The sequence below is a fragment of the Xenopus tropicalis genome, chromosome 5, assembly GCF_000004195.4.
Source record: "Xenopus tropicalis strain Nigerian chromosome 5, UCB_Xtro_10.0, whole genome shotgun sequence".
In the NCBI taxonomy this organism is placed as follows: Eukaryota; Metazoa; Chordata; class Amphibia; order Anura; family Pipidae; genus Xenopus; species Xenopus tropicalis.
This window is the reverse complement of record NC_030681.2, coordinates 149142730-149286908: the sequence shown is the minus strand read 5'-3', so window position 1 is coordinate 149286908 and position 144179 is coordinate 149142730. Positions and strand designations below refer to the sequence as shown.

At 44.6% G+C, this 144179-nt stretch overlaps 6 protein-coding genes across 7 annotated transcripts in view; 2 read left to right on the top strand and 4 right to left on the bottom strand.

Annotated features, from left to right (window-relative positions):
* The window catches only part of crisp2-like (cysteine-rich secretory protein 2-like), a 12946-nt gene extending 430 nt beyond the window's left edge, over positions 1 to 12516 (top strand). The window contains 6 exon segments of one of the 2 annotated variants that reach the window (NM_001201342.2): positions 1448 to 1555; positions 5177 to 5267; positions 7927 to 8078; positions 10587 to 10681; positions 11267 to 11359; positions 12311 to 12516. In NM_001201342.2, coding sequence (NP_001188271.2) covers positions 1448 to 1555; positions 5177 to 5267; positions 7927 to 8078; positions 10587 to 10681; positions 11267 to 11359; positions 12311 to 12326 — 555 coding nt within the window. In that variant the 3' untranslated portion in view covers positions 12327 to 12516. 2 annotated transcript variants of the gene reach the window in all.
* A 10923-nt stretch (positions 12517 to 23439) lies between these two features.
* On the top strand, positions 23440 to 44799 carry crispl (crisp-like). The gene is made up of 10 exons (NM_001030355.1): positions 23440 to 23476; positions 24586 to 24650; positions 27166 to 27243; positions 29544 to 29681; positions 30577 to 30696; positions 33465 to 33555; positions 34393 to 34538; positions 36604 to 36704; positions 40738 to 40823; positions 44414 to 44799. The coding sequence occupies exons 2-10, from the start codon at positions 24591 to 24593 to the stop codon at positions 44536 to 44538; spliced, it is 945 nt and encodes a 314-aa protein (NP_001025526.1). The 5' UTR covers positions 23440 to 23476; positions 24586 to 24590; the 3' UTR covers positions 44539 to 44799.
* A 6398-nt stretch (positions 44800 to 51197) lies between these two features.
* crisp1.7 (cysteine-rich secretory protein 1 gene 7) lies at positions 51198 to 58789 on the bottom strand. Its single transcript, NM_203983.1, is given in 8 exon segments — positions 51198 to 52057; positions 52449 to 52537; positions 53228 to 53328; positions 54607 to 54752; positions 54915 to 55005; positions 56059 to 56178; positions 57705 to 57763; positions 58775 to 58789. Coding segments are annotated over 7 exon segments (735 nt in total). The 5' UTR covers positions 57759 to 57763; positions 58775 to 58789; the 3' UTR covers positions 51198 to 51923.
* Positions 58790 to 74398: 15609 nt separating this feature from the next.
* On the bottom strand, positions 74399 to 81935 carry crisp1.6 (cysteine-rich secretory protein 1 gene 6). The gene is made up of 8 exons (XM_002933581.4): positions 81830 to 81935; positions 81210 to 81267; positions 79307 to 79426; positions 78774 to 78864; positions 77858 to 78003; positions 77029 to 77114; positions 75884 to 75972; positions 74399 to 74781 (listed from the first exon to the last, which is right to left on the bottom strand). Exons 2-8 carry the CDS (start codon positions 81261 to 81263, stop codon positions 74654 to 74656), a joined length of 714 nt encoding a protein of 237 aa, XP_002933627.1. The 5' UTR covers positions 81264 to 81267; positions 81830 to 81935; the 3' UTR covers positions 74399 to 74653.
* A 4591-nt stretch (positions 81936 to 86526) lies between these two features.
* On the bottom strand, positions 86527 to 100563 carry crisp1.11 (cysteine-rich secretory protein 1 gene 11). Its single transcript, XM_031903041.1, has 8 exons — positions 100484 to 100563; positions 97110 to 97173; positions 96077 to 96196; positions 95466 to 95556; positions 91940 to 92085; positions 90774 to 90868; positions 89532 to 89620; positions 86527 to 87498 (listed from the first exon to the last, which is right to left on the bottom strand). Exons 1-8 carry the CDS (start codon positions 100549 to 100551, stop codon positions 87371 to 87373), a joined length of 801 nt encoding a protein of 266 aa, XP_031758901.1. The 5' UTR covers positions 100552 to 100563; the 3' UTR covers positions 86527 to 87370.
* A 9859-nt stretch (positions 100564 to 110422) lies between these two features.
* crisp1.3 (cysteine-rich secretory protein 1 gene 3) lies at positions 110423 to 125801 on the bottom strand. Its single transcript, NM_001008203.1, is given in 8 exon segments — positions 110423 to 111180; positions 115312 to 115400; positions 116718 to 116812; positions 117311 to 117456; positions 121280 to 121370; positions 122309 to 122428; positions 124023 to 124083; positions 125769 to 125801. Coding segments are annotated over 7 exon segments (723 nt in total). The 5' UTR covers positions 124080 to 124083; positions 125769 to 125801; the 3' UTR covers positions 110423 to 111055.
* Between the last annotated feature and the right edge of the window lie 18378 nt (positions 125802 to 144179).

The window sequence follows — 144179 nt, the reverse complement described above, 5'->3', positions numbered from 1 at the left end:
CTATTGGGTTTATTTAATGGTTAAATGATTCCCTTTTCTCTGTAATAATAAAACAGTACCTGTACTTGATCCCAACTAAGATATAATTGCCCCTTATTGGGGGGCAGAACAATCCTGTTGGGTTTAATTAATGTTTTATTGAGTTTTTAGTAGACTTAAGTTATGAGATTCAAATTACGGAAAGACCCCTTATCCGGAATGCCCTTGGTCCCGAGTATTCTGGATAATAGGTCCTATACCTATATACATATTTATATATATATATATATATATTGCACGGAGGTGTAAGTACCTGGATAGTAACATAGTAACATAGTAAGTTGGGCTGAAAAAAGACATACGTCCATCACGAATGTAAGCTCTGCGGCCATACAGTATATATATAGCATAGCATGTAACTGGGGATGTACATCCATGTTCTGCATTTCTTTTGTATGTTTGTTTCTCCATTACAGCTTAAAACTGTCTTTTATAACAGTTCAGTAAGGAATGGGGCTTCTGTTGGAAAACTAGAGACTGATAATAGATACTAGAGACAGACAAGGTATAAACAACATTCATTGCAGAGTTTATAGAAAGAAAGGTAGATGACGGATAGAGAACTAGAGAGATACAGATAAACACGTTTGGATTAAAGGGGAACTCCACCCAAGCACAACTTAAGCTTTTTAAAAATTAAACATAATTTAACTTTGCAATATACATCAGTTAAACAATATGCATATATTTCATGAAATTTAATGTAATAATATGGTTTGGAACAGTTCCCTAAGCCCCGCCCCCTGTTCCCTAAGCCCTGCCCCCTGTTCCCTAAGCCTCGCCCCATGTTCCCCTGCTGATCTGGCTGGCTACTTTGTGACTCAAATAAAATGTAACAGTAGTCGTCTGTCCCTCTGCCTGCCTTTAGCCTGCATCCTCCCAATCCCACAATTCCCTGCTCATGTGATGTCAGTAAGGAAAGGAACATCCCAGTGCAATGCATTGTGGGTTATGTAGTTCCTGCATGCTGTCTGTAAGCTGTGGGGACGTTGTTACAATCTGTAACATCAGTGTTTTAGTCCCTCCTCCCCTGCCAGGATTTAAAATGATGCAGAAAGAGAAGAACTGTTTTGCAGCTGGGTTTCAACTTGGTATTTATTCCTACTTTTTGAATTACAGAGATAGGTGTATTAGGGGTTCTATGTTGTGTTGGGCTCTTTAACAAATGTTGGTTCTAAAGCTGGAGTTCCCCTTTAAATTCCTATGTAAAGAATAGATCACAATGCAGTACGAGTGGGCAGTTGGGTTGGAGGCCATATCGACGAGCCAATGTGTTACTTGCCCAATTTATGGGGCCCTCCGCCTTCAGTCAGGGGGAAAAAATCCAGGATCTCGTCTGATTATTTATGGCCCAGTTCCATATCTTTGACATTATAATACACAAACCCGTATGCTGTTTTGTTTGCAGGACGGAGGAACGCCAATGTTAGACACCGAAACTCAGAATTACCTTGTTGACCTTCACAATTTACTCAGAAGAAGTGTTGACCCCACAGCAAAGGACATGCTGAAAATGGTGAGATGTTATAAAGAAACTAAAGGGGAAGTTAACCCACACTTGCCCTGTTTCAGATTCCTAGAATACTTGTTGCACTATGGACATCCATACTACTGCCATACTTGTGTCTAGAGTCATATCTCTCCCCTAGTATTGTAATAACATTTCTAATAGGATTAGTGGTGAGTTGGTTACACTTTGCACAAACTATTGCTGGAGTTATATCGCTAGAGAGCGTCTACCTTAATATTACAGAGTAAAAGAAATCAACAGAAAAACGGGTTTAATGGCAAACTTCATCAAAATTCGGAATTGTGTAATTAGATTAGGTTTAGATTTTGGTGCAATAAAAAAAAAATGAATTGTGGGAAAAAAACACAACCCTTAGTAAAACTGCCCCATTTAATGGTTAAATGATTCCCTTTTCTCTGTAATAATAAAACAGTACCTGTACTTGATCCCAACTAAGATATAATTACCCCTTATTGGGGGCAGAACAGCCCTATTGGGTTTATTTAATGGTTAAATGATTCCCTTTTCTCTGTAATAATAAAACAGTACCTGTACTTGATCCCAACTAAGATATAATTACCCCTTATTGGGGCAGAACAGTCCTATTGGGTTTATTTTATGGTTAAATGATTCCCTTTTCTCTGTAATAATAAAACAGTACCTGTACTTGATCCCAACTAAGATATAATTACCCCTTATTGGGGCAGAACAGCCCTATTGGGTTTATTTAATGGTTAAATGATTCCCTTTTCTCTGTAATAATAAAACAGTACCTGTACTTGATCCCAACTAAGATATAATTACCCCTTATTGGGGCAGAACAGCCCTATTGGGTTTATTTAATGGTTAAATGATTCCCTTTTCTCTGTAATAATAAAACAGTACCTGTACTTGATCCCAACTAAGATATAATTACCCCTTATTGGGGGCAGAACAGCCCTATTGGGTTTATTTAATGGTTAAATGATTCCCTTTTCTCTGTAATAATAAAACAGTACCTGTACTTGATCCCAACTAAGATATAATTACCCCTTATTGGGGGCAGAACAGCCCTATTGGCACCCTTGCATTCTGTGACATTTTGTCTTAAAGAATAAATGTTTGCGAGACAAGTGGGCATCTTGGATTCCAGACTTATTAGAGAAGAAGCAAACAAATCAGTTAATGAGAAGGGACAGAAGAGCAGAGTAGAAACAGGTTGCTAGTTAGCTGGCCTAGGATATGAGGGCTAATTTGGTATTGATTGGTGGGAGGGTATAAAGTGGAATCCAGGGGTTTCCATGCTCTTTGGTTGGCCAGGATATTTCCATCGGTACAGAGGCATCAGATTTCCCATGGTGCTATACAGTATAAGTTGAGTAGCTTTGTTAGCTCTCGGAGACGCCCCTCATATAGGAAGTGGGTCTCATAGGTCATCTGGGTCAGGAAGGAGTCCAATGAATATAGAGCTCTGGGATAGGAGCTCCAAGAATGAGAAATGTTTTGGCGAAACAATTTGCCAATGGTGAAAAAATTTGCTCATCATTACTAGGTAATGGTAGGCAAGATCCTCTCTGTATTACACTGTTGCTGAAACTCCATAATAAGAATGACTCTAGCCTGTAACTAAGTGGTTCTGTATGGCTTTATAACATCTTTATCTTCTCAGCTTGGCCCTGGCATTAGTGTACATCAGTGGTTCTCAAGCTTTGGGTCGGGACCCCTTTGGGGGTCGAACAACCCTTTCACAGGGGTCGCCTAAGACCATCGGAAAACACATATTTCTGATGGTCTTAGGAATAATGTTATGGTTGGGGGTCACCACAACATGAGGGAGGTTGAGAACCCCTGGTGTAGATGGTCCCAGATGCAGGAAACTTGTGGTAAGGCCTAAGTAAAAAATTGAGTGAAAAATACACAGTGTAATTCTATAGAAAATAATTTTGGAGTGATGAGAAAAGAAAGATATAAGATGTTGGCCAGGGTGCCCATACATATAGTGAAACATATATGATAGAGCAAAGAGGTCCTTCTTGCTCACTTTGGAGAACTCTATGAGAAGTAGAGACAGGGCAGTATTTTGGCCAGTGCTGTTTTCCACCTGATTACATTGGCAGTCCAAGCTCTCCGTGTTCCACAGACCAAATAATCAAGGGAACAAACCAACATTACCAAATAATATGGGGTTACAGCAACCTCAGCTTCATCATCCTGTGAAGGAACATTAAGCAGGAAACAGCAATAGATCACGAGGAGGACCTGTCAGGCACAAGACCATTTCACACATTAAAAGGAACGGAACAATAAGGTCAACTGCTGCAAGGAGTCATTCATTGGAAGAAACAAGAGCAGGGCTGGCGCCGGCCCAGAGGAACATAATGAAGGAAATCCTCCCTGATGACAAGTGACATTAATAACCAAGTTACTGATTAGTGAGAGCAAACACAGTGAAAGTAATAGCGCGGGCGAGGAACAACAACACGAGTCAAATTCTCTGCCAATTCACATTGCAAGGTTTCTACTCCTCGCCCGTCTCGACCTTATTGTCTTTCTCCCTATTTGATTGGTCAATATTGATTAATAATGGGTTAATATAACATGGATAATATGCCAAATGGGCCAAAACCCCCTAATAAGCCTCTCAAAATATCATAGAAAGCTAACGAGTCTACTCAACCACTGCTTCTCCTGTCCCTCACACTGTAGGTCCTGTCTGGACATTTGGCAACAATTCAAAAAAGTTGTGTTTTTTTTACGACTTTTCTTGCAGCGACTTTACCTTGTGACTTTTTTTTTAGTAAATATTAGACATTCGGGAAAATGAGTTTAGGGGAATTTAAAAATAAAAAGAAAAGAAGTTTTAGTAAATTTGCCCCTAACTTTCGCCACAAATCCATGCCTGCGGACAATTCAAAAAAGTCATGTTTTTTACGACTTTTCTTGCAGCGACTTTTCCTTGTGACTTTTTTTTAGTAAATATTAGACATTTGGGAAAACGAGTTTAGGCAAATTTAAAAATAAAAAAAGAGAATTTTTAGTACATTTGCCCCTAACTTTCGCCAGAAATCCATGCCTGCCGACAATTCAAAAAAGTTGTGTTTTTTACGACTTTTCTTGCAGTGACTTTTCCTTGTGACTTTTTTTTTTTATTAAATATTGGACATTCGGGTAAATGAGTTTAGTCGAATTCAAAAATTAAAAAAAAAAAAAGAGAAATCGGGAGTTTTAGTAAATTTACCCTGAATCTATGCCTGGCGACATTTCAAAAAAGTCGAGTTTGTTAAGGCATATGGGGCCATTTACTAATGCTCAGATTTTTTTTTACCGATTTGGATTTTTAGCACAAAAAGTCACAACTTTTTCGAAATTTACTATATGTCCAAACAGCTAAAAATCTGAGAATTAGTCAGCTGAAACTCGCACTTTCGCGACTTTTTAAGTTCAGACTTTTTCGCAAATATAAGACATTTGTGGAAGTGAGTATAATCAAATTTTTGAAAATAAAAAAATGAGAAATGTTAGAGTTTTAGTAAATGTGTCCCATAGAGTTCTGATGGGGGTGTCCCATTTGTTCCCTGGGGTTTCGAAATATAGAACAAGTAACTAATTCTCACTAATTAACCTCCATTAATCTCTCTCTTGATATAGGAATGGAGTCCTGGCGCTGCCTTAAATGCCCAAAATGCTGCCGCTAAATGTGTGATGCAACACAGCTCAGCCACTGAGAGACAAATACAAGGTAAGCGCCGATACTGTGTGTCCTTTGTGCTTTAAATAGTTCATTATCTTTAGTGACAAAGGAATCTGTCCCATTTAGCTTCGCCGAAAAATTCAAGAAACTTTAGCGAAATTAGATAAATTGGCAAAAATTTGCAAAACGCAACTTGTTGTTGACATGACTGCGCCAAATTTGGTGTGGTCCAGGTTAGCTCCCGGTTAGCTCTGCCGCAAAATCTGCAAAGCTACAGAAACATTTGTGAAAGGCAGGTGTTGTGCGACTCTTTTTGACACGGCCACACCCATTTTCACATGACCGCACCTATTTTGATGTGACCACGCCTATTTTTACACAACCCCGCCTATTTTGACACGGTCATGTCTAATTTGACGTGACCACGCCTATTTTTACACAATCACACCTATTTTGACGCGGCCATGTCTAATTTGACGTGACCACGCCTATTTTGATGCAACCATGCCTATTTTTGCACAACCACGTCTATTTTGATGTGACCACGCCTATTTTTACACAACCACGCCTATTTTACACAACCACGCCTATTGTGACGCGGCCATGTCTAATTTGACGTGACCAGGCCTATTTTGATGCAACCATGCCTGTTTTTGCACAACCACATCTATTTTGATGTGACCACGCCTATTTTTAACACAACCATGCCTATTTTGAAGCAACCATGCCTATTTTGACGTGGCCATGTCTAATTTGACGTGACCACGCCTATTTTTATACAACCACGCCTATTTTGCAGCGGCCATGTCTAATTTGACATGACCACGCCTATTTTTACACAACCACGCCTATTTTGCAGCGGCCATGTCTAATTTGACGTGACCACGCCTATTTTGATGCAACCATGCCTATTTTTGCACAACCACTTCTATTTTGATGTGACCACACCTATTTTTACACAACCACGCCTATTTTGAAGCAACCACACCTATTTTGACATGACTGTGCCTATTTTGAGGCGACCACCCCCGTTTTGACAAGACCATGCCCATTTTGAAGCGACCCGTGCCTATATTTACACGCCCATTTTGACATGACCTCGCCAATTTTGACTCGGCCACGTCTACCACCAAAAAATCTGGCATGGGTGCAGAATGCAGTGTTGGCTGGCAGTGATGAGCAAAAAAATGTGAAACGCCTTGTCAATACGCCACCTTTTTTACGTGTGTGACATTTTTTCATGCACAACTTTTTTTTTTATTACTCCAAAGGTATTAAAGTCATGGGGCTCATTTAACATAGTGCAAATTTGCCCATAGGCAGTAACCCATAGTGACCAATCAGTAATCAGGTTTTTTCAGTTGCAGGTAGAGCAATAGATACAACTATTTGATAGGTTGCCATGGGTTACTACCTATGGGCAAATTTGCCCAGTGTTGATGAGCCCCAATAGGCGTTTTTTCGCGGTGACTTTTTTATCTTGCCGACTTTTTTGTCTTGGTGACTTTTCTCTTGGTTACTTTTCTCTTGGTGACTTTTTTGTCTTGGTGACTTTTCTCTTGGTGACTTTTTTTGTCTCCGTGACTTTTCTCTTGGTGACTTTTTTGTCTTGGTGACTTTTCTCTTGGTGACTTTTTTGTCTCCGTGACTTTTCTCTTGGTGACTTTTTTGTCTTGGTGACTTTTCTCTTGGTGACTTTTCTCTTGGTGACTTTTTTGTCTCCGTGACTTTTCTCTTGGTGACTTTTTTGTCTCCGTGACTTTTCTCTTGGTGACTTTTTTGTCTCCGTGACTTTTCTCTTGGTGACTTTTTGTCTCCGTGACTTTTCTCTTGGTGACTTTTTTGTCTTGGTGACTTTTTTGTCTTGGTGACTTTTTTGTCTTGGTTACTTTTCTCTTGGTGACTTTTTTGTCTTGGTGACTTTTTTGTCTTGGTTACTTTTCTCTTGGTGACTTTTTTGTCTCCGTGACTTTTCTCTTGGTGTCTTTTTTGTCTTGGTTACTTTTCTCTTGGTGACTTTTTTGTCTCCGTGACTTTTCTCTTGGTGACTTTTTTGTCTTGGTTACTTTTCTCTTGGTGACTTTTTTGTCTCCGTGACTTTTCTCTTGGTGACTTTTTTGTCTTGGTTACTTTTCTCTTGGTGACTTTTTTGTCTCCGTGACTTTTCTCTTGGTGACTTTTTTGTCTTGGTTACTTTTCTCTTGGTGACTTTTTTGTCTCCGTGACTTTTCTCTTGGTGACTTTTTTGTCTTGGTTACTTTTCTCTTGGTGACTTTTTTGTCTCCGTGACTTTTCTCTTGGTGACTTTTCTGTCTTGGTTACTTTTCTCTTGGTGACTTTTTTGTCTCCGTGACTTTTCTCTTGGTGACTTTTTTGTCTTCGTGACTTTTCTCTTGGTGACTTTTTTGTCTCCGTGACTTTTCTCTTGGTGACTTTTTTGTCTTCGTGACTTTTCTCTTAGTGACTTTTTTGTCTCCATGACTTTTCTCTTGGTGACTTTTTTATTCTCTGCAAATATTTTTTGCGCCCAATTTTTGCTGGCGTTTTTCTAAAAATGTGTAATTCTGCTGCAAAAAAAAAATTGCTTATCGCTATTGGCTGGCACGGGCCAGCCCTGTCCTTAGGGCAGGTCGTAAGTGGTGGGCCCTGCTTTTAAAAAACCTACTCTCCATTCCCCTAACGTTACTCTCCATTGTTATTCTTGCAGATCCTTTTAATTATGTTTGTGGAGAAAACATTTATGTAACAACTGCGAAGCCTGATTGGGCAGCAGCGGTCAACTCGTGGTTTAATGAAAGAAATGACTTTACCTACGGGGTGGGACCAAACTCAGATAAAATGATTGGCCATTATACTCAGGTACAATTCATCCTTTATGTAGCCTCCAATATCTAAAATGTGGCCACCTATATTTAGAAGATGACCAGTCAAAGCTGTGATGGCAAATGTAAATAAATGTAGATACGCTGCTGTTATTCTAAATGAAATGGACATTATTGAGTAACCTGAAGTGAGTTTTTATTTACAGGTTTTGGAAAATATAAAAATAAACTGAAAATAATATAATTCCTGAAAAGTTTAACATTTAGTGTAACAGTTGGGTGGCTGCTGGTTGGGAGGCACTTTTATAAAGTGTCATTATCACTATGTTGCCCTACTGTGGCCATTCTTCTTTACTGTCACCATCTTACCTCAATGTTGCCATCTTGACCTATTGTCACTATCTGGTCCTATTGTCACTATCTGGTCCTACAGTCTCCATCTTGCCCTACTGTCTCCATCTTGTCCTACTGTCTCCATCTTGTCCTACTGTCTCTATCTTGCCCTACTGTCTCCATCTTGCCCTACTGTCGCCATCTTGCCCTACTGTCTCCATCTTGTCCTACTGTCTCCATCTTGTCCTACTGTCTCCATCTTGCCCTACTGTCTCCATCTTACCCTACTGTCTCTATCTTGCCCTGTTGTTTCCATCTTGTCCTATTGTCTCTATCTTGCCCTACTGTCTCCATCGTGCCCTACGATCTTCATCTTGCCCTACTGTCTCCATCTTGTCATACAGCCTCCATCTTGCCTTACTGTCTCCATCTTGTCCTACTGTCTCCATCTTGTTCTACTGTCTCCATCTTGCCCTACAGTCTCCATCCTGCCCTACAGTCTTCATCTTGCCCTATTGTCTCCACATTGCCCTACTGTCTCCACATTGCCCTGCTGTCTCCACATTGCCCTACTGTCTCCACATTGCCCTACAGTCTCCACCTTGCCCTGCTGTCTCTATTTTGCCCCACTGTCTCTATCTTGCCCCACAGTCTTCATCTTGTCCTACTGTTTCTATCTTGCCCTACTGTCTCTATCTTGCCCTACTGTCTCCATCTTGTCCTATGGTCTCCATCGTGCCCTACAGTCTCCATCTTATTCAACTGTCTCCATTGTGCCCTACAGTCTCCATCTTGTCCTACTGTCTCCATCTTGTCCTATGGTCTCCATCGTGCCCTACAGTCTCCATCTTATTCAACTGTCTCCATTGTTCCCTACTGTCTCCATCTTGTCCTATTGTCACCATCTTGCCCTACTGTCTCCATCTTGTCCTATTGTCACCATCTTGCCCTACTGTCTCCATCTTGTCCTATTATCACCATCTTGCCCTACTGTCTCCATCTTGTCCTATTGTCACCATCTTGCCCTACTGTCACAATGTTGTCCTATTGTCACCATCTTGCCCTACTGTCTCCATCTTGTCCTATTGTCACCATCTTGCCCTACTGTCTCCATCTTGTCCTATTGTCACCATCTTGCCCTACTGTCTCCATCTTGTCCTATTGTCACCATCTTCCCCTACTGTCTCCATCTTGTCATATTGTCACCATCTTGCCTTACTGTCTCCATCTTGTCCTACTGTCTCCATCTTGCCCTACTTTCCCAATGTTGTCCTATTGTCACCATCTTGCCCTACTGTCACAATGTTGTCCTACTGTCACCATCTTGCCCTACTGTCACAATGTTGTCCTACTGTCTCCATCTTGCCCTACTGTCACAATGTTGTCCTATTGTCACCATCTTGCCCTACTGTCTCCATCTTGCCCTACTGTCTCCATCTTGCCTTACTGTCACAATGTTGTCCTACTGTCTGCATCTTGCCCTACTGTCTCCATCTTGCCCTACTGTCTCCATCTTGCCTTACTGTCACAATGTTGTCCTACTGTCTCCATCTTGCCTTACTGTCACAATGTTGTCCTATTGTCACCATCTTGCCTTACTGTCACAATGTTGTCCTATTGTCACCATCTTGCCTTACTGTTACAACATTGTCCTATTGTCACCATTTTGCTCTTATGACCATTTTCCCTGGATGTTTCCATCATGCCATGATGTCACTATCTTGCCCTATTGTCACCATTTTCCTTACCAGTACCATCTTTCCCTGCTGTCTCCATCTTACCCTGATATTTCCATCTTGCCCTAAAGTCACCATCTTGTCTTATTGTCACCACCTTACCCTACTATAACCATCTTCCTTCAATTTCATTGTCTTCCTCTAATGTTACTATCTTACCCTACTGTCTCCATCATGTCGTATTGTCACCATTTTGCCTTAATCTTCCTCTGCTGTCACCATCCTGTCCTACTGTAGCCATCTTGACTTTTCTCAGCTAGAACTATTTTGCCCTATAGTCCCAATCTTGTCTTAATGTCCCCATCATGCTCTTCTCTCTGACCTGCCCTAACCATCTTTTCACCATCTTACCCTGATTTCTTCATCTTGCCCAGATGTCACCATCTTGTTTTCTGGAAGTTTTAGCTTAAATTCTCATTATTCTAGGACTGATCAATACTGTAGTAAAAGTCAATGTTTTATTTATGTGCTTCAAGGTTGCCTGGGCCAAAACGTATTTATTGGGATGTGGTTTGGCTTTTTGCCCGGGAAACTATTATCCATATGTATCTATCTGCCATTATTGCCCCATGTAAGTATGACTGAACTGTAATATTAATAACATTCTCCTTTATTTACATCTTTAGCTCTGTTATCAGGCTTTTTAAAAACCATAGGGCTTATTTTCAAGTAAAAGGGGTGCGGTTTGAGCTAAGCAGCACAAATTTGCTCCTCACTGCTCATCCTCTTTACAAGCCATGCAGGGGGTGGGGCAGTGATGTCGTGTGGGTGGGGCTATGATGTGGGGCTATGACGTAGTGATTGGCAATTGCCCGATGGCCACGTCAATCACAAAGGGTCCTGCCCTTCCAAATTGGGGACACCGGGCTGGTGGTTTTGACCCGGGACAGCCCTTCTGAAAACCGGCCAACCCTAGTCTCTTCCTACCTATAACACATATGTCCCATTGGTTTCTTTCCTTTCATGGTTTGCAGGAAACTAACTGATAAGTCTGATGGAAAGTGGAAGATATAGTAACGTCTTCTGTAATTCTATCTACACATGTTGAGATCAGGGACATTGTAAGGGTTGTCATTAGGCATGATACTCTGAATATAGTATAGTAAATATTGGTAAATTGATGGTAATATAATTCTTCTGAATTTTTGTTTAATAGGGGAAATATGATAAATAGTATCAAAACGCCATACGAAGCTGGGGAATGGTGCGCCTCCTGCCCAGAGTCGTGTGAAGATAAATTATGCACCTCGTAGGTCGGGTACTAATAACAAGGTTACAGATATATAGAAACATTGGGGTAACAGTCACCCTGCTATAGTTCCAGGGGTACCCAGGGCACAAATAAGCACTCACCCCAAATCCCCCCCTAACTGGCCTTCAGGCTGGGCCCCCTTAGCCCATAACAAGGTTACAGATATATAGAAACATTGGGGTAACAGTCACCCCGCTATAGTTCCAGGGGTACCCAGGGCACAAATAAGCACTCACCCCAAATCCCCCCCTAACTGGCCTTCAGGCTGGGCCCCCTTAGCCCATAACAAGGTTACAGATATATAGAAACATTGGGGTAACAGTCACCCCGCTATAGTTCCAGGGGTACCCAGGGCACAAATAAGCACTCACCCCAAATCCCCCCTAACTGGCCTTCAGGCTGGGCCCCCTTAGCCCATAACAAGGTTACAGATATATAGAAACATTGGGGTAACAATCACCCCGCTATAGTTCCAGGGGTACCCAGGGCACAAATAAGCACTCACCCCAAATTCCCCCCTAACTGGCCTTCAGGCTGGGCCCCCTTAGCCCATAACAAGGTTACAGATATATAGAAACATTGGGGTAACAGTCACCCTGCTATAGTTCCAGGGGTACCCAGGGCACAAATAAGCACTCACCCCAAATCCCCCCCTAACTGGCCTTCAGGCTGGGCCCCCTTAGCCCATAACAAGGTTACAGATATATAGAAACATTGGGGTAACAGTCACCCTGCTATAGTTCCAGGGGTACCCAGGGCACAAATAATCACTCATCCCAAATCTCCCCCTAAGCAGGGGGCAGTTGAAAGGACATTTTCTTATATCATTGGCCTCATAAAATATAAGGGGGGGGGGGGCTAAACAATGTTCTACATGGGAATGTATTAGGCATATAAATAATATCGGATAGTAATCATTTAGTAACTACAGGTCTCCTCTTTCCTTAGGAACCCTACAGCCTAATGGATGAAGATGGAGAGGTTACAGGGACCTTCATGAAATGATTAACATGTTCTGTTAGAGGCAATAAGATTGTGGCCCTTGGTGTGGCCCTTGGTGTGGCCCTTGGTGTATGCTCTATCATTACTAGCTTCATGCCATATTACTAGAGATCAGCTTCCTGCTTCATAAAATGTTTCCAAACCAATGCAAATGCTTGTGTTGTGGTCGGATCCTTACTATATGTGGGTAACTAGTAAAAATACTACTTGTGTTATAAACCCTTCCTCCACTCCCCCATGGCTCTCTGCCCATTGATTGGCCAACCATTACACAGCAATGAATAGAAGATCTTGTGGGAGAAGTTCAATACAATCTTGTCCTGTGCTACAGTTACTGTAGGTCCTCTCTTAGGCTGCGGGTCTCTAACCCTGGGCTACAGTTACTGTAGGTCCCCTCTTGGGCTGCGGGTCTCTAACCCTGGGCTACAGTTACTGTAGGTCCTCTCTTGGGCTGCGGGTCTCTAACCCTGGGCTACAGTTACTGTAGGTCCTCTCTTGGGCTGCAGGTCTCTAACCCTGGGCTACAGTTACTGTAGGTCCTCTCTTGGGCTGCAGGTCTCTAACCCTGGGCTACAGTTACTGTAGGTCCTCTCTTGGGCTGCAGGTCTATAACCCTGGGCTACAGTTACTGTAGGTCCCCTCTTGGGCTGCAGGTCTCTAACCCTGGGCTACAGTTACTGTAGGTCCTCTCTTGGGCTGCGGGTCTCTAACCCTGGGCTACAGTTACTGTAGGTCCTCTCTTGGGCTGCGGGTCTCTAACCCTGGGCTACAGTTACTGTAGGTCCCCTCTTGGGCTGCGGGTCTCTAACCCTGGGCTACAGTTACTGTAGGTCCTCTCTTGGGCTGCGGGTCTCTAACCCTGGGCTACAGTTACTGTAGGTCCTCTCTTGGGCTGCGGGTCTCTAACCCTGGGCTACAGTTACTGTAGGTCCTCTCTTGGGCTGCGGGTCTCTAACCCTGGGCTACAGTTACTGTAGGTCCCCTCTTGGGCTGCGGGTCTCTAACCCTGGGCTACAGTTACTGTAGGTCCTCTCTTGGGCTGCGGGTCTCTAACCCTGGGCTACAGTTACTGTAGGTCCCCTCTTGGACTGCGGGTCTCTAACCCTGGGCTACAGTTACTGTAGGTCCTCTCTTGGGCTGCGGGTCTCTAACCCTGGGCTACAGTTACTGTAGGTCCCTCTTGGGCTGCGGGTCTCTAACCCTGGGCTACAGTTACTGTAGGTCCCCTCTTGGGCTGCGGGTCTCTAACCCTGGGCTACAGTTACTGTAGGTCCTCTCTTGGGCTGCAGGTCTCTAACCCTGGGCTACAGTTACTGTAGGTCACCTCTTGGGCTGCGGGTCTCTAACCCTGGGCTACAGTTACTGTAGGTCCTCTCTTGGGCTGCGGGTCTCTAACCCTGGGCTACAGTTACTGTAGGTCCTCTCTTAGGCTGTGGGTCTCTAACCCTGGGCTACAGTTACTGTAGGTCCTCTCTTGGGCTGCAGGTCTCTAACCCTGGGCTACAGTTACTGTAGGTCCTCTCTTGGTCTGCGGGTCTCTAACCCTGGGCTACAGTTACTGTAGGTCCTCTCTTGGGCTGCGGGTCTCTAACCCTGGGCTACAGTTACTGTAGGTCCTCTCTTAGGCTGTGGGTCTCTAACCCTGGGCTACAGTTACTGTAGGTCCTCTCTTGGGCTGCAGGTCTCTAACCCTGGGCTACAGTTACTGTAGGTCCCCTCTTGGGCTGCGGGTCTCTAACCCTGGGCTACAGTTACTGTAGGTCCCCTCTTGGGCTGCGGGTCTCTAACCCTGGGCTACAGTTACTGTAGGTCCTCTCTTGGGCTGCGGGTCTCTATCCCTGGGCTACAGTTACTGTAGGTCCTCTCTTGGGCTGCAGGTCTCTAACCCTGGGCTACAGTTACTGTAGGTCCCCTCTTGGGCTGCGGGTCTCTAACCCTGGGCTACAGTTACTGTAGGTCCTCTCTTGGGCTGCGGGTCTCTAACCCTGGGCTACAGTTACTGTAGGTCCTCTCTTGGGCTGCGGGTCTCTAACCCTGGGCTACAGTTACTGTAGGTCCTCTCTTGGGCTGCGGGTCTCTAACCCTGGGCTACAGTTACTGTAGGTCCTCTCTTGGGCTGCGGGTCTCTAACCCTGGGCTACAGTTACTGTAGGTCCCCTCTTGGGCTGCGGGTCTCTAACCCTGGGCTACAGTTACTGTAGGTCCCCTCTTGGGCTGCGGGTCTCTAACCCTGGGCTACAGTTACTGTAGGTCCCCTCTTGGGCTGCGGGTCTCTAACCCTGGGCTACAGTTACTGTAGGTCCTCTCTTGGGCTGCAGGTCTCTAACCCTGGGCTACAGTTGGCGATGGCTGTAATGGGGCGCCCAACTCAATATGGCGCAACTTACATAGAGCACTGATATTTGATTTGATACACATACATCACAGAACACCATTCCACCATATTGTGCATTGAGGCCACCCTTCAGTCTGATCAGATTGGGTTTCTTCTGCTCATTTCTATCATCTTGTACCAAGTGGTACGTTCCTCTTATCTATTTTAAATATGTCTCACAGCAAAAAGAATATGGATATAGGGACGTGTTACCGAGGAATCATTTTACTGGAGGTCCATTGGTCAGTCCATTCAATGGTCTGAAGAGCATCCCAATGGTCTTGAAGAGCATCCCAATGGGGGAGTTGGGGAGACCAAGCATTGCAGTGTTTCCTTGTGTCCTGCCTTGTATGAAACCAAATAAGTTTTGGTGAGTTCTATGAGTTTGTTTGATGAACCCCAATAGGACCCAAGTGGAAGAAGATACATCCTTATCTTAAGGAAGTTAAGGCAATATTGATAGAGAGCTTTCTGGAAATCTTGAATTGCTCTACAGGTCATCGGGGAATAGGGTCGCCACCTTTATAGAAGAAAGTTACCGGCCAACAGAGGGCTGTGACAAAGGGTGTGGTCTGTGATGCCTAAGGGGGCTGTTTGACAACAAAAGGGGTGTGGCTATGGCATCACCAGCAACTCCAGGAAGATTGGAGAAAAGAAAAAGGGTAGGTCTTCACTAAATTCTGGGCATAAGGGGGCTTAAGGGGGCTGGCCAGTGGCTGAACCTAAGGATATTACACATTTATATGCTATTACATGCCAGTAAAGTTGTAACACTCGCCCCTGCCTTGACAGGTAAAATATTAGGCCAGTAAAATACCGACCGGGTGGCAACCCTATCAGGGAAATGGTCCAGGTCCTGGTACTGGTCCCTTGCACTTTGGACAGTCATGTGATGCAGAATGCGGCGAGCCAATCACAGCTCTGCTATTACAAGGGGATGATAAACTGCACTTTCCTGCCAGGCCCTCTTAGCTGCTTGAGGAAGACCTGCCCTGTGTAACTGGAAACCTGCAAAAAGGCCAAAGTGTTTAAGGCCTGTAAGTATTCCTAAGGGTCCACTCTTATGGTCTAATTGACAAGAAAGTGAAATGCAATGCTAGGAAATATCATATACATAGTTACCCTGTATTCTCTAATGTGGCCACTAGATGGCAGGGGAATAACATATAAATCATTTCATGACACTATAATAGAGTGAGGAAGTGAAACCGCCTTGTTTACTCTGTGCAGCTATTAAACACCTGCCCCCTGCAGGGCGAAGTATTAAGTAATGTCACACAGACCCCCAGTTGCTTGTGTCAGCTTATGGTACATAGGGGCCCCCCGGGGCTCCCAGACCCTCAAGCTTTACCAGTACTTTTTCCGGATGGGATTCTGTTTCCCAGGTCTGAGCCCTCGTGTATGCTGGAGGCCAGGGGGTAGTGCAACTATATCTCTCGGCTTGAGACAGCAATAAAGGGTGCCAGTAGTTCTTGAACTTAACCAGAAAAAGGTTCATTAACTAGTAGTGTTGCCACCCAGCCGGGATTTGACCGACCTATCTGGCAAATGACCATTGCTGGTGCCCATATTCCGAATTTACCCGAAATATATCTGCCAGTAGATTTACGAGTGTAATCCCTCCCTTCCCTGACTCTCCCCCATGTGTGTATGCAGCGCGCCCCTGAAACCTGTGCTAGGCCGCTTTCTAAGCCAAATATGGCTCACTGGGTACGTCATCAATGCTTTTCCCTAGAAACAGTTGTAACAGTGACATAACCCCCAGTGTTTAAGAAGGACACAATGACTCCCAGCAACCACAGCACAGAACAGCTCTGTGAATCCCTTAGGCTCAGTGGCCCCAGCATTAAATGACACAGTGGCCCCAGCTTTTCTTAAGACAGTGGCCCCAGTAATTAATGACACAGTGGCCCCAGTATTTTTGGAAACAGTGACTCCAGCTTTTCTTAAGATAATCGCCCCAGCATTTAATGACACAGTGACCCCAGCATTTAATGACACAGTGGCCCCAGCATTTAATGACACAGTGGCCTCAGCATTTAATGACACAATGGCCTCAGCATTTAATGACACAGTGCCCTCAGCATTTAATGAAACAGTGGCCCCAGCATTTAATGACACAGTGGCCCCAGCATTTAATGACACAGTGGCCCCAGCATTTTATGACACAGTGGCCCCAGCATTTAATGACACAGTGGCCCCAGCATTTAATGACACAGTGGCCCCAGCATTTAATGACACAGTGACCCCAGCATTTAATGACACAGTGACCCCAGCATATAATGACACAGTGGCCCCAGCATTTAATGAAACAGTGGCCCCAGCATTTCATGACACAGTGGCCCCAGCATTTAATGACACAGTGGCCCCAGCATTAAATGATACCGTGGCCCCAGCTTTTCTTAAGACAGTGGCCCCAGTGTTTAATGACACAGCGGCCCCAGCATTTAATGACACAGTGGCCCCAGCATTTAATGACACAGTGGCCTCAGCATTTAATTACACAGTGGCCCCAGCATTTAATGACACAGTGGCCCCAGCATTTAATGACACAGTGACCCCAGCATTTAATGACACAGTGACCCCAGCATATAATGACACAGTAGCCCCAGCATTTAATGAAACAGTGGCCCCAGCATTTCATGACACAGTGGCCCCAGCATTTAATGACACAGTGGCCCCAGCATTAAATGATACGTGGCCCCAGCTTTTCTTAAGACAGTGGCCCCAGTATTTAATGACACAGCGGACCAGCATTTAATGACACAGTAGCCCCAGCATTTAATGACACAGTGACCCCAGCATTTAATGACACAGCGGCCCCAGTATTTAATGACACAGCGGCCCCAGCATTTAATGACACAGTGGCCCCAGCATTTAATGACACAGTGGCCCCAGCATTTAATGACACAGTGGCCCCAGCATTTAATGACACAGTGGCCCCAGCATTTAATGACAAAGCGGCCCCAGCATTAAATGATACAGTGGCCCCAGCTTTTCTTAAGACAGTGGCCCCAGTATTTAATGACACAGTGGACCCAGCATTTAATGACACAGTAGCCCCAGCATTTAATGACACAGTGGCCCCAGCATTTAATGACACAGTGGCCCCAGCATTTAATGACACAGTGGCCCCAGCATTTTATGACACAGTGGCCCCAGCATTTAATGACACAGTGGCCCCAGCATTAAATGATACAGTGGCCCCAGCTTTTCTTAAGACAGTGGCCCCAGTATTTAATGACACAGTGGACCCAGCATTTAATGACACAGTGGCCCCAGCATTTAATGACACAGTGGCCCCAGCATTTAATGACACAGTGGCCCCAGCATTTAATGACACAATGGCCCCAGCATTTAATGACACAGTGGCCCCAGCATTTAATGACACAGTGGCCCCAGCATTTAATGACACAGTGACCCCAGCATTTAATGACACAGTGGCCCCAGCATTTAATGACACAGTGGCCCCAGCATTTAATGACACAGTGACCCCAGCATTTAATGACACAGTGAACCCAGCATTTAATGACACAGTGGCCCCAGCATTTAATGACACAGTGGCCCCAGCATTTAATGACACAGTGGCCCCAGCATTTAATGACACAGTGGCCCCAGCATTTAATGACACAGTGACCCCAGCATTTAATGACACAGTGACCCCAGCATTTAACAACACAGTGACCCCAGCATAGAATGACAAAGTGGCCCCCAGCATTTAATGACACAGTGGCCCCAGCATTTAATGACACAGTGACCCCAGCATAGAATTACAAAGTGGCCCCAGCATTTAATGACACAGTAGCCCCAGCATTTAATGACATGGTGACCCCAGCATAGAATGACAAAGTGGCCCCAACATGTCATGTGTCATGGGGGGGCACTATGGGACAAGACCTAGTGACAGAAAAGATCTAACAGGGTGTAAGTGGAATGAGGGTGGGGAGGGGGAGGAGGAACACTATGGGGGGTGGGGCACTTTGGGAGGAGGAAAGCTTTGGGTGTCCAGGTTGGACAGGTGAATTCAAACTTAGTGCTGTACAAATATAAATACAGGCATAAAAGTGAAACTGCCAAATGCATTGGAGCCATAGGGCATTTATTCATCATTTCTTTTCTCTCACTAAATGCTCTGGAATCTATAGGCGTTTTTCTTCTCTGTGTTATTTTCTCATTTCCCGTGTAAGAAACCGCAAATTTATTTTCGGAGGAGACAAAACGTATGGCAAAATTGTAGGTGGGTACAGGTATGGGACCCATTATCCAGAAAGCTCGGGATCTGGGGTATTCCGGATAGGGGGTCCAATACCTGTATAATACATTAGTCCTGTAACATTATATTGGCATAATACATATAATCTTTTTGGTTTCTCCAACTGGTGTTTAGGGGGCCATTTACTAACTGTCAATTTTTTTTTTCGGATTCAGATTTTTTAGCTCTAAAAGTCACAGAAATAAATGTCCCGACTTTTCCAAAATTTACTATCCCTCAAACTGGCTGAAAATCCAAATCCGACAATTTCCCAGAGATCATGTAGCAGTCAATGGCAGATGTCCCTTCCCCGGGGAAAAATCTAATTGTTTTCATGCAACAAGTCGAGACTTTTCCCCAGTGGACTTTTTCAGTTCAGACTTTTTCAGTAAATGTCGGACATTTGTGGAAACGAGTTAAAATAGACCCTGGAGCACAATACTGATGCGCCCCCCCCCCCCCCCCTCAGCATCAAGTTGGCAGCTAGGACCCCTAACGTGGCGCTGAGACGGATACAGTTATATGCAGTTTTGTAAACAAAACATTTGGCGAGACTTTACACGTGTGCTGCAGAGCTTACAATCAATGTATGTGAAAGAGGCGCAGGGAATTCACTTTCCTAATGCAAATAATCAGATAAATGGAAGTGGCTGGTTATTAGTACAGGTATGGGACCTGTTATCCAGAATGCTCAGGACCTGGGTTTTTCCGGATAAGGGGTCTTTCCGTAATTCAGATCTCCTATCTTAAGTTTGCTAAAAAAAAAATGTAACCATTAAATAAACCCAATAGGGCTGTTCTGCCCCAATAAGGGGTAATTATATCTTAGTTGGGATCAAGTACAGGTACTGTTTTATTATTACAGAGAAAAGGGAATCATTTAACCATGAAATAAACCCAATAGGGCTGTTCTGCCCCCAATAAGGGGTAATTATATCTTAGTTGGGATCAAGTACAGGTACTGTTTTATTATTACAGAGAAAAGGGAATCATTTAACCATGAAATAAACCCAATAGGGCTGTTCTGCCCCCAATAAGGGGTAATTATATCTTAGTTGGGATCAAGTACAGGTACTGTTTTATTATTACAGAGAAAAGGGAATCATTTAACCATTAAATAAACCCAATAGGGCTGTTCTGCCCCAATAAGGGGTAATTATATCTTAGTTGGGATCAAGTACAGGTACTGTTTTATTATTACAGAGAAAAGGGAATCATTTAACCATGAAATAAACCCAATAGGGCTGTTCTGCCCCCAATAAGGGGTAATTATATCTTAGTTGGGATCAAGTACAGGTACTGTTTTATTATTACAGAGAAAAGGGAATCATTTAACCATGAAATAAACCCAATAGGGCTGTTCTGCCCCCAATAAGGGGTAATTATATCTTAGTTGGGATCAAGTACAGGTACTGTTTTATTATTACAGAGAAAAGGGAATCATTTAACCATGAAATAAACCCAATAGGGCTGTTCTGCCCCCAATAAGGGGTAATTATATCTTAGTTGGGATCAAGTACAGGTACTGTTTTATTATTACAGAGAAAAGGGAATCATTTAACCATGAAATAAACCCAATAGGGCTGTTCTGCCCCCAATAAGGGGTAATTATATCTTAGTTGGGATCAAGTACAGGCACTGTTTTATTATTACAGAGAAAAAGGAAATCATTTTTAAAAATGAGAATTATTTGATTAAAATGGAGTCCATGGGAGATGGCCTTTCCGTAATTCAGAACTTTCTGGATAATGGATTTCTGGATAAGGGGTCCGATACCTGTACAGCGGGTACAGCCGGCTAAATGAGCCAATCTCTGGGCCAACACTAATTAGCCAATCTGCACATAAAGGCATTTCCTTGTCTGTGAGTAAATAACAGATGGGGTTACTCAGGGCCGGGACACCGAGGTTTTGCTTTCCAACAGGAAACCAGATAAGGAAGTTAAACTTGAATATAATACGAACGTGTTTTATTGGAAATTTCAGGCCTCGGGGAAAAGACTTTATGGAGGAAACAATTCAAACAGAACTTTGCACAAAGTATGAATGATTGGCCTGAAGCAATTGGGCTTTAATTCCCATAATTAATATCTGCCTGGGGTACCGGCGGCGGAAACAATTCGCCATAAAATTGAATTATTATGTGCGGCTTTTGCCTCAGTTTCCTGAAAAATATCTAAAGGATTTTGAATGTGTTTTGGGTGCAGCAAAATGATCAGCTGAAATCGCCATTTACAAATCTGAAATAAATTGATCGACTCCAAGGGGCAGATTTATCAAAATTAGCGAATCTCCCTGTTTCGCTTCGCCGAAAAATCTAAAAATTTGTAAAACGGCAAAAAATTTGCAAAATGCATTGAAGTCAATAGGTGACAAATGTTATGTGCAACATGTGACCCCGGAAACCAACAAAAAATATTAATACAATTGTATTATTATTATTATTACTTTTTATTTCCCATCTTTCTACTCTGGGGCTCCCTCCTATTCATCTTAAAGTCTTTCAGTCAAACCACTGCCTGGTTGCTAGGATAAACTGCACCCTAGCAACCAGATAGCTGCTGAAATGCCGAACCGGAGAGCTGCTGAACAAAATGCTAAAGAGTTGAAAAACCATAAAAAAATAAAACATGAAGACCAACTGCAAATTGTCTTAGAATATCAACATACTAAAATTTAAAGGTGAACTACCCCATTAATAGTTGATGTGAGTAAATGGTGAATATTAATGACAAAGAGACAGGTGAATAGGGCATACAGTATGCCTGGCACGGGAAGGCCTCGAGCCGCCTTTTGCCTCCAAAACAAGAAATTTTCCCCCCACGAGCTTCTCTTTCACCTGTTTAGCCAGATGCCTTGTGGGGGCTGAGACTCTAAACAAAAAATGAGACCAAAGTGAAGTCGGATTTCTGTTTTGGGGAGCAGATCCCTGTGTTTAGGGGTCTATTATTAAATGGAAACTGTGCAGGCCCAGAGACTTACTGGCAGTGCCAGGCCAGCCCCACCCCCCATGGGGGTCCTTCTCTATACACGAGGGTCAACTTCATCAGGACTCACTGAGACTGATGCGGCGCACAGATATAAACAGTATCTCGAGACTTTGAATCTGCACATCACCCGCAGCAGTTTGATATACAGTATATATATCTTGGGAACATAGAGGGGTCCATACCTGCACAGAGGAGGGGGCCTGCGACACCGCTTGTCACCAACATACAATGCTGCTTTGACATCCTTACCCCGGCAGTTTCACAACAGTTCACACTTCCAGTCATGTACTTTGAAGGATTAACCCCTGCATCAATGAGAATCTTGGTACCATTGTGATTGGATCATACCTTCTTACACCTGTCAGTTTCAGCTAACACCTAACTGAACAAGTTCAATGGAACCATTGTGATTGGATGTCTGTGACTCTACTACCATCAAGAGTTTAAATACCGGGGAATTCCCTACCAGTCATTTGAACTGAGGAAGCCACTCGGATGAGTGGTGAAACGTTTTCAAGAAAAACTCAGAAAAGTCCAGTTGTTTTAGACTTAATTCTACTAGATACTGTATATCATGACCTGGATGAATGAGAATCTTCATAGACTCTATTCCACACAGTTTCAAGGGGAAGTTGATCCCATCATTGTTTTCTATTTCACATGGTTTCTATTTCACACAGTTTCAAGTGTAACATAAACACATTATTGTTTTCCAATGCTCCTAAAATGGCTGCTGAAGCACTTCCCGTTTGGGAAAGATAAAGAGGATTTATCGAGAAATGGAAATATATTCTCGAAAAATTTGTTACATGTTCACCAACTTTCATATGATCAACTTACAAATGATCATGGCTATTAATAAATACATCTCAGGAGTTTACGTGAGTTTCTGAAAACAAAAAACCCTGATTTTTAGTAAATCTGCCCCATATCGTAGCAGCAGTCAAGTTCCCACAATTCCCAGTGTGCCTTGAGTTATTAATGGAGGGGTAACTGGCAAAGTCTCTGCTCCTCCAGAGTAAACTGGGATAAAACAGAACATTTGTGTCATTTGCTTGATACACAATTCTTGGAAAACGGATGGAGCCGTATCATTGGGCCCCCCCAGGCCTGGGCGAAGGGAACTATATTCAGTCCCAGGGGGTCGGGGTATATAACTGGAACCGCTGCACTTGGGTCTGATAAATAATACAGAATCCCAGGGAAAATACAAACGATTCCAAGAATAAACAAATGTAACAGTGACAGTGTCATCCAATTAATCTGGGTCCTTGGAGACAATAAATAAATAGTAATTATACCGAGGTGCCCTGAAGCCTGTCATGTAAATGGGCAACTAATTAGCACCATTATATTTCCCTGAGCAAATAATCATTTGAAATAAACAATGAAAGTGAGTATGTTCCGTGCCTATATATTGGGCTCTGAGAGACAGGTCCCATCATCCTGAGCCCTCCAGAGACGCACAGTGATAGGCTGCCAGCCCCTACATCTAAGGTGAGCTCTTTTCTTCTTTTGTTTTGGGTTTTATAACTATTTGGGATTATTTTTCTGTCTATTAGATGAAATTTGGGGTAATTCCTATTTACTCTCCCAGATAAACCTAAAAGCCCAGTTTGCAGGGCAGTTAGGATTAGACTTGAAAAGAAAACTGCCCTAGACATAGCAGGGTGACTGTTACCCCAATGTTTCTATATATCTGTAACCTTGTTATGGGCTAAGGGGGCCCAGCCTGAAGGCCAGTTAGGGGGGGATTTGGGGTGAGTGCTTATTTGTGCCCTGGGTACCCCTGGAACTATAGCAGGGTGACTGTTACCCCAATGTTTCTATATATCTGTAACCTTGTTATGGGCTAAGGGGGCCCAGCCTGAAGGCCAGTTAGGGGGGATTTGGGGTGAGTGCTTATTTGTGCCCTGGGTACCCCTGGAACTATAGCAGGGTGACTGTTACCCCAATGTTTCTATATATCTGTAACCTTGTTATGGGCTAAGGGGGCCCAGCCTGAAGGCCAGTTAGGGGGGATTTGGGGTGAGTGCTTATTTGTGCCCTGGGTACCCCTGGAACTATAGCAGGGTGACTGTTACCCCAATGTTTCTATATATCTGTAACCTTGTTATGGGCTAAGGGGGCCCAGCCTGAAGGCCAGTTAGGGGGGGATTTGGGGTGAGTGCTTATTTGTGCCCTGGGTACCCCTGGAACTATAGCAGGGTGACTGTTACCCCAATGTTTTTATATATCTGTAACCTTGTTATAAGGGAAAATCTGAGAAAAAGGCTATAACTCCAAGCTTGAATGGACAAAATCTGACACCTACTAAACTATTTGCAGAATTTATCATTTCTCAGATACTTTCTATGGTATTACATTCCACCAGGAAGGAGACACGGTGCTAGTATTACCGGTACTAACTAAAGATTCTAGCAGTGGAACTGAACCATTACAATAGCTGCTATATGATATTAAACAAGTTATGTGGGGATACCACAGATTTCAAAAATATCCATTTGGTACTGTTATTGGTAAGAATTAGAGAAAAACCACAGACCCAGAAGCCGCGTTGGGCAAATAAATGCGCTGATCCTTAGTAAATACATTTTTGGTTTCAGGAAGAATGATACCGATCGTGATCCTCTGCCTTTCCATCTGCTTTCAGTATTCAGCAACTGAGTCGGTATGTAACTGTCAGTCGCTTCTATTCTTTGGCAGGACTGTAACACTGCCAGTTATATTGGGATGCAGAATTTATTCCAATCAGGATATTTAAGGGCTGTAGGGAAAGCCAAGTAATAAGAAGTCTGGAACCCATGTTATGGTATCTCTCTGTACAGGCTATGAGCAAACTTAGGGGGCTGTTCCTGCTGAATTGTGCTTAGTACAGGGGAATCCCTATGTGCCATAGTTTTATGGTATCTCTCTGTACAGGCTATGAGCAAACTTAGGGGGCTGTTCCTGCTGAATTGTGCTTAGTACAGGGGAATCCCTATGTGCCATAGTTTTATGGTATCTCTCTATACAGGCTATGAGCAAACTTAGGGGGCTGTTCCTGCTGAATTGTGCTTAGTACAGGGGTATCGCTATGTGCCATAGTTTTATGGTATCTCTCTGTACAGGCTATGAGCAAACTTAGGGGACTGTTCCTGCTGAATTGTGCTTAGTACAGGGGAATCCCTATGTGCCATAGTTTTATGGTATCTCTCTGTACAGGCTATGAGCAAACTTAGGGGACTGTTCCTGCTGAATTGTGCTTAGTACAGGGGAATCCCTATGCTGCAGGTGGAGACTGTAGGGCAAGATGGAGACAGTAGGGTAAGATGGAGACTGTAGGGCAAGGATGAGACTGTAGGGCAAGAAGGAGACTGTAGGGCAAGATGGAGACTGTAGGGCAAGGTGGAGACAGTAGGGCAAGAAGGAGACAGTATGGCAAGGTAGAGATCTAGAGAAAGATGGAGACAGTAGGGCAAGATGGAGACAGAAGGGCAAGATGCAGACAAAAAGGCAAGAAGGAGAGTGTAACGCAAGGTGGAGACTGTAGGGCAAGATGGAGACAGTAGGGTAAGATGGAGACTGTAGGGCAAGGATGAGACTGCAGGGCAAGAAGGAGACTGTAGGGCAAGATGGAGACTGTAGGGCAAGGTGGAGACAGTAGGGCAAGAAGGAGACTGTAGGGCAAGATGGAGACTGTAGGGCAAGAAGGAGACTGTAGGGCAAGAAGGAGACTGTAGGGCAAGGTAGAGATGTAGGGAAAGATGGAGACAGAAGGGCAAGACGGAGACAGAAGGGCAAGATGGAGACAGTAGGGCAAGATGGAGACAGAAGGGCAAGATGGAGACAGTAGGGCAAGGTGGAGACTGTAGGGCAAGAAGGAGACAGTAGGGCAAGATGGAGACTGTAGGGCAAGATGGGAGACAGTAGGGCAAGATGCAGACAATAGGGCAAGTAGGAGAGTGTAACGCAAGGTGGAGACTGTAGGGCAAGATGGAGACAGTAGGGTAAGATGGAGACTGTAGGGCAAGATGGAGAATGTAGGGCAAGATGGAGACAGTAGGGTAAGATGGAGACTGTAGGGCAAGAAGGAGACTGTAGGGCAAGGTGGAGACTGCAGGGCAAGATGGAGACAGTAGGGCAAGATGGAAACAGTAGGGCAAGATGTAAACAGTAGGGCAAGATAGAGACAGTAGGGCAAGATGGAGACTGTAGGACAAGATACAGATTATAGGGCAAGAAGGAGAGTGTAGCGCAAGGTTAAGACTGTAGGGCAAGATGGAGACAGTAGGGTAAGATGGAGACTGTAGGGCAAGATGGAGACTGTAGGGCAAGATGGAGACTGTAGGGCAAGGTGGAGACTGTAGGGTAAGATTGACACTGTAGGGCAAGAAGGAGACTTTGGGGCAAGAAGGAGACTTTAGGGCAAGGTGAAGACTGCAGGGCAAGATGGAGACAGTAGGGCAAGATGGAGACTGTAGGGCAAGGTGGAGAATGTAGAGCAAGAAGGAGACTGTAGGGCAAGATGGAGACTGTAGGGCAAGAAGGAGACTGTAGGGCAAGGTGGAGATGTAGGGCAAGATGGAGACAGAAGGGCAAGATGAAGACAGAAGGGCAAGATGGAGACAGTAGGACAAGATGGAGACAGTAGGGCAAGATGGAGACAGTAGGGCAAGATGGAGAGAGTAGGGCAAGATGGAGAGAGTAGGGCAAGATGGAGACAGTAAGACAAGATGAAGACAGTAGGGCAAGATGGAGACTGTAGGGCAAGATGGAGACTGTAGGGCAAGATGGAGACACTAGGGCAAGATGGAGACTGTAGGGCAAGATGGAGACTGTAGGGCAAGATGGAGACAGTAGGTTAGATTGATTTCAATATTATTTATATTGTTCTTTTCCAGTTACAGTCTTTCATCCGTTGCTCAACTTAAACTGACAACAGGCACAGACTGAACCAATTTAGCAGCAATCAAAACTTCCAGTGCCATTTCCACTAAAGCTGTGAATCATTACTGGGGATAATGTAGTAAGCAAAGTTTGTTACTGGTCTAGTAACCCATAGCAACCTTTCAGCTGGCCTTTTGTTACATTAAATTGTGTGCCGCTCTTGTGCACAACGAAACCTTAAATGACATGTGGCAGTTTGGGAGATTTCTGGTCCCTCCTTTAACATATTATTGGGTCATTGATCATTTATCTTTAAGGAAGAGGAGCTTCTAACAACAAACCATCCCTTAGCCAGACACCAGGTTTCTACATTCCCACAAAATCCAAATAAACGGGTATGTATGGCTATAGCAGTATTAATGTCACTGTCCCCCAACTTGCACCCTGTATGTCATTAATGAACCTCTGCATTGAGTATAACCCCCGGCCCCCCACGACTAAAGATGGTCCTACAGCTGAGCTGAGGTAAAAGCGGGACACTGGATTTACTTTGGGCATTCTACACTGGGCGCAAGTGCTCCATGGAGAGATCCTGAGGGGTGCAATATAGAGACAGTAGGGCAAAATAGAGACAGTAGGGCAAGGTGGAGACTGTAGGGCAAGGTGGAGACTGTAGGGCAAGGTGGAGACTGTAGGTCAAGATGGAGACTGTAGGGCAAGGTGGAGACTGTAGGGCAGGATGGAGACTGTAGAGCAGGATGGAGACTGTAGGGCAAGGTGGAGACTGTAGGGCAAGGTGGAGACTGTAGGGCAAGGTGGAGACTGTAGGGCAGGATGGAGACTGTAGAGCAGGATGGAGACTGTAGGGCAAGGTGGAGACAGTAGGGCAAGATGGAGACTGTAGGGCAAGGTGGAGACTGTAGGGCAAGATGGAGACTGTAGAGCAGGATGGAGACTGTAGGGCCATGGTATTTGTAAATGCGGCCTTTTGGTTGCATTAATAATGTGGTCAAGGGGTGCTTGCAGCAAAAAAAAAGTCTGAAAATGCCTGCACTAAGGGAAATCTAGGCTTGGCGGCAGGTCAAGGCTTCAGGTAAGAACAAGTTTCCCTAGACCACCCCCAGGTAAAGATGGAGACAGTAGGGCAAGGTGGATACAGCAGAACAATTTGGAGACTGTAGGGCAAGGTGGAGACAGTAGGGAAAGATAGAGACAATAGGGCAAGATGGAGACAGTAGGGCAAGATGGAGACTGTAGGGCATGATGGAGACTGTAGGGCAAGATGGAGACAGTAGGGCAAGGTGGAGACAGTAGCGAAAGATAGAGACATTAGGGCAAGATGGAGACAGTAGGACAAGATGCAGACAGAAGGACAAGATGGAGACAGAAGGACAAGATGGAGATCATAGGACAAGATGGAGACAGTAGGGCAAGATAGAGACACTAGGGCAAGATGGAGACAGTAGGGCATGATGGAGACTGTAGGGCAAGATGGAGACAGTAGGGCAAGATAGAGACACTAGGGCAAGATGGAGACAGTAGGGCAAGATGGAGACAGTAGGGCATGATGGAGACTGTAGGACAAGATAGAGACAGTAGGGCATGGTGGAGACAGTAGCGAAAGATAGAGGCAGTAGGGCAAGATGGAGACAGTAGGACAAGATGGAGACAGAAGGACAAGATGGAGACCATAAGACAAGATGGAGACGGTAGGGCAAGATAGAGACACTAGGGCAAGATGGAGACAGTAGGACAAGATGGAGACACTAGGGTAAGATGGAAACAGTGGGGCAAGATAAAAACAGTAGGACAAGATGAAGACTGTGGGGCAAGATAGAGACAGTAGGGCAAGGTGGAGACTGTAGGGCAAGGTGGAGACTGTAGGGAAAGATAGAGACAATAGGGCAAGGTGGAGACTGTAGGGCAAGGTGGAGACTGTAGGACAAGGTGGAGACTGTAGAGCAGGATGGAGACTGTAGAGCAGGATGGAGACTGTAGAGCAGGATGGAAACTGTAGGGCCATGGTATTTGTAAATGTGGCCTTTTGGTTGCATTAATAATGTGGTCAAGGGGTGCTTGCAGCAAAAAAAAGTCTGAAAACGCCTGCACTAAGGGAAATCTAGGCTTGGCGGCAGGTCAAGGCTGCAGGTAAGTACAAGTTTCCCTTGACCACCCCCAGATAAAGATGGAGACAGTAGGGCAAGGTGAATACAGCAGAATAATTTGGAGACTGTAGGGCAAGGTGGAGACAGTAGGGAAAGATAGAGACAGTAGGGCAAGATAGAGACAGTAGGGCAAGATGGAGACTGTATGACAAGATGAAGACAGTAAGGCTAGATAGAGACAGTAGGGCATGATAGAGATAGTAGGGCAGGATGAAGACTGTAGGGCAAGATGGAGACAGTAGGGCAAGATGGAGACAGTAGGGAAAGATAGAGACACTAGGACAAGATGGAGACAGTAGGGCAAGATGGAGACTGTATGACAAGATGGAGACAGTAGGGCAAAATAGAGGCACTAGGCCAAGATGGAGACAGTAGGGCAAAATAGAGAGAGTAGGGCAAGGTGAAGACTGTAGGGAAAGGTGGAGACAGTAGGGAAAGATAGAGAAAGTAGAACACGATGGAGACATTAGGGCAAGAAGGAGACAGATGAAGACTGTGGTATTACTGGATAATATACTATTCTTTTGAAGGAAATTGCATGGATTCCAACTGCTGCTCCTTTCAGCGATTATGGAAATGATACAACTCAGCATCCAGCAGGCGGTTCTAGAAGGAAACGGGCAGGTGGCAGGAAAATCACTATTCCCCCAGAAAATATTGAAAAAATGGTACGTATGGATATCTTTACTCATCCCTGTACATTCCTGTGTTACATTAATAATAATACAGAGAGCAATAACTCCAAAATCCCGAATGGAACTCCAGTTACAGAGTACCCAGCACCCTTATACACATTCCATTGGACAATACCATGGATATAAATGAACCAATAGATGAACATAGATATAAATGAACCAAGAGATGAACATAGATATAAATGAACCAATAGATAAACATGGATATAAATGAACCAATAGATGAACATAGATATAAATGAACCAATAGATAAACATGGATATAAATGAACCAATAGATGAACATAGATATAAATGAACCAATAGATAAACATGGATATAAATGAACCAATAGATGAACATAGATATAAATGAACCAATAGATGAACATAGATATAAATGAACCAATAGATGAACATAGATATAAATGAACCAATAGATGAACATAGATATAAATGAACCAATAGATGAACATAGATATAAATGAACCAATAGATGAACATAGATATAAATGAACCAATAGATGAACATAGATATAAATGAACCAATAGATGAACATAGATATAAATGAACCAATAGATAAACATGGATATAAATGAACCAATAGATGAACATAGATATAAATGAACCAATAGATAAACATGGATATAAATGAACCAATAGATGAACATAGATATAAATGAACCAATAGATAAACATGGATATAAATGAACCAATAGATGAACATAGATATAAATGAACCAATAGATGAACATAGATATAAATGAACCAATAGATAAACATAGATATAAATGATAAAGTCACTGTTGCAGCAGAACCTCAGGCCTCAGTCCAACATCATTATTTCTTTCTTTCTTTCATTTAATTTCTTTTTTTCCCTTTATTACAGAAAAATGTCCCCTTTTCTGCTCTGTCTACTGATCTGGAGTCTAACAGGCAGAGCATCCTGAATGTACACAATGAGTTACGGAGGAATGCAAACCCACCCCCGTCCAACATGCTGAAAATGGTAAGAGCCCTCGTAACTGTCATACAGTGGGGAGAAACACAAATTAAATGTGAGCGGCCGACTCCCATACCAAAAGTGTTTATTAGTAATGGGCTACTACTATTACTATTAACACTGATATTAGAGTTGCAGCCATAGTAACATTTACAGGAGCCCACCCACCCCCTCACTCTCCTGCCCATTATCCAATCTGCATCAGGGAGAGCGGCTGTGGGCTTTATTACTGGAGGCAGAGGGTTTATATCCCCAGCATGTGTATTCCTGTACTGTATGGTTTCCAGCTTAGTGTTCCCTGTATAACTCAGCCTGCAGCCTTGTGCCTTTATATGGGCACAGAACCCCTCAGTGACTGCTAATATCCTTATCATTTACAGTAGGGGGTACATTATCCCTTATAATACATGAGTGATACTCAGAGTTCCCTGTATAACTCAGCCTGCAGCCTTGTGCCTTTATATGGGCACAGAACCTCTCAGTGACTGCTAATATCCTTATCATTTACAGTAGGGGGTACATTATCCCTTATAATACATGAGTGATACTCAGAGTTCCCTGTATAACTCAGCCTGCAGCCTTGTGCCTTTATATGGGCACAGAACCCCTCAGTGACTGCTAATATCCTTATCATTTACAGTAGGGGGTACATTATCCCTAATAATACATGAGTGATACTCAGAGTTCCCTGTATAACTCAGCCTGCGGCCTTGTGCCTTTATATGGGCACAGAACCTCTCAGTGACTGCTAATATCCTTATCATTTACAGTAGGGGGTACATTATCCCTTATAATACATGAGTGATACTCAGAGTTCCCTGTATAACTCAGCCTGCAGCCTTGTGCCTTTATATGGGCACAGAACCTCTCAGTGACTGCTAATATCCTTATCATTTACAGTAGGGGGTACATTATCCCTTATAATACATGAGTGATACTCAGAGTTCCCTGTATAACTCAGCCTGCAGCCTTGTGCCTTTATATGGGCACAGAACCCCTCAGTGACTGCTAATATCCTTATCATTTACAGTAGGGGGTACATTATCCCTTATAATACATGAGTGATACTCAGAGTTCCCTGTATAACTCAGCCTGCAGCCTTGTGCCTTTATATGGGCACAGAACCCCTCGGTGACTGCTAATATCCTTATCATTTACAGTAGGGGGTACATTATCCCTTATAATACATGAGTGATACTCAGAGTTCCCTGTATAACTCAGCCTGCAGCCTTGTGCCTTTATATGGGGGGCACAGAACCCCTCAGTGACTGCTAATATCCTTATCATTTACAGTAGGGGGTACATTATCCCTTATAATACATGAGTGATACTCAGAGTTCCCTGTATAACTCAGCCTGCAGCCTTGTGCCTTTATATGGGGGGCACAGAACCCCTCAGTGACTGCTAATATCCTTATCATTTACAGTAGGGGGTACATTATCCCTTATAATACATGAGTGATACTCAGAGTTCCCTGTATAACTCAGCCTGCAGCCTTGTGCCTTTATATGGGCACAGAACCCCTCAGTGACTGCTAATATCCTTATCATTTACAGTAGGGGGTACATTATCCCTTATAATACATGAGTGATACTCAGAGTTCCCTGTACAGGTATAGGACCCATTATCCAGAATGCTCGGGACCAAGGGTATTCCGGATAAGGGGTCTTTCCGTAATTTGGATCTCAACACCTTAAGTCTACTAAAAAATCAATAAAACATTAATTAAACCCAATAGGATTGTTTTGCATCCAATAAGGATTATTTATATCTTAGTTGGGATCAATTCCAAGGTACCGTTTTATTTCTACATAGAAAAAGGAAATCAGTTTTACAATTCTGAATTATTTGATTATAATGGAGTCTATGGGAGACGGGCTTTCCGTAATTCGGAACTTTCTGGATAATGGGTTTCCGGATAAGGGGTCCGATACCTGTATAACTCAGCCTGCAGCCTTGTGCCTTTATATGGGCACAGAACCCCTCAGGGACTGCTAATATCCTTATCATTTACAGTAGGGGGTACACTATCCCTTATAATACATGAGTGATACTCAGAGTTCCCTGTATAACTCAGCCTGCAGCCTTGTGCCTTTATATGGGCACAGAACCCCTCAGTGACTGCTAATATCCTTATCATTTACAGTAGGGGGTACATTATCCCTTATAATACATGAGTGATACTCAGAGTTCCCTGTATAACTCAGCCTGCAGCCTTGTGCCTTTATATGGGCACAGAACCCCTCAGTGACTGCTAATATCCTTATCATTTACAGTAGGGGGTACATTATCCCTTATAATACATGAGTGATACTCAGAGTTCCCTGTATAACTCAGCCTGCAGCCTTGTGCCTTTATATGGGCACAGAACCCCTCAGTGACTGCTAATATCCTTATCATTTACAGTAGGGGGTACATTATCCCTTATAATACATGAGTGATACTCAGAGTTCCCTGTATAACTCAGCCTGCAGCCTTGTGCCTTTATATGGGCACAGAACCCCTCAGTGACTGCTAATATCCTTATCATTTACAGTAGGGGGTACATTATCCCTTATAATACATGAGTGATACTCAGAGTTCCCTGTATAACTCAGCCTGCAGCCTTGTGCCTTTATATGGGCACAGAACCCCTCAGTGACTGCTAATATCCTTATCATTTACAGTAGGGGGTACATTATCCCTTATAATACATGAGTGATACTCAGAGTTCCCTGTATAACTCAGCACGGCTTGTCTATAGGGTGACATATATATACATTTTCCCATTATAGGTATGGAGTGACTTAGCTGCAAAATCAGCAGCTAAATGGGCCAATTCATGCAAGCAATATCACAGTCTAAAGCCAGAGCGGACAATTCCTGGTAAGTAAAACAGAACATGGATTAAATATTCTTTATTAAGTTCAATGACTCCATCCAAGCGCCGACATTCCCAGCTCTCACTGGTTTCTGAATACCTTCACTGACCTGTGTAGGCTGAGCCCAGTATGAAGCTTTGTGGATGGTTCTGCCTTATAGTCTATAGCCTAAAGCTGCCCATGGGCTGAGCCACAAGTACCCAATGCAATGATACTCAGAGTTCACTGTATAACTCAGCCTGCAGCCTTGTGCCTTTATATGGGCACAGAACCCCTCAGTGACTGCTAATATCCTTATCATTTACAGTAGGGGGTACATTATCCCTTATAATACATGAGTGATACTCAGAGTTCACTGTATAACTCAGCCTGCAGCCTTGTGCCTTTATATGGGCACAGAACCCCTCAGTGACTGCTAATATCCTTATCATTTACAGTAGGGGGTACATTATCCCTTATAATACATGAGTGATACTCAGAGTTCCCTGTATAACTCAGCCTGCGGCCTTGTGCCTTTATATGGGCACAGAACCCCTCAGTGACTGCTAATATCCTTATCATTTACAGTAGGGGGTACATTATCCCTTATAATGCATGAGTGATACTCAGAGTTCCCTGTATAACTCAGCCTGCAGCCTTGTGCCTTTATATGGGCACAGAACCCCTCAGTGACTGCTAATATCCTTATCATTTACAGTAGGGGGTACATTATCCCTTATAATACATGAGTGATACTCAGAGTTCCCTCCCATGCCCTGTTTCCCCTCTGGGGGTCTATAGAAATGTGCAGGAGATGCAGCCATTGTTTAATGCCAATAACAGTTACCTGTTTCTGTTTTAGGGTTCAGCTGTGGGGAGAACCTCTTCATGGCCTCATATAAAGCGAGTTGGGAGGACGTCATTAGGGCATTCTATAGTGAAATTGAGGATTTTCTGTATGGAAAAGGAGCCAAGGAAGTTGGTCTTCAGATCTTGCATTTTACACAGGTAAAGGCATTGGGAGTCCCAAGCCGGACTTGGATTTCTTACTATTGAGTGCTATTCTGATACCTACTGGGAGCTGCTATCTTGCTCCCTTCCCATTGTTCTGCTGATCGGCTGCTGGGGGTGAGGGGGGGGGATATCACTCCAACTTGCAGCACAGCAGTAAAGTGTGCCTGAGTCTGAGCTTTCAGCCAGCGCTACACATTAGAACTGCTTTCAGCTAACCTATTGTTTCTCCCACTCCCATGTAACTGGAGGAGTCCCAAGCCGGACTTGGATTTCTTACTATTGAGTGCTATTCTGATACCTACTGGGAGCTGCTATCTTGCTCCCTTCCCATTGTTCTGCTGATCGGCTGCTGGGGGGGAGGGGGGGATATCACTCCAACTTGCAGCGCAGCAGTAAAGTGTGCCTGAGTCTGAGCTTTCAGAAGGAGCCAGCACTACACATTAGAATTGCTTTCAGCTAACCTATTGTTTCTCCTACTCCCATGTAACTGGAGGAGTCCCAAGCCGGACTTGGATTTCTTACTATTGAGTGCTATTCTGATACCTACTGGCAGCTGCTATCTTGCTCCCTTCCCATTGTTCTGCTGATTGGCTGCTGGGGGTGAGGGGGGGGGGATACCACTCCAACTTGCAGCGCAGCAGTAAAGTGTGCCTGAGTCTGAGTTTTCAGCCAGCGCTACACATTAGAACTGCTTCCGGCTAACCTATTGTTTCTCCTACTCCCATGTAACTGGAGGAGTCCTAAGCCGGACTTGGATTTCTTACTATTGAGTGCTATTCTGATACCTACTGGCAGCTGCTATCTTGCTCCCTTCCCATTGTTCTGCTGATTGGCTGCTGGGGGTGAGGGGGGGGGATACCACTCCAACTTGCAGCGCAGCAGTAAAGTGTGCCTGAGTCTGAGTTTTCAGCCAGCGCCACACATTAGAACTGCTTCCGGCTAACCTATTGTTTCTCCCACTCCCATGTAACTGGAGGAGTCCCAAGCCGGACTTGGATTTCTTACTATTGAGTGCTATTCTGATACCTACTGGGAGCTGCTATCTTGCTCCCTTCCCATTGTTCTGCTGATTGGCTGCTGGGGGTGAGGGGGGGGGATACCACTCCAACTTGCAGCGCAGCAGTAAAGTGTGCCTGAGTCTGAGTTTTCAGCCAGCGCCACACATTAGAACTGCTTCCGGCTAACCTATTGTTTCTCCCACTCCCATGTAACTGGAGGAGTCCCAAGCCGGACTTGGATTTCTTACTATTGAGTACTATTCTGATACCTACTGGGAGCTGCTATCTTGCTCCATTCCCATTGTTCTGCTGATCGGCTGCTGGGGGTGAGGGGGGGGGGATACCACTCCAACTTGCAGCGCAGCAGTAAAGTGTGCCTGAGCCTGAGCTTTCAGCCAGCGCTACACATTAGAACTGCTTTCAGCTAACCTATTGTTTCTCCCACTCCCATGTAACTGGAGGAGTCCCAAGCCGGACTTGGATTTCTTACTATTGAGTGCTATTCTGATACCTACTGGGAGCTGCTATCTTGCTCCCTTCCCATTGTTCTGGTGATCGGCTGCTGGGGGTGGGGGGGGGGGGATATCACTCCAACTTGCAGCACAGCAGTAAAGTGTGAGTGAAGTTTATCAGAGCACAGGTCACATGGCCGTGGCACCCTGGGAAATGAAGAATATGGCTAGCCCCGTGGAAAAAACAGATTACAATACAGGATTCTGCTGGAGAAGCTCTATTAAATGATGGGTTTTTGAAAGAACATGTTTCCCAAGAGTTGTCCCTTGTATGTAATGAGCAGATTAATGCAGTTTGGCGTCCATACGTGGGGATCGAAGTGCTCAGCTTTAATGCAATCTTTGCAAGATGGTCACTTTTAAAGGGGCAGTTAACCTTCACATTAACATTTAGTATGCTTTATATAGGCATTATGGTTGAACATGATGGATGTGTGTCTTTTTCAACCTGACTTACTATGTTACTATCTCTCATGTATATATATATATATATATATATAGTATATTTAAGTTAACTGACCATATTTTTATTTTGTTTTTTATTTCAAGGTCATGTGGTTTAGTTCATGGTTGGTTGGCTGCGCTGCGGCCCAGTGCCCCATAACCGATCACTCATTAGAATTCTACTTTGTTTGTCACTACGCCCCAGCGTAAGTAAATATGAAATCTTTTGTATCCTGTCTTGTCGTTCAGCTCTGTTCTTTATTACTGGGGAGTGCTATAAGCTTTAAGATTTACTGGGGAGGAGCCAATATGTTAGGAACCCCTCCCCCAATGATTTTGATAGAACCCCCTATTGTAAAATATAGGGATATTATAAGCCCCCGAGGAGTTCCTTATAATATATAGTGAATAAAGTACCCCCTATTGTAACATATAGGGATATTATAAGCCCCCGAGGAGTTCCTTATAATATATAGTGAATAAAGTACCCCCTATTGTAACATATAGGGATATTATAAGCCCCCGAGGAGTTCCTTATAATATATAGTGAATAAAGTGCCCCCTATTGTAACATATAGGGATATTATAAGCCCCCGAGGAGTTCCTTATAATATATAGTGAATAAAGTACCCCCTATTGTAACATATAGGGATATTATAAGCCCCCGAGGAGTTCCTTATAATATATAGTGAATAAAGTACCCCCTATTGTAACATATAGGGATATTATAAGCCCCCGAGGAGTTCCTTATAATATATAGTGAATAAAGTGCCCCCTATTGTAACATATAGGGATATTATAAGCCCCCGAGGAGTTCCTTATAATATATAGTGAATAAAGTACCCCCTATTGTAACATATAGGGATATTATAAGTCACCGAGGAGTTCCTTATAATATATAGTGAATAAAGTACCCCCTATTGTAACATATAGGGTTATTATAAGTCCCCGAGGGGTTCCTTATAATATATAGTGAATAAAGTACCCCCTATTGTAACATATAGGGATATTATAATCCCCCGAGGAGTTCCTTATAATATATAGTGAATAAAGTACCCCCTATTGTAACATATAGGGATATTATAAGCCCCCGAGGAGTTCCTTATAATATATAGTGAATAAAGTACCCCCTATTGTAACATATAGGGATATTATAAGTCCCCGAGGGGTTCCTTATAATATATAGTGAATAAAGTACCCCCTATTGTAACATATAGGGATATTATAATCCCCCGAGGAGTTCCTTATAATATATAGTGAATAAAGTACCCCCTATTGTAACATATAGGGATATTATAATCCCCCGAGGAGTTCCTTATAATATATAGTGAATAAAGTACCCCCTATTGTAACATATAGGGATATTATAAGTCCCAGAGGAGTTCCTTATAATATATAGTGAATAAAGTGCCCCCTATTGTAACATATAGGGATATTATAAGCCCCCGAGGAGTTCCTTATAATATATAGTGAATAAAGTGCCCCCTATTGTAACATATAGGGATATTATAAGTCCCAGAGGAGTTCCTTATAATATATAGTGAATAAAGTACCCCCTATTGTAACATATAGGGATATTATAATCCCCGAGGAGTTCCTTATAATATATAGTGAATAAAGTACCCCCTATTGTAACATATAGGGATATTATAAGCCCCCGAGGAGTTCCTTATAATATATAGTGAATAAAGTGCCCCCTATTGTAACATATAGGGATATTATAAGTCCCCGAGGAGTTCCTTATAATATATAGTGAATAAAGTGCCCCCTATTGTAACATATAGGGATATTATAAGCCCCCGAGGAGTTCCTTATAATATATAGTGAATAAAGTGCCCCCTGTTGTAACATATAGGGATATTATAAGCCCCCGAGGAGTTCCTTATAATATATAGTGAATAAAGTGCCCCCTATTGTAACATATAGGGATATTATAAGCCCCCGAGGAGTTCCTTATAATATTTAGTGAATAAAGTGCCCCCTATTGTAACATATAGGGATATTATAAGCCCCGAGGAGTTCCTTATAATATATAGTGAATAAAGTGCCCCCTATTGTAACATATAGGGATATTATAAGTCCCAGAGGAGTTCCTTATAATATATAGTGAATAAAGTACCCCCTATTGTAACATATAGGGATATTATAATCCCCCGAGGAGTTCCTTATAATATATAGTGAATAAAGTACCCCCTATTGTAACATATAGGGATATTATAAGTCCCCGAGGAGTTCCTTATAATATATAGTGAATAAAGTGCCCCCTATTGTAACATATAGGGATATTATAAGCCCCCGAGGAGTTCCTTATAATATATAGTGAATAAAGTGCCCCCTGTTGTAACATATAGGGATATTATAAGCCCCCGAGGAGTTCCTTATAATATATAGTGAATAAAGTGCCCCCTATTGTAACATATAGGGATATTATAAGCCCCCGAGGAGTTCCTTATAATATTTAGTGAATAAAGTGCCCCCTATTGTAACATATAGGGATATTATAAGCCCCGAGGAGTTCCTTATAATATATAGTGAATAAAGTGCCCCCTATTGTAACATATAGGGATATTATAAGTCACAGAGGAGTTCCTTATAATATATAGTGAATAAAGTGCCCCCTATTGTAACATATAGGGATATTATAAGCCCCCGAGGAGTTCCTTATAATATATAGTGAATAAAGTACCCCCTATTGTAACATATAGGGATATTATAAGTAGGGTTGCACCGAATCCTGGATTCGGGCCGAATCCAGCCTTTTTTGGATGGATTCGGTTTCGGCCAAATGCAATCGGAATCCTAATTAGTATAAATTAGCATATGCTAATTAGCATTCAGAAAGGGTTAACATTTGGGGGGAGGTGTTTTGCAACTTTAAACCCTTTGCGATCCTAATTAGCATATGCTAATTAGGATTCGGATTCAGTTCGGGATTCGGCAGAATCCATCAGGGTGGGTTCGGTGCATCCCTAATTATAAGTCACTGAGAAGTTCCATGGCCATATAAAGGTACGAGGCGGAAGGCCAAGTGCTTTTATACCGGTCATGGAACTTTTATAATATAAAAGTTTTAGTCAGTCTTGTGTAAAGAAATTACATCACAAAACTATGATTATAACTAAACTAAACTGTACAGGTATGGGACCCATGAAATAAACCCAATAGGGCTGTTCTGCCCCAATAAGGGGTAATTATATCTTAGTTGGGATCAAGTACAGGTACTGTTTTATTATTACAGAGAAAAGGGAATCATTTAACCATGAAATAAACCCAATAGGGCTGTTCTGCCTCCAATAAGGGGTAATTATATCTTAGTTGGGATCAAGTACAGGTACTGTTTTATTATTACAGAGAAAAGGGAATCATTTAACCATTAAATAAACCCAATAGGGCTGTTCTGCCCCCAATAAGGGGTAATTATATCTTAGTTGGGATCAAGTACAGGTACTGTTTTATTATTACAGAGAAAAGGGAATCATTTAACCATGAAATAAACCCAATAGGGCTGTTCTGCCTCCAATAAGGGGTAATTATATCTTAGTTGGGATCAAGTACAGGTACTGTTTTATTATTACAGAGAAAAGGGAATCATTTAACCATGAAATAAACCCAATAGGGCTGTTCTGCCCCAATAAGGGGTAATTATATCTTAGTTGGGATCAAGTACAGGTACTGTTTTATTATTACAGAGAAAAGGGAATCATTTAACCATTAAATAAACCCAATAGGGCTGTTCTGCCCCAATAAGGGGTAATTATATCTTAGTTGGGATCAAGTACAGGTACTGTTTTATTATTACAGAGAAAAAGGAAATAATTTTTAAAAATGAGAATTATTTTATTAAAATTGAGTCTATGGTAGATGGCTTTTCAGATCTTCGGAATAATGGGTTTCTGGAGGGGTCTAAGGGGTCCAATACCTCTATATTATAAATATATACTGTATATGAATTTTAGTAAAATGTATCCTTAGTGATGTCAAAAGTTATAATTGGTGGTCATATGAGCCATTGAACCATGGCATTATAATAAATAATGTACCCCCTGTTGCCAAACATAAGGATATTTGGAGTGAGAAACTGCATGAGCTGTATAGATGCATTTGGCCTTGAGCTTTGGTGACTTCTAATATTCTCATATATTATAATAGGGGCATGTTATTGATTGTATATTTATTGCCGAGCCCTCACTAATATTTATACAGCGCAGCTGATATTATTTCATTTTTATGTCTTCTTAGGGGAAACTATGGCAATGTCGGTATCCCGTACAAAACTGGCAAGCCCTGTGAAGACTGCAAATCATCGTGTGAAAATGGCCTCTGCAGTAAGTACAGAAAAACAGACATAAATGCTCCACTTTGTGTCCCATATCTCACCATGTCGTCAGCCATTTCAGAAACAGAATCTTTCTTCTACAAGACACAGTGGTCACATCCCCACAAGCCAATCCCAATCCCTATGCCATTGTGTATATAGGTACATTCCATTGCTGAATGACTGTTATAATTATACATATTTAATCATTTTTCTTCGTCTGTCTGGAGCTGAAATAGCTTTGTACAACAGGTACCTGCCTGATTTGGGTTAGGGTTGCTACCTCTCCTAGACAGAAACTATAGGCAAGGAGGTTGTGACTAGAGATGTAGCGAACTGTTCGCCGGAGAACTAATTGCGGGTGTTCGCAATTTCGCAATTTTGGGTTCGCCTTAGCTGGAGCCAAATTTTGACCTCTCACCCCAGAGCCAGCAGATACATGGCAGCCAATCAGGCAGCTCTCCCTCCTGGACCACCCCCGTACCACTCCCTTCCATATATAAACCGAAGCCCAGCAGCCATTTTACATTCTGCCTGTGTGTGCTTGATGAGTTAGCATAGGGAGAGAGCTGTGCAGGGGTTTGAGGGACAGTTTAGGTAGCTTTGCTGACTAGTAATCTACTTTCTACTGCTCTGTATGTAGCTGCTGGGGGCAGCTGTCCTGCTGATCATCTGCTGTAACCCAATAGTCCTTGTAAGGACTGCTTTTATTTTCTGATTACTGTTACTCTTCTTTTCATTGTGTACTGCAGCTCCGTCTGTGTGTGTTGGAGACAGGTGTGCTGCTCATAGTAGTGCACTAAGCACCAACCACACATTCACATCATTTTTTTTTATTTGTGTTTTTTTACTTTGCTACTGTAATTTATAGAGCCCAGTGCTATTAGTCTAGCTGTGTTGGGGGCTGGTGTGCTGCTCCTAGTAGTTCACCACCAGCACCAACCAGAGATCACTTTTTTTTTATTATTAATTTTTTTATTTTATTTAACTTACTGTTCTTTAACGTGCCCAGTGCTGTTTGCTGTTATTCATAGTAGTGCACCAAACACGTTACACATAGTAGTGACATTGCATTGCAATAAAATCACCTGAGCGATGTTTTTCCACCAGCAATAATATATTGCGTATCCACTACTGCGGCGTTTTGTCTTTGCGTGGGAACCGGCTGTAACCTTTACACGACTTGATTGGCATGTAGACGCCGGACGTTTTAAAGCAGTTTATGACACAAGTTTAGAAATGTAGTGTGATTTCTGCCCTTTACAGCACAAAACGCAACGCTGTGTCAACAACGTATTTTTCAGAGAAGTTTTTGCCCTTGATCCCCCTCCTGCATGCCCCTGTCCAGGTCGTGGCACCCTTTAAACAACTTTAAAATCAGTTTTCTGGCCAGAAATGGCTTTTCTAGGTTTTAAAGTTCGCCTTCCCATTGAAGTCTATGGGGTTTGCAAAGTTCGCAAAAGTTTGCACTTTTTGGCGGAAGTTCGCGAACTTTTTTTGTGAGGTTTGCTACATCTCTAGTTGTGACATCACTGGGCAGGGTAGTGACATCATGGGGATGGGCCTCTGACGCCACTGGGGTGGGGCTATGATGCAACGATCACTGATTGCCTGATCATCACAGAATCCTTCCTTGTTTTCCAAAGTCGGTAATCAGGGCTGTCTGGGTTAAAACCGGGCAGGTAGCAACCGTATCCTTTAATGTGAATGTGACAGTTGGTGCCTTTGTAGGGGCAACTATTACATATCCATGTACAAAACTTAATACACATGTTTTTTTTTGATGCAACCATAACCTATTCTAGTGATCCCCAAGCGCAGGACTGGGCAAAATAATGTTTTAGTGCCCCAGAAGGTACAGTCTGAGTTTTATCTTAAAGAGAGTGGGTGAGTTTTCCCTACGGAGGGATTCAGGGATAGAGTTCCAGAGGGAAGGGGCAGTGAGATAGAAAGGGTTAAGCCGAGAGAGCGCAGTGGGTGGGGATGGGGTAAAGAGACGGAGGCTCTGAGAGGAGCGGATGAGACGACCAGGAACGTGCAGGGAGACCAGTGAGGGAATGTAGTGAGGAGCAGGGAGACCAGTGAGGGAATGTAGTGAGGAGCAGGGAGACCAGTGAGGGAATGTAGTGAGGAGCAGGGAGACCAGTGAGGGAATGTAGTGAGGAGCAGGGAGACCAGTGAGGGAATGTAGTGAGGAGCAGGGAGACCAGTGAGTGAATGTAGTGAGGAGCAGGGAGACCAGTGAGGGAATGTAGTGAGGAGCAGGGAGACCAGTGAGGGAATGTAGTGAGGAGCAGGGAGACCAGTGAGGGAATGTAGTGAGGAGCAGGGAGACCAGTGAGGGAATGTAGTGAGGAGCAGGGAGACCAGTGAGGGAATGTAGTGAGGAGCAGGGAGACCAGTGAGGGAATGTAGTGAGGAGCAGGGAGACCAGTGAGGGAATGTAGTGAGGAGCAGGGAGACCAGCGAGGGAATGTAGTGAGGAGCAGGGAGACCAGCGAGGGAATGTAGTGAGGAGCAGGGAGACCAGCGAGGGAATGTAGTGAGGAGCAGGGAGACCAGTGAGGGAATGTAGTGAGGAGCAGGGAGACCAGTGAGGGAATGTAGTGAGGAGCAGGGAGACCAGTGAGGGAATGTAGTGAGGAGCAGGGAGACCAGTGAGGGAATGTAGTGAGGAGCAGGGAGACCAGTGAGGGAATGTAGTGAGGAGCAGGGAGACCAGTGAGGGAATGTAGTGAGAAGCAGGGAGACCAGTGAGGGAATGTAGTGAGGAGCAGAGAGACCAGTGAGGGAATGTAGTGAGGAGCAGGGAGACCAGTGAGGGAATGTAGTGAGGAGCAGGGAGACCAGTGAGGGAATGTAGTGAGGAGCAGGGAGACCAGTGAGGGAATGTAGTGAGGAGCAGGGAGACCAGTGAGGGAATGTAGTGAGGAGCAGGGAGACCAGTGAGGGAATGTAGTGAGGAGCAGGGAGACCAGTGAGGGAATGTAGTGAGGAGCAGGGAGACCAGCGAGGGAATGTAGTGAGGAGCAGGGAGACCAGCGAGGGAATGTAGTGAGGAGCAGAGAGACCAGTGAGGGAATGTAGTGAGGAGCAGAGGAGGGAAGGGCACTGAATATTAGCAGGAGGATTCTGTAAGCTCCTTTGCTTGACAGGCAGCCATGCTAGAGAGCTTAAGTGAGGCTGAACAGGTTCCCTCTTAGGAGAGAGCAGGAGGATCCTGGCAGCAGAGTTTAAGATTGATTGCAGGGGAGAGAGGTGGGAGTCTGGGAGGCCGGTTAGTAGGAGATTGCTGTAATCAAAGCAGGAAAGGATAAGGGCATGTATTAGTGACTGGTCAAAGATAACCCCAAGGGAGCGTTCAGAATTAATAGGGTTAATGGTCATGCCATCAATAGTAATGGTGAAAGGAGGAGAAGGGCTGGGTTTCGGCGGGAAGACCATGAGTTCTGTTTTAGCTAGGTTAAGCATTGGTAGCATTGGTTTAACCTCATCATTGCCTGAGGCCTTGGAGCTCCACTTTGGGACAGACACCTACCCTGCCTCCCTTCAGCAGAGCCCCGGTCTAATTGTTTTATCTTTGTCTTTGTTTTATTTCAGCCAACGGATGCAATTTTCAAAACAAATTTAGCAACTGCGACACCCCCGACACTCACTGTGACACAGACCCGACGGCTAAGAACGACTGCCCCGCAACCTGCAACTGCCTTAAAGAGATCCATTGATTTCCTTTGTATCTATAACGAGGGATTCAAATCATTTCTATGCGCTTCTTTGCTCCTCAATTACAAATCAAAGCAAAAGGTGAAATGAAACCTGATTATTCCTAAATCCTCCAGGGACAGATGTATGGGTGATAAATCACAATATTCTTTCTACATAATCATCATCATTGATTTTAATCCAATACAAATCATTATAAGAACTTTCCAAATTCCCGTAATTCTGGCTGTAGCATCCGATATAATAAAGCAAGTGGAAAAGCATTTAATGCTCAAGTTATCTCTTTTATTTACCTATTAAATTTGACAATTAATGGGTAACTGTGGGAATGTAATATTAGAAGGATAAATAGCATATGCAGAAAGACAAAATATCTTTAGGGTGCTGTTTGGTTTTATAATAAATCTTTATAATCTTTAAAAAAAAACAACTATTGCAAAAAATACCTCTTTCTGCATAAGCATTCATCTTAAAATGAACAGAATTCAGCTAAAATTCAGATTTAATTGAATAAATATTACAGCTCAGCAAGGTGGAAGTTTTAGAAAAACTCCATTGACCAACAAGTCACTCAGCTTTCTTTCTGGGCCATGTGACTCCTGCGCCATGGCACTGCCCAACGGGAATTTCATACAGTTTTGGTCACCATTAGGGTAGTGATCTGATTGGCTGGGAGGTGGGTACCTTGAGCAGGATCTGAACATCAGAGGACATCTAGTAGGCCCAAGGCCTGGAGCTCCAACTGCAAAGAGAGAGACCAGCCTCTTTTCTCTTTAAAGTTGACAGTTGCAGCTGTATCTATTGTTGCCACCTGTCAACCTATTCCAGTGATCCCCAACCAGTGGCTTGTGACCAACATGTTGCTCCCCACCCCTTTTGATGTTCCCAGTAGTGATGAGCGAATCTGTTCCGTTTCGCTTCGCCGAAAAATGTGCGAATCTTTGAAAAGATCCGCGAAACGGCGAAAAATTCGCGAAACGGCGAAAATGTCGTGCAACAAAAAAAATTGTCGCCCGCGGCTATTATTTTGTCGCGCGGCTATTGTTTCGTCTCCCGCGGCTATTGTTTCGTCGCGCGGCTATTATTTCATCGCGCGCGGCTCTTGTTTCGTCGCCCGTGGCTCTTGTTTCGTCGCCCGTGGCTCTTGTTTCGTCGCCCGCGGCTCTTGTTTCGTCGCGCGCGGCTCTTGTTTCGTCGCCCGTGGCTCTTGTTTCGTCGCCCGCGGCTCTTGTTTCGTCGCGCGGCTATTATTTCGTCGCCCGCAGCTATTATTTTGTCGCACGGCTATTGTTTCGTCGCGCGCGGCTATTATTTTGTCGCCCGCGACTATTCTTTTTTGACGCCGGCGACAATTTGTGGACGTGCGGCGAATTTTTCCGCGGCGAAATTTTTCATCCGTTTTGCGAAACAATCCGCCAATGGCGAAACGCGGAAATTCGCCGCGAATCCATGCCTGGCGAAACTTTTCGCCCATCACTAGTTCCCAGTGGCCCCCAAAGAAGATGCCCATTTTTACATTTCTGGCTTGGAGACAAGTTTTGGAAGCCCAGAGACACAGTTTTACCCCAAGCAGAGCCTCCTGCAGGCCAGCAGTCCCCATGGGGCTACCCAATAGCCAATCACAGCCCTTGTTTGGCATCCCCAATGAACTTTTTTCATGCCTGTGTGGCTCCCCAACACTTTTTACATCTGAGTGTGGCTCAATAGTAAGAAAGGTTGGGGATCCCTAACCTATTTATATGCACTTATGCTGAACCTCCTTTGTTGAACTTGCCTATGTTACTACCTTTCCTTATGCTATACCTTTTTGGGATGAAGAAGGCAGGGTGCAAAGTGCTTGCACAGTCTGCCCCACCCAATGACATCACGCCCCCTACCCAGAGTTCCCAGGCAGGAGAGGTGGCAACCCTAGCTGTATCTGTGATAGTATTTTATTTCCCAATGTGTAATGTAATCCCTAGGTGTTTCCCTTAATGGCCACTAGGTGGAGGCACTGAGATATTATGGGGCAGATTTACTAAAACTCCACAATTTCTCATTTTTCAATTCAACTTGTTTTCCCCGAATGTCTAATATTTACAAAAAAAATGTTCGAAAAAGCCATGATTTTCGGACAAAAACCAGCAAAGTTTTTAAAGTTTTGAGACAAAAGAATGAACTACAAGGAAAGGGACTTTTCCCATTGACTTCTACATGAGCAAGTTTAATCTGGTGAATTGTCGAATTCGGATTTTAGCACAGTAAATCTCAGAAAAGTCACAGTGTTTTTTTTCTCTGCAACTTTTTCGAAAAAAAATTGGAATCGACTTTCAAATTAAAATCGATGGTTAGTAAATGGGCCTCACACCAATACAACAGAGGGTTCCCAGGTTTTGCTGAGAAGGCTCCCTGTGTAATCAGATCTGCCCTTCCCTACGGTATAAGAACAGAGCCGTCTGTGCCAAACCCTACTGCACTGCCAGACAATGGACATGGGTGCTTTTAAATGAACACTAGGGGGCGCACTTGTATCTGGGGACCAAGTAAAGAGAGTCTCGATTCTATGACGCAACATTGTAACGGGTATTTACAAACACATTGCAGTTTCCAAAGTGCGGTTTTTGGGCACAAATCACTTTATTTCTACCCACAATGCTTTGTGTTTTTGTTTTTTTCCACCCCAGAATTCCAGTGTCACTATGGCTGCAAATAGAGTAGGGTGGGGACGTAAGGGGTTAAAGGAGGAAGGAAGTGAAGGCCCCATTGGGAGGGGGCCATTGATAGGGGTAAGAAGTGTAGGGTGTAACAGGGGCGTGAGTTATGCAGGAAAGTCGTGCATAGGAGGGACAACAGAAGGGCCCGTGACTCTTTTTAAAATAAAAAACATATATTATAGGCACAGAGGACCGCTTTCCAAAATCTGCCGCCCTAGGCACGGGCCCTCGGGTGCCTTATTATAAATATGCCCCTGGTTGTGGGACTTTTTAACCCAAAGTTTTTCATGTAGTCCAGTATGTTATCTGAATAAAGTGGGTGGAGCTTGTGGTTGTTGGGAGGGGCCCATCAAGTTGACACTGACCCTGTCATGGTGCCTACAGGGTTCCACAGCAGCAGAACCACTAATTAATCATCAACCGCTGTTTGCAGGGATTTAATATAAAGGTTATTCATGGATTTAGTATAATTATTAAGGGATGTAATGGCAAAGTGGGAAAGTAGCAATCTCCAAATGGATGAAACAAAAACTGAACTGATCGTCTTTTCACCTAAACCTGGTCCTACCCCCCCCCCTTCCTTTACTATTTCTATTGATGGCACCCTTATTAACCCTGTCAACTCAGCATGTTGTCTGGGGGTGAACTTTGACTCCTCCTTCTCTGACTCTCATACATGCTCTCATCCTATCCTGTCCAGACTACTGTAACCTGCTACTAACCGGTCTCCCTGACTCCCATCTCTCCCCCTACAGTCTGTATTAAACACTGCTGCCAGACTCCTCCTCCTCTCATCCAAGACAGTACAGGCCCCTCCCCTGCTGAGGTCATTATCATGGCTTCCCATAAAACAAAGAATAACTTATATTTGGAATGCCTTCCTGAATCCCTCCAGAGACAACCCCTTCCTGAGTCTCCTATGAGTCTCCTTCCTTCTAATGTAGCTGTGCTTTGTATTTATTTATTATTCTATTGTACACTGCTGTGCAGTGCTGTGTGCATAAATAGTGCTATATATACATACATACATACACACATGTGTACATACAGTACATACAGTACATACATACATACATACATACATACATACATCCAATGGTGCCAGTCATACCCCGCACAAGGCTGCTTGCCAGGCTGTGTTTAACCAGTCGAATCTTATTGCCAATTTTATTTGCTCAGTTAATTGGCTGAGTTACTCAGACAACAGTTCATTTTCCGTTTCGATGATATGGGTGCCAGGGAACTTCAGTAAGGATTTTAAAACTGCAACATAACATCAACCATTATTCCAAAGTTTCCAGAAGAACAATAAGGAGAATGGAGTTCACATCCATACGCACTGGAGCAGTGATCCCCAACCAGTGGCTCAGGGCAACATGTTGCTCCCCAACCCCTTGGATGTTGCTCTCAGTGCCCCCAAACCAGGGAGTTATTTTTGAATTCCTGACTTGGGGGCAAGTTTTGGTTGAATAAAAACAAGATTTCCTACCAAATAAAGCCCCTGTAAGCTGATAGGGTGCATGGAGGCTGCCTAATAGCCAATCACAGCCCTTATTTGGCTCCTCCATGAACGTTTATGGTGCTTGTGTTGCTCTCCAAGTCTTTTTACATTTGACTGTGGCTCACGAGTAAGAAAGGTTGGGGACCCCTGCACTGGAGGCTTCATTGCTTTGGTGTTTCCTGAACCACAACAGTCACCCTATAACCTCCTGTTAGTCGGTATGGGGGGGGGGTATCGCCTGTTGTGTTGGGCAGGAAACTACCCTCCCCTCTTCTTCCTTTCCCTTAATATAGCACCGGCTGCTCTTACTGGGATAATGTTACTTCTTGGCTCGACAGTTGGTTTATTTTTATTTCTTCAAACATTTGTTTAGCTTAACACTGAGCTATGAGCAATCCTTGGGTTTCATCTCACCTTCCAGCTTTCATTTGTCATTTACCTCCATTTCCTATGTTTAACTCACACCAGAAACAATTTGTGTTGTATTTTTTTTCATAATGAATTTATGTATCATAAGTCATAGGGGCTGATTTACTAACCCACGAATCCGACCCGAATTGGAAAAGTTCCGACTTGAAAACGAACATTTTGCGACTTTTTCGTATTTTTTGCGATTTTTTCGGCATCTTCACGAATTTTTCGTTACCAATACGATTTTTGCGTAAAAACGCGAGTTTTTCGTAGCCATTACGAAAGTTGCGTAAAATCGCCCGATTTTTTCGTAGCGTTAAAACTTACGCAAAAAGTTGCGCCTTTTTCGTAGCGTTAAAACTTAAAAGGTGCGAAGTTTCGCAATGGCTACGAAAAACTCGCGTTTTTACACAAAAATCGTATTGGTAACGAAAAATTCGTAAAGACGCCGAAAAAATCGCAAAAAATACGAAAAAATCGCAAAATACCGATCATTACGAAAAAAACGCAATTGGACTCATTTCGACCCGTTCGTGGGTTAGTAAATGTGCCCCATAGTCTCTAATGACAATATTATTTCCTTTAGGGTATATGTTAATATTGATATATATATAATGTATATATGTATATATTATTATAATAATTATTATGCTTTTTAATATAATTAATAAATTATTATGGATATATTTTTACAAATGTTGTTTTCTAATTTTGAAAGCACCCTAAGCCGAAAACAAATGTCTAGTAATTATTGGTGGTAGTATTATTATAAATTATTACTATTATAATTATTATTGTGCTTTCAAATGTAGAAAATACAGTATGAAAATATAAGAGTAATTTTGTTTCAATATATGAATTACTATAATAATAATAATAATAATAATAACAATGGCAATACTACTACTACTACTACTACTACTACTACTATTACTACTACTACTACTACTACTACTACTACTAATAATAATAATAATAATAATAACGTGATTATTATTATTATTATTATTATTATTATTATTATTATTATTATTATTATTATTATTATTATTATTATTACTAGTATTATTATTAATTTTATTATTATTATTTAATAATAATAATAATAATAATAATATATTTTTTGACATGTAAGTTTCTAAATGTTAAACTGCCATAAGCATAAAACAAATGGCTAGTAACTACTGGTGGTAGTTTATATATTCTTCTTCTTCTTCTTCTTCTTCTTCTTCTTCTTCTTCTTATTATTATTATTATTATTATTATTATTATTATTATTATTATTATTATTAATAATTTTATTATTATTATTTAATAATAATATATTTTTTGACATGTAAGTTTCTAAATGTTAAACTGCCATAAGCATAAAACAAATGGCTAGTAACTACTGGTGGTAGTTTATATATTCTTCTTCTTCTTCTTCTTCTTCTTCTTCTTCTTATTATTATTATTATTATTATTATTATTAATAATTTTATTATTATTATTTAATAATAATATATTTTTTGACATGTAAGTTTCTAAAAGTTAAACTGCCATAAGCATAAAACAAATGGCTAGTAACTACTGGTGGTAGTTTATATATTCTTCCTCTTCTTCTTCTTCTTCTTCTTCTTCTTCTTATTATTATTATTATTATTATTATTATTATTATTATTATTATTAATAATTTTTAATAATAATATATTTTTTACATGTAAGTTTCTAAATGTTAAACTGCCATAAGCATAAAACAAATAGTTATTCATTTTTAAAACTATCTGGAGAATATGGCAATCCCTACGTTCTGCTCTTTGCGCTTAATCCAGTTCTATTTACATTATTATTGAACCAACATGCTCCAAAGCTCTGACCTTTTTTAATTTTTTCCACGGAAATCCTTTTATTGTATCACAGTATTAGTCCCTGCCAGCACCCAGCCATCCCGTTCTGCAATGTGAGTAATGTAAATACCGGGATGGAAATACTGTACCATATCTGTCATCTCATCCACGTTTAACTGCAGTGAACACTGTTACATATGTCTCTGAATAAGAATTGGCTTCATCCCTGGTAAATATTTATAGTCATGTATTTATTTGTGTTCTAATTAATAGTTAACAATGTAACAAGCAAAATATTCCATTATATTAAAATAATAGCTCCCCTTTATAATGAAATTAGGGAACATGAGTAAAAAAGAAGGCTATGGGATCCCTTAGCCGGATAGTCATATTCTTCCTTTCCCAGGGTGCCACAGTCATGTGATTTGTGCTCAGATAAACTTCAGTCACACTTTACTGCTGCGCTGCAAGTTGGAGTGATATCCCCCCCCTCCCCCCCGCAGCTGATCAGCAGAACAATGGGAAGGGAGCAAGATAGCAGCTCCCAGTAGGTATCAGAATAGCACTCAATAGTAAGAAATCCAAGTCCGGCTTGGGACTCCTCCAGTTACATGGGAGTAGGAGAAACAATAGGTTAGCTGAAAGCAGTTCTAATGTGTAGCGCTGGCTGAAAGCTCAGACTCAGGCACAATGCACTGAGATGGCGCCTACACACCAATATTACAGCTACAAATACATTTGTTGGTTCAAGAATAAAAGGTTAAATGGCAGAGGGAATTATTTGCTGTGTAACAGTGTCATTTAGAAGTAAAAAGTACCCCATAAATATCATGACAGTAAGGTTTGGTGATCCAAATTATGTAAAGATCCATTATCCAGAAAACCCCAGTATCTAGCCAGTAGATATTACACAGGCATACAGTAGTTATAAAGGGTTGGGAAGCCTAGGGAAATGGTTATATTATCTCATTGTTTTTGCAGAGACAGGAACCCGGGCAACCTTCCTTTACTATTTGGTATGTATCACATTGATCTCCAGATGCCAAATCATCGCAGTTGCTATATTGATCTTCATACGGGCAGGGATTGGCTGAAAGGAGATGAGAAAAGTAGATGTAAGAAAGGGGTGGGTACCAAGTACAGATTCAATTAATTTAATTTTATTCAAGGTTCTGTATCATTAATTTGCAAAGCAGAACCCCCCTGCCGTATTGGCCAACCAGCCAACAGACAGGAAATAAAGTTGCTGGTGCAGGAAGTGTGCGTCTGTCACTCCCCTGCTCAGTTCTATCCCTTATCTTCAGTTATAGAACTAAGCAGTTGACATGTTGACCAGTCCACCAATAGAAATGTCATTTGACATCACTTGGTGGCACTCCTAGTGCAAATTCACAATATAAGCAGTGTAGAACTGCTAATATCATGAAAACTAAAAAAAAAAAAAAAAAATCTTTTGTTTTATTGCTAATAAAAATACTTACTGCATAGTCCGTTATCACATGCGTCTGGGCAGTCTGCGCAGCTCGGGCCAGATTTGTATGGATAATTTATTCTGTCAGCATAATTTCCTCTAGGATAATACAAAAACATAAATAATTAGTAAACAAAATAAAATACAAAGACACGGCCAATAAGGGTCCAGCTGATACTGTAACCAAAAGAGTAACTGGTATCTAATATATCAATAAAATGACTACTGGCGTAGTTAAGCAACAGATGCTAAATTTGCTCCACCCATAGTTACCCATAGCAACCAGGATGATTGCTTTTCTAAAGGCAAATCTCAGCTGCTGACCAATTCCCCATGAACACTTTGAGATCTGGATGCTTATACACATGCGTTATCTGCCCTTCCTGTTATAACTGCATTTAAAAATCTGAGCTGTCAATCATATTTTGCCTGCCCCGCCTCTATGCCTACGGCATAGAGGCGGGGCAGGCAATATATGATTGACAGCTCAGATTTTTAATTACAGTTACTTTCATTTTCCATTCAGCACTTCCTAGTTATCACTTAGATGGCAAATGCATAAGATTTTGGGGTGATACAAAGCTTGCCTTAATAATACTGTTCACAAAATGGCGCCGGCCTGCTGGCTATGACTGCGAATTCCAAGACTAAAGGGGAAAAAAATTAAATAGTTTATATGGTATAAGTAACATTTATTTTGCTCGACTAATATAATAGAAAAGGATTTGGAATTATTTTTTAGGGTGACAGGTCCCCTTTAAGGTGTTAAAGACGTCTACTTTCACTTACGCCGGGTAGTACTGACAAACGTAGTAGTATTTCAACCTGACGCCATCGTTGGGGCATTCTGTGCAATAACATCCAATCCGGTAGGATTTGTACCACATAACCTGGAATAATATAAAATGGATATTTAATGGCTAAAGACCCTATTGCCATAAACCTTATTTGCAGTCTGAATTTGCAATCACTGCCCTGTCAAGTGGGGTCTCAAAGGGGTATGGTTTCCCCAAACTGGGTGATAATTAGAGCAGATCAGGGAAGTAAGTGGGCACGATTGTTGGGATGGACTTAATTGTCACCATATTTGGTTTTGGAAAGATATTTATAAACGATAGGAACCCTAACAGCCCCCTTAAGAACAGGTCAGCAAGGAAGGGAAGGTTTAAAGCTTATATTTTCCTTATCTTTTCCATTGCTTAAGGTGGCATTTAGGAGATACAGGTATAGGACCCATTATCCAGAATGCTCAGGACCAAGGGTATTCTGGATACAGGGTCTTTCCGTAATTTGGATCTCCATACCTTAAGTCTACTAAAAAATCAATAAAATATGAAATAAACCCAATAGGGCTGTTCTGCCCCAATAAGGGGTAATTATATCTTAGTTGGGATCAAGTACAGGTACTGTTTTATTATTACAGAGAAAAGGGAATCATTTAACCATGAAATAAACCCAATAGGGCTGTTCTGCCCCAATAAGGGGTAATTATATCTTAGTTGGGATCAAGTACAGGTACTGTTTTATTATTACAGAGAAAAGGGAATCATTTAACCATGAAATAAACCCAATAGGGCTGTTCTGCCCCAATAAGGGGTAATTATATCTTAGTTGGGATCAAGTACAGGTACTGTTTTATTATTACAGAGAAAAGGGAATCATTTAACCATGAAATAAACCCAATAGGACTGTTCTGCCCCCAATAAGGGGTAATTATATCTTAGTTGGGATCAAGTACAGGTACTGTTTTATTATTACAGAGAAAAGGGAATCATTTAACCATTAAATAAACCCAATAGGGCTGTTCTGCCCCCAATAAGGGGTAATTATATCTTAGTTGGGATCAAGTACAGGTACTGTTTTATTATTACAGAGAAAAGGGAATCATTTAACCATTAAATAAACCCAATAGGGCTGTTCTGCCCCCAATAAGGGGTAATTATATCTTAGTTGGGATCAAGTACAGGTACTGTTTTATTATTACAGAGAAAAAGGAAATCAGTTTTAAAGGTTAATGGATAAGGGATAAAGGATCCTATACCTGTACAAAGATCTAGAACACAAGTGAGTGAGCCATAAGTTCATTTGAAGTTGTTAGTTGGTAAATGAACCAAAATGAAAGGAATTCTGTTACCTGAGTGTGCAGTTAATAGCCCCTAATGCGTTACCTGGGTATAATGCCCAATGACGAGACCAACCGCCTTGGCTCCTACTCCGTATTCAAAATTGTCATATTCACTGTGAAGCGATTGGATCACCTCCTCCCAAGAGGCCGGGTAGGACGACATGAACAGATTTTCCCCGCAGGTGATATCTAGAAGATTAATTTACTGTATTTGGCATTTTTGGGCACCTTGGTTTACCCCCTCCTGTCCCTATCTGTCCCCAAATCTGTGCGTCAATCACACATTCAGGTCAGGGAAATAGTTCTGCAATATTTGGAGAGCTGAATGTGCCCAAACACAAGCGTACTTACTGGCAATCTGCCGGGCAGCCGGTTGACTGTGATACTGATTGCATGTAGTTGCCCAATTCTTTGCATTGTTTTCGGCCTCAATGCTCCAACTCTACAGAGATTGTAATTCAAATATAGAAAAATTACTTAACACATTTTCTTCTGCTCTTTTTATATGCTTAAATGTGCTTTGAGCAGTCAAACATATTCATTTGCTATGTGGTGTTAATGCTCAGTGCGTCTTAGCAGCAAAGCCAAGCACTAACACCCCTCTGAATCTCTAATCCCTGATGAAAAAGATATTGGTAAAACTTTAAAGATGTGCAAATGACAATGGCATAGACATTGATGTTCTGAGGCAATTGGTTTCATTTTAAAGTTGTTTGTGGTTTTTCAGTTATTTAGCGTTCTCTTCAGCAGCTCTCCAGTTTGGAATTTCATTAGCTACCTGGTTGCTAGGGTCTTGTTTACTTTAGCAACCAGGCAGTGGCTTGAATGAGAGGCAAGAATATGGATAGGACAGGATACGTATAGAAAGATAAGAAATAAAATGTAACAATAATAATAAAATTGTAAGCGCAATAGCAGTAGTTTTTGACTGCTGGGGTCACTGACCCCCATTGGAAAGTGGAAAGATGTACAAATAATTAAAAAACAATAAAAAATAAACAATGAAAACCAATTGCAAATTTGCAAGGAATAGGAGATTTTATAACAAACTAAAAGTTATCTTAAAGCTGAACCGCCCCTTTAATGATTGGCAGTGAACATTCACATATCATTCATAAATTGACCCCACACTGTTCAGTAGCGGTAACTCTAATGCAACTGGCAACTTACTCCCAGACCTGGACTGGCAATCTGTGGGTTCTGGCAAATGCCAGGGGGGCGCTTCTGTAAGATGCCATAGGCAGTCACTATTTATTGGTCCTGTGGGGGCAGTCTGGGCCTCGGTGAGCTTAAAATGCCACGGCCTATTTTGAATCCCATTCCAGACCTTCAAGTTCCAGCTCCTTCACTTCAACTGAAGAATTGCCCCACCTAATACATGTTTAATTACTGGGCTGTTTTCCAAAGGTACCCCTGGAGTGTATTTGTACCAAGTTGAAAATCTTATAGAGTTTTCACGCCAGGCTATAGGCCTCTGCCCTTGTTACACTCTTACCATTTTCAGCATGTTGGATGCAGTTGGGTTGGCGCTTCTCCTGTAGGCATTGTGGATATCAACGATCTTCTGCCTGTTGGTAGCGTTACGTGTTGATAGTGAGGAGAAGGGAAACACGGCCTGTAAAAAAATAAATGAATTATATATCATTCACTTCATCCCTGTCCATCCCTCCATGTCATTGCTGGTTGCTAGGGTAGGTGAGAGTCCAAAAAGAAATGTAACAGTTTGGTACAATGACATAGAAGGGTCCCTTTCCCTGTGGGAAGAGCCACTTGCTACTAATTATGGTAAGAAGTCATTATGGAGAAGTCCAACCTCATGAAAGTGATTTCCTGGATTTATTTTGACCAGTGGTGTAACTATAGAGGAAGCAGACCCTACGCAGGCTGGGTTGTCCCGGAGCGCTGGGTTTGCTTCCATTTATAGCTCAGCATTCCCCTTCCCACCACCGGGCAGGTGAGGAATGGGAGGGGCAGATAGTGCTTGAGTTGACTTGAGTTGTATGCCGGGCCCCTCCAGAGATTTTTTGAAGGGGGTCCCAACACGGTCTAGGAATACCACTGTTTTTGGCCATGGCCCAGGAACACCTTTACTATGCCTTATTGCAGCACAGACAGGGCCCCATACACCCAACCACACCCATTTATGTCTCTGACACATCCCAACTTTCCCCCTATTCAGATTATGATTCTGGGTGGGTTGGGTGGACATGAAGCCTGAATCTCTCTCCCCTTTCTTTTCTCTCACTCACATACAATAGACAAATTAGTAGTGATGAGCGAATCTGTCCCATTTCGCTTCGCAATAAAATTTGCGAAACGGCAAGAAAATTCACGAAACAGCGAAATGCATTTGTCGCACAATTTTTTTTTTTTTGTCGTCCGCATCTATATTTTGTCGTCCGCGGCTATTTTTTTGTCGCCTGTGGCTATTTTTTTTGTCGCCCGCGGCTATTATTTTTGTCGACTGCATCCAATTTGACGTGTCTGCGCCTTTTTTGTGGCACGTCAAATTGGGCGCGAATTTTCACGGAAGTTTCAGGAAACAATTCGCCAATGGCGAAATGCGGAAATTCGATGCGAATCCATGCCTGGCAAAAAAATTCACTTATCACTACAAATTAGCCCCATTGCATTTACCCATAGCAACTAGTAATTAGGTGTGATAAATCCGCTGTAGGATGAATACTGAGGGCAAATCTTTAATTGGTTGCTATGGGTTACAGCAATAAGCACCTACCCTCATGCTGTCCAAACAATAACCACAATCTTATATTAGAAGAGGTATAAAGAAAGAGTGGCCTAGTGGCCAAACAGAGGAATTACAATAACCTAAACATAACCAAAAAAAGATGCATTTACTTTAAAATTCCACATTTCCAATTTGCACTAAACATGTATAATTTAACACCAGTTTAGGACCCCCCGAAATGTGTTACAATGTTGCCCAATGGCCTATAGTTTAGCTGGAGGGCTGCAGACTGGGCGCCCTTGCTTCCTAAAGGCACAAATACATATATGCATGTTATTTTTAGTTGCAATTACTTCACAAATCACTCATGGGGGGGGGCGGGGGGGTTCCTTAGAGATCCTGACTCTTGGAATAGTGAAAGAGTGATAGTCGATGAAATGCTCGGTACTTACTGCCGCACTTGCTCGCTGCAAGACTGAGAGACAGAGGACAGCAATCAGCATCATTTTTCCTGAAAAAAAAAAAAAAACATACATATACAGTATACATACATACATACTTTTTTTTATCATATATTCTTTAGTCTGAACAGAATCAGTCTTACAATTTAGGCTCTTTTGTACATTTAAACTGTTAGGGGTATTTCTGTAATTTGGATCTCCATACCTTGTCTACTAAAAAATCATTTAAAGTTTAATTAAACCCAATAGGGCTGTTCTGCCCCCAATAAGGGGTAATTATATCTTAGTTGGGATCAAGTACAGGTACTGTTTTATTATTACAGAGAAAAGGGAATCATTTAACCATGAAATAAACCCAATAGGGCTGTTCTGCCCCCAATAAGGGGTAATTATATCTTAGTTGGGATCAAGTACAGGTACTGTTTTATTATTACAGAGAAAAGGGAATAATTTAACCATTAAATAAACCCAATAGGGCTGTTCTGCCCCAATAAGGGGTAATTATATCTTAGTTGGGATCAAGTACAGGTACTGTTTTATTATTACAGAGAAAAGGGAATCATTTAACCATTAAATAAACCCAATAGGGCTGTTCTGCCCCAATAAGGGGTAATTATATCTTAGTTGGGATCAAGTACAGGTACTGTTTTATTATTACAGAGAAAAGGGAATCATTTAACCATTAAATAAACCCAATAGGGCTGTTCTGCCCCAATAAGGGGTAATTATATCTTAGTTGGGATCAAGTACAGGTACTGTTTTATTATTACAGAAAAAAAGGAAATCATATATTAAAAAAAAAAAAAAATATATATATATATATATATATATATAGTTTCAATTTATAAACTAACCAAATACCATGAACTCTTGTGAGTTTTTATTTTTAAATAAACTCTAATAAACTTTAAAAATATTTAACAATTAGATTATCCTGAGAAATGATTTGGGAGACCCAGCACTACATGTGTATATACAGAGTGATGGTCAGTGCCCCAGTGTATACAGATACAAACACACAGTTACTGGCACATTGGGATGATGCCCAGCAGATAACTCACCTGTTTCCTTCTGTCCCTTCTCTCTGCCCCTGAACGTAGCCGTATCTATATATACTCCAGGGCATCCCCACCTTCTGCCCTACAGATTATTAGCAAACAACAAGTCTCCACAATGAAATACTCCTCAGTAGGTGTCACCCTAGGCCACCCAACCTTTCCGTTCCATAAGCTTTTACTTCCCCTTGGAATCCTGTTGGTTCAGAAGTCTGGTGACATCCGCAGCTTATTTCCAGGGCAGGTCTGATATCTCCCAGAGTCGGTTAGTAATGAGCTCTCCTTTGTGTTTGCCTCGGACCTAAATACCTGTTCTCCCAGCTCCTTCTTGGACTCTCCTTGGACTTGAAACTACTGGGCTGCTGGTTATCACTGTGCAACGGGAGAAAAGATAATATCATTTATAGACGTATGTGTGCAGAACACTTGCCTAAACATATACAGGTATGGGATCCCTTATCCGGAAACCCGTTATCCAGAAAGCTCCAAATTACGGAAAGCCTGTCTCCCATAGACTCCATTTTAATCAAATAATTTAGAATTTTAAAACTGATTTGCTTTTTCTCTGTAATAATAAAACGGTACTTTGTAATTGATCCCAACTAAGATATAATTACCCCTTATTGGGGCAGAACAGCCCTATTGGGTTTATTAAATGGTTAAATGATTCCCTTTTCTCTGTAATAATAAAACAGTACCTGTACTTGATCCCAACTAAGATATAATTACCCCTTATTGGGGCAGAACAGCCCTATTGGGTTTATTTCATGGTTAAATGATTCCCTTTTCTCTGTAATAATAAAACAGTACCTGTACTTGATCCCAACTAAGATATAATTACCCCTTATTGGGGGCAGAACAGCCCTATTGGGTTTATTTCATGGTTAAATGATTCCCTTTTCTCTGTAATAATAAAACAGTACCTGTACTTGATCCCAACTAAGATATAATTACCCCTTATTGGGGGCAGAACAGCCCTATTGGGTTTATTTAATGGTTAAATGATTCCCTTTTCTCTGTAATAATAAAACAGTACCTGTACTTGATCCCAACTAAGATATAATTACCCCTTATTGGGGGCAGAACAATCCTATTTAATGGTTACATGATATTTAGCAGACTTAAGTCATGGAGATCCAAATTACGGAAAGATCTCTAATCCAGAAAACCCCAGGTCCCGAGCATTCTGGATAACAGGTCCCATACCTGTATGTTTCCCAACGCCAATAACTCTACATTGGATATAGACAAAGATAATTTTTTTGTTATTAGTATTTAGCTAAAGGGACCAGCAGAAATCCAGGCAAACAAGCCAAATTGCAGGATTACAAGGGCTTTAGGTAATTGATGGGATCCGAGTCACTGCGGGAAGCCAACGAGCCCTTCTGTATAATGGGCGGTTTGTGATGCTCCCATAGCCCTTGGCAGTCAATTAGGATTTAAGGGCAGATTTAGTCCTATTTGTACCTGGGGTTTAATAAATAAAAGGATCACTTTCTTGCAGCAAGTCTGTGATTTTTAAAACAATAGAGTGTGACAAGCTTTTAAAAGGGGTGGTTCACATTTAAGTTAACTATTAGTATGTTATAGAATGGCCGATTCTAAGCAACTTTTCAATTGGTCTTCATTATTTTTTTTTTTATAGTTTATAAATTATTTGCCTTCTCCTTGTAGCTTTCAAATGGGGGTCACTGACCCCGGCAGCCAAAAACCTATCGCTCTGTAAAGCCTCCAGTTTTATTTTTATTGTTACTTTTTATAACTTGTTTTTCTATTCAGGCCCTCCTCTATTCATTTACCATTCAAACTGCTCCCTTGCCGCTAAGGTCATTTGGACCCTAGCAACCAGATAGCTGCTGAATTTCCAAACTGCAAAGCTGCTAAACAAAAAGATAAATAATTTGAAAACTACAAATAATAAAAAAAATGAAGACCAATTGCAAACCGTCTCACAATATTACTCTCTACACCATACTAAGAGTTAACTCAAAAATACAATGCTACCTCAGGGGCCCCCACACCCTCCCAGGGGCCCCAACCACCCGCTCACCCACCCCCAGTCTTTTCCTCCCCCCCTCCTGCTGCAGAAACAGGGAAGAAACAGGTGGGCATAAGGGCTGGGTAGGCGGGGCCCATCTGGGTTTTTTCCCGGTGTCCCACTGGCCCAGTCCAACCCTGTACTTGCATCAAAATGGCGCACATGTCCCTTAATGCTGAACACTGTCTTGAAATGACACCAGCGAACACCAGAAATGACGCCAGACAGCGTTGGACTGGGCCGCCGGGGTACCGGGAAAAAACCCAGTGGGCTCCAGCCCCAGTGGTCCAGACCCGGCCCCTGACGGTGCTCCCCCGGCTGACGGTGTCCCTCCCCTGACGCGTCACTTTTGCCCGCTCAGGGGAAAAAGTTGGGCGGGGACCCCTGTGGGGGGGTTAGGGAGGTGCGGTGGGGGCCCATGTGGGGGACGCGGCCAGGGCACCCAGGTGGGTGCGGGGCCCTTGGGTAAGCAGCCCCTGTGGGCCATGCACCCCCCAGTCCGATCCACCGGGCTCCCTCCCCCGACGCGCTTACGCAGGTAAGTTTAATTTAGGCGCACTCGGGGAGAGGGTAGGAGGCTCCTGGGGGTTATCGGTGAAGGTGGTGGGGGCCATTGGGGGGTGCAGGGGACCCTGGGGAAGCAGCCCCGGTGGACCCTGCACCCCCAAGTCCGACCCTGCTAGTGGGCCCGGCGGCCCAGACCCAAACCCCACATAGTGCTCCCGTGATCCGCCGGTTTCTCTCCCCCGATGCACTGCAGATAAGTTTTATTTAGGCGCACTCGGGGAGGGGGTAGGAGGCTCCTGGGGGTTAGGGATGAAGGCGGTGGGGGCCATTGGGGGGTGCAGGGGCCCCTGGGGAAGCAGCCCCGGTGGGCCCTGCACCCCCAAGTCCGACCCTGCTAGTGGGCCCGGCGGCCCAGACCCAAACCCCCCATAGTGCTCCCGTGATCCGCCGGTTTCTCTCCCCCGACGCACTGCAGGTAAGTTTCATTTGGTGCACTCGGGGAGGGGGTAGGAGGCTCCTGGGGGTTTGGGGTGAAGGCGGTGTGGGCCAATGGGGGGTGCAGAGGTGGGCCCTGGACCCCCCAGTCCGACCCTGACGCCAGACTTTGAAGGCAACCGTGCCCAATATGCGAAGAAGCACAAATGCTGCTGTTTTGATTTTGGCATATCGGATACAATGTATGTGTGTATGTATAACTTTATTTATAAAGCGCCACAAGGGTACGCAGCGCTGTACAATCTTACAATATACACAATTACACACAGGGAGGGCAAGTGTTATAATAAATAAATACAATAAATATATATATATATATAAGTGCCATGTGGTATGAGACACAGTAGGAAGGAGGTCCCTGCCCCGTAGAGCTTACAATCTAAGTGGTTGGGTAACATACAGGCACAAACTGGAAGGTAAGAGTGCACCAGGTATGGGCATTTTCCCTTAAGCGCAGGACTGGGCGAGATAATGTTTTAGTGCCCCAGAAGGTAACAGCTGAGCTTTTTCTTAAAGAGAGTGGGTGAGTGTTCCCTACGGAGGGATTCAGGGATAGAGTTCCAGAGGGAAGGGGCAGCGAGATAGAAAGGGTTAAGCCGAGAGAGCGCAGTGGGTGTGGATGGTGTAAAAAGACGGAGGCTTTGAGAGGAGCGGAGGAGACGACCAGGAACGTGCAGGGAGACCAGTGAGGGAATGTAGTGAGGAGCAGGGAGACCAGTGAGGGAATGTAGTGAGGAGCAGGGAGACCAGTGAGGGAATGTAGTGAGGAGCAGGGAGACCAGTGAGGGAATGTAGTGAGGAGCAGGGAGACCAGTGAGGAAATGTAGTGAGGAGCAGGGAGACCAGTGAGGGAATGTAGTGAGGAGCAGGGAGACCAGTGAGGGAATGTAGTGAGGAGCAGGGAGACCAGTGAGGGAATGTAGTGAGGAGCAGGGAGACCAGTGAGGGAATGTAGTGAGGAGCAGGGAGACCAGTGAGGGAATGTAGTGAGGAGCAGGGACACCAGTGAGGGAATGTAGTGAGGAGCAGGGAGACCAGTGAGGGAATGTAGTGAGGAGCAGGGAGACCAGTGAGGGAATGTAGTGAGGAGCAGGGAGACCAGTGAGGGAATGTAGTGAGGAGCAGGGAGACCAGTGAGGGAATGTAGTGAGGAGCAGGGAGACCAGTGAGGGAATGTAGTGAGGAGCAGGGAGACCAGTGAGGGAATGTAGTGAGGAGCAGGGACACCAGTGAGGGAATGTAGTGAGGAGCTGGGACACCAGTGAGGGAATGTAGTGAGGAGCAGGGAGACCAGTGAGGGAATGTAGTGAGGAGCAGGGAGACCAGTGAGGGAATGTAGTGAGGAGCAGGGAGACCAGTGAGGGAATGTAGTGAGGAGCAGGGAGACCAGTGAGGGAATGTAGTGAGGAGCAGAGGAGTGAAGGGCTTTGAATGTTAGTAGAAGGATTTTGTAAGCTCCTTTGCCTAACAGGAAGCCATGCAAGAGAGCTTACTTGGGGCTGAACAGGTTCCCTCTTAGGAGAGAGCAGGAGGATCCTGGCAGCAGAGTGTAAGATGGATTGCAGGGGAGAGAGGTGGGAGGCTTGGAGGCCGGTTAACAGGAGATTGCAGCAATCTAAGCGGGAAAGGATAAGGGCATGGATTAGTGTTTTAGCTGTTCCTTGTGAAAGAAAGGGGCGTATCTTGGCAATATTGCGGAGGAAAAAGCGGCAGGTTTTGGCAGTGTTATTAATATGGTTAGAGAAGGAGAGAGACTGGTCAAAGATAACCCCAAGGCAGCGTGCAGAATTTACAGGGTTGATGGTCATGCCATCAATAGTAATGGTGAAAGGAGGAGGAGGGCCAGGTTTGGGCGGGAAGACCATGAGCTCTGTTTTAGCTAGGTTAAGTTTGAGCTGGCGTCGGTTCATCCAGGAGGAGATAGCCAGGAGGCAGTTACCAATCTGGGTTTGAACATCAGTGGTTAGTGCAGGGGTGTCTAGATATATCTGGGTGCATCTGCATATAAGTGATATTTAAGACCAAAAGAAGAAATAAGGTCTCCTAGAGAGAGAGTGTAGAGGGAGAACAGCAGGGGGCCAAGCACAGAGCCCTGAGGCACCCCCACACTGAGCTGAACCCCCACACTAAGCGGAACCCCCACACTAAGCGGAACCCCCACACTAAGCGGAACCCCACACTAAGCGGAACCCCCACACTAAGCGGAACTGGGGTAGAGGATTTGTTAGTAAGAGCGACAGAGAAGGAGCGGTTAGAGAGATAGGAAGAGAACCAGGATGCTGCCTGATCCCGGATACCCAGAGAATGGAGAATGTGCATTAGAATAGAATGGTCGACAGTATCAAAAGCAGAGGAAAGGTCTAGGAGAATGAGAACCGAGTAGCGTCCTTTGGCCTTGGCAGTCTGGAGATCATTTGCCACTCTACATAAGGCCGTCTCAGTGGAGTGCACAGGACGAAAACCAGACTGCATAGGGCCCAGCAGATTATGGGGCAGGGGAAGTTAGTTACACGAGAAAAGACAAGACGTTCCAGGAGTTTAGAGGCTAGGGGCAGGAGAGAGACAGGGGGCAGGAGAGAGACGGGGGGCAGGAGAGAGACAGGACGGTAGTTAGAAAGGCAGGAGGGGTCCAGCATAGCCTTTTTAAGAATGGGTTTGACACAGGCTTGTTTGTATAGAGAGGGAAAAGTACCAGAAGCCGGAGAGGAATTGAATATGTGGGTAAGAGCTGGAGTAAGGGCAGGGGCACACTGTTAGTAGGGATGGGGGCATAGGGCCCAGTGAGCAGGGAGTAGGCGGAGAAGAACTGAATATGTGGGTAAGAGCTGGAGTAAGGGCAGGGCACACTGTTAGTAGGGATGGGGGCATAGGGCCCAGTGAGCAGGGAGTAGGCGGAGAGGAAGTGAATATGTGGGTAAGAGCTGGAGTAAGGGCAGGGCACACTGTTAGTAGGAATGGGGGCATAGGATCCAGTGAGCAGGGAGTAGGGGGAGAGGAAGTGAATATGTGGGTAAGAGCTGGAGTAAGGGCAGGGGCACACTGTTAGTAGGAATGGGGGCATAGGGCCCAGTGAGCAGGGAGTAGGCGGAGAGGAAGTGAATATGTGGGTAAGAGCTGGAGTAAGGGCAGGGCACACTGTTAGTAGGGATGGGGGCATAGGGCCCAGTGAGCAGGGAGTAGGGGGAGAGGAAGTGAATATGTGGGTAAGAGCTGGAGTAAGGGCAGGGCACACTGTTAGTAGGGATGGGGGCATAGGGCCCAGTGAGCAGGGAGTAGGCGGAGAGGAAGTGAATATGTGGGTAAGAGCTGGAGTAAGGGCAGGGCACACTGTTAGTAGGAATGGGGGCATAGGATCCAGTGAGCAGGGAGTAGGGGGAGAGGAAGTGAATATGTGGGTAAGAGCTGGAGTAAGGGCAGGGGCACACTGTTAGTAGGAATGGGGGCATAGGGCCCAGTGAGCAGGGAGTAGGCGGAGAGGAAGTGAATATGTGGGTAAGAGCTGGAGTAAGGGCAGGGCACACTGTTAGTAGGGATGGGGGCATAGGGCCCAGTGAGCAGGGAGTAGGGGGAGAGGATCAGAGAAGCTGAGAAACTTCAGACTCTGTTATGAGATTGAAGGAGCTGAATACGGAGAGAGGAGATTTGGGAAGGTTGAGATTACCAGTATCTGAGGGATGGGAAAATTGATTGCGGATAGAATCGACTTTGCTTTTAAAGATGTCAGCAAGAATGGCTGTAGGAGCAGCACAATTGCACCAAGCGCGTCTTCCCCTTATGACCACAATGATGCTGGAATTATGGAAAAAATGCAGTGGGGAAAAAAATGACATTTGTGCTCAAAATTGCACTTTACTCAATGCAATTGTGAATGTATATGTGCCCTAATATACTGTATATATATATATGAAATTGAAGAACCTTACAAGCTGGTATATAGCAGCGGGAAACTGTCCATCATGCCCCAATTTCTTTCATTTTTACCCATGTGCAATGTGTAACATAACCTAAAGTCTTAAAAGGACTGGGAACTTCACGTATTACTACATATTCCCTGTGTAAAGTCTTGTGACCAATTAGGTGCAGAGTTACATAAGAGTATTAGCAACAATTGTCAGGTTTAACACTTAATCTCTTTTATTACTGGCAAAAGCCTGGCCTTTACTGTTCTTATTTGCAATTGCCCTGTTATCTCTCACAAACTTATAATTGTTAAGGATTTAAAGATTATAGCATATTTCTTTTTTTTTTTAAATCTATTTTTATGTAGTTCTTCGTTCATTTAAATAAATGTTACTAAAATTCAAAATAGAAATGCTAATAAAAGAGTAAATTCCCCCCCAAAAAATGATGAGAAGTAAAAAGAGAAGATTCCATAGAAACTACCCCCGCGCCCAATTCACATGTACAGGTATTGGATTCCTTATCCGAAAACCCATTAACCTGAAAGTTCCGAATTACAGAAAGGCCATCTCCCTTAGACTCCATTATAAGCAAATAATTCACATTTTTAAAAATGATTCCCTTTTCTCTGTAATAATAAAACAGTACCTGTACTTGATCCCAACTAAGATATAATTACCCCTTATTGGGGGCAGAACAGCCCTATTGGGTTTATTTAATGGTTAAATGATTCCCTTTTCTCTGTAATAATAAAACAGTACCTGTACTTGATCCCAACTAAGATATAATTACCCCTTATTGGGGGCAGAAAAGCCCTATTGGGTTTATTTCATGGTTAAATGATTCCCTTTTCTCTGTAATAATAAAACAGTACCTGTACTTGATCCCAACTTAGATATAATTACCCCTTATTGGGGCAGAACAGCCCTATTGGGTTATTTAATGGTTAAATGATTCCCTTTTCTCTGTAATAATAAAACAGTACCTGTACTTGATCCCAACTAAGATATAATTACCCCTTATTGGGGGCAGAACAATCCTATTGGGTTTAATTACTGTTTAAATAATGTTTTTAGCAGACTTTAGGTAGGAGATCTGAATTACGGAAAGACCCCTTATCCAGAAAACCCCAAGTTCCGAGCATTCTGGATAATGGGTCCCATTCCTGTATTTTAATTTTTATAAGAGTTTTGTTGTCCGTCGTCTTCTCACCCAGTACAACACTGATAACTATTCCACCAAAGAACAAGTCTTCTTTCTTATTGTGAGAAAGTTAATACAACTAGAGAGTAATCTATAGAGTGATTTTTTTTATAAATCAGTTGCAAAAATGTGTTTTAGGGTTAGTTTTCCATGGAGTCTTATATCTCTGCCCTTGTGTAAGGGAATCAGCCATGTTGTTCTTTATTAATGAGTAATAGGTATATTTAGTGAAACGCTGGTCAGGGGAGAGAGAGAGCATTTTTATGATTTTGATTTTTTTATGCAATCTGGGCAGGTTTAGGTGGCAAAACACAAGCGTGAAGATGGATAAATCAGCCTAACTGTTAGCAACCCATAGCGAAAAGGGAAAGTTGTGCTCAACCACTACATTTTAAACCATTAGGCGGGGCTGCAATGAGGCTGTGACCACAAAATACATATTATTATTATTATTATTATTATTATTAACATTTATTTATAAAGCGCCAACATATCCGCAGCGCTGTACAATAAGTGGGTTTCATACATTGGACATACAGAGTAACATATAAAGCAACCAATAACCAATACAAGAGGGGAAGAGAGCCCTGCCCAAAAGAGCTTACACTCTACAAGGAGTAACATATAAAGCAATCAATAACCGATACAAGAGGTGAAGAGAGCCCTGCCCAAAAGAGCTTACACTCTACAAGGAGTAACATATAACGCAATCAATAACCGATACAAGAGGTGAAGAGAGCCCTGCCCAAAAGAGCTTACACTCTACAAGGAGTAACATATAAAGCAACCAATAACCGATACAAGAGGGGAAGAGAGCCCTGCCCAAAAGAGCTTACACTCTACAAGGAGTAACATATAAAGCAACCAATAACCGATACAAGAGGTGAAGAGAGCCCTGCCCAAAAGAGCTTACACTCTATAAGGAGAAAGGGTTGAGACACAAGGTGTGGGAATGGGCAGAGTTGTGAGAGGTGGGGCACAGGGTGTTGCTAAACTAGATTAGGGTAAGCTTCTCTAAATAAATGTGTTTTTAGAGATCCCTTGAAGGCAGAGAGATTGGGAGAAAGTCTGACAGTTTGTGGGAGAGAATTCCAGAGAAGGGGGGCAGCCCTTGCAAAGTCTTGAAGGCGAGTGTGTGAGGAGGGAATGAGAGAGGAGTTGGGGAGCAGGTCAGTAGAGGGGTAACAAGCGGGTTGGATGGTACCTAGAGATGAGTTCAGAGATGTAGGGTGGGGCAGAGTTATGGACTGCTTTAAATGTGAGGGTCATTAGTTTGAATTTTATCCTGGATGGTAGGGGAAGCCAGTGCAGGGATTGGCAGAGCGGCACAGCAGGGGGACTGGCAGAGCGGCACGGCAGGGGGACTGGCAGAGTGGCAAGGCAGGGGGACTGGCAGAGTGGCACGGCAGGGGGACTGGCAGAGTGGCACGGCAGGGGGACTGGCAGAGCGGAACAGCAGGGGGATTGGCAGAGTGGCACGGCAGGGGGATTGGCAGAGTGGCACAGCAGGGGGATTGGCAGAGTGGCACAGCAGAGGGATTGGCAGAGCGGCACGGCAGGGGGATTGGCAGAGTGGCACAGCAGAGGGATTGGCAGAGTGGCACGGCAGAGGAATTGGCAGAGTGGCACGGCAGAGGAATTGGCAGAGCGGCATGGCAGGGGGATTGGCAGAGTGGCACGGCAGGGGGATTGGCAGAGTGGCACGGCAGGGGGACTGGCAGAGTGGCACAGCAGAGGGATTGGCAGAGTGGCACGGCAGAGGAATTGGCAGAGTGGCACAGCAGAGGGATTGGCAGAGTGGCACGGCAGAGGAATTGGCAGAGTGGCACGGCAGAGGAATTGGCAGAGCGGCATGGCAGGGGGATTGGCAGAGTGGCACGGCAGGGGGATTGGCAGAGTGGCACGGCAGGGGGACTGGCAGAGTGGCACAGCAGAGGAGAAGCGGTTGGAGAGGTGTATGAGCCTGGCAGCAGTATTCATTATGGACTGGAGAGGGGACAGTCTCTGGAGGGGAAGGCCAATTAATAGGGAGTTACAGTAGTCCAGGAGAGATATTATAAGAGAGTGAATAAGAATTTTGGCAGCATCTTGGGTGATAAATGATCGTATTTTGGAGATATTTCTTAGGTGAAAGTGACATGATTTGATAAGTGATTGGATATGGGGAGTGAAGGACAGGGCAGAATCAAGGATAACCCCAAGGCACCGGGCCTGGGAGATGGGGTGATGGTAGAATTGTTAACCGTTATAGATATATGGACTGGGGGGGGGGCAGGGCACACTGGGGCTGCGGCTTTATTATAGCTTTATAAATAAAGTTATACATATGTACCTATTATAGAATTCCTTTAGATTATTAGGTCATTAAATGATATAATTATGCACAAGGGAACTTTTGTTTAGAGTTTAATTTCAGTTTTACTCTTTAGCTCTTCTAGACAGAAATCCCTGTTCATGCTCCTTCCCTTACCCTGTGTTCATTTGCTTAATTACAGGTTTGTTTAAAGCCGATGGTATTGATACTATATTTAAGGTTGCCTTTCATCCTCTTTATAATATATCATTTCTAAGAAAAATCAGATCAATAAAGGGTCCCTTTGTGTTGGGTTAGACATTACCGAGTAATCAGATCCTCCTCCGTGTTTTGTGAAATTATTATTTACCCTTAGATGTGTTTGTAGTAGGAATGTATAGATAATGGTGCAATTCATGGAGGGCAAAGAGCAGGCATGGATACATAGCTTGTAAATAAGTATAGGACTGATACAAGGGGAATCTCCTTAACATGGCACATCGGCTTCTGCATGGTTGTACAAGCATATAACAAATAATTAGAACAATATTTGGTGGGGCTCCCCGACACTCGCTCCCCGACACTCGCTCCCCGACACTCGCTCCCTTCTGGAAGGAGATTTCAAAACTACTCCATGAAGCAACAAGCATACCATCCTTGGAACTACTCAACTCCTGAACTAAGGAAATTAATCTCATGGACTCTCACCTCACCTACGAAAGAGACGCCAAACATACTGTACCACCAATAACCAAAGAAATGATTACCCATCAAAAATGGCAAACATGGAAAACTAAGTATCTAAAAAACCAGTAATGTATATAAGGGCTGCAACACACAATCAACAATAAGCAATTAATCACAAACACAATAAACACAGCAGAAAAGAAGCCAAGAGTAAAGGTGCCCATACACGGGCCAATCCTAGCTGGCGATATGGGTCCCTTAGACCGATTCAGCAGCTTATCGGCCCGTGTAGGGGCACTAGGGATGTAGCGAACCTCAAAAAAAAAGTTTGTGAACCCGTTCGCGAACTTACGCAAAAAAGTGCGAATATTCGCGAATAGTGATGAGCGAATCTGTTCGGTTTCGCCAAAAAATTCGCGAATCTTTGAAAAGATCCGCAAAACGGCGAAAAATTCGCGAAACAGCGAAAATGTCGTGCGACAAAAAAAAATTGTCGCCCGCGGCTATTATTTTGTCGCGCGGCTATTGTTTCACCGCCCGCGGCTATTGTTTTGTCGCACGCTATTATTTTGTCGCCCGCGGCTATTATTTTGTCACACGGCTATTGTTTCGTCGCCCGCGGCTATTGTTTTGTCGCGCGTCTATTGTTTCGTCGCCCGCGGCTATTGTTTCGTCGCCCGCGGCTCTTGTTTCGTCGCCCGCGGCTCTTGTTTCGTCGCCCGCGGCTCTTGTTTCGTTGCGCAGCTCTTGTTTCGTCGCCCGCGGCTATTATTTTGTCGCGCGCTATTGTTTCGTCGCCCGCGGCTATTATTTTGTCGCCCGCAACTATTCTTTTTTGACACCGGCGACAATTTTTGGACGTGCGGCGAATTTTTCCGCGGCGAAATTTTTCATCTGTTTCGCGAAACAATCCGCCAATGGTGAAACGCGGAAATTCGCCGCAAATCCATGCCTGGCGAAACTTTTCGCCCATCACTATTCGCGAACTTTGCGAACCCCATAGACTTAAATGGGAAGGCGAACTTTAAAACCTAGAAAAGCCATTTCTGGCCAGAAAACTGATTTTAAAGTTGTTTAAAGGGTGCCACGACCTGGACAGGGGCATGCAGGAGGGGAATCAAGGGCAAAAATTTCTCTGAAAAATACTTTGTTGACACAGCGTTGCGTAAAACCGCAAAGGCAGCTGGCAGACCTAGTGGAAATACGCTGCGTTTTTTGCTATTTCGCACTATTAGCACCATGGAAACGGGATTTGCTGAAAAACGCCATGTGTGGCTTGTGCTGCGTTTTTAGGCCGAGAAAAAACGCAGCGGAAAAACGCCACGCGAACCCAAATTGCGAACATACGCGAAAAGTTCGCGAACTCGCGAACACCCGATGTTCGCGTGAATTCGTTCGCCGGCGAACAGTTCGCTACATCTCTAATGAGCACTAAATCGGCCTGAAATCGGGCAGATCTTAATCAAGCAGGTTTGAAAATTAGTCGGATGGGGGAGAATATCGACTCGTTGATGCAGTCCCCAAACCGACGGACGCCTATACACGTCCTTCTAATTCAAGGGTTTTCTGGCAGGCCCCTGGCATCTCAGCCCAACACTGGTCATGGGTTCCTGCCCAGGAAGGGGAAAAACCTCTCTTTCCAGACATCAAAGGGCAAAACGACCAATCCCTGGACCAAGAGTGTGCTGAGTGTCATCCGCTAATTGTATATAATCTGCCCAAAGTGAAAATACACATTTATGTTTAGTTGAAAAGTTCAGAAAACAGATTTGTAATTAGATACATGAGTGTAATTCTATGGCAAATAGCCATTTGGCACAATTATCAGCCATTAGTAGCCACACTCTCTGCATGAACCGGTTTGGCCGGCTTTCCACTGTCTCATCTTTAAAGGGAAACTGCACCTAATTCATTAGGTATCATTTATTGTCACTTAAACAGAAAGTAGTGTCTGAGGGCAATGCTTAGTGTGTGCAACTTGTAGCACTGGGAATACTGGTCAGTGCAGTGTAATGTGATTCCTAATGGATGCAGTTCTCCCTAATTAACCTAATTATATTGTGATGCAATTAGGAGGCAAATACCACAAAAACATACTGCATTGATCTGCTTGTAAAGACTTGCATAGCACAGATATATATTGCCAATACCCCTGCTTTAAATGATAAGGATATTAGCAGTCACTGAGGGGTTCTGTGCCCATATAAAGGCACAAGGCTGCAGGCTGAGTTATACAGGGAACTCTGAGTATCACTCATGTATTATAAGGGATAATGTACCCCCTACTGTAAATGATAAGGATATTAGCAGTCACTGAGGGGTTCTGTGCCCATATAAAGGCACAAGGCTGCAGGCTGAGTTATACAGGGAACTCTGAGTATCACTCATGTATTATAAGGGATAATGTACCCCCTACTGTAAATGATAAGGATATTAGCAGTCACTGAGGGGTTCTGTGCCCATATAAAGGCACAAGGCTGCAGGCTGAGTTATACAGGGAACTCTGAGTATCACTCATGTATTATAAGGGATAATGTACCCCCTACTGTAAATGATAAGGATAATAGAATACACTGAAGGGTTCTGTCACTATATACAGGCACACTGCTGCAGAGTATCAGAAGGTTATTGATTGCCTTGTACCATTAGGAAATAAAAGTCTGTGCCAGGTCTAGTGACCCAAAGCTCGGATGATTTAATTAGCAAGCATAATATCCAAAGCTATTGTGATGTTAAGATGTACAGATAGTACAGGTATGGGAGACGTTATCTGGAGACCCGGTATCCAGAAAGCTCTGAATTACAGAAAGTCTCCCATAGACTCCATTTTAATGAAATAATTCAGATTTTTAAAATTGATTCCCTTTTCTCTGTAACATTAAAACAGTACCTGTACTTGATCCCAACTAAGATATAATTACCCCTTATTGGGGCAGAACAGCCCTATTGGGTTTATTTAATGGTTAAATGATTCCCTTTTCTCTGTAATAATAAAACAGTACCTGTACTTGATCCCAACTAAGATATAATTACCCCTTATTGGGGCAGAACAGCCCTATTGGGTTTATTTCATGGTTAAATGATTCCCTTTTCTCTGTAATAATAAAACAATACCTGTACTTGATCCCAACTAAGATATAATTACCCCTTATTGGATGCAAAACAATCACTTTGGGTTTAATTAATGTTTTATTGATTTTTTAGTAGACGTAAGGTATGGAGATCCAAATTACGGAAAGACCCCATATCCAGAATACCCTTTGTCCTGAGCATTTTATATGTTTATATGTGTGACTATATAGATAGCTTGGTATGAGTGTATATATGTGTGTATATATATATATATATATATATACACCCATAAAGATGCCGGCACTCACATCTAATGAAGAAGTACAGGAGCCTGGGTGCAGGTCCAGAGAAATCAATGATACAGCAAGAAGGGGATCCGCACTCACAGGGTTTATGAAGAACAAATGGAGTTTATTGCAAGAAGACTGGAGTTTTGTCCAACACACTAGCCTTTATCAAAGTGACTAATGAAACAACAAAGTGCCTTAAAAATCATTCTGTGGCGGGAAGGAGTAAGAGTGACGCCATCTTACCTCACTAACTACATTTATTCTGTTTAAAGAACTAGGGTTGGGGCTCAGTAGCAGCGTGTGTAATAAACTCGGGGGATCAGTGCGTTGCCATAGTAGCACTTGGTTACCTGTATAGAATAAGCTCTATCTGCTCTTGGTCGTACCTAGGACTTCTGTGTGTTACATACAGCAAAAGTCTAGTATGGATACAAAGCAGAAAGAAAGATATAAACACATATAGCACACGGTGGAGTGCGTATTGTTATAGTAACGCCAACTTATCTCCCAGGACCATGGGCTTAGCAACCAAGATTAAAATGCCAGGATTTTTTCTTTACTTTTTAACTTTTATTTTTACTTTGTCAATGTATGTCAAGATGACCAAGCTTGCAATAAACAGTGTTTGTTCTTCATAAGCCCTGTGAGTGCGGATCCACTTCTTGCTATATATATATATAGCTTATGGGGTTAGTTTGAAGGGGTTAAACTTGAAGGACTGACCCTGCCAGACCTCTTAGAACTCAAAGATGAACCCTCCATGTGAGTGCTGGCAGGTTGCTACAGGTTGGCTAATAATGGGCAGTTCCCAATCCAGCAGATACAATGGTGGGGGCATGTAACTCCAATATAAAATCCCTATGAGAAATCAGTAGCTTAGTCTGCTACTTACCTGGGGCCCTAACCTGGTACTTGCTCCTCCTCACTAATAAGCCCCACCCCCCCAACTCCCCAAAGGACTTATTACTCAGCTACCGGACCTACATCCTCTATTTTCCTTTTAAATTCATCCATTTTTAGAAGGGAAGTCATCTGAACTTGACATTACGTGGGACAACCTGCTCCAACGAGCAGCCAATGGGGCTGTACTATGCCCCTGCCATAGGAAAGCAGATATAATGGGAAAATCTTACAAGCCAGGTCCATTAATTGTTCAAATTGTTTTATTTTGCAGTTGTGACGTCATTAAAAACACTGTAGCTGTTCCAGAAGCCAATAAATTAATTACAAATTTTTCACATCCACCCATATAGATATATACAGTATATATTTATAATTAAATCTGTGCGATTATTTTATTAATTTAATCATTTCATTGGATGGAGACTGCAGTACCGCTCCCATATCCATTCCAGCGAATGCTGATTGGTCCCCCCGTGGCCCAGACGGAAGGTCCCCAATCATATGATCTCATTGTTCCTACAGAGACAGGTCCCACGGCAGCCATTGGTTATGGTAGGAATGAGATTGCAATAGGCAATGTAATTACTGCAGCCGGAATACATATCTTGATACGGACAGGGATTGGCTGGAAAATAAAACAATTGCTCGTTAAAAGGGATTTTATTCTGTATCTATTCTATATCTAAAAATAAAAAGACCAACTTGGGCTGAAACTACTAGACAATCCCCTATGATCCACCCCAAAACCCACCCATTTTCCACAAACAAAGCCATTTTGGGGCCGTTATGCAGAGCTGTCCTGCCTAAGAAACAAACCCTTCTAACTGTCATTTAGCAACCACAGTTTGGGGCAATTTGCCTTATTAACCCATCATTATAATCTACCAACATCTAGAAGGCCTTGCACAGGTAGAACCTATTTTACTGAGCACATCAGTATAATAAATACTACAGGTCTGTACATGAGAAAGAGTTGCTCTTTAGTAGCTGGTTGCTAGGGTCTTATTTGCCTTAGCAACCATGCAGTGGTATGAATGAGAGACTAAAATATGAATTGGGGAGGGATTAAACAGACAGATAAGTAATACAAAGTAACAATAATGAAATTGGAAGCTCGTGGTGCAATAGTTTTATGGCTGTCAGGGCCTATTTGAAAGCTGGAAAGATATAGAAAAGGAAGGTAAATAATTAACTTGTAGATTGTAAGCTCTTTTGGGCAGGGCTCTCTTCCCCTCTTGTATCGGTTATTGATTGCTTTATATGTTACTCTGTATGTCTCCTTGTAGATTGTAAGCTCTTTTGGGCAGGGCTCTCTTCCCCTCTTGTATCGGTTATTGATTGCTTTATATGTTACTCTGTATGTCTCCTTGTAGAGTGTAAGCTCTTTTGGGCAGGGCTCTCTTCCCCTCCTGTATCGGTTATTGGTTGCTTTATATGTTACTCTGTATGTCTCCTTGTAGAGTGTAAGCTCTTTTGGGCAGGGCTCTCTTCCCCTCTTGTATCGGTTATTGGTTGCTTTATATGTTACTCTGTATGTCCAATGTATGAAACCCACTTATTGTACAGCGCTGCGGGATATGTTGGCACTTTAAAAATAAATGTTAATAATAATAATAATAATAATAATAATTAAAAACTATAAAAAAATAACAAAGACCAATAGCAAAGTTGCTAGGAATAGACATTCTATAATATAAGTTAAAAGGTGAACCACCCCATTTACTTACTGCAAAGGCCATTATCACAGGCTCCTGGACAATCTCCGCACGCCGGGCCGGACTTGTATGGAGTGGTGATGGTGTTGAGATTATTTCCCCTAAAATTGTAAAAAAACATCATTAGTAACTAGAAATTATGGACAGGACATTGGGGATTGGGGTTTATGGGCTTCTTCCCCTGCTACATAAATCATTTTCCCATTATGTAAAAATAGGGAAAAATAAATATACTTGTATTTATTTATTGTTTTGATTTTTCCCCAAGCTTCTATGAAATGTGTTATTGGGTCAGCTTGCAGCCTAAGGTGCCCTGAGACATTTATGGGTCTCCCCTCGACTCTAGTACAGGGGTTGTTGGACTCTTTTGCTTCAAGTTCACCTTGAAGGACCAGCGTTTGATTAGGACTGTGCTCCAAGGAGATGCACTCAGGATTCTGGTATCAGAGAATTCATTGGGTAACTGCAGCCATTATGGGACCTTCATCTATCCATACTGCTATTCTAATAGAAACACACAAACAAACTTGGGGTTCAGTTTTACGGAGGCGGGCACTTTCTTAATAGGGACCAGTGCCATTAAAAAAAAGATGCAAAAAGCATCAACCAACCCAATGTCAACCCCTTGGGTTCACTTGGAAGAGTTAAAATTGATGGACTTCTGTCTTTTTTCAACCCAACCTAACTATGTGACTATGTATTACAATGGACACTGGTTATTAACTAATGTCACTAGAATCATTCAGCCATGGTCATGGTTAGGCAGTGTATAGGAAGTCTTCCCAAAGCTCACTCTAACTGGGCTTCAGGCTAAGCCCCTACTACCCCTGTTCCAAGTTCCTGAGGGCACCAACACCAAAGTTGTGCAACTGCTGCCCAAATAGATTGTAAGCTCTACGGGGCAGGGACCTCCATCCTCTTATGTCTTTGACTCTTATCTTATTGCAACTGTATCTTTTATTTATTTGTGTTTATTGTAATACTTTGTATTTATCTATTATTATCTTAATAACCCCCTGTTTATATTAATCTTTTCTACTGTACAGCGCTGCGTACATAAGTAGCACTTTATAAATAAAGATATACATACATACAAAACATAATTTGGCCAGAGATAAGGCAAAGGGGGAAAATGGAAAGGGAAAATGTTCACTTACATTGGGCAGTACTGGCAAACATAAATGTACTGGTTGTTACAGTTGGAGACAGCACATCCCACCATGTATGAATTGTACCACACAAGCTGTAAGGGGAAACAATATGTACATTAATAACCTTCACTGAACATAACAGTCTAGAAAAGATCAACAGATCAAATTAAGGCCAGTATTCTAGACCATTGAACCCCAACCAATGGCTCAGGAGCAACATGTTTATCCCCAACTCTTCTTACATTTGAGTGTGGCTGTTCTAGACTAACCCATATCTTTAGGTGCAGTATGATAATAAATATATTAAATTCCAATGCGTCCCCCTACCCAAACTACCAGTTTTTAGTCTGTCCTCTTATCTGTGTTAGTTTCTCTGCTCAAAGTCAATATTTCCCAAAAGGCATGGACAAATCTCAAAGATGGACAGGCCAAAAGATGGAAGCCATGCAGTTTATAGCATGTTAGTTTAATCCTTACTGGCTATAAGCTGCTGTATAGTAGCCCTACGATGTGGGCTAAGGTTATAGGATTAAATTACAAATGTCCGATGGCGTCCATTGCAAAGGTACTTGCACCTATACATACTCCTCTACGCTTGTGCCTTGGGCTTTACGGATGGTTGTTTTCTCTTTGTTGTATAAAGAGCAAAATACAGGGTGGCGTTTGAGGCAGTTTGTGGCATGTTTGGAAATATCAAAGGGCAAGTAAAATGCCCAGTCTCAAAGCCAGTGTAAGTATCTGAAGGTACTTTATACAGTATATACATGTCCAAGAAATCATGATTGTGTTATCACTTGTGAATCTCAATAAGAGCCAGACACACTTAATGGCTTACCTGGGTATAATGTCCTGTGACCTGGTTGGAACTTGTGGGTCCCACACCGTACTGGAAGTACTGGGACTCACTATTCCATGCTGTAATGGCCTCCTGCCAAGAGGCTGGATAGGAAGCGATGAATATGTTTTCCCCACAGGTGACACCTAAATGATTCAGAGAAATAAACGAGTCAAGAAAATATTAGGTTACATTTTAAAGGTCAAAGTGCTTGATATCTCAGTTCAAATGACTCTCCTAATCCCATGTAACTGGAGGAGTCCCAAGCCGGACTTGGTTTTGTTACTATTGAGTGCTATTCTGATACCTACTGGGAGCTGCTATCTTTCTCCCTTCCCATTGTTCTGCTGATCGGCTGCTGGGGGTGAGGGGGGGGGGGATATCACTCCAACTTGCAGCGCAGCAGTAAAGTGTGCCTGAGTCTGAGGGAGCCAGCGCTACACATTAGAACTGCTTTCAGCTAACCTATTGTTTCTCCTACTCCCATGTAACTGGAGGAGTCCCAAGCCAGACTTGGATTTCTTACTATTGAGTGCTATTCTGATACCTACTGGGAGCTGCTATCTTGCTCCCTTCCCATTGTTCTGCTGATCGACTGCTGGGGGTGAGGGGGGGGGGATATTACTCCAACTTGCAGCGCAGCAGTAAAGTGTGCCTGAGTCTGAGCTTTCAGCCAGCGCTACACATTAGAACTGCTTTCAGCTAACATATTGTTTCTCCTACTCCCATGTAACTGGAGGAGTCCCAAGCCGGACTTGGGTTTCTTACTATTGAGTGCTATTCTGATACCTACTGGGAGCTGCTATCTTGCTCCCTTCCCATTGTTCTGCTGATCGGCTGCTGGGGGGGAGAGGGGGATATCACTCCAACTTGCAGTGCAGCAGTAAAGTGTGATGCAGCAGAATCTTTCACTTACCTGAAATGGTGCGTTGGGATGTAGGGCTATGAGCCGCAGGGCAGGTTGCTGACCATGTCGCTGCATTGCTAGCCGCGGCCTCGCTCCACATCTGCAGAAAAGCAGCAGGAAAAAAGCAACTCAAGCAAAGTAATCGACTTGTGTGTCTTTTCTCTTTGTACAACACTGACAGTAGAGAAATATTTGGATCCTGATTGCGTTATTTATGGAAACATGCCCAACATTTTCTTTTGCCACAAAGCAGGAGGTAGTGTTCTGGCTATTATGTTAGACATCTCCCCACTCCAGCCTTTATAGATTACATTTTTGGTAACTAACTGTATCGAAAACATTTTTTATTTTGCGCAGTCTGTCTATTTTACCCAGTTTCATTGTTACATTGAACTGTTTCTTAAAGACAGGTACAAGGAAGGGCCTCAACCTCTTGTAAGTCTCCTGAGCAAAGATTCAAAATCTGTGCCCTGTGGCTCTTCCCTTCCCCGAGTTGGTTCAGATAAGATTGTGAGACTCTCTATCCGCTCTTATTTCCTTACCATTTTCAGCATGTTCCGTGCAGAGGGATTCACACTCCTCCTGTAGCCATTGTGGGTATCAACAATCACCTGTTGGACTGTCGAAGTAGTAGTCCATAAAGAGGAAGGTAAAGTCCCAGTCTGAAAAATGTGATTGGTTTATTCAACAATGGTCATTGCAGGATTCAGCTGCCCCTCTCCACCTGATTTTAATGGGGTACTTTTTATTTCTAAATGACACTGTTATATAGCAAATAATTCCCTGTGCCATTTAAACTTTTATTCTTGAACCAACAAAGGTATTTGTAGCTGTAATATTGGTGTGTAGGCGCCATCTCAGTGCATTGTGCCTGAGTCTGAGCTTTCAGCCAGCGCTACACATTAGAACTGCTTTCAGCTAACCTATTGTTTCTCCTACTCCCATGTAACTGGAGGAGTCCCAAGCCGGACTTGGATTTCTTACTATTGAGTGCTATTCTGATACCTACTGGGAGCTGCTATCTTGCTCCCTTCCCATTGTTCTGCTGATCGGCTGCTGGGGGTGAGGGGGGGGGGGATATCACTCCAACTTGCAGCGCAGCAGTAAAGTGTGCCTGAGTCTGAGCTTTCAGACAGCGCTACACATTAGAACTGCTTTCAGCTAACCTATTGTTTCTCCTACTCCCATGTAACTGGAGGAGTCCCAAGCCGGACTTGGATTTCTTACTATTGAGTGCTATTCTGATACCTACTGGGAGCTGCTATCTTGCTCACTTCCCATTGTTCCGCTGATCAGCTGCTGGGGGTGAGGGGGGGGGATATCACTCCAACTTGCAGCACAGCAGTAAAGTGTGCCTGAGTCTGAGCTTTCAGAAGGAGCCAGCTCTACACATTAGAACTGCTTTCAGCTAACCTATTGTTTCTCCTACTCCCATGCAACTGGAGGAGTCCCAAGCCGGACTTCGATTTCTTACTATTGAGTGCTATTCTGATACCTACTGGGAGCTGCTATCTTGCTCCCTTCCCATTGTTCTGCTGATCGGCTGCTGGGGGTGAGGGGGGGATATCACTCCAACTTGCAGCACTGCAGTAAAGTGTGCCTGAGTCTGAGCTTTCAGCCAGCGCTACTCATTAGAACTGCTTTCAGCTAACCTATTGTTTCTCCTACTCCCATGTATCTGGAGGAGTCCCAAGCCGGACTTGGATTTCTTACTATTGAGTGCTATTCTGATACCTACTGGGAGCTGCTATCTTGCTCCCTTCCCATTGTTCTGCTGATCGGCTGCTGGGGGTGAGGGGGGGATATCACTCCAACTTGCAGCACTGCAGTAAAGTGTGCCTGAGTCTGAGCTTTCAGCCAGCGCTACTCATTAGAACTGCTTTCAGCTAACCTATTGTTTCTCCTACTCCCATGTATCTGGAGGAGTCCCAAGCCGGACTTGGATTTCTTACTATGGAGTGCTATTCTGATACCTACTGGGAGCTGCTATCTTGCTCCCTTCCCATTGTTCTGCTGATCGGCTGCTGGGGGGGAGGGGGGGATATCACTCCAACTTGCAGCGCAGCAGTAAAGTGTGACTGAAAAAAACATGTTTTCCTATGACAGTTTTCCTTTTAGTTGAAAGTGGACCTATAGAATCGCAGACTGCTTAACAATGCAGTTAAAAAATATAGTTAATCTAGTATATAGTATATACCAAGCTAAGGACCAGTCAGCATATGATGGAGGATACAGTGGGCTTAATTTACTAACACAGGTGCAGCAATAAATTGCCAATTAGTTTTGATGGATCTCCTTCCAATTAACAATGAAAACAATGATCTGATTGTATAAATAAATGTACAATGCATTTAAATGTAATTGCCTGTGTTACTTTTGCTGGTATTATGTTGCAAAACCAGAACCAAATATACAGTAATGATATAATGAGTTCACATTACATACCGACTGTGCGTGGATTATGAATGGCATAGCACAGAGAACAGCAATCAGCAGCATTTTCCTAAAAAAAAAAAAATTGAACAGAAAAAAATGTGTAAATAAAAATTATTTAAATTGACAATCAGTTTATATACATGTTTGGTAAAATACACATTATCCCTTATAATACATGAGTGATACTCAGAGTTCCCTGTATAACTCAGCCTGCAGCCTTGTGCCTTTATATGGGCACAGAACCCCTCAGTGACTGCTAATATCCTTATCATTTACAGTAGGGGGTACATTATCCCTTATAATACATGAGTGATACTCAGAGTTCCCTGTATAACTCAGCCTGCAGCCTTGTGCCTTTATATGGGCACAGAACCCCTCAGTGACTGCTAATATCCTTATCATTTACAGTAGGGGGTACATTATCCCTTATAATACATGAGTGATACTCAGAGTTCCCTGTATAACTCAGCCTGCAGCCTTGTGACAAAAAGGGCAAAACCCTATATTAACCCTATATTAACCCAATATTAACCCTGAACCAACAGTATGAGCTAAAAGAATACATTATACCATATAGGATATAGCACAATATATAACAGTATATAGTACAGTAGAATAGTACAACCTACCTCTGTGCAGTGGGACAGGTGCGTAATTCTCAGAGCCCTGGGAGAGATATAACTGAGAGGCCTATGGAGGCTGAATATATAGGGGCAGGTAACTCATCCGACCTGTCAGGTCCCTAATTACGCTATAATGAGTGTATCGTTCCACGGAACGGCTTTTCCACGCCACGTTCTGACATTATGGAGTTGTTTGTGTCACTTTCTATATTGTCCAACAGTGAGCGGATCTAACAAGGTGCAACTGCGAAATGTCGGACCTGTCCAGCCGCCCAATCAGAGTTGGGCACATCCCTGGGATAATGACAGTAATCACCAAAGCAAATAACGGGATAAGTTGCACATATACCCACTAAGGTCTAAATTGCTTAAAATTTAATTTAAGATTTAGCAAAGAAAGGAACAATCCCATTAACTTTGGGAATAAGGAATATTATCAATTGTGGGGATTTTCCCCCAATGAATTCTTAAGGGCCTTGATCTCACCCTTCCTGTACCTGTCGGTAACTGAAGAGAGGAGATAAGGGTGAGATTAGGGGGTATTTGCCACTGCCTGGAGGGGGGGGGGGAGAGGGGCAAAAGGAAACTTCTACTTTGCACCTGTTGTTTGCACCTTGCACCTTGTCTCCTTAGTAATGAGCCCCCGGGGGTTTTACTTCCAGTAATAGCTCAGAGATCCAGTTAGTGAGTCTGTGCTGTTATTAATTAGTTAATGTGTAACCCCTACAGCATAATAACCAACATTAAAGGTGTCTGTTTCAGCCTATGAGATTTATTATTTTGCAGCATTTATTAAAGTTTTTTTCTATTGACTTTACATACAGGGCTGAACCAATACAGTGTATATATTCTTGTAGATACTCAGGTATAGTCCTGCATCTCAAATGTTATATTAGATCCAGTTCCAAAAATTCCGTTCATAAAATTCAACATGATTCAGCAGAAGCACAATTCAGCAGGAACAGCCCCCTAAGTTTGCTCATAGCCTGTACAGAGAGATACCATAAAACTATGGCACATAGGGATTCCCTTGTACTAAGCACAATTCAGCAGGAACAGCCCCCTAAGTTTGCCCATAGCCTGTACAGAGAGATACCATAAAACTATGGCACATAGGGATTCCCCTGTACTAAGCACAATTCAGCAGGAACAGCCCCCTAAGTTTGCTCATAGCCTGTACAGAGAGATACCATAAAACTATGGCACACAGGGATTCCCCTGTACTAAGCACAATTCAGCAGGAACAGCCCCCTAAGTTTGCTCATAGCCTGTACAGAGAGATACCATAAAACTATGGCACATAGGGATTCCCCTGTACTAAGCACAATTCAGCAGGAACAGCCCCCTAAGTTTGCCCATAGCCTGTACAGAGAGATACCATAAAACTATGGCAGCATAGGGATTCCCCTGTACTAAGCACAATTCAGCAGGAACAGCCCCTTTGAATGAAATTATAATGACAAAAGCTGCTAAGAATTCATTGCTATGCAATGTCTGTGGAATATCAACATCCATGCTTAATGACCATTAAGAAGTCTCTAAATAATCTGAAAAACACCTGTGACTGGGCTGATCCCCCATGAAAAATCCAGAGATAATCTAAAAATTGCCCGTGACCACCCTGAGAAACTGAAGTGATGATGTCAAAAACATTAGGTAGAACATTTAATCTGCAAGTGTAAAGGAAAAAGATTCTTAAAGGGAAAGTTTATTTTCCGATTTTCTCATTTTCATTCATTGAATTATTTGGTATTTCTGTAGATGGAATTATGGATTATTATATTCACTGATACATTTTGTTGTGATCCCTACTGGCAGGGTCGGACTGGGGGGTGGAGGGCCCACCGGGGCTCCCGCCCCAGGGGCCCTGCAGGTGCCCCAGCCGCGTCCCCTAACCCCCCCGAAGGGCCCCCCTAACCCCCCCGAAGGGCCCCCGCCTGACGTCCTCCCCGAGCGCGTATAAATTGAACGCGTCGGGGAGGAACAGTCAGTAGCGGGGAGCGCCGGCAAAGGTCGGACTGGGCCGCTGGGGCCCACTAGGGCCGGGGCCCACCGGGATTTTTCCCGGTGTCCCGGCGGCCCAGTCCGACCCTGCCTACTGGACATGTCCAGTCACAGTATTCATTATAAATATACAGTATATATACAGGTATGGGATCCCTTATCCGGAAACCTGTTATCCAGAAAGCTCCAAATTACGGAAAGCCTGTCTCCCATAGACTCCATTTTAATCAAATAAATACGAATTTTAAAACCTGTACTTGATCCCAACTAAGATATAATTACCCCTTATTGGGGCAGAACAGTCCTATTGGGTTTATTTAATGGTTAAATGATTCCCTTTTCTCTGTAATAATAAAACAGTACCTGTACTTGATCCCAACTAAGATATAATTGCCCCTTATTGGGGCAGAACAGCCCTATTGGGTTTATTTCATGGTTAAATGATTCCCTTTTCTCTGTAATAATAAAACAGTACCTGTACTTGATCCCAACTAAGATATAATTGCCCCTTATTGGGGCAGAACAGTCCTATTGGGTTTATTTAATGGTTAAATGATTCCCTTTTCTCTGTAATAATAAAACAGTACCTGTACTTGATCCCAACTAAGATATAATTACCCCTTATTGGGGGCAGAACAGCCCTATTGGGTTTATTTCATGGTTAAATGATTCCCTTTTCTCTGTAATAATAAAACAGTACCTGTACTTGATCCCAACTAAGATATAATTACCCCTTATTGGGGGCAGAACAGCCCTATTGGGTTTATTTAATGGTTAAATGATTCCCTTTTCTCTGTAATAATAAAACAGTACCTGTACTTGATCCCAACTAAGATATAATTACCCCTTATTGGGGGCAGAACAGCCCTATTGGGTTTATTTCATGGTTAAATGATTCCCTTTTCTCTGTAATAATAAAACAGTACCTGTACTTGATCCCAACTAAGATATAATTACCCCTTATTGGGGGCAGAACAGCCCTATTGGGTTTATTTCATGGTTAAATGATTCCCTTTTCTCTGTAATAATAAAACAGTACCTGTACTTGATCCCAACTAAGATATAATTACCCCTTATTGGGGGCAGAACAATCCTATTAGGTTTAGTTAATGTTTTATTGATTTCTTAGCAGACTTAAGGTATGAAGATCCAAATTACAGAAAAACCCCTTATCCGGAATACCCTTGGTCCCGAGCATTCTGAATAACAGGTCCAATACCTGTATATATACCTAGCAGGAGAGGATATCGCCTCCCCAAGCCTGAAGTTATTTTCTATAAAAATAAATTCTCATAGTACAAAGCAACTGGGCAGAGAGATTAAGGAGGGTAACTGAGCCAGTGTAGGTAGAAGGCATCATACCTAATAAATATGGGGGATATAAATCCTATACGATAGAAGGGATCAGAGTGGGAGAAAACCCCGCCCCCAAAAAATGTATGTAATATTGAAGAGTTTGCTCTTCTGAACAGTTCTGCGCTGTACATCGGGATCTCCCGATCTTCTCCTGATATCCCCCACCTTGGGGCTAATTCTTGTGATGAGTGAATCTGTCCCGTTTTACTGCGCCATAAAATTCGTAAAACAACTTTTTTTGTCGCCCGCGTCTTTTTGTTTTGTGCAACCGCGCCTGATTTTGACACGACCACGCCCATTTCAGACATGACATCACCCAATTTGACGCGACTGTCCCTTTTTTTTAAAAATTTTTCATGCCGAATTTTCACGGAAGTATCGCGAAACAGTCCGCCAATGGCGAAATGGCAAATGGCGAAATTTCGCTGCGAATCCATGCCTGCCGAAAAAATTTGCTCATCATCACTAGCTAATTCGTTTGACCCTAGGGCCAAACGACTTTAGTATAAAGCCGCCAGCAGTGTTCTATGAAAATGTGATATTGGTGAATTTGTTGCATGTGAATTTTATTAGCAGAGTGTCTGGTTTTCCAAATTAGGGAAATCGGGCAGGAGTCTCTCAGATTGACAGAGGCAAATGGGCAATCGCCATGTCATAACCCCGCCCCCAATGCCAATTGCCATGCCCCCTTGAGGTCACTGCCCCACCCCCTGCCCAAGTTTAAAGTCAGAATTGGACCAAGACATAAAAAAGGACAGAAATAAGCTGGGGAGCTGCCACTTGCCCAGTTTTGACCTAGAAAGACTGGTTTTCAGGACTTTATTTGATTGATGCTGTGATCAGCCAATCGACAATCAACGCTTTATAACCCCTGATGTCACTGACCCCACCCCTGGCATCACTGGCTCCGCCCCCAATGTCACCACCCCTGGCCATGACATCACTTCCCGCACCACTGCCCAGAATTAATGAAGACAGAAGGTGGCAACTCTGTCACTTGCACAATGTAGATTAAGTACTTCCAGAATCAGGCAGGGGAAAAAAACCTTTTTCCTTAATGAATCCTTCTCCCAGGTCTTGGATTTGCCCCCAGAGGTTACTAGTCTTGGTGCCATTACATTTGCTACTGGATATTAGATATTGTCTTCTGCCAACTGGTAACACAACCGCAATGTTTCAATATTGGACCATAAGAGGTGGGTGGAATGAATGGAGTGGCCTAAAAGGGGCCTCTGGGAATTTGGACTGGAAACTCTTCCATTCACCCAGGATGGGCCGTTGCTAAATGGAAGAGGAAGGTGAGGGTGCAATACAAAACAATACAGACAGAGGGCGCCAGAGGTTCCTGCAGACCACAAAACAGAACTAGTTTATTGAACAACCACAGGGTTTACTCACAGTTTCTCAGAGACAAAGTGGAATAGGCAACATGACATGCAGAGAGCGATACAGGCTGACACTCCCCTGAGGAAATACTTGGCAGGAATCTCACTTCACCTCTGTGGCCTGGATCACCTCCAGGGGATTCTTCACCAAGGGCCTCCATACCCTTGGGACATTTCCTTAATGAGGCCTAAGTTCAGGGAACGTAGGTGGGCATATCGGGAGAAGATCCTCTCGCTTGGTGACCACGCCAAACAAGCGGATCTTACAGTGCATGGCCACCTTAACTGGTATGGGACGTTCTCGCTATATAAACTCTTCCACATATCCAATCACAATGGTGCATTGTAACTCAACAAGTCCACTTGCTCCAGACTTACTTATACTAGATACTACTAGATACACCATGACCTGGATGAATGAAAACCTTCATAGTCATAGTTTTTTTTCATCTTCATTGACACTTCTTCAACTTCTCAAAGGGCTTATTACTCAGCAATTAAACCTACGTCCTCTCTTCTTGATATTATTCATCCATTTTCAGAGGCAGAGTCACTTGAACTTGCTGTCAGGTCTCCAGTGAGGATGCACCAGTGGTTCCTAAGCATTTTGATCCAGAACACAATAAATAAAGTATAAACACACCCATATGTATTTGTGTATAAGGAGAGCTGACGTCAATTTTCTTGACAAGCAAAAATTATCTTTAATAATATCATTATTTGAATTATTTCAGTTGTGCTTCCCAGTCCATGTCAGTGATTGCTGATTGGTCACCCAGCAGCCCCGGCCGAAGGGCTGAAATCAGACGATCTGATTGTTGGTGCAGAGACAGGTAGCCTTGCAGCCGTCCCGTATTGCAGGGAAAGTATTGCAATAAGAAGTGTAATTGCTGCAGCTTGAATATGTATCTTGATAGGGACAGTAATTGGCTGAAAAACAAAAAGGATTTGCTTAGTAAATTCTCAAGTCAATAATTACAAGTCACAAAAGAAGAGCAGGACGTTTCCGACCCCCCCCCCCCCATGGTCGTGCCACATTACACCCCCCTGTGATGGGGGATATATTATTATATTATTAATTATATGTTAAATCTGCTGAACAGTGGTGTCATATACACAATTGGTTAAAGGGAAACTATCCCCCCAGAATGAATATGTAACCAACAGATAGTTTATATTATATTAAGTGACCTATTAAAGAATCTCCCCAAACTGGAATATATATATCAGTAAATATTGCCCTTTTACATCCTTTCCCTTGAGCCGCCATTTAGTGATGGGCTGTGTGCTCCCTCAGAGATCAGCTGACAGGAAGTGATGCAGCTCTAACTGTAACAGGAAGTAGTGTGGGGGCAAAAGGCAGAACTCTGTCCATTCATTGGCTGATGGGGCCTAGCATGTATGTGTGCCTTGGCTTGTTTGTGCGCACTGTGACTCCTATGATCCCAGGGGGCGGCCCTTAGTACCTAAAATGGCGGTTTCCTATTTAGGATTACCCAATGGCACATACTGCTAAAAAAGTATATTTATTTGAAACTGGTTTATTTACATGGGTTTTACATATGAGCTGTTTATGCAATATATTTGTATAGAGACCTACATTGTTTGGGGGTGTAGTTTTCCTTTAAACTGACTTTATATAGAAACACTAAGGTAAGATACTTAAGGGTGAGCAATGAAATACAGGGCAAAACAGACTTTATGTAAGGGGTAACTGCAATATGCAACAGGCATCAATTTGGAAATCTAAAATGTAAGACCAGTAGAAGAGGGCCTGAGCTTTTTTGACGGCAAAATTTCACAGAAGTGAGAAAATGGCGAAAAAATTTGCTCATCACTAATTACAATACCTCTGGCCCCCTACATTCAACAACAGCCCACTGTGGCCCCTGCAAAACATGGCCTTATGACCCCTGCAGTAGAGATGTAGCGAACTGTTCGCCGGCGAACTAATTCGCACGAAAATCGGGTGTTCGCGAACTTTTAGCGATGTTCACAATTTTGGGTTCGCCTTAGCTGGAGCCAAATTTTGACCTCTCACCCCAGAGCCAGCAGATACATGGCAGCCAATCAGGCAGCTCTCCCTCCTGGACCACCCCCGGACTATTCCCTTACATATATAAACCGAAGCCCAGCAGCCATTTTACATTCTGCCTGTGTGTGCTTGTTGAGTTAGCATAGGGAGAGAGCTGTGCAGGGGTTTGAGGGACAGTTTAGGTAGCTTTGCTGACTAGTAATCTACTTTCTACTGCTCTGTATGTAGCTGCTGGGGGCAGCTGTCCTGCTGATCATCTGCTGTAACCCAATAGTCCTTGTAAAAGCAGTTTATTACACAAGTTTAGAAATGTAGTTTGATTTCTGCCCTTTACAGCACAAAACGCAACGCTGTGTCAACAACGTATTTTTCAGAGAAATTTTTGCCCTTGATCCCCCTCCTGCATGCCACTGTCCAGGTCGTGGCACCCTTTAAACAACTTTAAAATCAGTTTTCTGGCCAGAAATGGCTTTTCTAGGTTTTAAAGTTCGCCTTCCCATTGAAGTCTATGGGGTTCGCAAAGTTCGCAAAAGTTCGCACTTTTTGGAAGAAGTTTGCGAATGGGTTTGCAAACTTTTTTTGTGAGGTTCGCTACATCTCTACCCTGCAGTACATGGCACTTGCATGTCCAAACTAGAATAAGGAATGGCCAAAGAGAACTGAGGGCAAACAAAATGTCAAAATGTGAGAAAAAGACACATGATTTTAGGAATTTGGGTTTGGCTAGCAGCATAGATTCCAAATTCTGCTGAAAAAGGCAGAATCTTGGCCGAATCCCAAACTGAATCCCCCATGAGATGCAACATGTGGAAGGCTACATGCAGGCAGAGACATTAATACGGTGCAGATCTATATTGCATTTAGGAAGCAAATGAAATGGGGGGATCTTTGTTACAAAGAGGTACAAACATAGATCATAGGAACTTACTACAAAGGGAGTTGTCACAAGCCTCCACACAATCTGCGCACTTCGGCCCGGCTTTGTATGGGGTGTTCATGACGCCCTCAATGTTTCCCCTACAATTATAAGTCGATAGCATTAGTAACGGCAGGACAGGGATAAGACTGGGGTGCGGCACACCTCCCTAGGGTCCCAGTTTCCACAGAACGGTCTGAAATTGCAGGGTGGAATTTGAAGTTTAGGTGGTCTGGGTAAGGGGTCATGGGCATGTTGGGGCATAACTGTAGATCGTAAGCTCTCTTGTAGATTGTAAGCTCTTTTGGGCAGGGCTCCCTTCACCTCTTGTATCGGTTATTGATTGCTTTATATGTTACTCTGTATGTCTCCTTGTAGATTGTAAGCTCTTTTGGGCAGGGCTCTCTTCCCCTCTTGTATCGGTTATTGGTTGCTTTATATGTTACTCTGTATGTCTCCTTGTAGAGTGTAAGCTCTTTTGGGCAGGGCTCTCTTCCCCTCTTGTATCGGTTATTGGTTGCTTTATATGTTACTCTGTATGTCTCCTTGTAGATTGTAAGCTCTTTTGGGCAGGGCTCTCTTCCCCTCTTGTATCGGTTACTGATTGCTTTATATGTTACTCTGTATGTCCAATGTATGGAACCCACTTATTGTACAGCGCTGTGGGATATGTTGGCGCTTTATAAAAAAATGTTATCAATAATAATAATAATAATAATATAAAAGCTCTCTGTATCTTCACCCTAAACTTGCCCATTCCCACACCTTGTGTCTCAACCCTTTCTCCTTGTAGATTGTAAGCTCTTTTGGGCAGGGGTCTCTTCCCCTCTTGTATCGGTTATTGATTGCTTTATATGTTACTCTGTATGTCCAATGTACAGTATGAAACCCACTTTTTGTACAGCGCTGCGGGATATGTTGGCGCTTTATAAATAAATGTTAATAATAATAACTGGGGTGAACTCAGGTTCCATCCTGTGTTATTTGCCCCCAAGCCTCCATGAAATGTGCTACAGGGTCAGCTTGCAGTTTCAGCCTTGCCTATTCCTTCCTTATCACTTGGCGAGTATCTCCTCTCCCTGGGATCCAGGGAGCCAAACCTTAAGCCTTTGGATGGATTCCAACCCAAGAACACATACTGGGGATCAGTTGTACTGGTTTCCTCCAACTCCCCACATGGTGCTCACCAGTCACTGGCTGGGGCCAAGGTTCTATGGTTCTACGATTCAGTCAAAGATAAGGAAAGCAACTTACGCTGGGCAGTACTGGCAAACATAGAAGTATTTGTATTGGCTTTTAGGGCAGTAGGAGACGCTGCATCCCACCATGTATGAATTGTACCACATGACCTGTAAGAACAAGCAATAAATACATTAATATCCCGGCACATAACTGACCAGTACCTACTGATGTGGGGCCAACAGATTTACTGACAATATGGCGGTGGGATTCCCATATCATAGGCCTGCAGTAGGATTCCAAATATACAGGAGCCCTATTAGAATAAATGTATTTACCGCTAATGCCTCCCTAATGTTTTTCAATTACAGGTATGGGATCCCTTATCTGGAAACCCGTTATCCAGAAAGCTTCGAATTATGGAAAGCCTGTCTCCCATAGACTTCATTTTAATCAAATAATTCAGATTTTTAAAACTGATTTCCTTTTTCTCTGTAATAATAAAACAGTACCTGTACTTGATCCCAACTAAGATATAATTACCTCTTATTGGGGCAGAACAGCCCTATTGGGTTTATTTAATGGTTAAATGATTCCCCTTTCTCTGTAATAATAAAACAGTACCTGTACTTGATCCCAACTAAGATATAATTACCCCTTATTGGGGGCAGAACAGCCCTATTGGGTTTATTTCATGGTTAAATGATTCCCTTTTCTCTGTAATAATAAAACAGTACCTGTACTTGATCCCAACTAAGATATAATTACCCCTTATTGGGGGCAGAACAGCCCTATTGGGTTTATTTCATGGTTAAATGATTCCCTTTTCTCTGTAATAATAAAACAGTACCTGTACTTGATCCCAACTAAGATATAATTACTCCTTATTGGGGGCAGAACAATCCTATTGGACTTAGTTACTGTCTTATTTAGTTTTTAGTAGACTTAAGGTATGAAGGTATGATCCAAATTACAGAAAGTCCCATTATCTGGAAAACCCCAAGTTCCGAGCTCTCTGCATAATGAGTCCCATACCTGTACTGATATTCCAATCCTGCTTGTATCTGAATGTGCTACCTGGGACTTGTCTGAAACTAATTTATCATGGTAACTTTAAAAAGGGGTGTGGTCTAAGGCTAGTGTGAGTATAGAAAAGTACATACAGACTCTACTTTTTCAATAAATTCTGTCTTTTGTGTCACTAAGAGCCCGACACATGTATAAACCAGTTAACGGCTTACCTGGGTATAATGTCCTACAACCTGATCAGGAGACTTAGGTCCCACTCCATATTCAAAGCTTTCATTTTCATCAAACCACGCTTTAACTGCCTCCTCCCAAGAGGCTGGATAGGAAGCCAGGAACAGATTTTCCCCACAGCTGAAGCCTAGAGGATTTACAGAAACATTTTTGAGCAAATAGATAAAAGTCAGCGTTAAACTAGGAACATGGAGATCCCACCAGAGCGTCCAATTCTAGTGGCCCACCAACAAAATGATCTGGTTTCTTCCCCTTGCTGCACACCGGCAAATTACTCAGGGCCTCATCTGGGTGAAATGTGTGTAGAAAGGTAAAATATAGTTATTATATTTTATAGGTACTGTAGTTTTCCACTTTGACTGTAGAAGATTGTAGAACCCTTAACTCTAAGATTGTCCATGATTAAGATTCCCTTGGAAGTTTCCTGAGAGAGGAAGATCCTAGGCCCCATAACCTATATTAGTGGATGAAGTGGGAATAAGAACCTTCTGGCCCTGATGAAACTCTAAGGAGCCTGTTGCCATGTATGACAACCCAAACCCCAGTGGGAGTAACTGGATTCTGGACTAGACATGCTCTTCTGCCTATAACAGTCACCTTTGGCCCCGGGCCTCAGAATTAGGCATAGTCATGCAGGCCGGGCCAGTACCAGAAAAACAGCAGTAGAAATGTAAGACAAACTCTGGGTCAGGAACAAGCCGGGTTCAATACATGGAAACAGCAAAAAAGGACAGCAGCAGGTACCAGGAAGAGGAATTCGACAAATGAAGCACCGAGGAACAAGCGAGCTTGACCTACAACGGGTAATGAGTGAGCACAGAGCTGGGAATTTTATAGCCGGACTGATGGCTAACTCTGAGCACCTGTGGTCAGATTAGTAACAGCTGAATGCACTATGTCTGTCTGGAAACTAAGGTGAACATAGCTGGAAACTAAGGTGAACATAGCAAAACCTAAGAGCCTAGCTGTCTGTTCAGGTAGGGTAATGGTAATTCAGGCTGCATAGAAACCAGTAGGTCACCGGAATCCAGGCCGAAGTGGGTTTGGGCTCCTGTTGGTTAGAGCTACATAGCAGGAGTTTAGTTCCTTTAGTGCAGTGATCCCCAACCCGTGGCTCAAGAGCAACATGTTGCTCACCAACCCCTTGGATGTTGCTCCCAGTGGCCTCAAAGCAGTTGCTTATTTTTGAATTTATGGCTTGGGCGCACGTTTTGGTTGCATAAAAAACCAATATAATGCCTTCTGTAGGCTGCCAGTCCACATAGAGGGTATTAAATAGCCAATTATAGCTCTCATTGGCACCACCAGGAACCATTTTCATGCTTGTGTTGCTCCCCATTTTTCCATTTGAATGTGGCTCACGGATATAAAAGGTTGGGAATCCCTGCTTTAGTGAGAGGTAAGAGTTGGTTATCAAGAAAGGGCACCTCTGGCCCAGACAAGGTGGTTATTTGGGTAGTGACCCTATGGCTAAGCCACTGTATGAGATGCAGTATATAGGCTCAGATCAGTACCAGGGACCTACGTTTGCTGTAGAAGAGGCAATATAAAAATTGTTTAGTGGGACAAATAATAAAGTCCATTCAGAAGACAGCACCTTATGGGTTGTAGCCCAACACTGAGAGAAGAGATAGAGACCCCCTGGGAAAAAGAGACAGACAACATGCTTAGACACTACATATGCTGAGTGGGATTTATCAGCCTAATCTAGTAACCCATAATAACCCCATAGACTGCATACACCTGACCAATCACCCATGGTAGAGCTCTTGCCTTCTGTTATCAAACAATGACCCCGATAATTCATATTACTTCCCTGAAGTGCCTCAGGTTATTATACCTGTTTCTATTACATACATTATATGGACTAAGGGATGGGGACACCTACCTGTCCGACCATTCCTAATCCTAGGGAGTAATATGAACTGGTCCTCCCTTTGCTGCTGTATTAGTCCCTACTCTTCTAGGATGGGTCCCACTAGATCTTTGTTGTTGGTGGGATTTGCTTTCATTCATATGTTAGAGGATCGACTTGTATATTGGCCACCGTTGTACTAAATCAGGGCACACCAGCAACTTCACAGGGATGACATTCGGATAAACCAGCTGACTGGCAGTTGCTAATGTTGGTAATAGCTTTGTGCAATATCTGCAAATATATAAGGCAGGTTCATCAAAACTCAAATTTTTCTCCTATTTATCACAACTAATCTCGCTTCCACGAATGTCAGTCATTTATCAATAGATCCGAGTGGAAAAAATCACCAACGGGGAAAAAGTTGCGACTTTTTTCGATTTGTTGCTCTTTAACCGCAACTTTTTCAACTTGTCGCTCGATAACTGTTATTTTTTGGGATTATCGCCCTAAAAACAAAAACAAAAAAAAAAAAGATCTTCAGCTTGCTGGTTTATCCGACTGTCGTCCCTGTGGAGATGATGGTGTTCCGGCTCCCTGGGGGTCAGTAAGATAAAGATGTTGTAACCCTATTTTGGCTACGGTTGTACTTTTAACACGCAACTCCCTGCGTGTGGCGCTACAGGAGCCCTGAGCCCCCGCTTATTATGGGGGACAGGTATGATATGAATGAATGGCGTGCCTCCACCCAGGGCAGGTATAGGTAGAGCTATATGTCTCCTCCCTGGGAAAACTCTATGAGGTCCTCCTTGGACCCGGACTCCCAGCAACTCCCGGTACCTTGCCCCTCCCTTGGGGTAGCTGCTTACCAGGCAGTTGAGGATCCTCTGTATATGAACAGCCAAGACACTGGTTAAAATGGTGAACCAGATGAACTTGTTTATTGATGCAGGCAGAACATTCAGACGATGTCACACAGATGGCTCAAGTCCCACACTCTCTCTTTGGGCTACCCCCGGTACTTCCGCCGGATGATTCCACCTAGGAACTCACCCCAGTCCACGCGTAGGGCCCCTTCACTGGGAACACTCCCAGGTGCTGACTTGGCTCCTCTTACTACACACTACAGGTCCTTAACTCCAGCCATGAGTGCTGGGGGGTCTTAACACCTCTCTCTCCTGTTGGGGCTATCACTGCCCGTTCTCTCTAGCCTGCCTGTCACTCCTAGAGTGACCTGTTACAGTACCTCCTGTACTAGAACACAAGCCTGTTATACGCTTCTTTACAAGAAGCAGTCCCAGGACGAAGACCTTCACAAAATGGGTGTCAGCCCTTTTTATATTGCAGCACACTGCCACCTAGTGGTTGCTGATGCATAACAGGGAAACTCCCTTTTCACACATAAACACTCAGGACCACCTTTAGGTGTCCAAATCTCATAAGGACACCCTCATGGTGTCTGTCTAAAGGGGAACTAATCCTAGAGGGGCCCAATTCTTTGGGGTCCCTACAATGTTAATGGATAAGAGTGGCACTTTATTTAGTACAAAAGACTCAAATTGTAGCATATTAATTAAACAATAATTAGTCAGAGCCTTCACATACTTTTGGTACAGTGTTTTACTGACAATAACAGAATCCAATTTCCTTACCCGGAATTGTGCGTTTATCTGGGGGGCTATGAGACCCTGTGCATCCTGCCGACCAGCTGGCTGCATTATTTGCTGCATCCTCATTCCACACCTACAAAACAAACCAATTTCTATGCTTTTTTTTTGATCCAGGGACTGGGCCGATTGCCATCTTGGAGTCAGGAAGGAATTTTTTCCCCTCTGGGGCAAATTAGAGAGGCTTCAGATGGGGTTTTTTGCCTTCCTCTGGATCAACTAGCAGTTAGGCAGGTTATATATAGGCATTATGGTTGAACTTGATGGACGTATGTCTTTTTTCACCCTAACTTACTATGTTACTATGTTACTATGCTTTACCATTTGTGCTGAAGGAACAATATTTATTGAATATTCTATATCTCATTGTATCAGAGACATTTTGGTGCTTGAAGAACACGATTTGTCTGATTTACAGAGAAGTGCATTTGCCAGCTGGGAAAATCGTCACAATGTTAGAACCAGCTTTGAAGTGCTTGGCAAACTGAGGCAAAAGACCAACTGCAAGGTTGCACAGACTAAAGAGAATATGTCGAACCTATTAAGCATGGCAACAGACTCCTGAGTTTGGGGTTGTGCCCCTCGTATTTCCTTACCATCTTCAGCATGTTCCGTGCAGAGGGAGACGCATTTCTCCTGTAGGCATTGTGGGTATCAATAATGATCTGTCTGACAGTGGAATTATCAGTCGATATAGAGGAAAATGGAGGATCCGCCTGAAAAAGTGATCAGCTTATTCAGCAAACAGTGAAATTTCCCAGCAGCCCCTCTATATCTAGTGCCATATTTATATCTATACAGAAGAAAGCATTGATCTCTCATAGCCTGCCTCATTCTCCTACCAACCAGGGCACTCATTAGTCCCATTACGTAGGGAAGCAAAGTATCAAACTAAGGTTGTACTACCTGCAACGAATGAGAAAATAGCTTTTACAAGTCTACTAGAAGTTAAAAAATGAATGCAAAGGTCTTATTGGTTGCTACTTTCAATAAGGAGGTGAGCAGGAACCTAGACTCAGGGGTGGCAGTGGATATGATTTACTTTTACTTTGCTAAAATATTTGATACAGAACTGCACAGACAGAATGTTCCTGATTAAACTGAGGAATATTGGCCTAGAGTGTGTTGGGGGTATCTTTAATTGAGAAAGTTAGAGAAATTTTTGAGGCAGTGTCATTCCGTTGCTACTAAAGCAAATAAAGTGCTGTCTTGTATAAAAAAAAGAGCATTGACTCAAGGGATGAGAACATCATTTTGCCCCTTTATAGGTCCCTGGTAAGGCCTCACCTTGAGTATGGGGGGCGGTTTTGGGCTCCAGTCCTTAAGAGGGATATTAATGAGCTGGAGAGAGTGCAGAGACTGCAACTAAACTGGTAAAGGGGATGGAAGGGTTAAACTATGAGGTGAGACTGTCAGGGTTGGGGTTGTTTTCTCTGGAAAAGAGGCGCTTGCGAGGGGACATGATTACTCTGTACAAGTACATTAGAGGGGATTATAGGCAGATGGGGGGGGGTTCTTTTTATCCATAAAAGGATCAACTGGGCATTAATATATACATGTTACTGCTGGAGTCATATTGTGCGACAAGAACCTAGAACACAGTAAAGATATAAAGATCTGGTTACCTACCGACGCCACTGCGTGGTTCACGAAAGCCGCAATACACAGGGCACCGATCAGCAGCTTCATTTTCCTGGTAAAAAGTAAAAATGAGTGATTTTTGTTGATCAAAATTGTGTTTTAAGGGGAATTTGTATTTAAATTCAGTCTCTAATAATTTTGCTTATGGGTAAGTATAAGAGGTGATACGTGATATGAACTGGGGAGATAACTGGGAGAATGCAACACAATGGGCAGCATGGGATTGATACTGGGATGAGGTATTTTGGGACTGGGTTGACAAAGAAGATTGATTCTGCTTTATTTAAAAATGTGCGGAGGGTGTGGCACCACCTGTGTGGGAACAGGGCGGGAACTATGGGTAGGCACGGGGCCGGAACTATCGTTAGGCACGGGGCGGGAACTATGGGTAGGCACGGGGCCGGAACTATGGGTAGGCACGGGGCGGGAACTATGGGTAGGCACGGGGCGGGAACTATGGGTAGGCACGGGGCGGGAACTATGGGTAGGCACGGGGCCGGAACTATCGGTAGGCACGGGGCGGGAACTATGGGTAGGCACGGGGCCGGAACTATCGGTAGGCACGGGGCCGGAACTATGGGTAGGCACGGGGCGGGAACTATGGGTAGGCACTGGGCCGGAACTATGGGTAGGCACGGGGCCGGAACTATGGGTAGGCACGGGGCCGGAACTATGGGTAGGCACGGGGCGGGAACTATGGGTAGGCACGGGGCGGGAACTATGGGTAGGCACGGGGCGGGAACTATGGGTAGGCACGGGGCCGGAACTATCGGTAGGCACGGGGCCGGAACTATGGGTAGGCACTGGGCCGGAACTATGGGTAGGCACTGGGCCGGAACTATGGGTAGGCACGGGGCCGGAACTATGGGTAGGCACGGGCCGGTTATTATGGGTAGGCACTGGGCCGGAACTATGGGTAGGCACAGGGCCGGAACTATGGGTGGGCACAGGGCCGGAACTATGGGTGGGCACAGGGCCGGAACTATGGGTGGGCACTGGGCCGGAACTATGGGTAGGCACTGGGCCGGAACTATGGGTGGGCACAGGGCCGGAACTATGGGTGGGCACAGGGCCGGAACTATGGGTGGGCACAGGGCCGGAACTATGGGTGGGCACTGGGCCGGAACTATGGGTAGGCACTGGGCCGGAACTATGGGTAGGCACAGGGCCGGAACTATTGATAGGCACATGTCTTGGGTGCAACGATGGGGGCACTGCGCACGTATCTCTTCTGTCTTCCCTACCCCTAGTCTGGGCCCTCATCTCCTCACCGCCCCCTAGTAATTTACTTAACCAAACCCTAACCCACACCAGTACTACCCATGTGCATTCTCGTTCACATTTGTTCCTGCGTAGGGTGGACAAGTCGGCCGGCTGGGTTACCTGGGGGCACCTGGCTGGCTTTGCCTGACCCTACATGTATCTAGTGGGGCAAAGCATGTTACTTAGGTCCATACTTCAATGAGTCTTTGGTGAAATGCCTAAACGTTATTAATATGGGGGTGCAGGCAAGAAAAATCACACCACACCTTGAGCAAAAATGATCTGGAACCGGATCGTCACATTCAGAGCAAGATGCAAGAACCTCTGGAACCCACCCTGGAAACCGGAAACACTGATTATAGAGCCGCTGTCAGCATACTTATGGGCAGTACCCCCAGATATCAATGCCATGCTGGGAGAAACCATTCGGGTATTGTAAAATATTTGCCAGTGAGAAGCCCCCTCAGCTAACGGAGGGTCAGGGTTCACCACCAAATTGGGAAATTTTAAAAACTACCTACAACAGGCAGGAGCTGTGGGTGAATTTGTTTGCCATCTAAACCGAGATTGGTAACCAGGCTGAGGAGCCTTATTTAGATTAAATACTCGGAGTTCTTCTCCACTAATTGGTGGGAATGAGAGGATGAGGAGGCAGGAGTCATGGGGGCTGTTCAGCAGATGAGGAGGGTCCTGTGGTTGCTTCCCGGTGAAGCTGATACCAAAATATTCTGTGCTGCCTTCAAGGGGCAAAATGTACTTAATGTACTTAATGTGTACTTAATGTTTTCAAGGTTTACGGAGATGCATGGATGGAAGGACATTCTCCTAAGTCAAAAAAAATGGAGTAACGTACTCTAACCCACCCCTCCCCCAGATCGGGATTGACATTTTGCAGTGGCAAACACCTTGCTTTCTGATTTTATTGCACTATTTATACTGTTGGAGGTGTTTATTCTAATGCTGTATCTGTGACTGATGCCGGGGGAGTGATAATTGTGCTGCTGTGATTGTTTAATTGCCCTGGGGTCATGGTGTAACAGGGACGTCGCAAGGTTAAATGGGCCCGAATGTAAAAGCGTGAAAGGGACCTTCTTATTATTAAAAGACACAGGCTGCCCAGTTAGCTGTGCATCATGGGAAGAAAGAGTTGGGCAAATTTGATTAGAAATCATTGAAGTCCGGTAGTAATCATATGTCGAGTAAAGGAAGGGAATAGAAAACAGGTATGGGATCCCTTTTCCGGAAACCCGTTATCCAGAAAGTTCTGAATTATGGAAAGGCCATCTCCAATAGACTCCATTATAAGCAAATAATTCTAATTTAAAAAAATGTAAACCTGTACTTGATCCCAACTAAGATATAATTACCCCTTATTGGGGGTAGAACAGCCCTATTGGGTTTATTTCATGGTTAAATGATTCCCTTTTCTCTGTAATAATAAAACAGTACCTGTACTTGATCCCAACTAAGATATAATTACCCCTTATTGGGGCAGAACAGCCCTATTGGGTTTATTTAATGGTTAAATGATTCCCTTTTCTCTGTAATAATAAAACAGTACCTGTACTTGATCCCAACTAAGATATAATTACCCCTTATTGGGGCAGAACAGCCCTATTGGGTTTATTTAATGGTTAAATGATTCCCTTTTCTCTGTAATAATAAAACAGTACCTGTACTTGATCCCAACTAAGATATAATTACCCCTTATTGGGGCAGAACAGCCCTATTGGGTTTATTTAATGGTTAAATGATTCCCTTTTCTCTGTAATAATAAAACAGTACCTGTACTTGATCCCAACTAAGATATAATTACCCCTTATTGGGGGCAGAACAGCCCTATTGGGTTTATTTCATGGTTAAATGATTCCCTTTTCTCTGTAATAATAAAACAGTACCTGTACTTGATCCCAACTAAGATATAATGACCCCTTATTGGGGGCAGAATGGTCCTATTGGGTTTATTCAATATTTAAATGTTTTTTAGCAGAGCATAAGTTATGGAGATCCAAATTACAGAAACAGCCCTTATCTGGAAAACCCCAGGTCCCGAGCATTCTGGATAACAGGTCCCATACCTGTAGTATAATAGAACCTACCTCTGCGTTGGGGGCAAATGCTGTTCCTTAATGCTCAGTGTCGGTGTAGAAATGTGGGTGAGATGCATCTGGAGGCTGAATATATATATACAGGCAGCACATACCCTCTCCCAGTTATCTGCCCAGTTCCTATCACGTAACACCTATTATACGCCACATTCTTTAGAAGTGCCTGAGGGCAAGTCTGACATTCTTTGTATTGTCCAAGTGTAAGTGGGTCTGAAAGGTGCAGGTGTGACCCACCCTATAGCCCGGGACCAGTAATTCACACCACCCTGTTGAACTTCTGTGACTGTACTTCTGTTCTGTGACATAGGCCAATAGTGACAGAGAGGACACAAAGCTCACATTAAATTGGTTATACATATATTTATAAATGGGGAAGATTAGACTTTGGAGTTTGAATAGAAAAAAAACTATTTTGCATCATTTATTAAGCAATCTTTATGTCTATGAAGATTCTCATTCATCCAGGTCATGATATACAGCAGTGCTGTCCAACTTCTGTTGTACCGAGGGCCGGAATTTTTCCGACCTACGTGGTGGAGGGCCGATAATGGAAGCCAGTTTTGACCACTCCCCTTTTTGAAACCGCACCCACTTGAAACCACACCCATGTTATCACATGACCATACCCATATTAATGGTTGTAGTACAGCAAAAACCTGCCATACTCTGCCTGCCCTACCCTGCCTGTGTGCCATACTCTGCCTGCCCTACCCTGCCTTTGTGTGTGCCATACTCTGCCTTCCCTACCCTGCCTGTGTGTGCCATACTCTGCCTGCCCTACCCTGCCTGCGTGCCATACTTTCACTGTGTGTGCCATTCTTGGCTGGTTTGTGCCATACTTGGCCTGTGTGTGCCATACTCTGCCTGCCCTACCCTGCCCTGCCTGTGTGTGCCATACTCTGCCTGCCCTACCCTGCCCTGCCTGTGTGTGCCATACTCTGCCTTCCCTACCCTGCCTGCGTGTGCCATACTCTGCCTTCCCTACCCTGCCTGTGTGTGCCATACTCTGCCTTCCCTACCCTGCCTGTGTGTTCCATACTCTGCCTTCCCTACCCTGCCTGCATGTGCCATACTTTCACTGTGTGTGCCATTCTTGGCTGGTTTGTGCCAAACTTGGCCTGTGTGTGCCATACTCTGCCTGCCCTACTCTGCCTGTGTGTGCCATACTCTGCCTGCCCTACCCTGCCCTGCCTGTGTGTGCCATACTCTGCCTGCCCTACTCTGCCTGTGTGTGCCATACTCTGCCTTCCCTACCCTGCCTGTGTGTGCCATACTCTGCTTGCCCTATGCTGCCTGTGTGTATGGCACACACAGGCAGCCTACAGTGACACGATGCTGGCACTGCTCCTACAGTCTGCACAATAACTATATATTAAAAAACGTTTTAATTCCAGTACCACCTCAGTATATGTTCTTTTTGTAGTGTGCAGGGATTATTTGTGGGTTTCTACTGCTCCTGAGGTGTGAACAGGGGAACAATGGGAGTGATTACAGCCTGAGCCTGAGGTGTGAACACTGCAGGGGGTGAACAATGCAGAGATTAATAGGTGTGAACAACACAGGGGATTACATATTTAAACAATACAGAAGGATTACAGCCTGAATCTGAGGTGAGAACCATGCGGGGGGGGCAGTTAATCTCAGTACTGATACCATTTAAATCTTACACAAGAGTAAGCCATCAAAGCAGCCAGACAGGTGGGGGGCCACACAGAGGGGGGTCGCGGGCCGCCAGTTGGACAGCACTGATATACAGTATCTAGTAGAATTAAGTCTAAAACAACTGGACTTTTCTGAGTTTTTCTTGAAAACGTTTCACCACTCATCCGAGTGGCTTCTTCAGTTCAAATGACTGGTAGGGAATTCCCCGGTATTTAAACCCTTGATGGGAGTACAGTCACAGACATCCAATCACAATGGTTCCATTGAACTTGTTCAGTTAGGTGTTAGTGAAAGAGGCCATTTATGCCAGCCTGGAAAAACCATCCCTGCACAGAGGAGGGGGCCTGAGACACCGCTTGTCACCAACATACAATGCTGCTTTGACATACTTACCCCGGCGGTTTCACAACAGTTCACACTTCCGGTCATGTACTTTGAAGGATTAACACCTTCATCAATGAGAATCATGGAACCAATGTGATTGGATGTCTGTGACTGGACTACCATCAAGGGTTTAAATGGCAGGGAATTCCCTACCAGCCATTGAACTGAGGAAGCCACTCGGATGAGTGGTGAAACGTTTTCAAGAAAAACTCAAAAATAATAATAAAAAAAACAACAAAATACAAATACAAGAGTATTGTAGAAATGATACCTATATTGGCTAACAATAAAAATACATTGCAAGCTTTCAGAGCTCTAAGGCCCCTTCATCAGGCAAAATACAAATTATTTTTGACACTGGCTAACACGGTACTACAGTTTTTGTTTTGTGAAGAAAAACTCAGAAAGTCCAGTTGTTTTAACTTAATTCTACTAGATACTGTAGGCAATCTTTAATAATCACTTATTGGGGAATCATTGAATGGAACAGACCCACAATAGAAGAATGGAAGGAATTAGTAAATAAAGCCCCGCCATACTATAAAGCCACCTACCTTGCTAGAGGGTGCATGGACAAATGTATCAACATCTGGATGCTATGGGTGCTTAACTCAGAAACTAACAGTCCCCGCGTCTTCTAAATGTATTTGATATGTGACCCTATACTGCAAAGACCACATAATATAAACCACAATTGTCCCCCCTTCTATTCTATTTCACTTGACTTTACTTTGTCTCTCACACTCTCCTTCTCTCCCTTTCATATTTTTCTATACTAAGTTATGTTTGCTTTGTTACCTTTTTGTTTTACATAATCAATAAAATATATTTTTTAAAAAAGGATAGATCAGGAAAGTCTACATCCTTTTTTGCTGCACGGACTGGTTTCAAGTAAGACAAATTTTCTGAGGACCAGGGGTGGTGGGTATAATACAGCTCATCATAATACAAAATCAGTGGGAGACTTGAGCTTGTTTCCCTGCAACTAGATGCGCCCAGCCCCCTTGCTCTTCTTACTCCCACTTAAGTGGTGACATCCCCTGATGCCTAGTATGGAGCTTTAGTACTTTGGTCCTTTTCGCGATCAGTAGAAAGCTCCCTAGGCTTCACATAGTTGTTGTCATGGAGTTGGGATCACAAGTAATTGGGATGGCCCAGTTCAGCACAGACCACGGCCCGGCACTGGTCCCCGGCCCGGTGGTTGGGGACCCCTTGATTAATGTGTCAACCCACAATTTCAAAGGAGAAGGTTAGAAAATGAGAGGGCCAAGGTTGTGCAGGACCATCAGTATGGTTGTTAAGGTCACCAAAGATGATAGCAGGGTAGTCAGCGCAGAAGATGACAGAAAAACACTTCCCAGATGACAGAAAAACATCTATAGATAATGGTCACAATTAAAAAGAGAAGATATAAGATCTCAAGGGCATCTCCCCCATTTGTATCCAGTGGTCAGGGGTGAGAGAAAGAGAGACCACCATGAGAAAGAGCAACCTCAATAGCAGTATCTGGGAAACCCAAGGTTCTGTCAGTGTTAGAAAATGAAACTTGGAGAAGAATGGATCTTAGATTTATGTGGATTTGTTTATTGAAAGTGATTGTTAAAAGGCAAAAGAAAATGGTAGGTAGGAAGAAGGAAGAGTGGGAAGAAGGTTAGACCGGGTAGAGAAGGTTCTTGTTATGTATCTCTGTCCTAGAAATATTTGTATTCCCTATGCTAAATAAACTATTGTCAGATCCAGATTATATAGATGAATGGAATGCATGGAACCAATTACAGCTCCTGTTATGGAATACTAACAAATATATCATTTGAACTGTAATACATGGTGAGAGAGATATAGTATATAGATCATGTGATGTTTTTCTCCATTTTGTTGAGACAACACTTAGGGTTAAGGTCAGTAGCAATTTGGTATGTGGTTTTGCTGTCTTTTAGAGAACAATCACAGTATGGATGACTGACAATCAGATGTAGACGGGACCGGCCTGCCATGTCAGTACGAATTCCTTTATTATGTTTCATACCATGAAAAATACATGTTGTATTGATGGGGGATTCCTGACCTTATTTATAAATAAACACCCACCTCAACAACAAGCAACTTTCCTACCCAAGTAGGAATTTCTTCTTTGCCGAAGTTGGAAGAAAGTGAAGTCAGTGCCATCGTTGGAGTAGAAACACAATTACAATAGTAAAATGTCATTATCCAAGTAATTTAATACAGGTATAGGACCTGTTATCCAGAATGCTCAGGACCCAGGGCTTTCCGGATAAGAGATCTTTGTGTAATTTGGATCTCTATACCTTAAGTCTAATAAAAAATTATTCAAACATTATTTAAACCCAATAGGATTGTTTAGCCTCCAATAATAATAATAATTATTATTACAGAGAAAAGGGAATCATTTAACCATGAAATAAACCCAATAGGGCTGTTCTGCCCCCAATAAGGGGTAATTATATCTTAGTTGGGATCAAGTACAGGTACTGTTTTATTATTACAGAGAAAAGGGAATCATTTAACCATTAAATAAACCCAATAGGGCTGTTCTGCCCCAATAAGGGGTAATTATATCTTAGTTGGGATCAAGTACAGGTACTGTTTTATTATTACAGAGAAAAGGGAATCATTTAACCATTAAATAAACCCAATAGGGCTGTTCTGCCCCCAATAAGGGGTAATTATATCTTAGTATATCCAGGCTGGCATGAATGGCCTCTTTCACACCTCTTTCAAAGAGGAGGAGGCCTGCGACACCGCTTGTCATCAACATACAATGGCGATTTGACATCCTTACCCCGGTGGTTTCAAAATAATCAATTGAAAGTTAATAAATATAGTAAAAGAAAAAGAAAATTAATTACATTTCTTGTACTGAAAATTAACTGAAACCATCTGTCTTCAACATAATGATGATCTTATTTAACTAGTTAGAACATTAGAAATGTGGTTACTTATAGATATATGCTGGTCAGGAACATTAACCAGTTAGTAACCACAGAGGCTAATTGAGGAGCAGAATGTAACACAATGCCTGGGATTGCTACTGGGATGGGGTATTTTGGGACTGATGATTGATTCTGCTTTATTTAAAATTGTGTCTATGTGGCACCAAAATTGCGTGGGCACAGGGCTGGAACTATGGGTTGGGTGCAACGACGGGGAGAGGGGGCAGTAGGCACGTATCTCTTCTGTCTGGTGTAAATGAAGCAACAGGGGCGTTGCAAGGTTAAATGGGCCGGAAAGCCAACATCCAGCTCTCCAGGTGAGTCCAGTTAGGGCATGTGTAGCTCTGTCACAGCACATTGTAGTAGTGTGAGCCAAGGAAAGGTAGAGAGGGTAGCTCTTGCCCCACCAAGGACAGAGCAGGGGTAGCTTGTCAGCAGATACCCCACCATTTAGGGATTTTCTGCACAAAATGCAGAAAAATGTCTATGCCATTATTAGAATTCTTCTATGCATTATCATACATTATATACTGTATTTATATATATATGTATATATATATAGCGCCAGCGAGTTATGCAGTGGTTTCCATTAATTCATAACAAACTGGGGAGTACAAAAATTCGACCCTTCTCAAAAGAGCTTGCAATCTTTCATCTTTCATTTTGCCATAAAAAAAAAACATTTCTTTACACAGGAAAAACATGTAATTATTAGAATTTCTCCATACATTTTCGCCGGAAACAATGCATTTTCTTTGTCCTGGAAAACCCGCAGACACCCTGCCAATGCATTGGGGGTAATATCTGCAAAACTCTGCCATTTGTCAGTTGCAAATGTGATGCCAATTCCAGGGCTTAAAGGAGAAGGAAAGGCTAATAAAGAGTTAATCTCAAGCTGCAGGCATACCTTCAGTTGTCCCAATAGTGCCCTCAAGTCTCCCCATATTTCTCCCGTTCAGAAGATCAGAAGCCAAACAGGAAAAAAACGCTGAGCTGTGTAGAGAAGATTCCCATAATGCCTCGCTCCTGCACAGACACTAGGGCCAGTTCCTTAGCAAGCACATGCGCAGTAAGCTCCCCATAGCATCTGGTTGCCATGGTGACGCCTTCATAAGAAGTGGATGCAGGCGAGCTGAGGCCATAAGAAGAGGACACCTGCAGGTGCGCAGGGGGGGAATTGGGTGAAGAAACTTGTCACTTTCTGGGGGGGTGGCTGGCAATCAAGTGCAGAAGGGGTGGCTGGCGATCGAGTGCAGGGGTGGTGGCTGGCGATCGAGTGCAGGGGTGGTAGCTGGTGATCGAGTGCAGGGGGGGCAACTTGTCACTTGCTGGGGGGGTGGTTGCCGATCGAGTGCAGGGGGGGGTGGCTGGCAATTGAGTGCAGGGGGGGGTGGCTGGTAGTGATGGAGCGAAATGTTTCTCCAGGCATGGATTCGCGGCGAATTTCCGCGTTTCGGATTGTTTCGCGAAACGGATGAAAAAATTCGCTGCGGAAAAATTCGCCGCACGTCCAAAAATTGTCACCGGCGTCAAAAAAGAATTGTCGCGGGCATCAAAAGAATAGCCGCGCGACAAAATAATAGCCGCGGGCGACGAAATAATAGCCGCGCAACGAAATAATAGCCGCGGGCGACGAAACAATAGCCGCGCAACAAAATAATAGCTGCGGGCGACGAAACAATAGCCGCGCGACAAAATAATAGCCGCGGGCGACAAATTTTTTTTGTCGCACGACATTTTCGCCGTTTTGCGAATTTTTCGCCGTTTCGCGGATCTTTTTAAAGATTCGCGAATTTTTCGGCGAAGCGAAACGGAACAGATTCGCTCATCACTAGTGGCTGGCGATCGAGTGCAGGGGGGGCAACTTGTCACTTGCTGGGGGGGTGGTTGCCGATCGAGTGCAGGGGGGGGTGGCTGGCGATCGAGTGCAGGGGGGGCAACTTGTCACTTGCTGGGGGGTGGCTGGCGACCGAGTGCAGGGGGGACAGCAGAACCGAGCATGAATTTGCGATCTTATCAGGGGGCACAGCAGGAGTAATGTGTACTTTTTGGAAAAAATAATTCAACGACCAGATACAGCAAGGGGCTAGCTATAACATATTGCAGACTTGGGGTACAGGCTTTCCTTGCTCTCTAAACAACAGGCTGTGCCAATAGGCGCAACAGACTCACGCACTGTCGAGCACTAGAAATGACAAATCTGCATACCCCAAATTCTGCTGCAATTATGGGGGAAAAACACTGCATTATGGGGAAAAATATGGGGATTTTAATCTAAAAGATTTGTCTTTCTCATCCAAAGAATGTCAAAAAGAAATGTCTTTCATCAAAAGAATTGTTGTGCGTCAAACGTAACGTTGTGGGTCAAAAGTCAAATTTTTTGACGAGCAACATTTTCCCCGTTTAGCAGATTTTCGTAGCGGGACAGATTCGCTCATCACTAGTGGCTGGTTCATTGTTGTGGGTTCCTGCCAAGGAGCAGAGCTGCCCAAGAAGGGGAAAAGTTCTCGACTTTCTGACTCCAAAAGCAACAGACAAGTCCCTGCATCAACCGTGTATTGAGGGTAATGCGCTAATTGTATATAATCTGCTCAAAAAAGTTTCATTGAGAAGTTCAGAAACAGATTTGCAAAGAGATGCACAAGTATCCTTCTATAGCAAATAGCCATTTGGCACAATTATCAGCCATTAGTAGCCACACTCTCTGCATGAACCGGTTTGGCCGGCTTTCCACTGTCTCATCTTTAAAGGGGAACTGCACCTAATTCATTAGGTATCATTTATTGTCTGAGGGCAATGTTTAGTGTGTGCAACTTGTAGCACTGGGAATACTGGTCAGTGCAGATGTAATGTGCATTGTTATTTAACTCAGGCTGAGTTATACAGGGAACTCATGTATTATAAGGGATAATGTACCCCCTACTGTAAATGATAAGGATATTAGCAGTCACTGAGGGGTTCTGTGCCCATATAAAGGCACAAGGCTGCAGGCTGAGTTATACAGGGAACTCTGAGTATCACTCATGTATTATAAGGGATAATGTACCCCCTACTGTAAATGATAAGGATATTAGCAGTCACTGAGGGGTTCTGTGCCCATATAAAGGCACAAGGCTGCAGGCTGAGTTATACAGGGAACTCTGAGTATCACTCATGTATTATAAGGGATAATGTACCCCCTACTGTAAATGATAAGGATATTAGCAGTCACTGAGGGGTTCTGTGCTCATAGGCTATATAGAGATACCATAAAACTATGGCAGCATAGGGATTCCCCTGTACTAAGCACAATTCAGCAGGAACAGCCCCCTAAGTTTGCCCATAGCCTGTACAGAGAGATACCATAAAACTATGGCACATAGGGATTCCCCTGTACTAAGCACAATTCAGCAGGAACAGCCCCCTAAGTTTGCTCATAGCCTGTACAGAGAGATACCATAAAGCTATGGCAGCATAGGGATTCCCCTGTACTAAGCACAATTCAGCAGGAACAGCCCCCTAAGTTTGCTCATAGCCTGTACAGAGAGATACCATAAAACTATGGCAGCATAGGGATTCCCCTGTACTAAGCACAATTCAGCAGGAACAGCCCCCTAAGTTTGCTCATAGCCTGTACAGAGAGATACCATAAAACTATGGCAGCATAGGGATTCCCCTGTACTAAGCACAATTCAGCAGGAACAGCCCCCTAAGTTTGCTCATAGCCTGTACAGAGAGATACCATAAAACTATGGCACATAGGGATTCCCCTGTACTAAGCACAATTCAGCAGGAACAGCCCCCTAAGTTTGCTCATAGCCTGTACAGAGAGATACCATAAAACTATGGCACATAGGGATTCCCCTGTACTAAGCACAATTCAATAGTATTTTTTATTTCTATTTATTTTTTATTATTCAAAAATGTGGTTATAAATCTATATACATGGGGTTATGGATTATTATATTCACTGATCCATTTTTAGGTTGTGATCCCTACTGGATGTGTTCTTTTCTGTTGCAGTATTCATGATATATATTGACCAGTAGGGGGCACTCCTGCTATGCTTTCATGATAGTAGTTTAAACCAATAGATTAAAATGTGGTGGTTGCATAAAAATGTGAACAGCAGATTGCAATACATTTTATAAGCATTTTTAAATGCAACGTAAATGTGTACGGCGTGCATTCATTGTTTTTGCAGGTACTGTACCTTGCAGGCATTATGGCATTTTATGGCCAATGAATCAGACTGTTTGGTTATACACCCACTTATTGTACAGCGCTGCAGAATATGTTGGCGCTTTATAAATAAATGTTAATAATAATAAATTCCCCCTTACACTCAATTATGGGACCTCCCACATGACAGAGACTTGGGTGCGATACCAGGGGGCTTCAGGTTTACTGAGAATGGGCGTCAGGGGTTCCTAACCCAGCAGTAACAATGTAGTACAGGTACGGGACCTGTTATCCAGAATGCTCGGGACCTGGGGTTTTCCGGATAAGGGATCTTTCCGTAATTTGGATCTCCATAACGTCTGCTAAAAATCATTTAAATATTGAATAAACCCAATAGGGCTGTTCTGCCCCCAATAAGGGGTAATTATATCTTAGTTGGGATCAAGTACAGGTACTGTTTTATTATTACAGAGAAAAGGGAATCATTTAACCATGAAATAAACCCAATAGGGCTGTTCTGCCCCAATAAGGGGTAATTATATCTTAGTTGGGATCAAGTACAGGTACTGTTTTATTATTACAGAGAAAAGGGAATCATTTAACCATGAAATAAAACCAATAGGGCTGTTCTGCCCCAATAAGGGGTAATTATATCTTAGTTGGGATCAAGTACAGGTACTGTTTTATTATTACAGAGAAAAGGGAATCATTTAACCATTAAATAAACCCAATAGGGCTGTTCTGCCCCCAATAAGGGGTAATTATATCTTAGTTGGGATCAAGTACAGGTACTGTTTTATTATTACAGAGAAAAATGTGCATTATTTCATTAAAATGGAGTATATGGGATATGGCCATTCCGTAATTCAGAACTTTCTGGATAATTTCTTTCCGGATAAGGGGTCCGATAACTATAATTTTGACTGAGCCCCACTGGCCCCTGCTCCAAGTCCCAAGGGGCCAACCCCACACCGCTAAGCTCCTTCATTTCTTCTACCTTAGTCAGCACTATATGTGCATTTTAGGCTGCTTGTTGACTAATAATAATAAAAAAAAGTTTTTGTTTAGTTTTTGAGTTCAAAAGGCTTATTTAGGAATGCAAGCCCAAGTGCAAGGGCTAAAATAGTAACATAGCTGGTTTGGGGCTGACAGACGTGAGAATGTTGCAGGGCAAGACCATTGTCTGCTATTGGCTGTTTGTTTTGTGCACCCAAAACACAATAAATAAAGTATAAATAAAACACAACCATATATATATCTGTGTATAAGAGCTGACGTTCTATTACATACATTTTTATAAAGTACACCAATTGTGACAAGAAAAAAATGGTCTTTAATTATATCATTATTTGAATTATTTCCGTTGTGTTCAGTCCCAATCCAAGCCCCAGCCACAGGGCTGAAATCAGATGATCTGATTGGTGCAGAGACAGGTAGCCTTGCAGCCGTCCCTTATTGTAGGAAAAGTATTGCAATAAGAAGCGTAAGTCTTGCAATTGGAATATAAATCTTGATAGGGACAGTAATTGGCTGAAACAGAAAAGAGAAATTGTCAGTCAATTCTGAGATTGGTAGATCATTACGGTCACTATACACCTTCAGGTCCCAGATGCACCCAAACCCCCACCCATTTCCCATAACACCAACCCTCTTGGGGAGCAGACTGGCTTGCCTAACGTTCAACCCTTAACTTTACATAAGGTCTAATGATGCGTATTATGGCTCTTTAGCTGACGTAGGAACATTTCCCTGCTTCCAACTGCCAGTAGATATATGTCAAATACTGAAGGGGGCGCCACTGTGATAATGTCCTGACCTTGAATCCTAAGTAACAGTAACACCAAAAAATGAAAGTTTATCAAACAAATTAATATATATGTACAATTGCCCTGCACTGGTAAAAGTTGTATGTTTACTTTTAAAAAAAAATACAATAGTTTATATAAATACCCTGCTGTGTAGCCCCGGGGGCAGCCATTCCTGCACTGGTACAGCTGGGGTGTTTGCTACAGAAACCCTACTATAGTTTATATAAATACCCTGCTGTGTAGCCCCGGGGGCAGCCATTCCTGCACTGGTACAGCTGGGGTGTTTGCTACAGAAACCCTACTATAGTTTATATAAATACCCCGCTGTGTAGCCCCGGGGGCAGCCATTCCTGCACTGGTACAGCTGGGGTGTTTGCTACAGAAACCCTACTATAGTTTATATAAATACCCCGCTGTGTAGCCCCGGGGGCAGCCGTTCCTACACCGGTACAGCTGGGGTGTTTGCTACAGAAACCCTACTATAGTTTATATAAATACCCCGCTGTGTAGCCCCGGGGGCAGCCATTCCTGCACTGGTACAGCTGGGGTGTTTGCTACAGAAACCCTACTATAGTTTATATAAATACCCCGCTGTGTAGCCCCGGGGGCAGCCATTCCTGCACTGGTACAGCTGGGGTGTTTGCTACAGAAACCCTACTATAGTTTATATAAATACCCTGCTGTGTAGCCCCGGGGGCAGCCATTCCTGCACCGGTACAGCTGGGGTGTTTGCTACAGAAACCCTACTATAGTTTATATAAATACCCCGCTGTGTAGCCCCGGGGGCAGCCATTCCTGCACTGGTACAGCTGGGGTGTTTGCTACAGAAACCCTACTATAGTTTATATAAATACCCTGCTGTGTAGCCCCGGGGGCAGCCATTCCTGCACTGGTACAGCTGGGGTGTTTGCTACAGAAACCCTACTATAGTTTATATAAATACCCCGCTGTGTAGCCCCGGGGGCAGCCATTCCTGCACCGGTACAGCTGGGGTGTTTGCTACAGAAACCCTACTATAGTTTATATAAATACCCCACTGTGTAGCCCCGGGGGCAGCCGTTCCTGCACTGGTACAGCTGGGGTGTTTGCTACAGAAACCCTACTATAGTTTATATAAATACCCCGCTGTGTAGCCCCGGGGGCAGCCATTCCTGCACTGGTACAGCTGGGGTGTTTGCTACAGAAACCCTACTATAGTTTATATAAATACCCCGCTGTGTAGCCCCGGGGGCAGCCGTTCCTGCACTGGTACAGCTGGGGTGTTTGCTACAGAAACCCTACTATAGTTTATATAAATACCCCGCTGTGTACCCCCGGGGGCAGCCGTTCCTGCACTGGTACAGCTGGGGTGTTTGCTACAGAAACCCTACTATAGTTTATATAAATACCCCGCTGTGTAGCCCCGGGGGCAGCCGTTCCTGCACTGGTACAGCTGGGGTGTTTGCTACAGAAACCCTACTATAGTTTATATAAATACCCCGCTGTGTACCCCCGGGGGCAGCCGTTCCTGCACTGGTACAGCTGGGGTGTTTGCTACAGAAACCCTACTATAGTTTATATAAATACCCTGCTGTGTAGCCCCGGGGGCAGCCATTCCTGCACTGGTACAGCTGGGGTGTTTGCTACAGAAACCCTACTATAGTTTATATAAATACCCTGCTGTGTAGCCCCGGGGGCAGCCGTTCCTGCACTGGTACAGCTGGGGTGTTTGCTACAGAAACCCTACTATAGTTTATATAAATACCCCGCTGTGTAGCCCCGGGGGCAGCCATTCCTGCACTGGTACAGCTGGGGTGTTTGCTACAGAAACCCTACTATAGTTTATATAAATACCCCGCTGTGTAGCCCCGGGGGCAGCCATTCCTGCACTGGTACAGCTGGGGTGTTTGCTACAGAAACCCTAATATAGTTTATATAAATACCCCGCTGTGTAGCCCCGGGGGCAGCCGTTCCTGCACTGGTACAGCTGGGGTGTTTGCTACAGAAACCCTACTATAGTTTATATAAATACCCCGCTGTGTAGCCCCGGGGGCAGCCGTTCCTGCACTGGTACAGCTGGGGTGTTTGCTACAGAAACCCTACTATAGTTTATATAAAAACCCCGCTGTGTAGCCCCGGGGGCAGCCATTCCTGCACTGGTACAGCTGGGGTGTTTGCTACAGAAACCCTACTATAGTTTATATAAAAACCCCGCTGTGTAGCCCCGGGGGCAGCCGTTCCTGCACTGGTACAGCTGGGGTGTTTGCTACAGAAACCCTACTATAGTTTATATAAATACCCCGATGTGTAGCCCCGGGGGCAGCCATTCCTGCACTGGTACATCTGGGGTGTTTGCTATAGAAACCCTACTATAGTATATATAAATACCCCGCTGTGTAGCCCCGGGGGCAGCCATTCCTGCACTGGTACAGCTGGGGTGTTTGCTACAGAAACCCTACTATAGTTTATATAAATACCCCGCTGTGTAGCCCCGGGGGCAGCCATTCCTGCACTGGTTCAGCTGGGGTGTTTGCTACAGAAACCCTACTATAGTTTATATAAATACCCCTCTGTGTAGCCCCGGGGGCAGCCATTCCTGCACTAGTACAGCTGGGGTGTTTGCTACAGAAACCCTACTATAGTTTATATAAATACCCCGCTGTGTAGCCCAGGGGCAGCCATTCCTGCACTGGTACAGCTGGGGTGTTTGCTACAGAAACCCTACTATAGTTTATATAAATACCCCACTGTGTAGCCCCGGGGGCAGCCATTCCTGCACTGGTACAGCTGGGGTGTTTGCTACAGAAACCCTACTATAGTTTATATAAATACCCCGCTGTGTAGCCCCGGGGGCAGCCATTCCTGCACTGGTACAGCTGGGGTGTTTGCTACAGAAACCCTACTATAGTTTATATAAATACCCCGATGTGTAGCCCCGGGGGCAGCCATTCCTGCACTGGTACATCTGGGGTGTTTGCTATAGAAACCCTACTATAGTTTATATAAATACCCCGCTGTGTAGCCCCGGGGGCAGCCATTCCTGCACTGGTACAGCTGGGGTGTTTGCTACAGAAACCCTACTATAGTTTATATAAAAACCCCGCTGTGTAGCCCCGGGGGCAGCCATTCCTGCACTGGTACAGCTGGGGTGTTTGCTACAGAAACCCTACTATAGTTTATATAAATACCCCGCTGTGTAGCCCCAGGGGCAGCCATTCCTGCACTGGTACAGCTGGGGTGTTTGCTACAGAAACCCTACTATAGTTTATATAAATACCCCACTGTGTAGCCCCGGGGGCAGCCATTCCTGCACTGGTACAGCTGGGGTGTTTGCTACAGAAACCCTACTATAGTTTATATAAATACCCCGCTGTGTAGCCCCGGGGGCAGCTATTCCTGCACTGGTACAGCTGGGGTGTTTGCTACAGAAACCCTACTATAGTTTATATAAATACCCCGCTGTGTAGCCCCGGGGGCAGCCATTCCTGCACCGGTACAGCTGGGGTGTTTGCTACAGAAACCCTACTATAGTTTATATAAATACCCTGCTGTGTAGCCCCGGGGGCAGCCATTCAAGCTGGAAAAAGGAGAAAAGGCACAAGTTACATAGAAGATAACAGATAAACTACATAGATTGCCATTGTATTCTACAGAGCTTATTTGTTATCTACCATGTAACCTGTGCCTTTTCTCCTTTTTTCCAGCTTAAATAGCTGCCCCTGGGGCTACACAACAGCTTTTGTCTGACATCTACATTGCCTCCTAGCGCCCCCTGCAGTACATAGAATGAACTAAGGGCTAATGATCCCCTTCATCATAATCCACCAAGTCACCACTGTAACAAAGAGATAAAAAAGTGCTCTGTGAAACTTACTGCAAAGGCCATTATCACAGGCTGTCGGACAGTCTGCGCACTTTGGGCCAGTTTTATACGGGGTGCTCATTGTGCTGTCAAGGTTTCCCCTAAAATTGTAAGATAAGTATCATTAGCAGAGAGAATACGGAGAGGACATTAGGGATAGGGTACAGAACACTCTCAATTGTCCAAAAATCTCTTAAATTGTCCTGTTTTGAAGAGATGTTGGAAGGTTTTGTCCTGTACTAATGGTGCTGTCTAGTTACGTGCTTCTTCCCAAGGCACTGACAGGGGGGGGGCATTGCTTGGGTGCTTAATGCACAGAATGGGTTAATGCCCGGGGGTGAGTGAGTGTAGGATAGGCCAGACCGGGGGTGAGTGAGTGTAGGACAGGCCAGACCAGGGGTGAGTGAGTGTAGGACAGGCCAGACTGGGGGTGAGTGAGTGTAGGACTGGCCAGACCAGGGGTGAGTGAGTGTAGGACAGGCCAGACCAGGGGTGAGTGAGTGTAGGACAGGCCAGACCGGGGGTGAGTGAGTGTAGGACAGGCCAGACCAGGGGTGAGTGAGTGTAGGACAGGCCAGACCAGGGGTGAGTGAGTGTAGGACAGGCCAGACCGGGGGTGAGTGAGTGTAGGACAGGCCAGACCAGGGGTGAGTGAGTGTAGGACAGGCCAGACTGGGGGTGAGTGAGTGTAGGACTGGCCAGACTGGGGGTGAGTGAGTGTAGGACTGGCCAGACCAGGGGTGAATGAGTGTAGGACAGGCCAGACCGGGGGTGAGTGAGTGTAGGACAGGCCAGACCAGGGGTGAGTGAGTGTAGGACAGGCCAGACCGGGGGTGAGTGAGTGTAGGACTGGCCAGACCGGGGGTGAGTGAGTGTAGGCCAGACCGGGGGTGAGTGAGTGTAGGACAGGCCAGACCGGGGGTGAGTGAGTGTAGGACTGGCCAGACCAGGGGTGAGTGAGTGTAGGACTGGCCAGACTGGGGGTGAGTGAGTGTAGGACTGGCCAGACCAGGGGTGAGTGAGTGTAGGACAGGCCAGACCGGGGGTGAGTGAGTGTAGGACAGGCCAGACCGGGGGTGAGTGAGTGTAGGACTGGCCAGACCAGGGGTGAGTGAGTGTAGGACTGGCCAGACTGGGGGTAAGTTAGTGTAGGACAGGCCAGACTGGGGGTGAGTGAGTGTAGGACAGGCCAGACCGGGGGTGAGTGAGGGGAGGGGGCAGACCAGGGGTGAGTGAGTGAGGGGAGGGGCCAGACCTGGGGTGAGTGAGTGAGGGGACGGGCCAGACCAGGGGTGAGTGAGTGAGGGGAGGGGCCAGACCAGGGGTGAGTGAGTGAGGGGAGGGGCCAGACCGGGGGGTGAGTGAGTGAGTGAGGGGATTGCTTGGTAGCTGAATGCACAGAATACAAAGGCACTTACGCTGGGCAGTACTGGCAAACATAGAAGTATTTGTAAGGGCTTTTAGGGCAGTAGGAGACGCTGCATCCCACCATGTATGAATTGTACCACATGACCTGTAAGAACAAGCAATAAATACATTAATATCCTGGCACATAACTGCCCAGTACCTACTGATGTGGGGCCAATAGATTTACTGACAATATCCCCGTGTGATTCCCATATCATAGGCCTGCATCCCAAATATACAACCAATGCCCCCCCCCATACCCATCTCCATTCATTATTGGTCAGTTCTCTGTATCAAATTTTTTTACACTACTTGCACCTATCCTGCCCCCTGGCTGTCACTAATAGGGCTGCCTTGTTGTCAGGGTCATTGACCGGCAACCAATAACCATATCAACTGTTCCATCCTTATTGTTAATTGCCTATGTCTCTTCTCACGTCCTTTCCTACTGGTCTTATGTTCAGACATCCAAATGCCTGACTGGTTGCTAGGGTCGTTAAGTTCTAGCAACCAGATAACAGTTGAAGGTAGAAGATCTGGAGGCCAGTGTGGGTAAGTACATACATACAGTACTAATAAGAGCCCAAGACAAATCATGGCTTACCTGGGTATAATGTCCCGTAACCAGACCGGGGGATTTAGGCCCCACTCCATACTGAAAGTCATTATATTCGCTGTACCACCCTTTAACTGCCTCCTCCCAAGAGGCTGGATAGGAAGCCATGTACAGGTTTTCCCCACAGCCAAAGCCTAAAGGATTTACAGAAACATTTTGAGTAAAAATGATATATTAATGGCCCCTAACAGAATCCTCAGGTGTAAGGGGGGGTTACACTGGCCATGTAAAGCCATGAGTATCTGTAGTGGGGAATTGGGCTAAATCACCAGTTAGGGCCACAATTACAAAATTCTTGGTAATGTAACGGTGGTACGTTTATAATACCCAAGAATCCCTCCCTTCCCTGATACTCTCTGCTAAAGGATTACTCCTTATATGTACAGGCCCACCAATACCCTGCCCACTCCACCCATTTCCCCGCCCTCTCCACTCATTTCCACACCCACTCTGCCCATTTCTCCACCCACTCTTCCCATTTCCCCACCCACTCTTCCCATTTCTCCACCCACTCTGCCCATTTCTCCACCCACTCTTCCCATTTCCCCACCCACTCTTCCCATTTCCCCACCCACTCTGCCCATTTCCTTGCCCATTCAACCCATTTCCTTGCCCATTCAACCCATTTCCCTGCCCACCCCGCCCATTTCCCCACCCACTCCACCCATTTCCCTGTCCATTCAACCCATTTCCCTTCCCACCCCACCCATTGCCCCACCCACTCCACCCATTTCTCTGCCCATTCAACCCATTTCCCTGCCCACCCCTCCCATTGCCCCACCCACTCCACCCATTTCCCTGCCCATTCAACCCATTACCCTGCCCATTCAACCCATTTCCCTGCCCACCCCGCCCATTTCCCCGCCCCCTCTGCCCATTTCCCCGCCCCCTCTGCCCATTTCCCTGCCCATTCAACCCATTTCCCTGCCCACTCCACCCATTTCCCCGCCCCCTCTGCCCATTTCCCCGCCCCCTCTGCCCATTTCCTTGCCCATTCAACCCATTTCCCTGCCCACTCCACCCATTTCCCCGCCCCCTCTGCCCATTTCCCTGCCCATTCAACCCATTTCCCTGCCCAGGAAATGATGATAAAGCCCAGTTACATGAGTGCCCTGAGAGAATGGGTTCTGCTCCTGGCTAATCCAACCCAGTCTTGAAAGGACCTGGCTCTGTGCATAGGGGCAATACTGCTGTAACAGGAAAGGACCTGGCTCTGTGCATAGGGGCAATACTGCTGTAACAGGAAAGGGCCTGGCTCTGTGCATAGGGGCAATACTGCTGTAACAGGAAAGGGCCCGGCTCTGTGCATAGGGGCAATACTGCTGTAACAGGAAAGGACCTGGCTCTGTGCATAGGGGCAATACTGCTGTAACAGGAAAGGGCCTGGCTCTGTGCATAGGGGCAATACTGCTGTAACAGGAAAGGACCTGGCTCTGTGCATAGGGGCAATACTGCTGTAACAGGAAAGGACCTGGCTCTGTGCATAGGGGCAATACTGCTGTAACAGGAAAGGGCCTGGCTCTGTGCATAGGGGCAATACTGCTGAAACAGGAAAGGGCCCGGCTCTGTGCATAGGGGCAATACTGCTGTAACAGGAAAGGACCTGGCTCTGTGCATAGGGGCAATACTGCTGTAACAGGAAAGGGCCCGTCTCTGTGCATAGGGGCAATACTGCTGTAACAGGAAAGGGCCCGGCTCTGTGCATAGGGGCAATACTGCTGTAACAGGAAAGGGCCCGGCTCTGTGCATAGGGGCAATACTGCTGTAACAGGAAAGGGCCTGGCTCTGTGCATAGGGGCAATACTGCTGTAACAGGAAAGGGCCCGGCTCTGTGCATAGGGGCAATACTGCTGTAACAGGAAAGGACCTGGCTCTGTGCATAGGGGCAATACTGCTGTAACAGGAAAGGGCCTGGCTCTGTGCATAGGGGCAATACTCCTGTAACAGGAAAGGGCCCGGCTCTGTGCATAGGGGCAATACTGCTGTAACAGGAAAGGACCTGGCTCTGTGCATAGGGGCAATACTCCTGTAACAGGAAAGGGCCCGGCTCTGTGCATAGGGGCAATACTGCTGTAACAGGAAAGGACCCGGCTCTGTGCATAGGGGCAATACTGCTGTAACAGGAAAGGACCCGGCTCTGTGCATAGGGGCAATACTGCTGTAACAGGAAAGGGCCTGGCTCTGTGCATAGGGGCAATACTGCTGTAACAGGAAAGGGCCCGGCTCTGTGCATAGGGGCAATACTGCTGAAACAGGAAAGGACCTGGCTCTGTGCATAGGGGCAATACTGCTGTAACAGGAAAGGGCCTGGCTCTGTGCATAGGGGCAATACTGCTGTAACAGGAAAGGGCCTGGCTCTGTGCATAGGGGCAATACTGCTGTAACAGGAAAGGGCCTGGCTCTGTGCATAGGGGCAATACTGCTGAAACAGGAAAGGGCCCGGCTCTGTGCATAGGGGCAATACTGCTGTAACAGGAAAGGACCTGGCTCTGTGCATAGGGGCAATACTGCTGTAACAGGAAAGGGCCTGGCTCTGTGCATAGGGGCAATACTGCTGTAACAGGAAAGGACCTGGCTCTGTGCATAGGGGCAATACTGCTGTAACAGGAAAGGGCCTGGCTCTGTGCATAGGGGCAATACTGCTGTAACAGGAAAGGACCCGGCTCTGTGCATAGGGGCAATACTGCTGTAACAGGAAAGGACCTGGCTCTGTGCATAGGGGCAATACTGCTGTAACAGGAAAGGACCTGGCTCTGTGCATAGGGGCAATACTGCTGTAACAGGAAAGGGCCTGGCTCTGTGCATAGGGGCAATACTGCTGAAACAGGAAAGGGCCCGGCTCTGTGCATAGGGGCAATACTGCTGTAACAGGAAAGGACCTGGCTCTGTGCATAGGGGCAATACTGCTGTAACAGGAAAGGGCCCGTCTCTGTGCATAGGGGCAATACTGCTGTAACAGGAAAGGGCCCGGCTCTGTGCATAGGGGCAATACTGCTGTAACAGGAAAGGGCCTGGCTCTGTGCATAGGGGCAATACTGCTGTAACAGGAAAGGGCCCGGCTCTGTGCATAGGGGCAATACTGCTGTAACAGGAAAGGACCTGGCTCTGTGCATAGGGGCAATACTGCTGTAACAGGAAAGGGCCTGGCTCTGTGCATAGGGGCAATACTCCTGTAACAGGAAAGGGCCCGGCTCTGTGCATAGGGGCAATACTGCTGTAACAGGAAAGGACCTGGCTCTGTGCATAGGGGCAATACTGCTGTAACAGGAAAGGGCCTGGCTCTGTGCATAGGGGCAATACTGCTGTAACAGGAAAGGGCCCGGCTCTGTGCATAGGGGCAATACTGCTGAAACAGGAAAGGACCTGGCTCTGTGCATAGGGGCAATACTGCTGAAACAGGAAAGGGCCTGGCTCTGTGCATAGGGGCAATACTGCTGTAACAGGAAAAGGCCCGTCTCTGTGCATAGGGGCAATACTGCTGTAACAGGAAAGGACCCGGCTCTGTGCATAGGGGCAATACTGCTGAAACAGGAAAGGGCCTGGCTCTGTGCATAGGGGCAATACTGCTGTAACAGGAAAGGGCCTGGCTCTGTGCATAGGGGCAATACTGCTGTAACAGGAAAGGGCCCGGCTCTGTGCATAGGGGCAATACTGCTGTAACAGGAAAGGGCCTGGCTCTGTGCATAGGGGCAATACTGCTGTAACAGGAAAGGGCCCGGCTCTGTGCATAGGGGCAATACTGCTGTAACAGGAAAGGGCCTGGCTCTGTGCATAGGGGCAATACTGCTGAAACAGGAAAGGACCTGTTGCCCAAAAGCAGGAGGTATGGAATTGTCTAGAACATCATTGGCAGTGATGGGTGTGGCTTAATTAGGCAATTCCAATAATTAGAAGGGGGTGTGCACATACACAAAGTGCAGTATTCAAGTGCCAATAACACAATGTCATTTTCTTTACCAGGAATGGTGCGTTTATCTGAGGGGCTATGGGACTCGCTGCACGTCGCTGCCCAACTGGCTGCATTTATGGCCGCATCTTTGTTCCACACCTACAAAAAAAATAAAAGCAAAAATTCCTTGTCATTTCTACTGTCTGTGTTGGATCAGGCAGAGGGTTTCTGGGGCTTCTGCTCTTCTGTAGGAAAGTACAAGGAAGGGCAAGGGCCCCAAAACATTTTGCACTCTGGGCGGGGCATTGTAAATCACCCCTAAATGTTTTCTACTGATTCCTGGCACATGTTCTGGGCTGCTGGCACTTACCTGAGTTTAGGGACTGACTCTCAATATACAGTATATATATATATATACACACTATAACATCAAAGTACAAGGCTAATTAGTAATTAATTCAGATTACATGGCAGCATAGAAACCAGTGCATTCTGCATCAGAATGAATAATTAGCCCTGTGGTACCAACTTCTATGACCAGGTTCGGACTGAGCCACCGGGAAAAAACCCAGTGGGCCTTAGTGGGCCCCAGTGGCCTAGACCCCGACGTTAAACTTATGCACGCTCAGGGGAGGACATTGGGTGGGGGACCCTGCGGGGGGTTAGGGAGGCTCTGTGGGGGCTTACGGGGACTAAGCGGGGGTCCCTGTGGGGGGTTAGGGGTGTGGGGGATGTGGCCAGCGGGGGCATCTGCAGGACCCCTGGAGCAGCAGCCCTGGTGGGACCTGCACCCCCCAGTCCGACCCTGTCTATGACAGATGAAACCTCACTTTCAGCTAATGTGTTGATGATTTCACCCCTACTTTTCCCAACAGCTGCCCAGAGCCCACTGAGCATGTGCAGTGCCACTGACACACAAAAGATGGCCTATCAAAATCCAAGATGGGGCTGCTGGGGACAACTGTAAAGTTCTGGATCCTTGTTGTTATAGGGCTGCTGAACCTCGGGGCTCGTACAATAAATTCAACATGTGGCTCATTGGTTAGGCTGCACTGCGTTACCTGAGTTTGGGGGTTCTGCCCCCCGTATTTCCTTACCATTTTCAGCATGTTCCGTGCAGAGGGAGAGGCATTTCTCCTGTAGTTATTGTGGGCATTAATAATGATCTGAGTGACGGTGACATTATCAGTCGATATTGAGGAAAACGGGGGATCCGCCTGCAAAATTATTCAACAAATGGTCAAATGCAGAAATTCCCAGCAGCCTCCTCCACAATTGCCATGGTTATATCTATATATCTAGGAATTTACTCTAAATATTGATCTAATATTGATACCTCTCTGATTTCCCTACCAGCCAGGGCACCAATGCATCAGATTTAAAGGGGCAGTTCATCTTTAAGTTAATGTTTAATATGTTATAGAATGTCCTATTCCTAGCAACTTTGCAACTGGTCTTCATTTTTTGCTTTTCATAGTTTTTTTAATTATTTACCTTACTTTTCTGCCTCTTTATAGCTCTCTGATGGGGGTCACTGACCCCAGAAGCCACAAAACTGCTCTTTGAGGCTACAATGTAATGGTTATGGTTACTTCATATTACTTATCTTTCTATTCGGTCATTTGCCTAGCCATATTCCAGTTTTTCACTGAAATCATTGCCTAGTTGCTAGGGAAAATAAGACCGTAGCAACAAGATATCTGCTGAAATACCAAACCAGAGAGCAGCTGAACAAAAAAAAAATTAAATAACTGACGAACCACAAGAAATAAAACATGAAGACCAATGGCAAATTGTCTCAGAATATTAGTCAACAACCCCAAAGTAGCAAGCATTTATTGATATCAGTAGCAAAATTGCTTTGATAATAATAATAATAATAATAATAATACTTTGATTTGTCTACTAGCAGTTATAAAATTATTGCAAACATCTTATTGGTTGCTGCAGACTTGGTTGCACCTCTGTTTGTATCTGTTCCCCAGTGTTTTTCTATTGGTTTCCCATGCATATACTGAACTGAACATTGATATAGATAGATAGATAGATAGATAGATAGATAGATGATAGATAGATAGATAGATGATAGATAGATAGATAGATGATAGATAGATAGATAGATAGATAGATAGATGATAGATAGATAGATAGATGATAGATAGATAGATAGATAGATAGATAGATAGATAGATAGATAGATGATAGATAGATTGATAGATAGATGATAGATAGATGATAGACAGATAGATAGCTATAGATAGATTGATAGATAGATAGATAGATGATAGATAGATAGATAGATAATAGATAGATTGATAGATAAATAGATAGATGATAGATAGATAGATAGATGATGGATAGATAGATAAATAGATAGATAGATAGATAGATAGATAGATAGATAGATGGATGGATGGATAGATGATAAATAGATAGATAGATGATAGATAGATAGATAGATAGATAGATAGATAATAGATAGATAGATAGATAGATAGATAGATGATAGATAGATAGATATAGATAGATGATAGATAGATAGATAGATAGATAGATATAGATAGATAAATAGATAGATGATAGATAGATAGATAGATAGATAGATAGATAGATAGATAGATAGATAGATAGATGATAGATAGATAGATAGATAGATGATAGATACATAGATACATAGATACATAGATAGATAGATGATAGATAAATAATAGATAGATAGATAGATAGATAGATACGTGTTGCTGCTGCTGGAGTCATGTTGTGTGACAACAACCAAGAATATAGTAATGATATAAAGATCCGGTTACCTACCGACTCAACTGCGAGTGCCATGAATGCCGCAATACACAGGGCACCAATCAGCATCATTTTCCTGGTTCAAGGTAAAACAAAAAAATCATTTTTGTTGATGTAAATAGAGTTTAAAGAAAAATTCAGTTTCTATAAACCTACAGTATGGGTAAGTGGGCAAATCTGATCAGAATAGAAGCATTTATGGGAAAAAATTGATTTTTTTCTTTTTCTTACTGGAAATGTTGGGCATATGGCCCCTATGCACATTTATACTGCCATAATCTGCTCTCCAGAGGGGCAATAAGCACAGGGGCTGATATACAGTATATAAACCATCATGAAAACTGCAGGGCTACTACTACTTGTTTGTTGGGTCGTATAATATTTCTTTCTTTTATAAAGTATTTGTTAAGTATTCTGCAGTGGGGGAGGGGGCTGGCATTTTATAATACATCTGTATAATTAAACATTTTAAAAAAACACATATTTTAATGGTTACTAGTTACTAGTATGATTCACCTTCAGGTTAACTTATAGTATGCTATAGAATGGCACCTATTTAATTGGGCTTTATTTTGTTTTTATTTGTCATAGTTTGTGAATTATTGGTCTTCCTCTTCCGACTCTTACAACTGGGGGTCACTGACCCCGGCAACCAAACCAACTATTGTGAAGCTGCAATTTTATTGTTATTGTTACTTATCTTTCTATTTTGGCCCTCCTCTATTCATATTCCTGTCTCTGTTCAAACCTCTGCCTGGTTGCTAGGTTAAATTAGACCCTGGCAACCAGATAGCTGCTCAGATTGCAAACTGGAGAGCTATATAGGACCCATTATCCAGAATACTCGGGACCAAGGGTATTCCGGATAAGGGGTCTTTCCATAATTTGGATCTCAATACCTTAAGTCTACTAAAAAATCAATTAAACAATTAATCAAACCCAATAGGATTGTTTTGCATCCAATAAGGATTAATTATCTTAGTTGGGATCAATTACAAGGTTCTGTTTTATTTCTACATAGTAAAAGGAAATCAGTTTTAAAATTCTGAATTATCTGATTAAAATGGAGTCTATGGGAGACGGGCATTCCGTAATTCGGAGCTTTCTGGATAACAGGTTTCCGGATAAGGGATCCCATACCTGTATATATATATAGGGATGAACACTTTTTTTTTTTGCCTGATTCAGCCCATTGAAACCAATACATGTAAAAAAAGATGAAAAAAAAAAAAGGTAAAAACCCACTGACTCCAAAGCACTTTGCAAAATTTTGCTGATTTTTCTGCAGTTTTGCAGATTTTTTTCACCAAACCAATATGGGTATTCCTTATCTTTCTATTTTGGCCCTCCTCTATTCATATTCCTGTCTCTAGTCAAACCTCTGCCTGGTTGCTAGGTTAAATTAGACCCTGGCAACCAGATAGCTGCTCAAATTGCAAAATTGTGTTGCAAAGATACCTTATATAAGAAAACATTTTATCTAGATATATATATATATATATATATATATATATATATAGGGATGAGCACTTTTTTGCCTGATTCAGCCCACTGAAACCAATACACTTAATAAAAGGAAAACATTCTGAGAAAAAACCCACTCCACTTGGCAAAATTTTGCAGATTTTTCTGCAGTTTTGCAGTTTTTTTCCGCTGTTTTGCAGTTTTTTTCCGCTGTTTTGCTCAGTGCATATTATATAGTACCTAGGAGTAAAGATAAGTGGAGTAAAGGAAGGGATAGAGTAGCAGAGTGCGACCTACCTGTGTGTGGGAGCAGGTTCTGCTGGGAGTCTGTGTAAGGATGTATGTGAGATGCTGAGGAGGCAGAATATATATCCCAGGGATGCCCCCAGTCCCTATCATGTAAAGCCTGTTATACGCCACATTCTTTAGAAGCGCCTGAGGGCAAGTGTGACATTAGGGACACTAAGTATCTGTCACTCTTCCTATTGTCCAACAGCGAGCGGGTCTGACAGGCGCAGCCGTGACCCACCCTACAGCCCAGCCGACCGTAGTAATTTACACCCCCTGTTAAACGACCGAGACTGCAAAATTGCGTGACACACGTTCAAACATGGGGGGGACCAGTTTTTTGAGTTTGAACAACAAAAACTCGTTTATTAGGGCAGGTAGGAGACTGTAGGAATATGGCACTTACTGGGGCCTGTATCTCATATGTTACATTCCCCTGAGCAGGCCTGGACTGGGATTCAGAATAGACCCTGGCATTCCCAGTACCCAGAGCCCCCAACCAGCCCACTAACTAGTCCAGGGGTCCCCAACCTTTCCTACTCGTCAAATGTAAAAAGACTTGGGGAGCAACACAAGCACCATAAAAGTTCATGGAGGAGCCAAATAAGGGCTGTGATTGGCTATTAGGGGCCTCTATGCACCCTATCAGCTTACAGGGGGCTTTATTTGGTAGGAAATCTTGTTTTTATTCAACCAAAACTTGCCCCCAAGTCAGGAATTCAAAAATAACTCCCTGGTTTGGGGGCAGTGAGAGCAACATCCAAGGGGTTGGGGAGCAACATGTCCCAGAGCTACTGGTTGGGGATCACTGAACTAGTGACTGTCAATGGCAGGGATCCCCCAACCTTTATTTACTCTCAGATGTAAAAAGTGTTGGTGAGCCACACAAGCATGAAAAAAGCCAAAATAAGGGCTGTGATTGGCTATTGGGTAGCCCCATGGGGACTTCTGACCTGCAGAAGGCTCTGCTTGGAGTAAAACTGTGTCTCTGGGCTTCCAAAACTTGTCTCCAAGCCAGAAATGTAAAAATGGCACCTACTCGGAGGCCACTGGGAGCAACACCCAAGGGGTTGGTGAGCAACATGTTGCCCGGGAGCCACTGGTTGGGGATCCCTGGTCTATGGCATCTTACAGCAGCCCCTCTGTAGTAAGAATAATTCAAGCCACTAGGCTAATGGTATAGGGATAGGCATAGGGATTCCCCTGTACTAAGCACAATTCAGCAGGAACAGCCCCCTAAGTTTGCTCATAGCCTGTACAGAGAGATACCATAAAACTATGGCACATAGGGATTCCCCTGTACTAAGCACAATTCAGCAGGAACAGCCCCCTAAGTTTGCTCATAGCCTGTACAGAGAGATACCATAAAACTATGGCACATAGGGATTCCCCTGTACTAAGCACAATTCAGCAGGAACCGCCCACTAGTGCTCACCTGACCGTGTGTGCTGCTGGGTGCTGATCGCAGGTTGTGTGGTGCTCGTTGAGCTCAATCATGAGCAATTGCAGCCCTGGAGGGTGTGGTGCGCCCAAGGATGCTGATCCAGGAAAGCCCCAGGCCTCATCTGAGTCACCTAGGCCTCGGGGTGCTTCTGCAGAAGGAGGAGTTTCTGAGGGGCCCCAAGCGGAGTCCCCAGTGCAAGTTGCGGGGTTTAACCCTGATATGCTGCCGCATGAACCGGGATTCCAGGAAAATCTGGCCAAGGGAATTCAGAAGTTTAAGGAGAAAAGGGCTGAGCTTGCGGCTCTGAAATCTCTAATAAAGACCAAGAGGTATGAGTGCGCTAAGGCCTACAGCCTGGCCCGGCCCCGCAAGAAGGTAGAGATTGCTGCCCTGTGTGACAAGCAGCGCACTCTGGAGCGGGAGCTGGACTTCCTTGGCAAGGGAATCGGTGCGGTAAAGGAATCGTTTGATAATGCCGAACGGTTCCGGGAGATGGAGCAGAGGCGCCAGGAAGAGAAATACAGGGCATCGCTGAGAAGCAGAGCCATTACTGAGGTGTCCAGCGATGAGGAGCCTGAAAGCTCTGGGGCCCTCCAGCCAAACCGGCCAGCTCCAAAGTGCCAAGGAACACCCACTGGCACTCCTACTGGTACCCCCACTGGTACCCCCTCAGGTACACCGGGCCTCCTAAGGGAGATCAGGCAGGTGGAGTCTCCTTGCTCCCTGAGACCGCAAAAAATGGTCTTTTCTTTGGAAGAAATTGATGATATTGACCCCAAGGAAAAGGTGAAAGCAAAGGAAAAGAAACAGCAGCTGGAAGTAAGTAGCTTTGTCTACACAGAATCTGATTTCCCTGTCCTGCCCTCACCCCAAAATCAGCCTATGTCTATGGGTGTCTCCCAGGCTGCCCCTCAGTCAGCTGAGGATGTTGGGGTGCAGTCAGCCCCTGCTGCGTTGGCCAGTTGGGCACAAAAAGCAAATGCCAATGTGGCTGCAGCAGGGAACAGTGAGAATCTGCCATCTGGGAGGAATGCAGGGCAGCCGGCGCAGAACATGGCTGAAAGGGAGTCAGTTTGCCACACTGCTGCAAACATCGGTGCAGAACAACAAGCGGGCCCTGAGGGTGACATCTCACAGCAGCCAGAGGCCATTACATCCACTACTGTGTCTCTCCCAGAGCAGGAAAAAGCCAGTTGTGATGGGAACAACTCGGAGCGGAACCATAAAGGCAAAGCTGCAGTCGCTGAGCAGCAGGAGGAACAGCGAAAGGGAAACAAGAAGAAGGAGACCAAGCCTGCTCCTAAATCTGGCAGGAAGAAGGCGGCTGCAAAAGACTCTGCAGCGGACTCTTGTAGTTCAGCAATTCCAACTGCTGCCATTTCCAATGGTGCAAGTGTGCGTGGGCGTGACTGCAGTGAGGGGATCGGTGAGCGACTGCCTGAGGCTGGTGAGTGCACTGGGAATGTGAATTCTGTGGGTGTAAATGTGTCTGGGGGGAAAGTGTTGGGGGGCTCGGGTCCAACTGTGCAAGGGTCAAATGCTGTTGTGCAAGAGGTGAATGTGGGTGCAGATACAAGTGCTGTGGGTGCAGGTACGAGTGCTGTGGGTGCAGGTACGAGACCTGTGGGTGCAGGTACGAGTGCTGTGGGTGCAGGTACAAGAGCTGTGGGTGCAGGGGTGAATGACCCAACTGGTGCAGTTAATGCCACAGCGGCGGGTGTGAGTGCAGTGAATGAGGTGGCGGGAGTGAGTGGCCAAAGCTTTGCTAATATTGTCCGTGGCAAGGCTAAAGGGCCTGGCAGTGTGAATGTGGCGAAGGTGGCAGTGAGTGGGGCGCGTGTGAGTGACAAACCTGCAGTGGGGAATTACCCCCGACGTGGGAGGATCTACCCCGCAGACTCGGGGAGGCGCAGGAATGTGGTGCGGTTGCAGTGGGAGGGGGAGGGTCCCTTGCCTGAGGGAAATATTGTCGTTGATAAGATCTGTGATATGGGCTTCACTGCAAATGATATTTATTGTTTTGTGCATAACAAAGTGTTCAAAGATTATACCATCAGCTTCATGAGGCCCCAGGAGCTAGACGAGTTCTGGGAAAAGTTTAGGGATGCCACAGGGATGTGGGAGGGGTTTCGGGCAGTGCCCGTGTCTAGGCCTGGGGTCTGCAAGGTCACCATTCTCATAGAGAACGAGTCCATCCCCCCCGCAGACCTTAAGATCTGGCTGAGGAGGTATGGGGATGTGATAGGGGAGCTGGAGAGGGACTTTGGGTACAGGGGGATATGGACGGGGGGCTGGCAGGCTAAGGTGCGCCTACGCACAGTAGGCAATGTCACCCAGCACATCCCCAGCTCCGCATACATTGGCCGGGATTTAGTCTGCTGCTTTTATCCCGGGCAGCCCAGGGAATGTTGGAAGTGCGGCTCCACCAGGCATTTCAGTATTAGTTGCGATGTACTGAAATGCGCCATGTGCCTTGGCGTAGGTCATGTGGCAAAGCACTGTCCCAAAAGTATCCGGTGCAACTTGTGCGGAGAGCTCGGCCATGCGTATGGTTCCTGTCCTATGTCGTGGCAAAGCATTGAGGAGGAATACCGCAAGGAAATGGGGGTGCTGGAGTCCGAGGCCACACAGGGTCAGGTGGTTGGGGAAGCTCACCCTGTGCCTGATCCTGACCCGTTCATCCCCCATAATTCATCTCAGCCTCCCCAGGGCCCCCAGCCTCCCCAGGGCCCCCAGCCTCCCCAGGGCCCCCAGCCTTCCCGGGCCCCGCAGTCTTCCCGGGCCCTGCAGTCTTCCCAGGCCCCACAGTCTTCCCGGGCCCTGCAGTCTTCCCAAGCCCCGCAGTCCTCCACATCCGTTAGGGCAACACGGGGAAGGGGGAGAGGGAGAGGGCAACCTAGTGGACGGTCACTAATGTCCCAAAGGGTAGTTCAGGAGACCCCCCCTTCTGAGCGGCCTAGTGTGGCTAACAACACATTGGGGGATTGGGTTAAAGTAGGCGAACCCCAGAAAGCCACCTTGGCCAAACAAAAGGCTACCAACTTGAGTGGGGGGAATCACAGGAAGAAAGAGGAAAGGGCAGAGGGTGCCCATGCAAAGGAGGGGGCTGATCCCTTTCCTTTATCTGTAAACAGATTTGCTCCTTTATCTTGGGGGGAGAGGGCAGAGTTGGAGGAGGAGGAGGAGCTAAACAGGGAGCTGGCACGGTCTGATAACGCCAACTCTTCCTCTTCGGAATTTGAGTACATAAGTCCGGCTGAAGCTGAAAAGCTTCCATCTGGTCTCTCTGCAAAGAGGGAATGCTCTGACGATGATAGGAAGGTAAAAAGGAGGGTGGAAACCTCCTCATCTTAATCACCCTGTAAATGGCTGTTCCCCCTCCGATACGCGTCGTGACCATTAATGTCGCGAGCGTTAAGTCTGTAGGCGCAAGAGACACGGCCTTCTTTTTTCTCTCCCGAGTTGAGGCAGACATTTTATTTTTGCAAGAGACCAGATTATGCAATCTTCAGGTGCTCCATAGGGCCAAGAAGGAATGGGTGCACGGTCCTTCTTACTGGTCTCTTGCGGCCGAGATGTACAGCGGAGTGGCGGTCCTTTTTAAGACCAGTAAGGTAACAGTCAAACGGGTGATTGAGGTAGAGATGGGCAGATGTATGGTCTTAGACGTCCTGCTGAATGGGCAGAATCTTCGCCTTATTAATGTGTACGGTCCTCAGACCCTAAAGGCGAGGAGGGACCTGTTTAGCAGGATTAAGCCCTTTCTTTTTACAGCCCGGCCGATAATTTTTGGCGGTGACTTTAACACCGTGACTAGGCCTATGGATAGGGGAGGTGCCGCAGGTCGGCTGGGCTACGATAGCATTTACCTGAATAGCATAGTTAGTCAGGCCGGCCTAGAGGATGTGCACATTCGCCACTTCCCTGACCGCACGGGTTTCACTTTTTATAGAGGAACATGTAGAAGTAGGATAGACAGGTTTTTTGTTAAACAGGACTTCATAGTGTCTCCTCCTGAGGTGACAGCCGTGGAGTTCTCCGATCACTGTATGGTGAGTGTGTCCTTGAATGTTTCAGAGTCCCCTCAGAGGGGAAGGGGTCTTTGGCGCCTGAATTCGGCCCTCCTGGGGGAGGAGTGTGTAAATCAGTCCTTCAGGGAGTTCTTTCAGGCTCAGGAATCCTTATTAGATCTGTGCAACACTAAGGCGGAGTGGTGGGAGATGGTCAAAAAGAGGGCAGCAGGACTCTTTCGAGGCCTAGCAAACAAGATACAAATTGATAAAGATCGTGCCTACCAATCTCTCAGGAGAAAGTTAGACAGACTGGTGTCTGATGGGGCCCAAGGTGGGGAAGTTGCCAGGGTCCGTGCCCTCATGAAGGAGTATCAGTATGACAGGTACTCTTCCCTGGTTTTGGAGAGGGACTACGGGAAGCACCACTCGCCCGACCCTTACCAAAACTGCCGGGAAGTGTTTTCCCGCAAGTCCATACACGGCTTGCAAAATGAGGCTGGGGTACTAGAGACTTCGGTCCCTGGTATTCTCAGAGTTGTTAAGAACTACTATGCTAAACTCCTGAAGGGGCAGGGGCTCTCCCGGGCCAGTATGTCTTCCTTTCTGGAAGAGACCCCTATTCTGCAAGATGAGAATATTTCTTTTGACGAATTGGAGTGTGAGATTGGAGTTGAGGAGGTCAGGAAGGCAATTGAAGGCTTAGGCCTCAAAAAGTCTCCAGGGCCTGACGGTTTAACAGCCGAATTTTATAAACAGTTTGTTGATGTCCTGGCCCCTCGTCTCACAGAGGTATTCAATAGCACCCTGGAAGAGGGCCTACTCCCTCCCTCTATGAGACACTCAGCTCTTATTCTCCTCACCAAGGGTTTGGACCAGTCTAAGGTTGAGAACTGGCGCCCCATCGCTCTTCTCAATACAGACCGAAAGATTCTGGCAAAGGTCATGTTCAACCGCCTTTTTCCTTTTGCAGAAAGGCTTCTTTCCCCCTCTCAGCACTGCACAGTGAAGGGCCGCAGCACCTTTTCCGCTGTCCTTGGCATCCGGGAGGTCCTAGAGCGGTGCAGGATCTGCGAGTGGGGTAAGTATCTGCTGACTTTGGATCAGTCAAAGGCTTTTGATAGGGTAAACCACGAGTATCTCTGGTTGCTCCTTGACAGGTACGGTCTTCCGGGTAAATTTGTTAATTGGCTAAAGATTTTGTATAAAGGGGCCGAGAGTTTCCCACTTGTGAATGGTTGGTCCGGGGAGAGCTTTGGGGTTTCTTCTGGGGTCCGACAGGGCTGTCCTTTGAGCCCTTTGCTTTATGTATTTGCCATTGATCCCCTCATAAGGCGGATAGAGTGCGATGCATTAGCAGGGGTTCCTCTGTCTCCCGGGAGGGCCCTGAAGGTCTCCGCTTATGCAGACGATGTCACAGTAGTCGTGTCTAGTGGGGAGGAGGCAGAGACTGTGGCACGGGTGCTAAGGGACTACTCAAGGGCCTCTGGGTCCTTGATTAATCAGAATAAGTGCAAAACTTTCTGGATGGGGAAGGGAGATCCTGCCTTCGATCTTCCGGATGTCTTCCCAGTGGCCCAGCCCAAAATTAAAATTCTTGGTATCGAATTTGGCCATGGCGATTATGCCAAGCAAATTTGGGAGGGCAAGTTGGAAACCGCATCTGTTCTGGTGAACCGGTGGAAAGGGTTGAAATTTACCCTCAGAGAAAGGGTGGATCTTATCAAAACCTACCTGATTCCAATCTTTTTGTATCTCAGCCATGTGTGCCTTTTGCCAGAAGCTTTCTACGTTAAGATCAAAGGTCTCTTCTTCCAACTGTTATGGGGGAATAAGACAAACCTCATCAAAAGAAATATTACCTACCTACAAAGGAAGGAGGGGGGTCTCGGTATGGTGAACCCCGTTGTGTTCTTCGTGAACACCTTTATTAAGTATAACTATAACAACCTCCTGTTGGAGAAGCCTCCTTTGTGGGTGGAGATCTTCAGAGTTTGGGCCCTTCCTTTTCTTGAGTGTTGGAAGAGAGGCGGCTTGGTAAAGAGCGTGCGTGCTCCTCATGCCCCTCTCCCGCCTTATGTTGCCGTGAGTCTGAAGGTGATGAGGCGGTGGTGTGTGTCTGTTGGGGAGATCAGGGCTTCTCCAAGAAGGGACATCGATAGGAGAGTCTTGGGTTCCTACTTTCATGCATCATTGGCCCTGAAAGACTGTCCAGACGAGGTGTTGAGATCAGGGCTCTCTTTAGTCAATTCCCCAAGGGTTCCCCCGAAGCTCAGGGATGTCGTCTGGCGCTCCTTCCACGGGAAGCTCTATGTTAATGGGAATCTGAAGTACAGACGCACTGATGACCGTGACTGCCCACGAGAGGAATGCTCTGGGGAAGTGGAAACGATGGACCACTTCTTGCTTCAGTGCCCCTTTAACATAGATGTTTACAAACAAGTCTCTGCTGCCTTGGGCATTCCTTGCCTCTCTGGTTGTAATTACCAGGAGTGGGCCTATGGGGCATTCAAGCGACACAGGGGGTATGATTTGGGCACTCTTTTCTTAGTCAGCTCTGTTGTCCGCTTTTACACCTGGAACACACGGTGCAAGGTTTCTCTCAGGCGTGAAGTCCTCCCCTGTCCAGTGGTGGTGGATATGGTACTGGGTGAGCTCGGGAAGATACGCTCTTTGGAGAGACAAAGGATGGATGAAGCAAGGTGGAAGGGTCTGTGGAGGGGCATTCAGTTTGACCCACCGTGAGTCTCTTGCTAATTCTGATGTCTCTTTGGTGTTGGGCTAATACTTTTCACCCCCCTTAGATTTTTGCCTTCGTCGTATTTTTCTGATGGGGCTTCATACAGTTTTAGGTGAGTAGCCCAATCTTTTGCCTTCCTGGAGTCAGAGCCATGTTTTGTGTATAGTTGTTTATAGTAGAGTGGCCCCCAGCCAGGCTGAGCCGCTCATTGAAGTTGAGTTAAAGTTGGAAATTGAGCAGCGTTGTATAGCTCAGGTGCAACTATACATCAGCTTTGTAACATTTGTACAGTTGCCCACAGAGCAAGCGGATACGTTTATAGGATAAGCTAATTATGTTTACTGCATGTAAATCTATTTAATGCTTTGCTTATTGTTATGTTATTTTAAGCTTTATTGTATTAGGATGCAAGAACTCAATAAACAAAAATTTCCCCTGTACTAAGCACAATTCAGCAGGAACAGCCCCCTAAGTTTGCTCATAGCCTGTACAGAGAGATACCATAACACTAAGATAGGCATTGTCAGATCCGCATGTGCATAGATACAATTAGAGCAGAAAATGCAATAACAGAAAAAATATTTTGTTAAACTGAATTATGGTTTTATGAATGGTAAAATGGGGAAAGAGATTCTTAGAATTATGTAGATGTGATCTTTTCTTCCACGGTGTTAAAAAACAACAGTTGGGGGTTAAGGTCAGTAAAACTTTGGTATGTGGTTTTGCTTTATTCCAAAGAACAAACACTATTTGTCGGCACCAAGTTTACTGCGTCAGTGGGGATTCCTGTTATATCTTTGTACCTTGAAAAATACATGCTATATTGATGGGGGGGGTTGCAGGTATTATCTATCCAGCCCCCAGAAATGGTGTCAAAGTCATGAGGTTTCATGAGCGTAAATTAGAAATATAAGCAGCCTGAGAACCTCTGAGGGAACCTCTGATGTCTTCTCCACTAGTTGGGTCATGGGGACCTTGGTCTCTGGCCAGCAGGTAATAAGATGTCCCTTTGGGTATTTCCCAGTGACGCTAATGCTAAAATATTCTGGGCTCGTCCAAGGTGCAAAATGTACTTAATTTCAAGGATTAAGTATATTATATGCTGTATGACCTAGAATAGGTTTATGAGGATATCAAGGCTAAGCCAGAAGCATGGATAGAGAAGGACATTCTCTTAAGTCAAAAACTGGAGTTAAAAATTCTGACCCAACTAAACTTAAAGAAGGAAAATGGCCACAACGGAGAGATGAGGAGCTCACTGTCTAGTGATGGTGGGGCACACAGTACTATATCATACTGGAACACTAAATACAGCATTGGGGTTAAACTTCTAAATGGCCAGATGGTCAAAAAGCCCCATCCTGGCTATTATATTTCTCTTGCAGGTACCAAGAGAAAATGCAGCCGAAAACTACACATACACAGTAGAGGGCCTGATAATATAAGTAGGAAATTGTTATCCCTATTAGCTGAGGTTATTCCAGATCTACCATATTTCAAAGATCATTCATGGTCGTGGGTCCATGCTTGGAGAGTGGGCAGCTAAGAGTCCTTCCAGTAGAGTAGCCAAAGTAAGACTATCCAACGTATAATCCGCAGGTATTACAGCAAGACAAGATATTAGGGAGACTGTGTGTTAACCCCTCACTGTTTAGCTACAAAAGAGCCAGTAGCTCAAGAGATATCCTTTGCCCATCTGAAATTGACTTTCCGACTAGAGGAGTACAAAGGTTCTCAGAAATGGATACTTTGCCATGTTGAAAATGTGTGTGCTGTGCCTCTATTAATGTAGGAGATAAGGTCAATCATCCAGCACAGGGTACCCCATTACAAATAAGTGATTATGCCACTTGTGATACCATTAATGTGGGGTATCTACTTAAGGGCCCGTGTAGGATGGTGTACGTTGGCCAGACCCTTAGATAGGTCAAGATCTGCATTGAAGAGCATAGGAAAACATCCATAACTTTAAGCCAGGTACTTATCCTGATACTGAAGACACTTTTCGGAAAAAAAATGGCTGGTAACTGAGGTTGTTAAAGCACCACCTGGGGGCGTAAATGAACTTTTGGTATTGACCAGTTTAGTGGGCTTTTCCAGTGTTGTTGGCAAGTCCACTTGGGTTGAGCCCGCAGGCTGCTATTTCCAAGCAAAGGGGTTATTTATCCCATGAATACATGATTACAGGCTATGAAGCAGGTTCATAATTACCTCTCTCATTTACTGCTGGTTTTTCCACTTTAATTGTATACATTTTCTGCAATGTACAATATGCTTTGCGTATCGGAAACAGTTGTAACATTCTGTGGCAGGGTAACCTGCTGGGGCATGTTAAAGGGCATGTCCTCAGTGGTTACAACGGTTCCATCTCCCATTTCTCCTTAGATCCCAGCTCTGATAAAGGTTTCTATAAGAACTTAGACAACTTAGAGAGCTTGCCCCTTTACCATGGTTTCCAAGAGTGGAGATGTATGACTTATGATTCCATTGTTCTATCAAGTTCTGCCGTGGTAGGGCTTGTAAGAAGCTGTGGTAGGCAAGCCATTGAGAAATCATCAGTGCTTCATCATCAGATAGCCCCCGACCCTACTCATCCATGTATTTTTTGTTCTTAAGCACTTAGCATTCCACCATACTTATGGCCACTCTGGGCGCCAGCTCTGAGTCCATATATAAAGGTTTCTATAAGAACTTTGACAACATAGAGAGCTTGTCCCTTTACCATGGTTTCCAAGAGTGGAGATGTATTACCTATGACTCCATTGTTCTTTCAATTCTGCCTCGGTAGGGCTTGTAAGAGGCTGTGGTAGGCAAGCCATTGTGAAATCATCAATGCTTGGAAATGTTCAGGGATATCATCTGATCCAATAGTTGAATTTGTGTTCCATATCATGGCAGTGGAGATACCGTAAGAATATGGGGTTTGCCCCACAATGAAGTTATAGAGGGGCTTTAAAGTTTATTGTTTATGGTGTGGGATAACCATGAGAAGGGACAACCATGGTGAGTCCTTCTGGCCTCGTACACATGGCCACAGTGACCACAGGTGGAGGGACATATTAGGGTTGAGCAGAGTAAATATGAGTAAAGAAACGGGAAACAGGTGCACCCTGGAGGTGACTACATCAGATAGCCCCCCACCCTACTCATCTATGTATTGTTTGTTCTTAAGCACTCAGCATTCCACCATACTTAGGGCCACTCTGGAGGCCAGCTTTGAGTTCACATATAAAGGTTTCTATAAGAACTTTGACAACATAGAGAGCTTGCCCCTTTACCATGGTTTCCAAGAGTGGAGATGTATTACCTATGACTCCATTGTTCTTTCAATTCTGCCTCAGTAGGGCTTGTAAGAGGCTGTGGTAGGCAAGCCATTCAGAAATCATCAATGCTTGGAGCTGTTCAGGGATATCATCTGATCCAATAGTTGAATTTGTGATCCATATCACAGCAGTGGAGATGCCACAAGAATATGGGGTTTGCCCCACAATGAAGTTATAAAGGGGCTTTAAAGTTTATTGTTTATGGTGTGGGATAACCATGAGAAGGGACAACCATGGTGAGTCCCTCTGGCCTCGTACACATGGCCACAGTGACCACAGGTGGAGGGACATATTAGGGTTGAGCAGAGTAAATATGAGTAAAGAAACGGGAAACAGGTGCACCCTGGAGGTGACTACATCAGATAGCCCCCCACCCTACTCATCTATGTATTGTTTGTTCTTAAGCACTCAGCATTCCACCATACTTAGGGCCACTCTGGAGGCCAGCTTTGAGTTCACATATAAAGGTTTCTATAAGAACTTTGACAACATAGAGAGCTTGCCCCTTTACCATGGTTTCCAAGAGTGGAGATGTATTACCTATGACTCCATTGTTCTTTCAATTCTGCCTCAGTAGGGCTTGTAAGAGGCTGTGGTAGGCAAGCCATTCAGAAATCATCAATGCTTGGAGCTGTTCAGGGATATCATCTGATCCAATAGTTGAATTTGTGATCCATATCACAGCAGTGGAGATACCACAAGAATATGGGGTTTGCCCCACAATGAAGTTATAAAGGGGCTTTAAAGTTTATTGTTTATGGTGTGGGATAACCATGAGAAGGGACAACCATGGTGAGTCCCTCTGGCCTCGTACACATGGCCACAGTGACCACAGGTGGAGGGACATATTAGGGTTGAGCAGAGCAAATATAAGTAAAGAAACGGGAAACAGGTGCACCCTGGAGGTGACTACATCAGATAGCCCCCCACCCTACTCATCTATGTATTGTTTGTTCTTAAGCACTCAGCATTCCACCATACTTAGGGCCACTCTGGAGGCCAGCTCTGAGTTCACATATAAAGGTTTCTATAAGAACTTTGACAACTTAGAGAGCTTGCCCCTTTACCATGGTTTCCAAGAGTGGAGATGTATTACCTATGACTCCATTGTTCTATCAAGTTCTGCCTCGGTAGGGCTTGTAAGAGGCTGTGGTAGGCAAGCCATTGAGAAATCAGCAATGCTTGGAGCTGTTCAGGGATATCATCTGATCCAATAGTTGAATTTGTGATCCATATCATGGCAGTGGAGATACCGTAAAAATATGGGGTTTGCCCCACAATGAAGTTATAAAGGGGCTTTAAAGTTTATTGTTTTATGGTGTGGGATAACCATGAGAAGGGACAACCATGGTGAGTCCTTCTGGCCTCGTACACATGGCCACAGTGACCACAGGTGGAGGGACATATTAGGGTTGAGCAGAGTAAATATGAAGAAAAGAAAGGGGAAAGTTGCACCCTGGAGGTGACTACATCACATAGCCCCCGACCCTACTCATCCATGTATTTTTGTGCTTAAGCACTTAGCATTCCATCATACTTAGGGCCACTCTGGACGCCAGCTCTGAGTCCATATATAAAGGTTTCTATAAGAACTTTGACAGCTTAAAGAGCTTGGCCATGAGAAGGGACAACCATGGTGAGTCCTTCTGGCCTACACATGGCCACAGTGACCACAGGTGGAGGGACATATTAGGGTTGAGCAGGTACATGAGTAAATATGGGGAAACAGGTGCACCCTGGAGGTGACTACATCAGATAGCCCCAGGACCTACTCATCTATGTATTTTTGTTCTTAAGCACTTAGCATTCCACCATACTTAGGGCCACTCTGGACGACTCTATCTACCCAATACTTTAATTGCTGTGGCCGGAAAAAAAACCTCATTGTTGTTGACAGAAGGGTGATTGCTAGACATGTTTACCAAGAGCTGCAGTGGTGAAGAGTGCTCATTTAGCAAGAATCGACGATGATGATGAGGAAAGGGCTAAAGGCAAGGATAAAAAAGGATAACATTATTGCAAGAACTTAGATACAAAGAGGCAACTAAAAATAAACAAACGTGCATTCATGGCGTGTTTTCTCTTAGAATATGTACTTTCCCACCAGATGGAATTAGGGAATGGATTTATTCTATTGTTAATGTCCCTGCCAGAATTGCTGCTAAAAAAAGTAAAAATGTGGGCTTTATGATTACACCCGCACCATGCTAAGTGGCAGATGTCAAAATTCAGCATTATTCTCTTTAAAAGGAATGTGGCCTAATGGCAGTGGCCCAGACCTAAATGAGAGCTGGGGATCACCTAGCTCAGCAGATTAGGACTAAAGGTTAGAGATTTCTCAAGTCTCCGACACAATGAGGTGATGAAATTGTAGAGGTTTCTGTCTGACACTCCAGGGGTAGGTGGGTCCATAGACGAGTGAAATGCTCAAAAATTGACATTTGTACCCTGCATCGACCCTAATCCAACTTGTCTTAGGTACTTGGTAAACCAGACCACTGGCGCTTCTCAGAGAAGAGAAGGAATTTTTATAGTGGGCTTTTGAGGTTTAAGGGGCCTACGACTCTCAAAAAAATAATGCTATTCTGGTTCCACTATTGAAAAAAAGGGATATCATACTCAGCCTGAAAACTATAGGCCTGTTAGTCTGACATCAGTGGTAGGAAAGCTTTTGGAAGGGATAATATTAGATGAGATACTTGGATACATTTCAAATGACAATACTATGAGTTTGTGGCAGCATGCTTTAATGCACTAATCTAATTGCCTTCTGTGAGGAGGTGAGCAGGAACCTAGACTCTGGGATGGCAGTGGATGTGATCTACAGTGATACAGTACCACAGAGATGGTTACTGATTAAATTATGGAATACAGGCCTTGAACATAATATTAGTACTTTGATAGAGAACTGAAGTATAAGGATTACAAGTATAGATTACAAAGAGCGTTGGTAGAAATGGACAGAGTTGTTAGTAGAGTACAGGGGTCAGTCCTTGGTTCTTTGCTTTTTAACTTGTTTATTAATGACCTGGGGTGGGCATAGAAAGTATAGTTTTTTTTTCTATTTTTGCTGACGACACTAAATTGTGCAAAACTATAAGTTCCATGCAGGATGTGCCGCTTTGCAGAGCGATTTGACAAAATTGGAAAACTGGGCAGCAAACTGGAAAATGAGGTTCAATGTTGATAAGTGCAAAGTTATGCATTTTGGTAGGAATAATATAAATGTGAGTTATACACTAAATGGTACAGTGTTGGGGAATCTGGTGAGGGCAGTGAGGTTGGGGAATGCCCTGCCGGGGGATGTTGGGTAGGGGGTTCCTCACGGTGAGGGCAGTGAGGTTGGGGAATGCCCTGCCGGGGGATGTTGGGTAGGGGGTTCCTCACGGTGAGGGCAGTGAGGGGGTTGGGGAATGCCCTGCCGGGGGATGTTGGGTAGGGGGTTCCTCACGGTGAGGGCAGTGGGGTTGGGGAATGCCCTGCCGGGGGATGTTGGGTAGGGGGTTCCTCACGGTGAGGGCAGTGAGGGGGTTGGGGAATGCCCTGCCGGGGGATGTTGGGTAGGGGGTTCCTCACGGTGAGGGCAGTGGGGTTGGGGAATGCCCTGCCGGGGGATGTTGGGTAGGGGGTTCCTCACGGTGAGGGCAGTGAGGGGGTTGGGGAATGCCCTGCCGGGGGATGTTGGGTAGGGGGTTCCTCACGGTGAGGGCAGTGAGGTGGTTGGGGAATGCCCTGCCGGGGGATGTTGGGTAGGGGGTTCCTCACGGTGAGGGCAGTGAGGGGGTTGGGGAATGCCCTGCCGGGGGATGTTGGGTAGGGGGTTCCTCACGGTGAGGGCAGTGAGGGGGTTGGGGAATGCCCTGCCGGGGGATGTTGGGTAGGGGGTTCCTCACGGTGAGGGCAGTGAGGGGGTTGGGGAATGCCCTGCCGGGGGATGTTGGGTAGGGGGTTCCTCGCGGTGAGGGCAGTGAGGTTGGGGAATGCCCTGCCGGGGGATGTTGGGTAGGGGGTTCCTCACGGTGAGGGCAGTGAGGGGGTTGGGGAATGCCCTGCCAGGGGATGTTGGGTAGGGGGTTCCTCACGGTGAGGGCAGTGAGGGGGTTGGGGAATGCCTTGCCGGGGGATGTTGGGTATAAGTACAAGTGTGTATATATATGTGCATTTGGAACGGGCCCGGACTGGCAATCTGTGGGTTCTGGCAAATGCCAGGGGGGCCACAGACAGTCACTATTTATTGGGCTGGGGGGGGCTGTTTGTGCCTCTGGGTACTGGGAATGCCAGGGGGGCTGTAAGGTGCCACAGACAGTCACTATTTATTGGGCTGGGGGGCTGTTTGTGACTCTGGGTACTGGGAATGCCAGGGGGGCTGTAAGGTGCCACAGACACTCACTATTTATTGGGCTGGGGGGGGCTGTTTGTGCCTCTGGGTACTGGGAATGCCAGGGGGGCTGTAAGGTGCCACAGACAATCACTATTTATTGGGCTGGGGGGGGGCTGTTTGTGCCTCTGGGTACTGGGAATGCCAGGGGGGCTGTAAGGTGCCACAGACACTCACTATTTATTGGGCTGGGGGGGCTGTTTGTGCCTCTGGGTACTGGGAATGCCAGGGGGGTGTAAGGTGCCACAGACAGTCACTATTTATTGGGCTGGGGGGGCTGTTTGTGCCTCTGGGTACTGGGAATGCCAGGGGGGCTGTAAGGTGCCACAGACAGTCACTATTTATTGGGCTGGGGGGGGCTGTTTGTGCCTCTGGGTATTGGGAATGCCAGGGGGGCTGTAAGGTGCCACAGACAGTCACTATTTATTGGGCTGGGGGGGCTGTTTGTGCCTCTGGGTACTGGGAATGCCAGGGGGGCTGTAAGGTGCCACAGACAGTCACTATTTATTTGGCTGGGGGGGCTGTTTGTACCTCTGGGTACTGGGAATGCCAGGGGGGCTGTAAGGTGCCACAGACAGTCACTATTTATTGGGCTGGGGGGGCTGTTTGTGCCTCTGGGTACTGGGAATGCCAGGGGGGCTGTAAGGTGCCACAGACAGTCACTATTTATTGGGCTGGGGGGGCTGTTTGTACCTCTGGGTACTGGGAATGCCAGGGGGGCTGTAAGGTGCCACAGACAGTCACTATTTATTGGGCTGGGGGGGCTGTTTGTACCTCTGGGTACTGGGAATGCCAGGGGGGCTGTAAGGTGCCACAGACAGTCACTATTTATTGGGCTGGGGGGGCTGTTTGTGCCTCTGGGTACTGGGAATGCCAGGGGGGCTGTAAGGTGCCACAGACAGTCACTATTTATTGGGCTGGGGGGGCTATTTGTGCCTCTGGGTACTGGGAATGCCAGGGGGGGCTGTAAGGTGCCACAGACAGTCACTATTTATTGGGCTGGGGGGGCTGTTTGTGCCTCTGGGTACTGGGAATGCCAGGGGGGCTGTAAGGTGCCACAGACAGTCACTATTTATTGGGCTGGGGGGGCTGTTTGTGCCTCTGGGTACTGGGAATGCCAGGGGGGCTGTAAGGTGCCACAGACAGTCACTATTTATTGGGCTGGGGGGGCTATTTGTGCCTCTGGGTACTGGGAATGCCAGGGGGGGCTGTAAGGTGCCACAGACAGTCACTATTTATTGGGCTGGGGGGGCTGTTTGTGCCTCTGGGTACTGGGAATGCCAGGGGGGCTGTAAGGTGCCACAGACAGTCACTATTTATTGGGCTGGGGGGGCTGTTTGTGACTCTGGGTACTGGGAATGCCAGGGGGGCTGTAAGGTGCCACAGACAGTCACTATTTATTGGGCTGGGGGGGGGGCTGTTTGTGCCTCTGGGTACTGGGAATGCCAGGGGGGCTGTAAGGTGCCACAGACACTCACTATTTATTGGGCTGGGGGGGCTGTTTGTGCCTCTGGGTACTGGGAATGCCAGGGGGGCTGTAAGGTGCCACAGACAGTCACTATTTATTGGGCTGGGGGGGGCTGTTTGGGCCTCTGTGTAGTTGAAATGGGGCCTATGTAGAATCCTTACATGGGACTGATGTTGGAGGGGGTCAATCTTGGTTGACTTTGATGTTTTTTCAACCCAAATTAACTATGTAACTCTGTACATACTGACGTGGCTGAAGGCAAATAACAGGACCAGCATCATCGCCATGAAAACAAATACCAAACTGTAGCAAAATGAAAGGCCGGGGGCGGTTAATGTACACACGGTGTCGCTGTTATCATTGGGTTTGCAACAACAACAGCCCTCAGACTCCACGGGAGTTTATTCAGCCCCACATTCCGGCCCTTCCATTCTACGTCTCATTCCTAACCATACGGAACCAAGAAAAGATCACAGAAATAGCGACTACGGGTCTCGTAGCCAAGGTCTCTCAGGGTGCGGGTATTTACAGTAAACATGGAGTAACGGTGGCGCTGCCATACTGCTGCCTAACGTTTCCTAAATGGACTGGGGACATTTATTAAGAAGCAGCTGTAGCTATGGATCGGATCTGGATGTGGATCTATGAGTTGTAAGTCCAAAAGTCTGATGTGACTGTGTTATTGTTGTGAGTGTATATGTACAGGTATATGTGCTCGAATCCCAGAGTTTGCTATGTGTGTGGGTCTGAACATTTGCAGTGGCCCCAGATTCATGCCTCTGTTTATGTTTATATTTATTAATTGCTGTAAATTGCCTATAAGGGTGGCCCTGTTACAGGCACAGATACCAAAGGAATAAGGTGGGAGCTTTTGCACAGCTCAAATCAGCTACATGCTGCCACCTAGTGGTAAATAAATGTTATATCCTTATGAATGGGGTTATGTAGCACCAACATCTTTATAGTATGTCATATGTAAGCAAAGGTTATCAACAGTGTCGGACTGGGACCCCAGGGGCCCACCAGAAAGCCTTAGACCCTAGGCCCACTCTCCAAA

Bases quoted from the DNA above. Each gene is read 5' to 3' on its own strand.
- crisp1.11 (XM_031903041.1), bottom strand. From the start codon at position 100,551: ATGCATCTCACCCACATTTCTACACCGACACTGAGCATTAAGGAACAG. The intron at 90,869-91,939 runs GTAAGCCGTTAA...TTGTTCTTACAG, and splicing joins TTGTAGGACATTATACCCAG to GTCATGTGGTACAATTCATA. The intron at 89,621-90,773 runs GTAAGTTGCTTT...TTATAATTGTAG, and splicing joins GTTTGCCAGTACTGCCCAGC to GGGAAACATTGAGGGCGTCA.
- crisp1.6 (XM_002933581.4), bottom strand. From the start codon at position 81,263: ATGCTGCTGATTGCTGTTCTCTGTGCTATGCCATTCATAATCCACGCA. The intron at 79,427-81,209 runs GTATGTAATGTG...CACATTTTTCAG, and splicing joins TCATAATCCACGCACAGTCG to ACTGGGACTTTACCTTCCTC. The intron at 74,782-75,883 runs GTAAGTAAATGG...TTTATTTTCCAG, and splicing joins CTGTGATAATGGCCTTTGCA to CCAATCCCTGTCCGTATCAA.
- crispl (NM_001030355.1), top strand. From the start codon at position 24,591: ATGATACCGATCGTGATCCTCTGCCTTTCCATCTGCTTTCAGTATTCA. The intron at 27,244-29,543 runs GTATGTATGGCT...ATTCTTTTGAAG, and splicing joins CACAAAATCCAAATAAACGG to GAAATTGCATGGATTCCAAC. The intron at 34,539-36,603 runs GTAAAGGCATTG...TTTTATTTCAAG, and splicing joins AGATCTTGCATTTTACACAG to GTCATGTGGTTTAGTTCATG.